This window comes from Nylanderia fulva, unplaced genomic scaffold (assembly GCF_048542155.1).
Source record: "Nylanderia fulva isolate GAGA-0341 unplaced genomic scaffold, ASM4854215v1 Scaffold31, whole genome shotgun sequence".
NCBI classification, from domain to species: domain Eukaryota; kingdom Metazoa; phylum Arthropoda; class Insecta; order Hymenoptera; family Formicidae; genus Nylanderia; species Nylanderia fulva.
The window spans coordinates 69,803-189,508 of record NW_028190379.1 but is presented as its reverse complement, the minus strand read 5'-3'; the positions used below and the strand labels follow the sequence as shown (position 1 = coordinate 189,508).

At 32.2% G+C, this 119,706-nt stretch overlaps 1 protein-coding gene across 6 annotated transcripts; it reads right to left on the bottom strand.

Moving 5' to 3' along the window:
• Positions 1-4,748: 4,748 nt before the first annotated feature.
• LOC114938986 (uncharacterized) lies at positions 4,749-113,896 on the bottom strand. 6 transcript variants are annotated; one of them, XM_029313209.2, is made up of 10 exons: positions 113,772-113,896; positions 37,053-37,152; positions 14,707-14,874; positions 14,231-14,386; positions 13,773-14,006; positions 12,815-13,044; positions 12,528-12,680; positions 11,610-12,128; positions 11,108-11,482; positions 4,749-10,476 (listed from the first exon to the last, which is right to left on the bottom strand). In XM_029313209.2, exons 1-10 carry the CDS (start codon positions 113,868-113,870, stop codon positions 9,106-9,108), a joined length of 3,405 nt encoding a protein of 1,134 aa, XP_029169042.2. In that variant the 5' UTR covers positions 113,871-113,896; the 3' UTR covers positions 4,749-9,105. The 6 variants fall into 6 exon arrangements, with proteins under 6 accessions (XP_029169042.2, XP_085340839.1, XP_029169035.2 ...); XM_085484713.1 differs by lacking the exon at positions 113,772-113,896 and adding an exon at positions 94,455-94,736; XM_029313202.2 differs by lacking the exon at positions 113,772-113,896 and adding an exon at positions 79,957-80,953.
• Between the last annotated feature and the right edge of the window lie 5,810 nt (positions 113,897-119,706).

The window sequence follows — 119,706 nt, the reverse complement described above, 5'->3', positions numbered from 1 at the left end:
AGTCGACTTTTTGGTTTAATGAAGGTCTTACTGAATTGCTTGCAACAATTGCTGTCGATAAGGTAATTCTATTTTTAACGCTATCTCGCTTCCACTTTCTCGAAAAAAATAACAAACTTAAGCATTTATATTGCAAGATGATCGTATATCAACTTCTCTTAACTATTCTTTAGTAAATATATTTTTAGATTTTATGAAATTTAAGATAAAATTAATTAATTAAAAATTGTACACACAATATTTATCTTAATTGGTTCTATAAAAAGAACTCTGCTATATAATATCATGACATAATTATTTTAAAAATACATAATATTTAATTGCTAATTATATATATACAAAATTTAGATTTATTATATTTATTCATATGTGTTTTTTTTTAAATGAGAAAATTTTCCAATTAACATAAAAGTAACGTTAATATAATATTAGTTAATATAATATTTGTTTCTATTGCAAGTATTTTCCAAACAATTATATCGATATATTTATCCAATATATCGAATAATGAATTTATTTGTTGTTCAAAATCAACATAATTCTTTTTCTTTGGTGATTTCTTTGGTGGATGGTGATTATCATATGTGGAATTCTCTTTTACGAGATGATAGTTTATTTAACATTCGCAAATCCATCAGGGGTAAGACGTAATATAATAAAATAGTCCGCGTAAATTTTTAATTATTGAAATTATAAAAATGTGTAAAAGTTGTAAGATAATTACTTTTATTTTCATATTAATAATATATTAATTTTATAAAAGTGCACAAACAATATAGATGTGTGTATGTAATTTGCAACTAACAGCTCTACATAATTTTCTTCCAAAATAATATGGTTTTATGCTAAAATATTGATTATTTTCATTATTTTATATACAAAATTATTAAGATATGACGAGGAAAAATGAATATTTTTTGAGATATATTTACGTTTATGTAAAATAATGTGTTAGAGGTATAAAATATTCTACAAAATATTTTCTTTATGATTATTTTATTCTTACAACTTATTGTTTCAATAATGAATATTGCGAGAAATCGATATATAAAAAAATTAAGGTAAATCCATTCAAAAAAATTAAGTGAATTTTATATGACCATAAAACTTGACCTTTTAAAAAAAGTCAGTAGTGTTTACTTGTTTCTTATTAGAAATCATACAATTTTTATATAAAACGTTTCTCTCCAAAATAAATTGTTCAAGAAATCATTGTAAGGACATTTAATAATAAAATAGTTTGTATATATGTATGTACATATTTCATATATACGTAAATGTATTGAAATATGATTACGGCAAACTGAATAATTTTGCAGGATATTTTACATTTTGTCAAAAAATCTTTAACTTCTAACCTTTATAACTCGAAAATTATTTAATTAAATTGATCCTTTAATGTCTTGCTATCTTCGTCAGAATTAAAGAAAAATTTTATTTCACTGTTACGCGATTACTACCTTGTATACATATAAAATTTAATTTCTTTTTATAATCATTATGTTTATATGTAACATTTAAAATAATTAAATATTTATAATATATTTAATTTATAATTTTGATGTAAATTGTAGCACCCTTTTTACTGTGCATGGTACAACACGCCTTCACCGAAGAATTATTTTGGAAAAGCGTCCTCCCATATGCATTTGGCAAGTAAGTAATATAATATAGAATATAAATTTAAAAAAAATAAAATTGTGTAAACCCTAAATAATTTATAATAATACCAGTTTTGTAAAATGTCTTTTATTTTTCAGCTTCTGACATTATTTCAATTTTTTTAGTTCCACAAGTTTTTAGTTTTTCATTATTTTTCTAGCTCCTGTATTAGATTTATATTTGATTTCATTACTTTTACTACGAAACTGCTTTTGCAGAAAGAAACTGTTGTTTTATCGTTGTGTTTGTCAATTTTTCATTTACATATCTATTGTTGTTCCTTTTATTTTTGTTTCCTGATTTATTATTTTTTAAAATAATATTTATAAATTATTATTATTTTTTGTATTATTTCCTTCATGTTTTATATCATCTATAATTCTTATAATTTCTTTTCTTATAATTGCATTTTGTGCTACATTTGTTTTATAATTTTCTTATTTAATAGGTTTTTAAATATATAAAACTTATATTTTTTTCCTTTACTTCTCTATCTTTATTTTCGACTTTTGTAAATCAATGTTTTTTATTTTAATTGTTTAAATTTTTGTTTTGTCACTTCCAATTTGCTTTATTTTTTTTTAATTATTTTATAACTTTTTTAATACTTTGCTTAAAGATAATATATTCTATATTATGCTAGTAATGCCTAAAAAATTGAATAAAATTTTAAATTTTATTCAAAATTGTTATATTCCTTATTATCATAATATAAATATAATATATATAATATATATATATATATATATATAATTATACAAACAATTTTAACATATTTCTAATGTTCTTTTATATATTTTACATTTTGTGTAAATTTAGCCAAAGTTTGCTGCATTTTTTGGAAGAAATTGATACTGCTGTAGGAAAAACACATTTTGCAATTCGAATAATAAATAATAGGCAATTGGAAACGCATTGTCCTATCATAAAAATAATACGAAATCATACAGATTATCATAGTTTGTATTTTGTGAGCGAAGTGAATGTATTGATACAGAATACCGACACATTAAAAATCGACTGTCTTCCTGTAACTTTTACTACGGAAGCGTCTCCCAATTTTAACAATTTTACTCATCATATGTTATGCTCATCATATTACTCATCATATGTAATTCATGAGATAATTTCTGGGTAATTTTAAATTCGAAATGTTCAAGATAAAGACAGAGATAGAAAAAAGGTGTATAATTAAGATAAAATAATCTTAATATACCACTCATATCTATAACATACAATTAAAATTATAATAGTTGCGCATTTTTTAGTTAACAAAATACTTATTTTTAATAAATATAAAATAATAATAAAAGCAAACACAGATAGATACTTTAAGTCTCCATTGAATCATTTTTTGTCAGCAAATGACTTGCTGATAATATGCCTTGCATATAATTAATCGAAATTATTTAACGACATAGAAATATAGGTTAAAGAGAAATGTTAGAGATCATTGAAAAAAATATATGTATATCGCGATTCATGTACAGGCTTCCTGTTTCTATAAATTATTTTTTTATAATTCAATCAATTAAAAATCTTGCGTGTAACAAATTAAATTAAATGATTATGAGATGCTTGGATTTCTATTTTATTTAGGTGTACTCTGCATTTTTTCTTCTTTAAAAAAGAAATATATAATATTAATATTAATATTAATAGTAATAGTAATATTAATATTAATTTATATATAATATAAATTTTATAAATAATATATAATATAAATAGTAATATTAATTTCTTTCAAGTGTGAAAAAATTCGGAGCTGTAATTAGAAAGAAGAGGATTAACGTGATTAAGTTGGAAAATGAGACTAAAACACATTTTTAATTTCAAGCATCGAGCGATATCACTTTTTTTAACAATTTCCGCTACAATATATCTATGTGTGTGTAGCGATGAATGCCTCATTTATACAGATGATATATTCCGCCTGCTAATCGATTTTTCTCCAAATCTCGAGGCCGGATGATTCAACGCGATCGCTCTCTTATCGTGAATTTATCGAGCGACTTAATTGCGAGCCGATCGCCAACAAAGAACACGACAGATGAGTTATGTGTCATGACTGCGGACTATCGTTAATATATTATAATAAAAACAAGAGTATGTACGTGTACTTATATATATATATATATATATATATATATATATATATATATATATATCAAAGCTAGTTTTAGGCCCCAGCGAATCTGGGAAAGCAAGTAAAACTCGATATTGGGGAAAAGTTTATGTGCATCTTCCCCTTATATGCTTTGAGAATATTAAAAACGAGAACTTTTTATTAAGGCACTTTTATGACCGGAAACGCACACCTTTTTGCCACTTATGTGTCGCTGGAGCAGGAGGAGAAAAAAGGGATGAGAGTATCGCGCGAAAATATTTTTTATCTTCTATTCGTGTGAGAAATATACAAAATCTCTCTCGAAAGTCCTTTTAAATTAGAAAGACATTTTTATTTTTCAATGTTTATTTTACACATATAATTAACAAAATTGGGATTTGAAGTTTGATTTGATCAAAATAGCAAATTATGAAGTACCTATAAATTTTTTATTGGAGAAAATTTTATAATTTTTTAAATAATTCTTTCTGTGTTTCTAATTGTCATTTATATTAAAAATAGGGTTTTTTGTATTATCAACTGTCAGTATTATCAATGGTTAGTAAAATGTGAGAAGAGAGAGATTTTGAACTTTACAATATAAAACTCTTAGCTAATTATTAGCCAGTTTTAAAATAATTTTTTATTTATTTCATAAAATAAAAATAATGGCATTAAGTAATTTTTCTAAAAACTTATATAACATGATTGTAATGTAATAATGTCAGCTAATTTTTATATTTTTTTAAATAATTTTTATTATATATTACATATAATTACATTGTATATTTAAAAATCTTATAAAATTATTACGACAATATTGTTCGCGAAAAATTTATATTATAAAATATAAGAGATACGATACTTACTATTGTTTATAAGAAAGAAAGAAATATATTATTATGTAAATCATCGTTCATCTATAAGAAATATCGAGGAATATGAGGCGGAATTAATGGAATAAAAGACAAGTCGTCGATCATTGAAATATACCAAAAATTTATTTACATAAAAACATGAATATAATACCTATAATTATATATTTCAACTGCTGCGCATTTCTTTGTTCGTCCGGTAGAGTCCATATCTAAACAACTGGCGTCGAGAGTCACAGAAATAATGATATTGTCGCAATTTCTTCCTTTTTTTTTTTTTTAAACACACCTGCACAAAGAATGTATCCAACTTGCAATCATCTAAGGGTCTAAATAAGTAATTAAGCTATATCGAAATCGATTTTTTTTTGCACAAACGCAACAACGTCCTCGCGATAACTGATCGAGGAGCGATCTCTCTATAAATTGATTAAATTAATTTTATGCAGCCCATACGCAAGGCTCGAAAGCTCGAAAAAATCTTACACTCGTCCCCTCGTTTCTCTTCTCATTAAATAACGCAAATGTGTCTACATCGTTGACAACAATTTTTTTTGCTCTCGTGGTGCCTCAATATTGTTACAAATATTATTTACAGATTTATACGTACAATTTAGAATATATAAATCAGAAAAAGATACGCTACGACATACAATATATAAATCAGGATCGATTTTTTATTCGTCCTTATTTTCGAAAAAATAACGCAATTATTTAAACATTTGTCTCGTATACATTAAACTTGCTCGTAGAAGCTGATTTCATGGAACAAAACGAAGATTATTCTTAACTTTACAAATGTCGACGTAATCGATTATAAAAAAAAAAATACAATTAATCGAAGTATTAATTATTCCTGATAATAATTGGTACAATATCGATATTTCGAAGTTCCTAATCAACTTATTCTTTTCTTATTTAATTGCACTGATCTCGAGAGCTTATATTAATCAAATGAAAAATTATTTACTCGAACGAGAGAACGATTAATTAAACACTTTCGTTCCAAAAATTAAGTGACAGGCAGCATCGAATATTACAGCTACCTGCATTAAAATGCATCGGTCGTATTTATTCTCAGCTCGGCGAAAATTTCTTAAAAAAAAATGTACGAGTACAAAAGAGAAGCACGCCAGTTTATATTATATTCCCGAATATCAGTTCGCTTGGATGATAAATCGGCGCAGCGTGTTACATTTGATTATATCAAAATAAAAATTACAATAAAAGACAGAAAAATTTGTTTCATCACCTCGAAACAGATTTAAAAAAAAGTTAATAAAATTACATTAGAATAATTGAAAAAAAAGTTTAACGTAAAGTGTACCGAATACATTGAAATCTCTTTTGACGAGAGAAAAAAAAATGTCCAAGCATAGAGGAACCGACACTCCGCTTTACTCGTTGAAAAAGAAACATTTTTTTCGAAATTTTCGCATATATAGTATATGAAAAGTCATCCTCAGTCTGGCACACACATTCAGGCTTAGTCTCCGTAAAATATCTCGGTATATTAGTCTCAAAAATGCATTTATATATTTATTATTGGTTCAGTTTGATTAAACCGCGCGCTCGTAATATGTGCGGGAAATACAATGAAAATCGATCACACCACATGTCGACGGTTTTTCCGCTTTTCCAAGTTAGTCTTTCGGCTTATTATTATTATTATGTAATAACTCGCGATTTGTGTGTTCTTTTTTTTTCTTAGTTTCGTAGCTCGCTCGAGAGAGCCTTTTGACGGGGCGAAAAATCGGGTGCGAATATATGTATATATATATCTCCTTCGAGGAGGAAGTGGAGGAAAAGTTTTTCGCGCACAGGCACGGCGTGAAAAAGATGCTTTAAAAATTCGGTTCGCGTATAAATACGTGTATAAATGTTTTATAAAATCGGGAAGAGAGGGTCCTCACGCGCGGACACATTTTATCTTTTTAGAAAATTGGGAAAAATTCGATAAATGGTATCCAAAAACTGGTGATTTGCTAAGATGAGAGTTCGAGATGTGGCGAAATATTTTTGCGTATTAAAATGATGACGTTTGTTCTTACGAAATACTTTCTACGCATACAAACAGGCTCCCTCGAGTGATTTCTTTTTACACATATATCAAAAATTCGACGATACAGATGCTCTTCTCCGTAAAATCGAAAAGTCATGTGAAACCTTCTTCGAAAACGTGATACAAATCGAGATATAAAAACTACGTCAGCTACGCAACCTCGGAAAGGCTCAGCTAGTCGTTGCTGAAGATGATCATCATCATCATCATCATCATCATCATCATCATCATCATCATCATCATCATCATCATCATCATTATCATCATTATCATTATCATTATCATTATCATCATCATCATCATCATCATCATCATCATTATCATCGTCATCGTCATCGTCGTCATCATCATCATCATCATCATCATCATCATCATCATCATCATCATCATCATCATCATCATCATATCATCATCATCATCATTATCGTCATCATCATTATCATCATCGTCATCGTCATCGGTGATTACATCTTCTTTGCCATTGACGATCTTGACAAACACGTTCAAGGCGCACATATTTCGCTTCCTTGCAACATCCTTATTCGATTCTAGAAATCGGACACTCGAAATGAGAAATAATCCTGCCAAGATGAACCAAAGCCCAGAATATAAGGATGATTGATAAAGCGCGACGTTCATCCTGGCAGCTCTACTTCAAGTATTTAAAGTACTTGTTCTATCTATCTAGACTCTAGAATCCCTCTGGACACTATCGATGATTATCGGAAAGTTTCGTTATCTCTCTCGTTTTTTGTTTTCAATCTTCAGCTGACTCTCGGATCAATGTCTCTCGGTTTTTTACTCCCTCGTCGAACGAAAAAGCACCGCATCAAAACGAGATCTACTTGACGACGAGCGAGAAAGAGTTTATCGTTACGTCATTCCCACGTTCGGCTACGGATCGCATCATCCAAATCATCATATCGTATGATACAACTACACGTTACAGCACATCAAGTCGATATACCGATGTAAAATGTGGTCTCGCGTTATTTACTCAGTTTTATATGTATATACATATATATCTATATGCACAAGGGATGTGATCGCAATTGGACGCATGCTTGCACGAAAGGAGTCCGGCGAAGTTGATCTCTCTTTTCTTTTATGTTTATTCTCTCTTTTTATGTCGCTGCGAAAGAAACAACAAGCGAGGAAATCCGGCTTCCAAACTGAGATCGATTCCGCTTCGCGCGGCGACTTTCCCTCTGCAGTTTATATTAGAATATAATTATATATTCTCCTGTCGTTATCGTAATCTTTGGGAATACAATCCGAATCTTCAAGTAAGCTCTTTAGCTCAAAAAGAAAAAAAAACAGAAAACGAACAAAGAACTTGTCGAATAAAATATATATAATTTTATTCCATTTTTTTTCAAGCATATATGCATCGTAAAATATTTTTTGCAATATCCTTGAAGAGCAAATATGAAACTTGGATAAATTATTTATTAAATTAGATAAATCGGACAATTATTGTATATTCAGAGATGATCACTAATTTGAATAAATATTAAACTCGAGAACATTCGAACGGATCATCCGCATATATTATATAGATTACTTCTTTCATAGAATATTTAGATTACTTCTTTTACTTTATATTTAATTTATCACACATCCAAGTATACTTGAGAGAATCGCAGACGCAGAGGCAGTTAGCGGTTATAAAATATGCGTATAACAAAAGAGAACTCGCGCGTTGTGCGTTCTAGTTCGCGTTGCTGGTTCCCTTTTTCCTCCATTTTCCTTGGATCACACGCGAGGATGTACGCGCTTACGGTTTATATCACATCCTTTGTATGTATGTGCGGCAGTATTCCTTGTGTACTAATCGACTTCACTATCGCTGGCTCGTTCAGTTCAATTCGTTGCTTGGCTCGACAGAGCATTCACGTAGCTTCCGGTTTAGCTCCGCTGGCTAGATCAGAGAGCCTTCCGGTAAGGACGGTTCATCGAAAATTCATCCCCTCGTTAATCCTCCGTCGGGACTTCCATCAGTAATCTCATTATTTGTAATCCGAACATCTTCCTCTGATCGAGCGACGCTTGCATAAATTTTCCCTCGATCCAGTCCTTCCCATGGAACTGTTTACGAGCGAAGAGAGAGAGAGAGACGTCCAGAATTCACTTGACAAATATTAACTTCTCTCAATATTCCTCCCAAAGTGGACATCAGCATAAAGTCCGGCAACAAAGTAACGCAGCGAAACTATACAACCTTTCCCTGGCGGTTTCCCCGTCGACGATTCTCCGGAAACAGCAAGGCGCAGCGAACGAACTCGACCTAGAGTCGCCGGCGTGTCCCGGAAGAACGGATGAGAAACTCATTCCTTCCACCAGCCGCAGAGACAGCAGTACCATCGCCTCTCGGGATGGGGCTGGATTATCTGCTATTGTCAGTGCATCGCCCTGGTGGTGAGATGCGTGGTCTCGGCCCGTTTCGGCGGCGGCGGCGGCGGCCTCCTTTTCCCTGCGATCGCGTTCACAATGTTCATGCTGCGATTCTCGTCGGCGAACCTAACCGACGGCTGCCGGGCCGGACTGGAGGCATACTCGACCGGGGCGTGTGGATCCGTCGCGTAAACGTTCTCGTAGAGATTGTCCGCGCCGTAGTGCTCCTGCACCCAGTTGGACACGTTGGTCTCCCTGTAATCCGCGACGGCGGGCGGCGGATCCCGGAAGCCGAGCACCTCGTGCGGCGTCGTCGTCGAGTCCAGCTTGCACTTCTGCGCGACCTGCCACTTCTTCCTCATCACTCGCTGAAGATCCTTCAGAAAGTCGCCCGGCGGCGCCTGGTCGGACGCCGCAAGCTTCTTCGGCGACGTCAGCCTGGTGCTGTCGGACCTCCTGGGTGGTGTCGGCTTTCGCTGTGGCAGAGCTGGACTACCGGAGTCCTGCTGGGGCGGTAGATTAAACGAGATCTTCTTGCCGGTGCCGGTCTTCGACTTGGGCGACGTCGGTGGCTCCTGTATGGTCACCCGGCGCTGAGGTTGAGGACTGGAGGCGGCCTTCAGCTCCGCCAGGTACGGCGGCGTCGCGTAATGCCCGCTTCCTTGCTTCATAGCGCTGCGCCGAACCGTGTCCATGTTGGGATTCGGCCTGATCGGTTGGATCGTGTTGTGGTTGGGCTGATGACTCGCGTACATAGGCTCGACCTTCGAGTTCTGCCTACCGAGGCTTTGGGAATTGACTTGCTGCTGCGGCTGAGTGCCGTAAGCCGGTGGAGGGACAAACGGAGGCGGCGACGCAAAGTTCGGCGAACTCGGGTTGTAAGTCGGCGTGCTCGCCGTCGATCCTGGGTAGGAACTATGCGGAGGGGAGGATACGGAGTTGGCGGTACTATTCGCCGTGCTCGAGTTCTGACTGTTGTTCTGGACCGAGTTGCTGTTCAGCGCGACACTATTGGCGTTCACGTACATCTGATTCGACTGCGGCCTGGGATTGTGCGTAGGGGTGCCTTCGGGAGTTATAGAGTTCGTAGGGGTGGACTGCTTGCTGGGTCTGGCGCGACGTATCGTTCCGGTTTCGCCCACCAGCGGACTGGGCGGCGGCGGCAGCGAGACCAGGCTCAGAGAGGAGCCCGTGAGTTCCGGCGTGTTGCAAACCGGAAGCTCGCCGGGCGCCGGTGGCGGCGGCAGAGAGTCCAAGGAGAGATTCGATCGGAACATCTCGGGTGGCGGCGGCGGAAGCGGCTCGTTGTCGGACTCGACTTCCTCGACGACTCTCGACGGCGATGGTGGCGGCGGCAGTGACGTGATCGAATCCATCTGCGTAATGGAAAACTCGTTATTCCTCTTATCGAGATATAGTCCGAGAGATCACCAAAAAGTCATATACAGGATGTTCCATTTTAATGTCCCATTCCAAATAAATTTTTTTATTTTTGATTGTAGAAAAAAAATGTTTTAGACAAAAGTTGTATGGTTTCAAGAAGGACATAAGGTGGTGCCATTAGTTTGACCTTGATTAGTTGCTTGATAGTTATCTTTAATTTCTTAAATGGAACAACTTACTTTTCATTACATATTCTTGTAGCTGACATCGAGAGCTTTCGAAAACACTATAATGAAACTATTTTTCTCAAGTACTTTTTGAGTTATAAGACAAGATCTCCTCATTTCAAGGTGACCTTTACGTAACCTTCAAGCAACTATTCAAGGTCAAACTAATGGCACCTCCTCGAAACCATACAACTTTTGTCTGAAACATTTTTTTCTACAATCAAAAATAAAAAACTTATTTGGGGTGGGACATTAAAATGGGACACCCTGTATACTCTTCGTTAATATGAAAATTACCCCTGACAGCACACATATCCTGAAGACGTTCGAATGTCCTCTGGATATCTCCTGAATATCTTTCAGAAATGTGTTATTATAGGGACATTAGTATACTCACCATACACGCTTGCATGGGACTCGTCGGTGTCTTGGATTCCTGACTCTCCGACCTGCTGTAGCCCATAGGGCTCGTTCTCTCTCTTACAGGTGTGCCAGGCGGTACTGGACTAACGGGCGTCGCGTTTCCAGATCTATGATGTCTCTTCAGAGTTCCGGATCCGTCGGAATCGGTCCCGCTTCGTCGGCGACTGTGTCTTCTCGTTAGTGTCCCGGATCCCGAGCTCGTCGGACTCGGACAAGAGTCTGGCTCGTCCCGCACAGTCTCGCCGACCTCCTTCAACTGTCTTGTGATCGACGTAAGGGGCAGTTTCGGATTCATAGACGGTTTTCGTTTTATCGTGCCGGTTGGAAACTCGCCGCACTCGAAGGCCACCTATCGGTGCAATTAATAAAAACAACAATAGTTAGAAACAGATAATTATGCAGGTGACTATTTTACAAAAAGCAGCAATGAATAGTTACTTTCGTAGACTTCTCTCATTATTATATCAATCAAATACCTCACAGCTACTCGGCGCCCCGTCAGACAAGCATCCGCTGGAGCTGGAACTGCTCGCTCTGCTGAGCCTGCCGTCAAAGCTTTGCCGTTGTTCCGGATTGTTGTAGCTCTGCCTCTGGCTAGCGTCGTATTGCCTCGTCGAGGAGACGATTGTCGTTTCGTTGCTGTGCTGCCTCACGTTCTCCGCAAACTGCCTCGCGTTGTCGTTCGTCGTGTTGTACTGAGTTTGATTTGGCGGCGTGGCGATGGAGCTGACCGAGCACGATCTGGCGTGAGCCAGCAGATCCAGATCCTCCTGAGCCAACTCGTCCACCAACGCCCGATAGTTCTCCATCAGCTGCCTGCCGTACTTGGCAACGCGAATACCGACCATCCATCGCTCCAGGGAGGTGTTGTCCTCCGCGCAGAGAAACTTGATGTACTTGGTAGACTTGGGCTGCTGCAGTCGCGGGTGCTTGATGGCAAAGCAGAAATCCGTGGGCGCCTTGTATTTCTTTCGCCAACCGACGCCGTAATAAACCTGGTTTAACACAGCATAGTTGTACAATAATATTCTCTATATAAAGAACTAGTAAAGAATTCGTATTTGTAAGTTTTCCAATTTTATTATTTTTAAATAGTCTCTATTTCTAATATCTAATATTTATTCCTAAAATAAGCAAGTAAAAATTATTACCTATCAGACAAGACAGCAAAAATACGAATAGAAAAACTCTTATGTTTAACTTATGTCGATTTAAAAAAAAAGTGACAAAAAGTGACTGGATGGTAGCGCTGATTATTCTCTATATAAGAATGAAGAGTTTTATATAAAAGGAGAAGATATCTGACCAGGTGTCCTAAAATATAATAGTAGAAGAAATACAAACAATTTACAATCGTTGAAGCATTTTTTTACACATGTTGAATTATAACGAACCTGATTAACGTCGAATGTCGCGAGACAAACGAGATCCCGAGCGGTGCGCGCCTTCTCCTTCGGCCAGTAATAAAGACCGGAGGCTCGCAGAATAAAGTGATACCTTTTCCAGCCCTTTTTGCTATCCGACTTCAAGTACAGTGGACCCTCGACCTGGAAGCGAGTCGAGCAATCGATGAAAAAGAGAAGCCAACGCGAATTAGTTATCGGAGTATATACATATATGTACTTTGCTAGGTCTTGGGTTGCCAAGACGCGAGGAGATCGTAAAACACATCGTCTCTTACCTCGGGCACGCCGACGTTGCTGCTCGAGAAGAACTCCTCCAATAGAATGTTTCTCGAGTGATCGTCGTATTCGCCCCCGCCTCGATCCGAGGGACCGAGAAGAAATCGCTCGGGCGTGAGAAATAGCTGGGTCTTATCCGGTCTCTCGACGAAGAGCAGCTTGTTCTTAGAATCTCTGGTCCACAGCAGAAGATTCTCCACCAGTAACTCGTGGTCCTCGTAAACCCTCTCTGAAAGATTCGTCAGCTCATTCGTTACTCGTTCTAAATAATTCGCCTGAGATTTCTGAGTAAATAGCTGAAGAAGTAGTAAAAAAAGCAGATATTTAATATATTAAATATTATTAAATATAATAGAATTGTGTATTATTATTATATTTTACATATACATATATATTACTACTATACTACTACTATATTATTATTATACTACTATACTACTATATCATTATTATACCACTATACTATTATTATACTACTATACTACTACTATACTATTATTATACTACTATACTACTATATTATAGTATATACTATACTATACTATATATACTTATATAATATAGTAATAGATACTATACTATACTAATTGTAGTATAATATATTAATATATATATCAATACATATATATATATATATATATATATATATATCACTTATATAATATATAATATAGTATAATATATTATACTATGTATTATAAGAAAATAAATAATATAAATATATATTTTTAAATATTATTCATAATAAAAAATTATATATAACAAAATAATAAAATACATAATTACATAAAGTAAAAAAATGTTATATATTAAATATCAAGAAAAGGAGAAAACATAGACTGAGTGTTAACAAATAATTGAAAACCGAGGTCAGCGTTAAAGCCTAATGTAGTGAATAAATATTGTCCGTGGACTATTGCGTCACCAGCTGGCAAGTGACGAAGACGACAGACTCACCCATGAAGAGATCCGGCAGATGCTCGACCACGGCCCATTTCGGATCCATCGGCACGTGGTTCTTGTCCGCGAGCAGCCTGCACACGTGTGCGACGCTCATCCCTTCGTCGACCAGGAGGCTCTTACCGCTTCCGTCCAGCGTGAACGCTTTGATGAAGAGCTTCTGCACGCTCGCCTCGCGCATCTTTTCCAGCGCCAGACGGATCTTCTCCGCCTTCGCTCTGCTCGCTGCATCTGCAACGATAAGAATATCGCGTACAATCGCATCTGCGCAAATATAAGTATCGTACATTTCACTCTCCGAGAGTGTATCATTTAATCGTACATAGGAAAAATATTATGGAGATATATAAGAAAATATGCGTATAACTGTTTAAAAAAATAAAAAATTAAATTAAAAAATAAAAAATAGAACAAAAATATAATGAAATTAAATCGTTCTAAAAGTGGAGACTCACCAACAAGTTGATGCGGCTGCTGTTGAGGGGCTGTGTGTATGGCAGTCTGAGGTGGTATGTGTCCGGAACCGCTACTGCTTGCCGAACTTTCGCTGGATAACATAGACACCGTGTCTGAGAACGCGCTGTCATTGTCGGGACTATCAGTGCGAATACCTATATAATAAAAGCATGATAAGGGAATCAAAATAGTGCATTAAAAATAGATTGAAAATGTTTTATCTCAAAAAACCATCATGTATAAATATTAAGCATTCCATAATAATATATATTCATATGTACATTTTATATAATTCATTTTATATATACATATATTAAGTAAATATTTTATAATACATTTATAAATATATTTTTAAAAGTAAAATATACATTATCACTCTTTCTGTATAAATTATCTCTGTTTTGTAATAAATTATTGTTTTAATTATACAAAAGTGAGAAAATATTGTAAAATTGTGAAAAACATTGTCATGTACCTCCTTCATTTTTGATGTCAGTGCTATCACCCGGATTGATTCTCGCGCTGCTGGGTCGTCCTGGCCTTTGTGCATCTGGCGCAGGAGTGGAGGCAATATCACCGTCACAGCGTCGTTCCAGGGCACACAATTCACCGAGGATCGCGTCCAGATCGACATCCTGGGAATCTGCAAAAATACGGTTCATCGAATTATTTTTAATTTGCATACTTCATATTTTAAGCTGTCATCGTTCCATCAAAAAACGTGATATGCATATTAATTTTTATATAATATTCTTATAATATAATATAATAAATCGTATAATATAATATTCTTATAATATTTTTAATAATTCAATAATATAACATTCTCAATTTATATCATATTTTAATTTTAATATACACTCCTCAAAATAATTAAGGGATCAAAAAATTGTCCACAAAATAAGCAAATTTAAAATAGCTGTAACTTTGTTTTGAAAAATGATAATTTAAATTTTAAAAAAGGATTTTAAAGCTTGAAATCTCTACTTTCGAAAGGTCGTAGCTTTTTTAATTTTCTTTAATTCTGATATTTTTTACATACAGAGAATGAACATAACGAAATGGAAAAAATGTTTTCTCACTTTGTAGACATGTCGCATACACAAGAAGATTTGAAAAACAGTTTTTGACATTTTCACGTTAAAGCCTGAAGTTTTCCCTGTAAAATCGTTTTTTAAAATTTAAATTTCGATCTTTCCCTATCAAGTTATCGCAAATTGGATAGAAAATGTCATTTTCACTTTAATCGTTCATAACTCTGTTAAAAATCATCGTACTGCAATTTTAAAAATAGATTCTGAAAGTTGAATCTTTGCTGTATAGTATAATATAAAAATTGAATTTTTTTTAACGCTTGAACTTTTTACAAATAGATGAAAATAACGAAGAAATTCGCGAGTTTTCTCCTTTTTGTTTAAACTTTGCAAAAAAGTTACGTAAAGTAACTAAAATAATTTTATCGACTAAAATTTTTGTGCCTCCTAGTACCTATCCCAAACTTGGTACAAAATCACAGATTTGCTGTGATAATTTCTTTATAGTGAAATAATTAATAAAAAGTTAATTAATTTCTAATTAATTTCGAACATTGTATAACGTGCGTCAAAATTTTATAAAATATTTTTATTTTGTTATACATATATTTTTATATATTATATATATTTATAAATTTTATATATATTTTTATATCAATGCAAAAGGCTTCTGGATGGATGCCGCTATATTTTTATATGTTTATATATTTTTATACTTTATATATATATATATATATATATATATATATATATATATTTCAGAATATACATTTTGTATCAATAAGTTACATTAAAAGAGAGATAAGTGCGATATTTATAGCTCGATTATAATCGCGTTGACATTGTGTACACCTTATCGATCGTATGTTTTAAGTCGTATCATTTTAAGTCTGAGAGAGTCTTGCCATGAGATTTCCCGGAAAACGGTGAACGTGCAAATTCGCGAATGCATCCCCGACATCTGCCCTTGTTGCACGCTAATCGTGCAACGGTAATTATCACGAATCCCTATCAACACGTGATAACACATGCACATGCAGAATTCCTGACGATAATTAACGGAATTAACAGCTGGCAACTCGATCGGGTCAGAAACAAGACGTCTTTCGCGCTTGTATCCACTTGGGAAAACAACGAATATGATGATCGAAAATTTATATTTCCCTGTACATAATATATATTATATGAATCCTCCGTTATGTTATGTCGTATTTCGTAAAAATCAGTAAACAAGATCTACCCAAAGTCTCTCTTCTTCTCCCGATGTTATCAAAGACAGAGATTGCAGACTCGATTACGCGATTAAATTAAACGTAGCAATTGTGCAAATACAAGAGCATATAAAGTTGTGAAACGTCTGAGGAGAGAGATAAATATAAAACACGACATAAGCTTATTTTTTCTGATCGTGATAAAAAAAATCAAGAGCACGTACTTATTTCTCGCTGGATATTTCGTAATCAAGGCGGACGTAAAATAGCAATTATACGTAACATGGATTTGCACAACTCATGATAGGCGTGACACTCCGTCTCAAGCTGACAAAGAAGCGAGAGCACGCACAAAAAAAAAAAAATTATTATTGCTGGAGGTATATTTCTCTATTATAATTAAAAAAACTCATAGCTAAAAATTTAGGTAGCCCTCTATTATATCTGAAATTTAATTATTATATCTAAATAATAGTATTTTTAAGCTATAATTTAATAGGGAATTCCCGTTACATTATAATTAAAAATATTAGTTACCCTAGAAATAAAATTTAAACAGTAACTAAAAATTTTAGAAATAATATAAACTTAACTTATAAAATTTAACTATGGTAGTTAATATTTTTTTTCCGAGCCGCGTGTGGGTTTACATGCATTGTCGGTGACGTTTCTTCCTCGTTTCACTAATATGTGTCATGAGTAAGTGTCGGATCTCCACGAAAAAAAGTGCGACACGCCATGCGACTAATTAATAATGTGTGCGAATTAGTGTCAAGACCGCTTTTGATGAATAACACGAAAGCACGATTATATAAAGCATATGATAATTTTTGTTTAATTTTATATTTTATTAAATGACGAGAAAATTATAAATAGCAACAAAAATTGCTAGATGTATAAAGGAAAATATCCTTAAGATAAAAATCTTATTGATTAGGTCTACAAATAAAAATTAAGGAATATTAAAAAAAAAATGATTTTTTCAGAGATATGAACGAAATATCGTTTTATTTCATCAATGAGTCGTACAAAAATTAAAACAAAGAAATAACGAAAAATTAATAATAAATTAATAATAAATGAAAATTAGAAAAAATAATTTTTTAAAATATTTAAATTCACGTCGATTAAAAAAATAAAAAAAATTAATGAATATTAAAAGAAAATGATTTTTCAGAGATATAAAAAAAAATATCGTTTTACTTCATTAATGAGTCGTACAAAAATTAAAACAATGAAATAACAAAAAATCAATGATAAATTAATAATAAATGTAAATTAAAAGAAGATAATTTTTTAAAATATTAAAATTCACGTTTCTTATGCATCTTTTTCTTCTTCTACTCTTTTAAACCAATATGTTCGACATGAAGATATCGAAACAAATGATAATAGAGATCGATACTCTTCGTTCCTCGAGCGGATATTTCGTCGCATCCGAACGCAGGTGGTTACATAGATTGCATTGTGCGGTTCAGTGCGCAATTTTCCACGACTTTCGAGAACACGACTCCTCTTGCGACCGGCTTGGCAAGTGACGCGCACCCCGTGGAATGCGAACGATATCGCCGCAACGAATCGTCACGAGCGATGCAACGCGACGTTACCGCGAAACCGCCGACGTCGACGTTGCAAATGCGAAAGAGTAGCCGAAGAATCTTGCAAACGTTTATCGCGCGGATTCGCGATCCTCGTCCGCCTCGAATTTCTCGCGTATAGTCTCGGTGTCCACCTTTCTCGGTAATGCAAATCATCCAAAAAGGATAATTAAAAATCATATAAAAAATATCAAAAAAATATATTAAAAAATCATTTATAAAAATTAATTAAAAATATTTTAAATGTTTTTTTTTTTAATATTTTAGAATAAATTTGAACCCATTATTAAATAATAACATAAATAAAAATAAGAAAGAGAAGACATGAGAAAGAAATAAAAAAATATTAAAATTTAAAAATTAAAATTCATAAAAAAAAAAATAAAATGTTTCGAATAATAAATTAGAGGCTATTATTAAATAAAATAATGTCCACCTTACTCGGTGATGAAAATCATCCAAAAAGCCCGCAGATTAATTACAGGATGTTCAAAAGTCATATAAAAATATCAAAAGAATAAATTAAAAAAGCATTTATAAAAACAAATTAAAAATACTTAATTTAAATGTTTTTTTAAAAATATTTTAGAATAAATTTAAACCCATAAATAAATGAGAACCCATTATTAAATAATAACATAAATAAAAATAAACAAAAATAAGAAAGAAATAAAAAAATATTAAAATTCGAAAATTAAAATTCATTAAAAATAAAATAAAAAAAATTATTATTAGAGAGAAGGAAAGAAAATAATCTTTGGGAATATCCTGGCGAAAAAATCGAGAGGCGCGGTGAATGAAAATGAAAACCGGTGCGTGCGCATTGCACTTTCCACGCAAGATGCAGCAAATCGATGCATATTGCTGCAGATCGGGGGATACCGTTATGGCAACGCCACGCGAGCGTATCGTGACTTGGTCGTGACTCGTAAACACCTCGACCGGGATCAACCTCTCTCTGCACTACAACCGCGGCCATTCACGTTCGAAAGAGATGGAAACGCGTAAGTTACGGCTTTTCGAGATGCAAGCATTTTTTTTCATATACCTCTTCATCGATCGCTTTCGACGACGAAGACTGGCGATGAAAAAGAGAAACATTTAGGCAAACAAGTAGAAATTATTTAACACGTGTTTGTGATGTGGATGAAAAATAAATTTGTGAAAATATTATTGAACAATTAATATTGTTTTTAATAAATAGGATTGAATTTAAATAAAGAAACATTTCAAGTTTATTTTTTGTAAACAAGCTTCAAGAATATAAAAGTTTGTGATTTTGAATTAAATTTATCTTGGAAATTAAGATTTATTGCAGAATAAAAATCCATAAGAAATATCCTCATTTTTTTTTCAACAATAAGAAAACAATAATTATATAATTTTTTCCTCAATTATAGACTTAATAAGAATGTTTATCTCATTCCTCGTGCTGCTTCTTATTAAATCAAAATATCACGTGCAAATACACTGCAATTAAAAATTAAGTCACCAGAATTAATAAACAGAAATTAATTAACAAATTAATGAACCTAAATAAAAAAAATCAATAGCTGACGTTTTTCAATTAAACTTTCGTATTCTCTTGAAAGGAACAGAATTGAATTCTCTTTTCGTTGTATTATTCATAAAACATTCCGTCATTTTTCATGACGATAAGACTTTAGAGCTCTCTTGTCGTTTATCTTGTTTATACAATGGCAAAAAGATTTGTACAGTTCGTCTTGACAAGAAGAAATACACGTTCAAACGTATCGATCTCCTTTTACTATATGACAAGGGGATGGAGAAGAACGAGGAAATAGAGAAGATTGGGGAAAGACGCACAATGCAGCGACTTTTATGACGGCTCTTATGATTGCGCCATTATCGAAAGGGGTCGTCGAGACAAGATAAATGCTGGATAAATAAAGAAATGTGATTACGTAACTTCGATGTATATCTATTAGATTTACGTTACATTTGCGATGCATTTCGTTGACAATAAAAGGAAGAAATAAAAGACTTTGTTTGTGAGAGAGAAATTTACTCCGAAATTCTCTCATACGCAAGTCTTTCTCTGATAAAGCTCATAAATCAACGAATAATTATTGCAATAAAATAAAATAATATCTCTGAATTATATACAAATAATAAATTAATATAAAATTTATAATTAATAAATAAAATAATATAAATAATATAATTTAATATCAAATCTAAATATAAATTAATACAAAATAATATAAAATAAATAAATTAATAAATTCGGATTAATCTCCGAAAATTTTCATATACAAACTACTTTGAAATTATAATTGATCAAAGAAAAAGAAATTTACTCCGAAATTCTCTCATACACAAGTCTTTCTCTGATAAAGCTCATAAATCAACGAAATAATTATTGCAATAAAATAAAATATCTCTGAATATAAATAAATTAATATAAAATCTTTAATTAATAAATAATATAAAATAAATAAATAATATAATTAAATGTAAAATCTATACAAAATATGAAATAAATAAATTAATAATTAATCTCCAAAAACTTTCATATACAAACTACTTTGAAATTATAATTGATCGAAGAGAAAGAAATTTAGAAAACAAGTTCCCCGATTCGAAAGAAACGCAAGTTTCTTAAAATGCGATCGTGAAAAAAATGGCATTGTGTATGAGAATTATATACAAAAATTGAATCTTAGCTTAGAAGAAAAAATGCGGATAGTTTCGTGTAAAATATTCATTTCACATATACGACTTGAGCACCTCGAGTGCGTTTTAAGTGCGAGTGCAAGCAGCTGCGAAAGCATAAATAAAACGGGAAATAATACACCGCGGATATCGCGTTATCAAATCTGAAATTCTGCGATCGCGAAAGTTTCGCTCGAATTTTTGTCGCTCCTCGCAATAATAATTTATTGAAAAAAATTTCAGCTTTCTACTCTCTGGCTTTCGAAGCTAAGTTATCGCACAGACGGATGCGCAAGTGTGACTCGACTCCCCGTTAATTTAATGAATCCTTGTCGTCGTCGCGAGACGTTAAATTATATCCCGAATTCGGTCGAGTGCATTTTTCTTCGCGCTGCATCGAATAAAAATGTTCTTATCTGGACATTTGCGGTTCGTCGTGATAAAGCTTTTACGACACAAATATTCAGAAATTACTCCGGGTAATGAAAGTGATAATACACGTCCTGCCGCAGTTGTTCAAATTTCGTTATTATAATTAAGAGGTCTTTTGAAATTTCGTTATTATAATTAAGAGATCGAATCGGTCGTCAACGCGATAAAAGATACGTTAATTATATTTTTACTATATCTTTGTCAAGCTTGTAAATTTGTCGAGTGCGTGTTTGTGCGGTTGCTTTTCTGCAGAAACGTGCAATCATCGATTAAATCTGTATCTACGCGATTGAAAATTTATTTTCATCGATAACAGATAGAAATATATAATTTTGCAGTACAAATTATATATGAAATATTTTATGCACAGCTATGGAATAATATAACTTAATCATTATTATACATTCGTTTTATACATGAAACATTTAAATAATTACAGTTCTTTTGTAAAATATAAAATATTACTAAATAATATATTTATAATATAATTAAATAAAAATATTGCAATTAAAATTAAAATTAAATTATAATTATAATATAATTAAATACAAATATTGCAATTAAAAATAAATTAAAATTAAAATAAAATAAATTAAAATTATATATGATGAAATCAAATGATTAATTATACATTATAATTTTTACTATATTCTTTCTCTGTACGAGGATGCATAAATGTACATTTGACCGCGAGATACCCCAATATGCTCTCATTGCTACCAAAATGCCCGAGCATCTTCCACTGCGTCGAACTAGATGTTGATCCTCCTCCTCCCGAATCGTTTTCTGTGCGATCGTTAATTAACATCGCATCTTGATTAGCTTCTTATTGGAGCACGAAAGCTCCGTCGTCTCCCAAACACCCATCGCCACAATATAGTCAATTTTCATTTTACCAAGCATCATGGAAAATGACAGCTCTATTTATAAATATATGTATATAATTATAAATATATATATATTTTTTTATAATATATACAGAGTGTGTCTAAATAAGTGCGAAAGATTTTTCTTTGTCAAAAATTATAAGGGGTTTTCTTATATAAATTAACAAATTTAAAAAATGAAACTTGATGGATAATTTCCGTTTAATTTTTCTGAAATTTGAGAAAAAAAAAACAATTTTTACCACCCTCTTTAGAAAAGTGTAACTCCTCAGAGAGGGATATAAGAATATATAAGAAATCCCTCTTAATTTTCATCCCCTAAAATTTGTCGCGCACTGAAAAAAATTTAGTTAATTCTTACAAGTATTTATTTTAATACTATCAAATAAATCATTTATTTGAAATTAATAATATTTATTTGACATGAAAAATATTTATTTGTATCAAATAAATGATTCATTTGACAGTATTGAACTAAATATGCATTATATATTAACTAAGTCATTCTTTTCAGTGCACTTATTCAGATACACTTTGTATAACATATTTTTTATTTATATATATACATATAATTTTCGTAATACACATATATATATATATATATTAATAAAAATTATTTTCACGTCACTCGCGTCTGCATTTATTCGCCGAGCGTGGAAAGACAAATGTCCCGAACTGGTGGACTCCCTCGAGATGCATCGGAGGGTGCATCATCTCTGTCGCGCGGAAATAAACTCTACGTCGCCGAGAGAAGAGATATACAAGTCGTAGTCTCGCGCGCACGATGCGCACGTCGCGTGCGATCGCGCCGGACTAAAAGCCTTTTGCCTTAAGGTGAACACACTCGCCTCTCGCCTCGAGATTTTTCCGCGCCTCGCGCCTGCGTGTGGGTGTCCCTCCTCGTCGGAGTGTGAGCGCGCTCGTACTACACACGTTTAGAAAAGGGTCGAGAGTGCATCGGTTGTGACTTACGCAAACGTCTATTGACCGCTATAAATAAAAGGCGGCTCCCCCTTTCGTATAGGTACGCTTACAAACGGTAGCGCCGTGTGTTTTTGCGTAAAGACGCCTCATCGATTTGCCTTACGCTCGGTTAAAGTGCTGTGCCTTTTAACCCTTTCCCGAGAAATGGGGAGTTTCATTGCTCTCCGATATAGCTCAGTTATTCATTTATATATCAATGTCAATCCACATCTTCGCGCACTAACTAAAGAATAATTCATTAATTATTAAATATTAAAAAATTAATTATAACATTAATTATATTATTAAAATTATATTTATAAATATAATATATTATTGATATATTATAATAATAGATAAAATTATTTTTTTAATTTCTAAATAAAATATTTGTTATAAATATTATGATTAATATAAAATTTTATATTCTCTTCTTATTTTTCATATTATTGATATATGTATTATATTACTTTATGAATTTATAACATAATAAATTCATCGCTTTTTTCTTTAATTCTGAGAACAGGGCACCCTATTTCATTAAATCGAATAATTTTTTTCATTAATGTAATATTTTATTCTCTTAAAAAAATATGATCAAAGATCCTATCCATTTTTGTCAACTTAATCCGCGAGTTCTTCTTCAACGGAAAACTAAAATTTCGCTTTAATTAGCCGCTCATAATTTAAGTATCATATTTATATCGCGAATGTGTATTAAATTACACAAGCTTTATATTAAATATCATAAATAAAGAGCAGCATGTCTCTGAATTTAATACAACATGATTTTATATAATATTATTATACAATGTATATTATATATAATATTGATTTTATGTAACATTATGAAATGCATTTATCTTTTTTAAATATTCTCAAAGTATATCGCTACATAGAGTTGTAATAATGCTCGAATTTTATTTGCAAAAAAACCTCGTCGATTCAAGAAACAACTCGAGCATACAACGCAGTGATATCACAATGCACGAGCCGGAGAATTCATTATTGATTGAAGTGTGGGCGCCAGAGCGATGATTTGATAAATGGCAAAAGACGACGACAAAATGAGCGCATCAAGGCGACCACTCTCTGAATCGTGTGTCACCGAGATAAAAAGGGGAAAGGGAAGATTGGTCATCTGTCAGAAGCAACGAATAAAAAAAATAGCAATTAATCGACGCCGATATGTTTATCGACCTTATGAATACTTCGTGAATTGCGATCGAAATATAATTTCTCGAAAGAAAATCGAGGAAAATTATTTAAAATAGTTGCTGTTATATTTTGCAAAATAATATAATTATATAATATATAATATATATCACAATATATAATGTATAAAATATATCATAACATAATATATATTATATAAAATAATATAATATATAATATGTGTTATAATATATAGTATATAAAATATCATAACATAATATATATTATATAAAATAATATATAATATAATATATAATATACATCATAATATATATCATAATATATAATATATATTATATAATATGTAATATATAAAAAATATAACATAATATATATTATATAAAATAATATATAATATAATATATTGTATAATATACATCATAATATATAATATATATCATAATATGTAATATATAAAAAATATAACATAATATATATTTTATAAAATAATATATAATATAATATATGGTATATCATAAATTCGAATGAGTGAATTTCGCGAAGCGTACAGGAATTTAATTTAGTGTTTCAATCTGAACATGATACGCTATTGAAATCAGCTGTTCCTCATCAACTGGAATTTCCAGCTCTCGAGCGCTCGTTAAAAACTCTTAATTTGTGTACGCAAAACAAGAGCGATCCGGAACGATGATTAATCGGACAAATCGCGGCGAGTTTCGCGGATATAAAGCTTCTTACTTTCCCCGACGCATTATACATCCAGGTTCGTTCACCCCTAAATGCCGATTATGCGAATACGCAAACGCGCTCGATAGCAATAACCTAGATTAATCGAGCCGCATAAATCAACGGGAGCCGGCGTCGAATATTTTCGCGCTATTTTCGCGCAAACGCGCTCCGATAAGCTCGTGCTTATGTATTGTATAAATGACAGCTTAGCTGTATAAATCACACTTAATCACCTGACCCGCGCGCGTGTGACGTAACGCGATGAGTTAGTCTCATCCGCGGCGTAATAATTGTAATAAAGCTGATCGGAATAATCCGGGAATAAAATTACGCGTCTCTCTCTCTCTTTCGAGTTAATTCTTTGGATTATAAAGATTTCTCGAAAATGTGTACATTAAATGTCAAAAATACAGAAGTCTATTTAAAAGCCACTTATCGACCATATTAATTTATAACATGGATAATTTATGATAATGATTTATTTTTCTTTTCAATATTTTTTAATTAAACGAGATTAAACCCTCCGGTTCTTTCGTGCAAACATCTCGTGGGAAATATAATTTTCATCTATCGAGAGTGCCAGCACGACCGTTAATTAAACGAGTTACGTATACAGTTTTTCATCCGAACGTGATGATTAGCAAACATACATATTCGTCCTCTTGAAAATATTATCTCCAGAATTCGATAAATATTCTATCGTATAAACTTTCATATTTTCACGAGCACTCTTCTGCTCGTATCGTTCCCGAAAACCAATTCAAATTTATGAGATGTATATTATATATTATATATTTACGATATATTATATATTTATGATGTATTATATATTATGATATATATAATATATTGTATTATATATCTATCATAGATTCATATTTTATATTATTTTCGAAATATAACAGGAAATTAATTGTATTAATATTATACACATATATATTTTTTCACAATTAAAAGGCAAATCAATTTTTAATAATTTCTTGACGCATTGTATGCAATAAATTTTTTGCTTCTAATCGATCGCAATATCATTACGCAATTTTCGCTTTCATCGCTTGCTTTCATCTCTCAGAGATAATTCAGAGAAAATCATAATATATCGAGTGCGTTTCTATAAAATAAATGTCTTAAAATTTATTATTCCAAAGTTTCTCCAAACATTTTATTAGCTCGTAAAAAACCTAGCTATAGCAATTAGTTTCGAAAGATACCACAAACTCGAGAAAAAAATTGCGAAAAGATATATTACTTTTAAACATTCTTACAACGCGTCCGAAAGTTTATCGAAGACACAAATTTATCGAGACTTTCGATCGCTTTCCTCCCGGTAATCAAACGAGCGTAATTACTAAATTAATTATCTGAAATGCCCGTCAGCTGAGTTTAATCGAATCGCCCCGATGGATTTCGATCGAGTTTTTTTTTCTCTTTTCACCGAACGCGAGAAAAAAGTAACGATCGATCGATTAACACGCGCTCTCGCACTTTTCGCAAATGTAAGTGCGAGTGTGTTAATGAAAAAGCGCCGGTGAAATAATCTCTCTCTATCTTTTATTGACGACGGATCCATCCACGATTGCTACGCAATTGCTTCTAACCCGATTCCGACGGCTGGAAAAACCGGTCGCGAGATAAAATGGCGGATAAAAGCGATTAGCCGCGGTTGCGCGTGTGCCGCACCGGTTCGTTTTCCGCTCAGGCGGTTTTTCCACGCGGCGTGAAATCGGAAAAGTGCCGAGAGTGCACGCACTCGCGCGGCTAATACATATTTACGCACTCGGTAAACCGTATACGCGCTTTCTACGCGTAGAAAGACAGAGAGAGGCTCTGGCCGCTGTCCAGATGGATTATTCTTCCGACAGAAATCGCGACAGAGGCCTCGAACGAGCAAGAAGAGACCTTCACTCTTCAGGGACTTTGAAATTTATATAATAATTATACAACACTTGCACTCTCCAAACTAACTTCTTCCGTAATCACAGATACTTAGATATTCTCTTCACAAATATTTTACACAGATTTGTAATGTTTTATTTTATAGTATATATTTTATATATAATTTTATATGTAATTTTATAATATAATTATACAATTTTATATTTTATATATGTATATAATTTTATAATATATAATATATAATATATAATATACAATATATATATCATTTTATAATATATTTTAAAATATATTTTATATCTAATTTGATAATATATTTCATAATATATTTTATTTTAATGTTATAATATTATACCAAATAAAATAATATAAATTTTATATATTATTTCATATCGTGAAATTAATATATCTTAATGAATTGTTCGCGAGCCCTTACAATAAGAGAGTTCAGGCTTTTTTGCATCCGTTTTTTTTTATTTTTAAAATTTATAAAACGCCGCGGCGATCGTTCCGATTTTCCTTAATTGACAGTTGATACATCGCGTGTCGCAATTACGGCGGCAATTTGTCCGGAGCTGCCGGCGGGCAGATTGATTTCCGCTGATTTCGATGACGGTTAAATCAGAATTTTGCCGACAGGCTTTGTAAAATGGTGACTATAACATAAATTGTTTTCATGGGAGAGAGGCCTTAATTCTGCCCATTCGCGTTCATTTCTAGTGTAATTTATTCGAATCTTATATCTAGCAAAAGCGGAAAGAAATCATAGGAACGCTTATACATTCTCATTTTCGATTATGTTTAAGTGCAGATTTATTGGACACATCTTTCTTAAATTTAATTTGCAATTTATTTTGAATTATATTTTATACATAATTTAATTTCTTTTCATTTTAAGCTGTTTGTGTCCCTAGAATTAACGAGGCGTGTATTAGAAAGCGGCGCGGCTTTATACATTTTAAGAGACACATTGTTGCGAGAGGAAATTTATACGAGGCGGGACTACATAAAAGAGTGGAAGTGGCTTTGAAAATAATAATGCGGGTAAAGGAAGGGAGAGAAAGAGAAAAAAAAGAAAGAGAGGGAAGGGACAAGGTCTAGAGCTGATACTACGTGTTTAAACGAACTTTGTTTAATTAACTAATGAGCCTCGCCCTCCGCCACGTGACTTGGCTCTTATTTGACAGATGCACCCTTCGTTGCGTGTCGAGTTTTGTCGAGGCACACGTGGATCTGCCTGTTCTGTTAAATATATAGAGAGAATTGTGATAATTGAACCATATTTAACTTTCGAGAATTCTTTGAAAGTACTTTCTACAAACAATATTAATAAAAAATATTGTTTTATCATTTACATTTTATTTATATTTTCTATATTTTATTTATTTTTATATTTTTTATTTTATTTATTTATTTATATTTATATTTTATTAACATACAAATTTTATTATATATATATATACACAGGGTGTAACTAAACAAAGGTTTATGAAGCACATCATCGGATGCAGGACGACAAATTGAATCGAAAAGTCCTGAGCCATTTTTTAATCTGAGCTTTATTTTTGACGCTATAAATTGTTAAAGTGTGCCAATTAGCGCGTGGCTACAACGGAAAATAGCGTAGGCCCCGCCTTAATAGGCCTTAGTACGCCTACTAAGGCGGGGCCTACGCTGTTTTCCGTTGTAGCCACGCGCTAATTGGCACACTTTAACAATTTATAGCGTCAAAAATAAAGCTCAGATTAAAAAATGGCTCAGGACTTTTCGATTTAGTTTATCGTCCTGCATCCGATGATGTGCTTTGTACACCTTTGTTTAGCTACACCCTGTATATATTAAAAATACTAATAAATACTAAATAATTGAAAAAGAATAATAAACATTAATGCATGGAAAGGTGAAAGAAGACCGTGAGAGTCGATAATTGTTACTGAATTGCGATGACGCGAGGCAGCTCCTTCAGGTAAAACAAATTGTGACGAGAGCGCGTCGAATCACGTCAACGGAAGAAAGAGCGTAATTGGGTTAAACGCCAAATAATAATCTTAAAACCCCTGCTGCGCGCAGCTGAAGTTGAAGGCACAGTTGCATATAACCGCTTGCGCTCATTAGCTGCGCTGCACCGCTATGCAACTGCGAACCGTAATGCCGGTCGTTTCGTCTGTCGCAATAGTGGTCTGATCTACAGCGTTAAGAATTTTTCCGTATTTTGCCGCCTTGTTATTCTCCCGCGAGGAATAAAAAATATACCAAAGATTATTAAACAGAAACTCGAAATTGATAATCATTTTAGTTCTTTGTTTTCTTACGAACGGCGATATTATTTCTAATAAAAATTATTCTACGTTGTTTAAGCTTCTTTCATAGAATACATATATAAAAAAATTTTTTTAAATATTTCTTCTGCTATTAAAAATAATTTTACATTTAATATTTTAGATTTTTTATATATATTATAGAGAGAGTAAAAAAGATATATAAAATATTATAAATAGTTTTACGTATTTATATGAAGTATTTTCTATATTGTATTAAGTTACTTTAAAGTTTCTTGAGATAAATTTCTGTCGTGATAAGTTACAATGTCGCTGTGCTGTCTCCTTAATAAGTCTCTCAATTTTCGGACGACTGGGCGTTCTAGGAGAAACAATTTCTCAGCGAGAGAATATATATTAGAGCGCTGAAAGAGAAGGAAACGTGAGAGGAAGAGGGTTGTTCTCCCTTTCGAGAAGACGAAGGAGAAATTACCGAAAGCGAGAGTAGATTTAACGAACATTCATTGGAGAAGTCGACGTGACAATTCCGAGTTAAGGCGAACCTCGAATGGGAATATTAGTGTCAAATACGGGGGAATATCGCGGAAATTTCGTCATCCTGAGGAACGTACCAGATCCTGAGGAAATGGATAATATCGTCGCATTTTCTCCCTATCTCACGTGCTTCAATGAAATTTCGACAAGGACAGATAAGCGTTAGATTAGATGACTCGACAAGAAATTTTTTGTGCATCACTTTAATTTACATTAAATTAGTATTAATATATATTAAGTATTAAATTTATATAAAATATTACTTTTTTTCTTTTTATAAAAATTATTTCATTTTATTTTAATTCTTCCTCGTCAAAAACAATTTATTAAATTTTTTTTACTTTGATGTTTCGATATTTTCGCTCGAGACCGAACGAAGAGAACACGTCACTCTAAACTCTAAACAGTATCTTTGAGCAAAAATAGGCAAGAGAAGTAGCACGGTTCAGTCATCCGAGCGTCACACAAAGGAAACGAGAAGGAAAGAACAAAACATGAGGAGCGAAGACGAGAGAAGTCTCGGTGAATATTCAGTGAGCTGTGCGAGGAAGCAAATGGATGCGGGGGTGGCTTAAAGAGAGAAGACATTAAACGATGACATTAGTAGAAATGTCAGGCAACGGGACAATGACATTCTTTCGCTCCTGCGTAATTTCGATAATATCTCCGTCCTCGTCTCTCGTAAATTTATTTATTATATGTCATCTTTTTTTTTCTTCGGTATGAACTTTAAGATACTTTATTTCGCACTCAAAATAATTTATTTATTTAAAGTTGAGATTATAATACTAAAAAATTAATATATCGAAAACTGATTTAATTGGTCAATGAATCAATCGATTATTTATAATTTGGTTTATTTAAGTTAATTTGCAATATTACTAATTTTTATTATATATTTATACTCGCTTATCTCGTATTTTTTTTCTTGGATACGAATTTAAAAATATTTTATTTAAGGTGGTTCTTGAGAAGTTTGTGATTTCCGTCCTGTTTTATCGACAAAATGTGAAGTTAGATAAATTATAAATCTATTTATTGGCTATACGGATTGTTTTTATCCAAAATTAGAACCTTTCGCCTTTGTTAATATTAACAAAGGACGAAGCGTTCTAATTTTGGGTAAAAAATCATCCGTACCGCCAATAAATAAATTTATAGCTGAATCTAACCTCACATTTTGTCGATAAAACAGGAATGAAACCTAGGTTAGCTTAGAGAATCCCCTTAACACTCAAAATAATTTATTTATTTAGAGCTAAGATTATAATACCACACACACAAATTAATATATAGAAACTGATTAATTAATTAATAAATCAATCGATTGATTTATATAATTTGGTTAATTTAAATTAATTTGCAATATTTCGATTTTTTTCGATGCTGCTAAAGAAATAAAGAACTTCTTTTCTACAAAGAAGCTTCAACTGTCTCTGTAATCAAATATCGCGCTCATTCAACGAGAATTATCATCGCGTTCTCTTACGCTCGAGCGAATGGAAACGGCGAATGGTTTGATGGTTCGAGAAGATGATTTATGAACAAGCAAGGAGAATTGATGCAATTGTCGACATTGATTCCGTTAACGAACGCGTTCGTTTCCATCTTACAAAGATCTTACATCTTGCAAATCGCTAGGAGCCATTAAAATCGTATCCGGTCGCGCCAGATGAACATTTCTCTTTCAATAACGATTACGAGTGACGTATAAAATTACACAGCAGAATCGAGCACATAAAATAGCTCAAGTTGCTTATTAAAGTTCTACAAAACACTCCTCAAGTGTCTGATATGATATGAATTTCGATGCGTCGAGAAAAAAAAATTACGAAAAATTATATTTTCAAAAGGAAAGGAATTTATATTTTTATTTTATAATATTTATTATCTATATAATTATTAAAATTTTAATAAAATTAAAAATAACAATAAATTGTTTATTAAATAAATTCGATTAAAATTTCTTGCTGTAATAAAGAGAGACTAGTAGATAAATTATTTTTTCAATATCCAATAAAAAATAATCACAATAAATTTTTATAATATATAATAATGGAATAAATAAAATAAATATATGCTAGATAAATAAAATAAAGTAAAAATATATATTTTTCAATAATGACTAAGAAACACTAATAAATACACTTAAGCAACTTCGTTTGTTTTCGAAATCGCGCGAGAGGCTACTATTTCATTATCATTACATAATCCAGAATAGCCATTTCGCATTCCCGCTTCGTTCTCTGAAGATTTAGTTCTCTTTTTTTTTCTCTTCCATCGACGATGCACTTCGCCGACTTTGCGGCTATTGATACTTTGCGGCGCTGTGTTGTAGCCTCATAAATAATTAAATATTCCGCTCGGTACGGCGCATAAATTACACTTAGCGCGCGTTTAACGAATAATTAAACCCTTCTCAGCGGGAATAAATTATCATCGCAAGAGCGCACAAAATTATTATCAATTTTTCCGATTAACCGATGTAATATATAAATTGAATAAATTAAAAAAAAACGACAAATAGAAAGAGAGAGCAAATAATCATTATATTTTGAAACATCGATAAATAGTACAAATTGAATTTTCAGAGGCAAAGCGTTAAAAGCGTGCGAGTTAACGACTAGCAGTTAACATATTATAGCAGTAGCAGCGAAGTGCGCAATAGTTTCATATACACACGTATATATGTACGTCGATCGTTCGAGAGAGGAAACGCTGAAACGACCGCGTTTTCCTATAAAGAGAGCAATAAAAACCACGCGAGCCGGGTTTAAAACCAGGTAGCGGAAAGGAACCGTGAATGGCCGCGGTGCATTAAACATTCTACGTTTTTTTTTCGTCGTCGTTCATTCAATCGACGTAATTTGCCTCCGACCGCCTCATCGGTTTTCCTATATATTTGCCTCGCAACTCGAAAACGAATCGACTATGGTGTGCTTCAATAAATATTTTCTTTTTAATTTACACCAAAAATTAGTGACAGTTCCCATATAGCTAAATTTTTAGATAATCGTTTTATGAGATATAATTTAGTAGGAAATTTCCTGTTAAATTATAATTAAAAATATTAGTTTCGATAGAGAGCTAAAAATTAGACATGGTAATTAAATGTCAGATGTAATAGAGAGACACCTAAAGAGCTTCAGTATAGTTAATGTTTTTTTCCCTATGTAATAATTATCATTACGTCGCGATCGCGTTTTCCCGATAATTATTATCATGTCATGCAATAACGTTTTCGTGCCGATTATATCTTCGCGATATATAATATTTAACGTTAAAAGCACATTGCAATTATATGTATGAAGCTATATTAATATATTAATTAATGAATATTCTAGTAGCGAACCCGTCATGACCAATGGTTTAATTTTCACCTCGTTTCCCAATCAATTGCAAGTAACAAATTGACGTTCGCTTGTCAATGTTTGTCTATTCAAATTTTGTAAAAAAAATTCCTCGTGCTTCCAGATATTTTTATTTGAAATTTCATAAAAAAATAAACAAAAGTATGTAGATGCAGATTTTTAAAATAAACTGTTTTATTGTATGCTCGTTTTATTGTTTTATTCATACGATTACAAAAAAAGTTACCAAAAATTGCAGTTTTTGTAACATTTAATATTGCTTTATTAATTGTAAAATTAATTTGAGTAATAACAAAGTGTAATCATTATATCTAAACGTTAAGGGGATCCTAAGCTAATCTAAGGTTTCTTTCTGTTTTTGACAAAATGTAAGGTGAGATAAACTATAAATCTATCTCTAAAAAACAATCCATATAGCCAATAAATAGATTTATAGTTTATCTAATTTCACATTTTGTCGATAAAACAGAACGGAAATCACAAACTTCTCAAGGAGGTTTAGAATCACCTTAAATAAAATATTTTGAAATTCGTATCCAAGAAAAAAAAAACAAAAATAAATACATAAATTATTATTAAAAAAATGTTTTAACAATTCTTGATTTTCTAAATTTTTCTAGAAAGTAGGTATCCTAAAAAAACCCCTTAAAATATAATGAGAAACACTATTCAATGCGCAGCGAACTGCTATAAAAAAATTCCGACAGAAGGGTTAAAGAGAGACAGAAACGCACTAATACTCGTCCGCATTTTAAGCTTTCGAAACCATCGCAATCGCATTACGATCGATCAAGAGCGGACCCCATCGGCACAATTTCGCGCTCTTTACGATCGTCTGGGATGCGGTTTAAACGCGCGCAAGTGCATGTCACGTGCCCTCTCGAATGCCAGTGTTACGCGGACGCTTTACGGGCGTTTTATAGCGTGACTTCGGCGTGATTTAAAAGAACGGTATATACAACGGTGGGAAGATATTGCCGTCTACGCCCGGAGTGTTATTCGTCTCCGGAATGCACGGGCTGCAATATCAGGTTTAACGACGGTGCGCGTTGAAGTCCCTGATCTGGGGAAAGCGAGGGAAAACTGCATAAGGAACGGTTGAAATTTGTTGCATCTCCCTATCTGTCATGGTTTATTGTAGATTTTACGATAAAAGTCTTTTTTATCTTTATTCAGTACACTGCGTGAAAGCAGTGTTTGCCTCTATAAAATTTACTTTATAAAATAATTTAAGATGTACAATATATTTGAGCACCTTTTTTATTCATATATCCGTGAATTTAACATTTACTCGTTTTTAAGGAGAAATTAAAAATCCGCGAAATGTGTTGCGTAATATACACATACGTGGATTAATTAAATACATATTTAAAAACGTAACAGTATCTAAAAAAAAAAACTTTCTAAACAGATTTTAATTTTTTATAGATACTTTGACACCATAACATTACGATAAATTATATTAGATTGTCCTAATAAATATAATATCCGCATCTTTCATTTTCAGAATATATTAATTATAATTTTATATTACATATATTTATTATTGCAAATGTATCAAATAAATATGTCAACATAAAATTATATACTGAAAAAATAAATAATAAATTGTTTAAAAATTATTACCAATATTCAAATTATTAAATAGTTTATATATTGATATTTAAATATTTTTTATATACTTTATTTATTTTTTATATTAAATTCACAAAATAAAAATTATTATGCATATTATTATTATTATTATCAAAAATATTCGCACACAAATAATTATAAGATTTCTGTTCTTGAGGCAAAGTATTCCGTCGATTGCGAATATTTTTCGGAATCGCCTTATCTCCGAGGAACGTCAGAAGAGCAGACAGGCCGCAAAAATAAGGAAGACGGATATGTATGTAATTTTCGTGACGCCCGCCTGGCGTGCTATTTTAATGCGTGAGATGATGATCGATTAAGTATTCCGCGCACGGCAAACAGAACGCTGTAATTGAACGCACGTCTCGCGATTTTTCACGCGTCGCGACACCCGAGCATCGCGCCATGAAAATACCGTAACGAGAACTCTGACTCGCCTCTCAAAGCCGAAGAGGAATTCGCTTCAAACGTATTTTACGACCATTTCCGAGACCGTAATATGACGGATTTGAAAAGCAAGCATCTATGTACAGGCTGTAATGAAACAAAGGTGTACAAAGCACATCATCAGGTGCAGGATGACAAACTAAATCAAAAAGTCCTGAGCCATTTTTTAATCTGAGCTTTACTTTTGACGCTATAAATTGTTAAAGTTTGCCAATCAGCGCGTGGCTACAACGGAAAACAGCGCAGTAGCGCCTACTAGTAGCGTACTAAGGCATATTAAGGCGCCTACGTTGTAGCCACACGCTAATTGGTCAATTTTAACACTTTATAGCGTCAAAAATAAAGCTCAGATTAAAAAATGGCTCAGGACTTTTCGATTCAATTTGTCGTTCTATACTTGATGGTGTGCTTCATATACCTTTGTTTAGTTACACACTGTATATATCTTTATTTTTGCGCGAAAAATACTAATAAATTATTTGGACTTGTCATTAAAAATTTTAGGAATAATTTTTTGATTTTTAATATTGTGCTAGTTTTATCACAATACTGGAGATAAAGATATTATTTTTTCGGCTGGATATTCTCGTTAAATGATAATATAAAAAAATTTATAAGTTTATTATAATATAAATAAATTCTTGACTTTTATATAAATTGGGACAAACAAGGTAAGTGTGCTACGAATTTGAAAATGTAAATAATAATTGACCAAAGGTCAATTTGTCCCTTTAGGGGCTCATGGTTGTGAATCATTAACGCTAGAGGCAAAAATAATATAACTTTACCTCTGAGATAAATCTATCACTTTACATATACATATATATAACTTTCAATTTTTTTGCATCGCGCGAGAACGATATATCATCGTATCGACTGCCCTCGAGTTATGTGCAGCAACGATAGAGAGAAGAAAGAGAGAAATAGAGATCGTACGTACCTTCTTCCGAGAATCTTCTTTTATAATCGCGTCATATTCGCACGTGGGCGAGGGTGAGAAATATGAGAACCGAAAATCGTGACGTGTATAATAAGCGGGAGTGATAATTGCAAAATTTTTCTCCGCAAAGTATTATAAAATAAAAAGATATTTAAAGTATAAATCATAAATATCTTTAAATTCTTAATATTGTGAACAAAATACAAAATAAAATACGATTTAAAAATATATCCTATTATAGACAAGTAAAATAATATAAAAATATATATACATATATAATTTATATATAATTCTGTATAATTTAATATACTCTATATAATTAATTTTATATATTGTATGTATATGTATATATGTATTTATAACTATAAATGTATATAAAATTATAAATAGAAATATTATAATATATAGAATAAATTATTAAAGTTAAATAATTATTAAAACATAAATAAAATTTTACATATAGAAATGTGGATCTTAAAATCTCGAGTAAACCAAAGCTACATTAGTAAAGACGGACAGGCAATTTAAGAATGTGGACGCTTATAAATCCGGGAAAAAATAGCCGGAATAAATTCTTATGTCAGAGCAATTTGTATTGCCGCTGTCTCGTTAGGAAGCTCAGGAAGCTCCTGATAAAATAAAATTTCCACACACTGCGGGATAGCTGTCGCGTTCTTTTCGCGATGAGGGAAAAAGCGTATACGAAACAACTCCGAGGCGCGGATATCCTGGACTTCTGACGCTGATCGATCGAGAGCAGGGAACGTGTCAGCGAGCCACCACCAAGCATCTCCATCATCTACTTGTACGGGGAAAAATGAAGTGTGGAGGAAAAAAAGGCGGGAAAAAATCGTCAGGCCGCGAATGACTCGAGTGGGTCGAAGAACGTCACGTCGTTCATTCAAAATTAACAGCGACTTTTCGGGCTCTCCTGTCTCTCACGATTCGCGAAGATCGAAAGCGTCTTTCCCAGAAACGCCTCGATGATGAAACCGCGAATAAGCGAAGCTTACCTTCGAGATTCGCCATGGAGAACCTGTAGCTGTCGATCCTCGGCGTGTTGATGTCCGAGTTAAAGGGCCTGAGGGTTGCCGAGCTTACATTGTCGAGACCCTGTAACACGAAAGATAGCAAACATGTTAAACTTGAGCCTGGCTGCAACCGAGACAGAGTTCGATCTGCCGTTGTATGTTAAGCGACGGTGAGGGCAACGACCCCTCGCGATTATCTGTCCAAAAACTTTCTCAAACGAGATATGTAATAGTTTTGTCTACATTCGAACGATCTAATAATGTATGCTATGATAATACTGATAAGAATACTGATAATAAAGTTATGACAAATACAATAAAATATAATAAATATAAAAAATATATTTATAACATTTATTGTATTTATATTTATATTAGATTTATATTTATTAATATTTATTATATATTTATATATGTATATAACAAATATGATAAATAATATACACTCCGCAAAAACTAATTAAAAGATAAAAAAATTATTAAAAAAATAGGTAAATTTTAAATAGCTGTAACTTTGTTTTAAAAAATGATAATTTAACTTTTAAAAAAAGATTTTAAAGCTTGAAATCTCTACTTTCGAAAGATCATAGCTATTTTCATTTTCTTCAGTTCTGATATTTTTAACATAGAGAAAACGACAAACATAACGAAATAGAAAATTTTTTCTCACATTGTAGACATGTAAACATACGGATCACTATAAAAAGATTATCACAGCAAGTCTGTGATATTTTTTATCAAGTTTGAGGTACTAGGGAGTACAAAAATTTCAGTCAATAAAATATTTTACTTCACTTTATGTAACTTTTTTTAAAAGTTTAAACAAAAAGAAGCAAACTCGCAAATTTTTTCGTTATTTTCATCTGTTTATTAAAAGTTCACGAGTTAAAAAAACTTCAGCCTTTATATCATATTATAGTGCAAAGATTCAGCTTTAAGAATCTATTCTTAAAATTGCTGTACGATGATTTTTGACGGAGTTATGAACGATTAAAGTGAAAATGACATTTTTTCTTCAATTTGCGATAACTTGATAACAAAATATCAAAATTTAAATTTTAAAAAATGCTTTTGCAGGGAAAACTTCAGGCTTTAATGTACAAATGTCAAAAAAATTGTTTCAAACCTTCTTGTGTATGCGACATGTCTACAAAGTGAGAAAAAATTTTCCGTTTTGTTATGTTCGTCGTTTTCTGCGTGTAAAAAATATCAGAATTGAAAAAAATGAAAATAGCTATGATCTTTCGAAAGTAGAGATTTTAAGCTTTAAAACCCTTTTTTAAAATTTAAATTATCATTTTTCAAAACAAAGTTACAGCTATTTAAAATTTACCTATTTTTTTTGGACAATTTTTTTGATCCCTTAATTATTTTGAGAAGTGTATATATTAATATTTATTATATACATAATAAATACAATAAAATATATTATATTAAATGTTAAAGAATAAAGAAAAGACAAATATATTATACATATATAATAAATTTATAAAATATTTATTCAACACTAAAAATATATTATTGATTTTTAAAATTATATAATGTAAGGCTAAAATAAAAATATACATTCAGCATATAAACCTCGATGCTACTTTCTTTCGATTAACGATAGCAGATTCTGATCTCTTCCTGTTTTGTGTAGGATATCAATGAAGCAGAGACGCGAGTATATTCCTGAATAGTCGAATCGGTCGAAAAATGTGATATCGTGTAGGGAGAAAAAATGTGATATCTTCAAGGCAAATCCGTGTGAGAAGCAAGCCAGCAGACATTTCTTGGGCCTCAACGCCTCGAGAGTTCAAGTCGATCCGTAATCCGTGCGGGATCCCTTTACGTTTTCAATTCGCCCTGCGGATGTGATTTGTACAAAGCCGGATTCGTTCACCCAATTTCCGCTAGATAATTCCTGATAACGGCATGTGTTCCATAAAAGAGGAAAAATGGATTTTATGTAACAGCTTTGAGGGAATCATCGGATTTTACGTATAAATGTCTTTTCTAAAATTTCATCTATTTTTCTCGATCGATTTTCTCGATCATACATAACGTGAAGAATCAATTTTTCTCTTATTTTTTTACCTTCACTTTTTTTAGTTTTAATAAAATTAAAAAAGTTCTCTCGACAGTTTAATCATTTTATGAAACGACAGAAAAGTGCTTAAATATTATGACATGTTAGAAAGTAATTTTTTAATACCCCGATCGTGAATGTTATCCGGCTTACTTTTCAAACAATCTGGATTAAAAATATAGCTGTATGTATTTGAAATAGTAACGTTGAGTCGCAATTCATTTCTCATCCATCTCGTATAGACGAGATCTGCCGATACAAAAATTATTTATGTATGTTCCGGTTTTCACTACGGCTTATCAGAAGATTAATCGAATGGGAAAAGAGGAGACGCGAGCTCATCTACTTCGAAATTAGTCCTCACCGATCGTGATAATTAATCTTCGGAAAGCGGCGATCCTTATTTGCGATATACAAGTTATTAGTACACTCGCGCATTTTTTTAGAAACTATAATTAGTCAAGATTACATTACATATCTTAAATATTTCTCATATAGTGATGACAATTTTATAAGATTTTACCAAAAAATAATTTACATTAAAAAATCAAATTTAGAATACTTCGTATTTTAATAATAATAATAATAATAATAAAATAATAATAATAAAGATTTTATTGATAAAACTATTAAGAAAAAAAATCAGTCGACATTCTGGGTCAGCATCCTCCTTTTTCTTATTTTTGTTAGAGGTGAGGATTTTATTTTTAACAGTTATTTCCGCGCGAGATAAAAATAAAATAGCCTTTGTGTTAACAGCAAGTCGGCGACACGTAGTTGATTAGCCTGGTCTTTTAACCGCGGGATGTGAAATTGTGCCAGCGAAGCCGAGGTTTGCCGCTTCTGAGGATAACGTGCCTTCTATAATCGCGCCTTTTTGCGGACTAACCTGGCCAGCATGCATCGATAACCCTAATGAAGTGAACGACCTGGACGCAAATGATTATATATACTGGGTCACTTAAGTTTAACGCGGCTAACTTGATATCATGTAAATAGACCATCTTATTGTTAGTGTCAAACGAAAACCTACTATATAGATTGTCTTGCAGAAGACATTTATAAACGGCGAGACAAATAAGTTTATTAATAAAATGTATAATTTTTAATTTAAACCATATATTGTTTTGAAATGAAAGCAAAGATATTGTAAGATATAATTTTCTAAAATTAAGGTGATCTGTTTCATCTCGAATAAGAGACATAACTTTGTGAAATTATAAAAAGAATCCTATTAATATCTCTCTAAGATACTCTTTGGAAAAATTTAAAAAATTTTTCTTATTAAAAAAACGAAACATACAAAAATCCTTTTTATTTTGTGACATCTAGTTTTAAAGATAATAATGTTTAAATTTTTAAATAGACATTTTGCAAGAAAAATAATGGGTTTCGAAATTTATTTCGTAGATGAAAAAGCAAGGATTAAATATTATATATATTATATAATGTATAATATATGCAAATGGTTCCTTTAACGTTGCAAAGTTGTCAGTCGCTGAAATTCTTATCAAAGGTATCTAAAGTTTCATGTACAATATTTTAGTCGCCAAAGATATTTTAAGTACGGAATATCTGTTTTCAAACCGCGCACAGACAGATTTTAATGATATTAACAATATCAGATTATCATATTAATACGTGATCTCAATTGCGAAAATTGTTGTGTTTGACGTAATTCGTAAAATTGCGAGAAGCACTGATTTTCGGAAAATTTTCAACGAACGAGAAAAGTACACGTAATTAATAATCGCGGTAATTTATCATCAAATTAATAATTTATTTCATATATATGCATATACAATTTATTATCAATATACAGAGTGTAACTGACACAAATATATGTAGACGACTTTTTCTAAGTGAAAATGTCGAGGAAAATCATTTCTTGCGCGTGTTCTCAATTTTTGCCATCATGCATCTTTGTACCTACAAGCTTAAAATTAAAATTCTATGAAAGTAAACTCTACCTAAAATTAATTGAGAATGTAGTTTGTTAATATTTTAACTCTACAAAGTTTAGTTTGCGAAAATCCTTTCTGTATTTCATCATTTATAACTTGAAAATTATTTATTGCTGCCTCGACAATTTTACTTAGAAAAAATTGTCTCCAAATTGAATTTTATGGTGCCTTATATGTTTTTTGGTTGCATTCTGTATGTATAATTATATAATATATTATACACTATATATTATATATATTTATTATATATATTACATACTATATATTGTATATAATATATTATATATAAATATAATATATTTATATGTATTATATATTTATATATATTATATATATTTATATATATTATATACAATGAATTATCAGTTTTAAAAAGACATTTTTTAGACAAATGTTAAAAGAATAAAATCCTCTTATAATTTTGTTTAATTATAAAGAAAATTTTACATAAAAACATTTGTCTAAAAAATAGTTTTTCCAACAAAAAAAATATTTAGCAGTTATTTCGAACGACACTTATCTAGAGACACCCTCATCTCGACAATGAATATATTACCGAATAAATAGCGATTGATAAATAAAAATGGACAAAGCTTGAAATTTTTTTGGTGAAAATTTTCGGCGCATTTTCCCGGGGATTTCGCGAATATTTCCCTGTCTCCATGGGGGAAGGTCCCTTCAATTTCAGATTCTATTTATACTCGCGACTCGTTTTATTTCGTTCGATTCTTCCCCGTTTCGCACTCGTACATTTCGTATCGGCGACGTGTACGTACAATATTCGTGTGGGTGTGGTGAATGACCCGCAAACCATCATTCGGCCACAACCGGCGTAACAATTAGATCCGCACGGATAAGGCACTTCCTATAACGCGAAACCCGTGGACGGGTCACATCCATATCTGTTTCGCGTTCCTGTAATATTTACGTGTATTACGGGGCCGCGGATATTTCTCTCCTGTATATTTAAAACCTGGGGAATTATATACGGAGAGAAGCTCCGCCGTAAAAAAGAGCTTCTCTCCCGACAGTTTCTGGCCGGTAACATGGACTTTTATGGACTTCATTTCAACTTGTCGCTGTTTTTTTTTTTAAACTTTATCCTTCCTCTATATAAAACACAGTCGCACTCTTCCCAACTTCCAAAGTAGCAATATCTTCACAAGTTTTTCCTGGGAAAAAGTATTTCACAAGGAAGAGCTACTTTTATTTAATTCGATTCTATATACAGTGTTTGTGAGAAAACAAAACATACTTTTCCCTTTTAGCCTGACGCGACACTTTATGCACATTATGTAAATGCATATTACAGTAAGAAGAGTGAGATAAACGGGAAGTTTTTTTTTTTTTATAAAAGGTATATAATAAAGTGATATTAAAAAAAAAAAAAAAAAAATTCTAAATGAGAAAATATTTCACAAAATATCACTGACAAAAATATTTGTGTAAAATTACATGATTATCCTCGAAAAAAACCCCGGCATAATCATGTAATTTTATACAAATTTTTAGTAATATTGCTACTCGTACGGAAGATTACAAATTATATGTAATTTCATATAAAATATATTTTCATATTTTTAAGATTACAAATGTTCCACTGAACGTGGAATTACACATAGGAAATGCTACATTGAAAAAAATTTGTTAACTTGATTAAACCTTTCAACTAAATTACTATTTTGTTAACATATCACTATTATGTCAACATATATTAGTATTTTTAAATAAAATATACGTTTTGTTAAATTTAATGTTATATTTAATTTAAATATTTTTTATAGGTTTAATTAACAAAATAATATTTAGTTGAAAGGTTTAATCAAGTTAACAATTTTTTTTAAAATGCTTATAAAGTTTTAATAAAAAAGTAAAAATACTAAATTTAAAATTACAAGTGATTTTTGCATAAAAATAGTAATTTTACCTTTATTTTTACCTTCGCTTTAAAAATTACAGTATAATAATTAAGTAATTTTTCCAGTTTCGAACAAGTACAATTCCCATGTAAGAAAATGTGAAAAGTCTTTGGAATATCTGTCAGACATTTTCTAGGATTATCCAGGATATCTATGTACGATGTTCTTTCATTTATCGCGGTATTATCCAGGGAGAAATAAGACTTCCTGCAGCGCCGGCCTGCTACTCTCTTCGGAATTTTTATCGCGCGATTCGCATAATGTAATGCAAATTTCGCGTGCATGAATACTTACATCCACCTTGTGGCTCTTCCATCGGAATAGCCTGTCCATCTGAACAGGCGGTTAGAAGCGCGATCACGTTATTCCTCCTCCTCTTTGGAGGATTACTCGGCCGCGATCTCGCACGTCTTCGTTGACAGCTCCGGGACGAAACTGCGAGAACCTCGCACGTGGACGGTTTTATTGACACTGGACATTCTCTGACGATCGTTCTCGTCTGTTCCGGATGGACGCGAATTTCATTTAAGCGTGTCTCGAAGGCTGTTTGTTATAATCATTCGATTAAAAAAAATCAAGAATTTTTTTAAATTGATTAAATAAGCTAAAAGATTAAAATGTCCTTTGCTCTAGTGCTGCGACGACGTAAGTAAATCTGTCCTTCTTTTTTAAGTCTATATTTATATTAGGTAATTTAAAAAGTTCGAGCGGTTTTCAGCATAAATCACTGCAAAACATTATTTTGTAGTGGTTTGCAAAACGCAAATTTTTCATGCTTCATAAACCAGAAATATGCACCAATCAATTGGCGCATTTTGACTTGGTGTTTTTTTTTAATAAATTTGAAGTTTTTTAAAATGTCTGTTGAATTCGCGTATATAACACGAGTGTGTTTGCTTTATAAATTTAAACTCGGTTTAAAAGCTGCAGAAGACTATCGTAGAATATGTATAGAATTTAGAGTAGATGCAGTAAAAATACTACTAGACAATCACATTTAAAATAGATAGATTTTTGGAATAAAATAGAAAGTGGAGCGGAGGTTAATTCTACATTGAAAACAATTTATTGAATTCGAATAAATATCTATTTCAATACTATCTGATAAATCATTTATTTGAAATTAAAAATATTGATATTTAATGTGAAAAATATTTATTTGTTTCAAATAAATTATTTATTAAGCAATATTGAAATAAATTTATTAATATAATAATTTTTTCCAGTGTAAACACGTTTTATTAAAAGGGAATTTATAAATCTGTATCTCGTGAAAAAGGGTTATTAAAATTCTGAAGACGATTATTCTAATAAATAAAACATTTAATGAAAATTTCTGCACTTGTTAAAACATTTTTTTAATATAAAATAACTGCACAAATTTGTTTTTAATTACCTAATATATACCGGTTTTTTTTATCAAAGTACATTTTATCAAATATTAAATTTTGATTATATAATATTTTTCCCATTAAATTTTTTGAATTGAAGGTTCTCGAAATGATTTGTTGCACGATGTCTGATCGGAGAAATGCAAAGTTTGATTGTTGCTTTCTCTATGGGGTTGATCAGTGACTTATATAGGTCGCGCGTATGTATTTCCTATCATTAAATTTTTTCAAAGCAATATTGAAATAAATTTATTAATATAATAATCGTTTTCCAATGTAGACGCACGTTTTAATAAAGGGGAATTTATACATCTGTATCTCGTTGGAAAAGGTTTATTAAAAATTCTGAGGATATTTATTTTACTAAATAAAACATTTAATAAAAATTTCTGCACTTGTTAAAAAAATTGTTTTTAATATAAAAAAACCGCACAAATTTATTTTGATTATATAACATTTTCCCCTACGTAATTAAATTTGGTTTAATTGAGAGCCCTCGAAATGGTTTATTGCACGATGTCTGATCGGGGAAATGCAAAGTTTGATTGTTGCTTTCTCTATGGGGTTGATCAGTGACTACAAGGTCGCGCGACGCTATAGGGGTTCTGGACGAGAAATGGACGGCTGGAGAGACGGCGCGGACGGACGACGACGCGGTATCGCGGCTGTCGTCGTGATGCGAGCACTGGATGCGGATCCGCGAGGGATTCAACGTGGAAGCCGACCGGTCGGTCGGTCCATCGCCCTCCCGATTCCCTTCGCCCGAAGAGGACCCTCTCGCCGTCACTCCGTTTCTCTCCCAACGATTCCTGGCGCGCGATGCGCCTGCGCGCCTATTGATTCCTCTCGGTTCCCGCAGGAACACCGGCACTCTCTGCGCATCGTGTCCTGGTCGGGACACTTGCCCTTGGTCGGCGATTTTTCGTCCCTCGATCGTTTTTAGCCACCCCTTTTGCGCAAAACTTCCAACAGCTCCTTTATAATATAATTTAAAATTATCTCTGTGCTTTATGGGTCGGACTTTCGCTCAAAATATAGAGCAATATCTATAAACTTTTTTTTTGTTATTGATACAAGAATTATTTTGTTGTTTCAAAAAATATTGATATATTAAGAAAATAAAGTATTAAATGATATAAAAATATTAAATATATATACAGTATTAATTTTAATATAATGTATTCCTATATAAAAAATTTGCATTTAAATATTAATCACAATTTAAAAATTTAAATGTGAATCTTTTTAATATACAATATTAAGTATATAATATATTGAATAAAATATATAATTATATAAGATATATAATATATTATATAAAATATATAATATATTAAATAAACGATCAATTAAAATTAATATCAATCAAAATTAATATTTGTCGCTAGTGGTGAAAATAAGCTTAAACGACTTGACTACGACGTAACTAGCAATTTTATTTGATTATTTCACGACGTTTCGACCATTTGGTTGTGGTCCTTTTCAAGTGAAATTTCATCAATTAAACCGAGATTAACATAACATCACACCGGTGTTATTTGAAATCGAAAGTTAAACGTTAAAAGAGGAACACGTCCCATCGTTATGATGTTAAAAGTTAAAAATTAAAAGAGGAACACGTCCCATCGTTATGATGTTTCGTCAACGACTGCTCGTTGACGAAACATCATAACGATGGGACGTGTTCCTCTTTTAATTTTTAACTTTTAACATCATAACGATGGGACGTGTTCCTCTTTTAACGTTTAACTTTCGATTTCAAATAACACCGGTGTGATGTTATGTTAATCTCGGTTTAATTGATGAAATTTCACTTGAAAAGGACCACAACCAAATGGTCGAAACGTCGTGAAATAATCAAATAAAATTGCTAGTTACGTCGTAGTCAAGTCGTTTAAGCTTATATTAAATAAAATATATATAATTATATAAAATATATAATATATTAAATAAAATATATAATTATATAAAATATATAATATTATAAATCTGAATTATTGGTATAAATGATTTTCCTGCTAGTCTTTGTTTAAAAAGTTATTCCTTTATTTTCACGTGTATTAATAATGAATCGTTATTTTGTTTATCCTGGCGCGTCGGCGAACAAACCGATCGTCCTGCTCGCACAACCTCGATACGCGTACATCCCCCAGAACAATCGCGCAACAAGAAGATGAGACCCCGAGTTAACCGCCGACAACCCCGGGGGTCGAGAAGGGTAGCATGTCGAGCGAGGCAATTCAATGCACGGTCATTCAGGTGCAGCGCTGCCAACCGACGTACGATAATTTTATCATGTATGCGATTGGTGCGACGTATACATTATGCGCGCATTGTCCTTCTATAAATTCCAATTAATTTCCCTCTCGTAAAAAAAATTAAATTCATACCTCATCAATAGGTTCTCAATTCAATTTTAGAAAATTTACACAATTAATTACATAAAATGTATTATGCAAAATATATAATAAATAAAATATATAATATATTATATAAAATATTTGATATATTAAATAAAATATATAATTATATAAAATATACAATATAATATACAATATTAAATATATAATATATTAAATAAAATATATAATTATATAAGATATATAATATATTATATAAAATATATAATATATTAAATAAAATATATAATTATATAAAATATATAATATATTAAATAAAATATATAATTATATAAGATATATAATATAGTATATAAAATATAATATATTAAATGAAATATATAATTATATAAAACATATAATATACAATATTAAATAAAATATCCAATTATATAAAATATATTATAAATCTGAATTATTGGTATAAATGATTTTCCTGTTAGTTTAGATATCAGTCGACGTTAAAACTTTTTGTGTATTAAAAAGCAGGGTTCATAATAGACGCTATAATTTGTCAGAATAAAATCCACGAAAATTTCGCTTCACAAATTGACAGCACTGTTCGTTATATAGGATGCCGCATTGTGCGTGCAACGCGTATTCGATCAACGCGTTTACGGGGGATGAAATCCTCTTGCGTTGATTGCCAATCCTTTATTTCTTCCACCCCCTCGTTCGCCCCGAATCTTTAACAGAGCGAACCTTGTTATTTCGACAAAATAATTAACACAAAATAAATCCGAGTTAATCGAATACATCCGCCAAAATTGTTGATTGATATGTAAAGTCGTGTTTGATTAAATTAGTCGCTAAAGTTTGCGCAAAACTCGCGCAAAGTTTGCGATTTCGCTCGCAGCTGCGTGTATTCTGGTCTACAAATCCCAGAAACCTGGTAGAAACGAAAGGACGCGAAGGGAAAGGGTAATTATAGACTCGTTGCCAAGGCCACGACGTTATTCCCTACGGGGGGGACTCTCTTCTCTCTTTCTCTTCTCCCGTTTTGCATGCGACGAGAAAAACGAGTCCGATTCGAAACCGAGACGCGTATCCTCCGCGCGCGACTTCAATGCTAAATGTAGCTCCGATTTTTCCCGCACACGTTAACATTGAAATGTCTCAAGGAGAGACTTCGAAGAAGCCTTTTCCTTGGGATATTTGTTTTATCGGTAAAAATAAAAGTTGCGCGCACGATTGGAACCTCGGGAGAAATTTTATATTCGCCACTCGAAATTTTTAAACATTTACTTATTGTGTTGAAATATCATTTTTATTATAATTATAATTATTATTATATTTAATATAATTATAATATTACATATATTTATTATTAAAACTTTATTAATTTATAACGAGTAATATGTATTACAAGTTTTATATAATATTATTTTATTTTTAGGGAGATCTAAAATATATATATTTTGAAAATATGTTAATATATTTATTAATATATTTTTAATATATTTTAATATATTTTTCATAAAAATATATTAACTATATTATAATTATATTTTAATATATTTTTCATAAAAATATATTAGACAAATAGTTAATCTTTATTTTATAAAATATCTTAATATATTTTTCATAAAAATATATTAATATACTTATTAATATATTTTATAAAATAAATATTAAATATTTGTCTGATATATATTTATATATTAGGAAATGGCTGTCCAATAAGTTTTTAATGTATGTATATAAGGACTTTATTGTATTAGGGTCTCTACACGTGTGGTCAATTTGAGCGTCCTCATGATGCAGAAGATTAAACATCGTCCCTTGACAAAGAGATATTCGCGATGTCGAAGAAATGTCGTAGACCGACTACGAGACACGTTTGGAGGATAAACACGCGTCGCGACGACACCGGTCTTTTGCATATCCGATACGAGAATACAAGATTCGCGTGTCTACAGGAGACTTCAAAGTCAGCTGTCATTTTCATTTAAGGATTCTTCAATAAATTCGAAATTTAAGTCTCGATAATTAATTAAGTTACTTAACCATCTGAGACTTGGTAACTTATTGTTCTATAAAATTAATATTTGAAGAAATTTGATTAATTAAAGTGCAAAAAATTACGCAATTAAAATAAAATAACGTTCTTTTAAGAAAGAAAGGGAAGGAAGTAATTTAAATCTCATCTCAATATCTCATTAATCTTAATCCTCGCAATAATTTCTTTTGAGAATTAAAAGTCTCTACGTGGAATTTAGAAGGGAATAAAACTCTTTTAGTATCTAACATACCGTAATTATAGCATCATAAGAGAGAGAATTACATATTATTATATATAATTATTTTTACAACATCAATCTCGATTTTCTTACATACGTCGCGATAGAACGATAGATTCTGACATTAAAATCGTTCTGGATTACAAAAAAAAATTATATATATATATTTTCTCTTTTTTTTTAATTTGTTACAACATTTATATAAATACGATATTCAACAATATTTTTTTTAATTTAACTATAATTTAATTTATTAAATACGATTAATACATTGTACTATATTCGATATATTATATTATGCATTCGCTTAAATTGATTATATTTTAAATTTCAGATCTGTCAAATTTAAGACCAAACACGACGAAGATGCGTCTTATATACATTCACACACACATACATGCAGGATGTTAAAAAATAAGACCGACAAACTTTGAAGAGAGAAAGAAAACTTCAAAATAAACATTTTTTGTTAATATTAATTTTCTCTTATTCGTTTCGTGTTTTTGTTCAAGATTAAAGTACGATTTAATTTTTTCCACTTACATGTTCGTTTATATTGTTTAAGTCGCCTATTTCATACCATGTGGTATAAAATTAAAAATGTCAATAGTATTTTACAAAAAAAAAAAAGTATTGATTTTGAAGTCTATTTCCCTTGAGAATGTCGGTCTAATTTTTTAACACCCTGTATATGTGCATCAATATATTCGCCCCTCGTCGAACCTTCGCACAATGTACGATGCACTGGAGACGTGCACGTGCAGGCGCGATGTCATCGCGCCTCTTCAAAGATGTTACTCCCGGTGGTGCTTCTCAGTCTACGCTAAGACCCTTTCGGAACGAGCGTGAAATCTCAACAGTCGCCTCGTACAACCCGTGTAATTCTATCTGTATATGTATTCACAATCGTCTCCAAAAGAAGCAACGAGTACGTGAAATGAGACTTGGAAGAATCCTCAAAGCGCGACGGAGAAAAGGAAGAATCAGTCGTTCTCCACGAAAGAACCTTTTTTTAAATATTATTTTTATTTAATTATTTATAGTTTATGCAGAATAAAAATCCTTTATTAGAATTAAAGGGACCCTAAGCTAATCTAAGTTTCATTCCTGTTTTATCGACAAAGTGTGAGGTTAGATTCAGCTATAAATTTATTTATTGGCTATACAAATTGTTTTTTACCCGAAATTAGAACGCTTCGCCCTTTGTTAATATTAACAAAGGGCGAAGCGTTCTAATATCGGGTAAAAAAACAATCCGTATAGCTAATAAATAGATTTATAGTTTATCTAACCTCACATTTTGTCGATAAAACAGGACGGAAATCACAGACTTCTCAAAGACGTTTAGGATCACCTAGTATTTATAATAACAAATCTGAGCTGCTATATATATATGTAAATAAAAAAAGACAAGAAAGCTAAATAATTACAGTTTTTTATCAGTCTTTTGCATTAGAACAACCTAAAGAAAACTGTAATTATTTAATTTCTTTTTTTTACATATATAGTAGCCCAGATTTGTTATGATGAATACTTTAATTCTAGTAAAGGATTTTTCATTATATCGATAAAAATTGCGGCAAAATTGTATTGCATTGTTCATCGATGCCTTAATCCTACAGAATATAGAAGGGATCTTTCCCCTCTTATATACACGTTGCTGTTTTCCCAATTAAATCTTCCCTTTTCTACACAATTCTGATTAAGTTAAGTTGTTGTTCTTGGTAGCAATATATCTAAATTACGACATATATTTGTATTCCCTTGGGAAATACCATATATTCTCATCAAACAGCTGATTCGGAATCGGACGAGATCCTAATTCTACACGAGTCTCCGCCAACTCTCTAACGTCAACAAATTCGCAGGAGCTCGTGGTCCGGAAACGGAGCTCCTTTCAACTTCGCCGCTTATCACCGTGCGATCATCCTTGCGAGGGAACGAGGAACATCCTGCCGTGCGGCAAATTAGTTTCGATCTAATCCCGAAAATCGAGCCGCCCCGACACGCTGGACAGAGATCTAACTCCCTCGGTTACGTGGGTACCAGCATAGATCCTGACGAGTCCCAATCAAAATAATTCGTTAATATCCGCATTCGTATACTATATGTATAGTCGGCTGATTCGTTCGTGGCGCCGACAACGAGGAGCCGCATTTTATTTTATTATATAAGTAATAGTAATGGTTATACAAAAATAATTATTCTAATTTAAGATTTTAAATTAATTAATTTAAATTTTAACTCTAATTTTTTTCTAAGTCTCAAATATTTTATTTAAAAAAATTCCCCTAACATTTGTAGTTTAATATTTATTTTTATTCTTATATTTTTACCAGTTCGCTACATTTTACAATTTTTATATATGATTTTTCTGCTTTATTTCAATTAATTTTTATTCTTGTTACGTAAACATCCCCCACATAAGAACGTCTACAGTCGTACACGCGATTCCGTAACTACAAATACATAGTGAATGGAACACTTTGTTTCTCTCGCTACGCAAAGAAATGGCGGATCTCCCAAAGTTACGATCAATCCGACGATATAACACGGAGCAATTCGAGCACGACAGGCTGATTCGTGCCTTATCTCTCCGTTTCGGTCGCAGCTTCGGTCATCCCGTCGAGTTTGCCGGCCATTCATTCTGATAAATCGGTGTTTGAGGAGCACCGCGTAGTACCTACGGTTTCTGATAACGTTTTATCGCAATCGTATACCGATAGCGAAATAGCAATCTGCACACTTGCGAAGAACATCTGCAAGATTCACACTAGTATCGTGAGAATAGAAGCCTGCACAGATTCAAGAGCTCCCCATTTTATGCCGATCAAGAGTATCTCTTCCGTGCCCTTATCATGTATACACAATAAGATATACTGTGTACTATTTTTCAGAATTTCAATAAAAATGTTATCGTTCGAATACTGCCGAGGAAGCAATAAATATCATACTTTCTTTTCGTAAAACTAATTGGAGCAACGCTACAATTAATTACCTGATCGTTTATCAGGTATAGAAAAAAATTGTGTCTTCTTCTTCTATAACTGCGGAATTTCTCTAGAGATTATATAATTCTAATAATATTATATAATAATTCTCCATATTATATAATATTTCCTAATCTGATTTTTATCGACCATTCATTTCTCCTGTGAGACGCAATTAGAGATATAAGATGCATCGTGATAATTCTCGGGAACAGCACATGTCGCTGATTGCTGATCTCGTTCTACTGTACACGTAATGATCATACACGCTTGATACCAAAATTTAATTTCAACAAGTAAAGCGTAGCTTATTTTCGGCAATCTTGGCCGATAAACTTTTACAATTAATCTTAATAAGGCTAATGAACACGCAAATCCGCTCTATTTGGGGAGAGATAAAAAAAACAGGGTGTCAATGAGTTATTAAAAGAGGGAAGTCGCGTTTTGCTCTGAAATATATATTTATAGCAGAATAAATTATTATACATGTATAATTAAATTATTTTATATATGTAGTATATAATTTAATTATATACAATATATATATATATATATAATATTTAATTGTAATATATAATTATATATAATAATTTAATTATACACACACATAAAATTTTATTTGTACTCAACATTTAAATTATTAGATGTTAAAAAGTTTTGACTTTTTTTAATTTGACACATCAGCTGATAACCGTAAGAGATCTCCCTGAAAAATATATCTCAAAAATATTTGTTCTACAACACGATTTTTTAATCACATTTGCAAAATGTGTTTTTCCAAAATTCCTAACTTAATATAATTTTTAACTATAATTATATATATTATATTTTTTTAATTAAATTTCGATATGATTTTTTAAATGCAGAATCGATCTTTTCTTTATTTCATGAACCTTAAAATTGAATTTTCTCCAAGTTATCTCGTTCTTGTACGACTTTTGCGATATCTTGCCTGATTTTTATCGCGACCATTAATTTCCCTCGTGAGACGCAATTAGAGACATAAAATGCATCGAGATAAAACATTCTTTTCCGAAGAAACGAGAGATAAATCGCGACGAACGGCGTGTATATTACTTGGTTACACTTCGCCGATAAAAAATCATCTCGTTACGGAACGGCGTGATAAAGGGCCCGGTTGTCCCTTGAACCGGCAAACACCACCCTTTCTTCGTCCCTGCGCATACGCGCTGCGATTAACAAGCCGAGCGTTAAGATTGGCTTCGTTCGAAAGCTTTTGCTGCCCGTCGAAAGAAAAAGTGCATGCGGTTATCTAACGAGTTGCATCCGTGCACGTGCGCGCGCGCGCGCTTGCACTTTTTCCTCCGATGAAAAAGAGGAAAATTGTCGGCCGAAGCGCCGTTACATATATGTATGCCTGGCGGCTTCGATGTAACAATGGGCGAACAGGATGTCGGATTATCTATACGATTTTATCACGCGCGTATTAGCCTGACGTAATAAAACTGTTCGCGAGTCATCGCTGGTTCGCGAGCGAAATAATCGATATTAATATTTATGCAAAGGAATAATAATAATACAATGTCAGAGGAAAAGAAACATGATATTAGCAGAAACATATATTATAATAAAATAATGTATTAATAAATAGAAAATAAAATAAAAATAGAAAGATAAATTATTTTGTACGTAATGTAAATATATATAAACAATTATGAATTTTAACAAATTGAATAAACATATGTGAAATTAACAGAAACTCGATTCTCTTCACAAAATTATATATTAAGAATTAAATAAAAAATTATAATATATATGTATAATAAAATAATTATAATGTTAAAAATAGTATATTGGATTAAGAACTGCCGAAATAATAATCGTCATTTTGAGAAAAAGTATATTAAAGTTAAAGATTTTTTAAAGATATTCTAGCGAAAAAAAAATAATGAAAATTGTGAAACTTCTTAAATTTTAACAAATACAACGCGCAATATTTATGTGAAATAATGCAGTTTTTAAATCTCATGCTTATAAATCTATAATCATATTTAAACATTATAATCATATTTAAATATTATAATCAGTAATATACAACAACAATATATTTGTGTTTCATAATATTCATAGATCGCTTATTAGAATTTAATATTGAAAAGTCAATATTAATATTAATGTCGCTGTTTATTATAATTCAATATTAATATTGTGTACAAATAATTTATGTATATATGCAATATTAATATGGAATCAGTATATATAAAATTAATGCATGTGTATTTTGACATATAGCATATTTCTCCTTATGTTATATCTTTGAATAAAAAATGCTCGTAATTAAATATTATTGATTCAATTATAATAAAAATTACGTTTTAACAACTTTTATAGTAAATATCAAACATTTCTTGAAAAGTACGTGTTTGTTTCATAAAAAGATTTTTTTATCGTTGTATTTTTATCCTTCGTGAAAACAAAGTAAAATTGAATAACCACAATAAAATGTAGCATATTTCAATTAAGGCAAAACATTCAAAGAGTTTTACATTTCATAGAAAGATATTTTATTATTTTTGCTGTCTCGAGCATAAAAACAGAATAATATATTTGCTATAAAAAGAAACATTTTAATTAATGCAAAGTATTTTTTAAAAGCATATGTTTTATATAAAAATTATTATTTTTTATTATCGTTAAATTTTGTATTTTAAATAATATTATTTAATTAATTAATATTTACTTTAATTAATATTATACAAAAACCAGCATAATATCAGAAGTATAATAATGACTTCACAATTGAAAATGGCGTTTCAAATTGTTATTATTCAATTAGCATTTAAAGGGGTGCGGATTTATAACAATTGCTTCTAATCACGGTGACCTATAGTAATTAAACCAACGTATTTCCTTGAAGGGAAAACAAGTCGAGAATTTCATCGATTCGTGATAAGTGATACCTTTGGTTATAAAATCCATAGCTTCAGGGTTCAGCAACTGAACCCGCACGCAATTTGTGAATGCGTATATAAAGAAGGGTCCTTGCTTCCTTTATTAAGAGGCCACCGGCACAAGTTCTATTACCACGATAATTAAAGTCGTTAATTATTTTATAAACCACGCCAAACTGATTAATGCTTTCCTTCCCTCCCTCTTTTTTGGTTATTCCTTAGCATGCGTTTTAAATTAAGAGGGCTTAAAAATTCGCCGTAAGAAATCCATATTTTAACAACCGAGTATTTTCTATAATTCCAACATGGAAGATTCTGTGTAATCTTGATTACTGTCGTATTTTTTTCAACAAGTTTCACGAGCGAGTTAAGGAGATGCTGACCATGTCTGTTTTACCGACGTTGAGTTCAAGAGCTTTTCTTTTTATTGGCTACACAGATTAAAAAATCCACAATTAAAGCACTAATAATAATGAACGGAGAGCGCTGTAATTTCGTATAAAAAATTAACAAAAGATAAAAAATTAGTTTTTTGTCGGCCTCTTGCATCAGCTCATAACAATACTTACTTAATACAAAAGTTCTGCAATTTATTTGTGCACAAAATATGGCGCTCTCAATAGAGATGACATGAAAGAATAATACGGAAGAATAATAATTTATTGTGAAGAATTTTTCAATCTGTATATTCAATAAAAAGTGAACCTAACCTAACTTAAAGTCGATAAAACAGAACTACGGCAGCATTCCCTTAAAAATTTTAGATCCGATTTCATCGCTTCCATGAAAGGTCAACATAAAAGGCGCGCGAAATCCAAGAGAACGGCGCAAATAGGTTTCCCGCGACCGCCTTCGACAATTGGACGATATTGGATCGGCGCGAGCTGCGGCGAGAATTGACTCGTTTCGCGGAAGTGGGCATTTTGCTCGTTCATACTGCAGATGTTCCAATTCTCTCGCGCGTAATTGAGCGTCGAGCGCGAACCGCCTTCCACGATGATCCCCCGATGGACCCGTTTTCGTGCCATTTTCAAAATGTCATACGCTCGTTCGAGAGCAGAAGATGGAAAAGGGAATTTCCGCCTCTTTATTCTAACAGAGAATCAAGTTTTTATATTACGTCGCTGGGTTTTCTCGTTGAAAAAAGTTAAGGAATTTATTGAAATAATTTCTAATATTTTTTCTATTATTTTTTTTATTTTGTAAACATTAAAATTAGCTCATAAAATCAATGATTAAATCAAAAATTAAATGGCAATTCGAGTTTGTCGCAGATTTGTAAATTTTGTGAAAATTATTGCTTAGATTGTCGCTAGATTTTCGATTAACATCGAGAAATATTTTCTATCATATTAAAAATGTTGATAATATAATTTTATTCGAATAACTTTTTTTTATTATTTTTCAAATTTTTCGAAAATTCCTGCTCAGGTTGTAATTAATATTACGTCGCTAAATTTTGGATATCGAGAAATGTTTTCTTTCTCGTTGGAAATGTTGATAATTTTTTTTATTAGTTTGCAAATTTAGTGAAAATTATGGATTATAATTAATGTAAAAAAGACGTCAGGATCTCGCGTGTCAAAGACTTCCGGAAAAAATCAATCAACTCCTCCTGTGTGTCTTCGCAATCTAGCTCCCCCTCGCTGCAGCTGCAGTTGCAACGTATGTCAAGGCGTATCCACGCATTCCAATCGTTAGTCCGACATCGGTTTAAATATAACCCTTCTTTCTCTATAACGTCATCTTAGAAAGGATCAGACTTGTCACGACATGGCATGATGAGATTACACATTAACAGTTTATGAGTCCAACAATCAAGAAACCGAGAATGGTAGCAGAGAAATCGTATCCTTAGCAATTTAAATGCGATAATAATTGCATAAAATATTCTGATATATTTCAGAAGGAAATATATATAAATATATAACACTAAATAATTAATTATAATATTTTTTGTGATATTTATTTATGATTAAAAATGATATATATTAATTATATATAATTATCAATCATAAATAAATGTTATAATTATTACTTACTGAGAATTAAAGAATATGATTAATTTTTAACGCGTGACTAAATATCAGCTTGTTAATTTTTACTGTCTGCAACGAGTTCTCTTGATTGATTTCTTGCCTCAAAATTTAAATTATTTTTGTATGCATGCATCGACACGAAAAACAGCAGCTGCTGCACTGTCGCATGTTACATATAGAAATAGAAGCAGTTATATATACACTCTATTCCGAAAGTATGAGGACAACATATTGAACATATCCCTTAAAAACCGGGAGCCGGAACGAAAAACGGAAGCAAAAATATTGACAGGCCGATCTCGAATTAGGATCACCGACACCGGATACGCGCGTGTATGTGTCACGTGTCGTTTATCATGCGAAAAAAAAATTCTCCACCTACAAGCGGTTAGATCAACGTCACGAAAATACAGACAAGATGGATCACGAAAAAAAAAATGAAAAAGTAGTTTTATTTTTTTTTTTTACTCCACTAGGGATTTTTAACATTTTTCAACATTGTGTCGAGATTATTTTCCCATTTCGCGTTTTATATATTTTCCCTTATTATTGTAAACGAGAATCGTTCGGCGCGACAAACATCTGTTCTTCTTTTTTCTTGAGAAAAAATAATGTGTTTCGAAGCGACATTTTGTAAGAAACGATCTTTGTTGTTAAATTTATACGCGATGCAATGGTTTCGTCGAGACACGCGCATGCAAAACGCGGTAAAAGTTACCCAGTCTTACGTTATCGATCGAGGAGGACCGCAAGGAAAAAAAGGGAGATCAAAGTCGCCGACTATAAATAGATCAGAGAGCGAAAAGAGACTAAGGGAGAGCGACGGCTTCTATTCCGAGTCGATCGTAGGTTGGTCACCCTTATGCCACCCACCGGCCCTGACCGTCAAAGAAAACATTGCATTTGCATTTTCGTGGGAGGAGGAGATTGCGGATGCATGTTTTTTTACGAGAAAGTATATAAAAGTAAAGTAATAAATATATAAAATATAATTAATAAAAAAGATGACTGTAAGTAATGACTATATAAAATAATTATAAATAATGACTATATAAAATGACTATAAGTAATAACTATAAGTAATGACTATATAAAATGACTATAAGTAATGACTATATAAAATGACTATATAAAATAACTATATAAAATAACTATATAAAATGACTATAAGTAATGACTATATAAAATGACTATAAGTAATGACTATGTAAAATGACTATAAGTAATGACTATGTAAAATGACTATAAGTAATGACTATATGAAAAAGATGACTATATAAAATATAAAAGTAAAATATAGACACTGAAAAGAAATTTGTTAACTTAATCAAACCTTTCAACAAAATTATTAATTAAACCATTTTATTTATTATACATATATATTAGTATTTAAGTTAAGTATATATGTATACGTTTTGTTAGATTTAATTATGTTATATTTAACTTAAACATTTTATATGTTCAATTAATTTTTAGTCAAGTCAACAAATTTTTTTCCAGTGTACTTATTCATAATCCCGATAATGGGGTCTTTTCTTATCAAAATATAGGCAAATATTCATTCAATATAATACACAATATATTTATATTTTTATATTACAAGATATTAAAGATGTTAAGCTTTGCTAAAGAGTATTCTATAAATATGTATATATGTATATTTAATCATAATAAAAATGTTCCGATTTTCTTTGTCTCTAATGAGCTTTGTAAGATATACATACAAGATGCATTTTAAGAACAATCGACATTTCATGATGAGAGGCCATTGCACGATTAAAATAAAAATTCACATCCTATTATATTCTAATATATACGATGAGATTCTATAAGTATCTCTCTCTCTCTTTTTCTTTAGCCTATTCTATTCTAATATTCCGCTGCGCTAAAATAAAAAGCAACGGGAGCTATGCACACGAAAGGGAGAAAAGGGAAGAAACGCACGGGGAGATCAATCTTGGCACGAGTCCCCGAGTTAAACGTCGGATTCCGCGCACGAATCATCCCAAGCCGAGAATATGTCTGTCTGAGCCTTCGCGAAGATGCACCGCAAAACGCGTCTCTCGAGAGCAGCGACTATATGCATTCATAATCGCCGCCGAAGCTACATGATTAAAGATATATTATATGTGCACTAAGAAAATATAATATATATTATATTTTTTTAATATAATATATAAAATATAATATATAAAATATATTTTAAATATATTAAATAAATATATTAAATATATTAAATATAATACATAAAATACAATATATAAAATATATTTTAAATATATAAAATATAATATATATTATATTTTTGTAATATATATTATATTTTTATGCATATGCATCATGTGCATAAATAAAAAAAATGTTTTTTTTTATTCTGTGTAGATTTAGTTTTCGGTTAAGAATTTTATGCGCTGAAAAAGAGCGACTTTGATGGCTGGAAATTACACTCTTCCCCTCTTTAATCTTTTTCAAAATATTCCACCGCTGGTTATCCTAAAGAGCAAAACGCTCCTAAAAGAAAGTTTGCTTTCCTTTAACTTTACAGCTATACCCTGCATCTCGTTGCTCGACTATTTAGACCTCCTACAAGTTTTAACGAGATACACTCTTCATTAATTATCTAGAAACTCTGCAGCATCATGTAGATGTAGCGGATGGTCGAACAACGTCTTATATTAAGGAATATATTAATATTTCTATAAAACAATGAATATGTATGATTTCTAGAAATATTAATTTTAAAAAAATTAATAATATTTTCTAACCACAGAGAACGTCAACAGAAAATTTATCATGTATTATATCGCAATATCTAATAAATATGTAAAAATAAAAAAATATATGTATAAAATTAATAAAATATACGTATAGAGAGTGAGAAAAGAGAAGGATCTTTTTTAAAAATTTATATAATTGTTTCGCCCGTAACTTAAAATCACCGAATTCTGGGGCAGATTAATGTTTCTGAAATAAACGATTCCGACGTCGATTGTCCGAAGACCAGTTTCCCGATCCCTGAATCCGAATCTACGGCGGTGCGACTCCCCGCGATGAAATCCCCCCCGGAATTTTCGCCCTTGAAGAGAAGAGAATCGTAGGATTCCTCGAAAAAGAGTCGGCTCACCTTTCTATGGTCACGACGCGGCGCTTGAAAGTCACGGCGGGAAATAAAAACTATAAAGGCGAAGCAGGTGAGTCATTGAAAGCAGTCAAAAAAAAAATCCACAAAGCGACGTTTAACGAGAGGCTGTGGGTGGTCATTTATTTTCACGGCAGATTCGAGGTCCTTCCTTGTGAGGTGACACGTTTTTTCGACCGACAAGAAGGAACCGCAAAGACGATCGTCCTGGATCACCGACATTTTTCTTTCGTCCTTTTATACATGATAAATGAAATAAAGATTTTATGTAATATGAATTTTGTAGATTAATTTTTTATAACTAAATGTACATACACACATCCTTTTTTTTGACAGTTCGTAACCACGTGCTACATATAGCCTTTTTTGACAGTTCGAAACCACGTGTTTATAAAAACTATATATATTTTTTTATCCAAAATTGTCATCTATATTTTTACATATAAATAAAAATTTTACATATAGCGAAATTTTTGTATTTTTATCTAATCATATATAAATCAACGTAAAATTATGTTTTTTTATCTAATAAATGTTGTACACATTTTTTTGACAGTTCGTAACCACGTGTTTATAGAATCTGTATCTTTTAACCAAACTATTTTTACAGCATAAAGCAAATTTGTATTTTCATTTAATCGTACAAATCGTCGTAAAATCATATTATATACTCTTCGTTCGGCTATAAATCGCCTCGACAATTTGTTCTCGGAATACCGCCGCTTTTATTACTCTCACAATCAGTATTTCACACAATGCAATGGTGTAAAATCGAGCATTATGTAATATCGATGCATCGACTACAGGTGCCTCGTGTCTCCCATGCCTCTTGAGCTCATGGGCGGTAGACGTTTTTATTGCCATCGTGAAGGGCGAGCCAAACCCTCCTCCCTTCACGAAGGGTTCTACGAGCGCCGAAGGGTCTTCGGAAAAATACGACGTACAAACGCGGTAAAAGAGACCAGAAGGGACTCTCTCGAGCACTCGATTTTGTGATCGTTCCCGAGATTCACACCGTGAAAAAAGTGCATCGTAAAAGATTACTTTAGGGAGAAGAAAGAACACTTTTGAACAAGTTGGCGGTAAGTCTTTCTTGGCTGGTGGTCTCTCACACTTTTAATGCGGTAACAAAATTTTCTCAGCCTTTCTCTAACAATCTTAATTTATTAAAAATATTTCTCACATTATAAGAAAAATAATTATATTAATAAAACTGCATTGTGAAGAAAAAATTGAATTAATTATTATCTCAAAAATTCGAGGACAAAAGTCCCTCAAGTGTCGAAACAAAGTCATTTTATAAAATACTATATATATATATATATATATTTTTCTCCGCAGAATGTGCAAAGTCGCGTTATAAGGCAACAATATTAAAGCCGGCTACGGAAGTAATGCACGATAACATTTTTCTATATACTACGACACGTAGCACCAGTGATCATCTTTCCTGAATAAAGTGCATTGAATATTCAAAGGAGCTTTTGCACTCGCTACCGCAACGTGACCGAACTGTCGATAAGGTCTATTATTACTATGCGGTACCAAAACGCCATCAACGCTTTCGCGTTGTCTCCTCATCTCTTCCTCCCTTTTCTCGCGGGAATAAAAATTCGAAGTGGAATTAAAATGACCAGTGAAATGACAGCGCGCTAAATAAAATTGAAAAGCAGTTTAATCCTATATACCAAATTTATATGTAAAATTTATATTTATATGTAAAAATATAGACAAGTTTGGATAAAAAAAATATAAAGTTTCTATAAACACGTGGTTTCGAACTGTCAAAAAGGCTATATGTAGCACGTGGTTACAAACTGTCAAAAAGGCTATATGTAGCACGTGGTTACGAACTGTCAAAAAAAAAGGATGTCACCAACAAATGTATCGATTTTTATATCGCCGAATCATTAATAACAAAAATCTTGAAAATTAATATCGTGTTATATCTCATTTTATATCTTTACTCGCTCTTGAAATTTATTCTGTTTTATAATATAAATCTCAATATAACTGACGAACGTATTAATTCGCGTTCGGTGCGTAAATAAGAAATGATCGACGATTTCCTCGGAAGCGATTATATATTCTGAGAGGAAAGAACTGGCAGGGAGAGACACTACTGGGCATAATCCAGACGAGCCATGCTATTCATTCTTATTCCGATTGCACGTCGTATCCCAAAGGCGACAAAAGCGCACCTCCAAGAAGCAACAACGACGGGATGTCTGGACAAGCGGAAGTCGCGACGCGGGTTCTCTGCCATAAAGCGAGATGGGTTCACACAATCGGTACTCTCATCTCTCCGTTAGAATTCCAAACTAAACTTAAGTTTGAAATAAAAAAATAACGACAAAAAATATTGAGAAAAAATATCTTTAAAGTTGACAATTTAATTATTAATTCGACTAATTCTTTGCATTAAGTATTAAAAATAGGCATTATTTTATTATTATTGATTTAAAAAATTAAAACTTATTTTCAGGCATTTAATAATAAAATTACAAAAATTAATGTAAAAAATAATTTGATTAAATTAATTTTTAAATTCGAAAATTTTATGTATGACTCTTTAGACAAGGCGATAGAATTCTCTTTTAATTTAATGTAATTTCTTCATGTGTATAAAATATGTAATGTTTCTAAAATAAAAATCGATTATATGATTTACTTTTAATTAAGTCATTTTAATCTTAAATATTTTTTATATTAATTTTTATAATTAAATGATTGAAAGTAAGTATTAATTTTGTGTGTCAATAATAATAAATTAAAATAATGTTAAATAATAATTTTGATTCATCAACAAGACTAAATTTTTCATTAATTGTAAGTTAAATTTAAAAAATTATTTTCCTTATTCTTTCCTACCAATTTTATATAATTCCTTCACAAAATTTTGTATAATATAAAGATTATATCCATTCACTAATTTAATATTTTCTTTCAACTCGACTCTCTCCCTTTTCCACTATGAAATAAGATCAAAGCATACATTTTTCAGAGACATATTAATATTATCGCATGCTCAGTGTTTTCGTGGCTTAGGGTCGTAAAAAACTCGATATACCATCTCACAGTGTTGCTTGCGCTCTCACTCATCTCCCCTTCTTGAAAAAAAATTAGAGGGACAAGAAACTCCAGCATTCATTGTCTCGTTTTCGAGGACTAGTAGACGAAGAGCTGTCGGTCCTGCACGCCTACGACCTCCGATATTTTTATTTTATGCATTTAGGCGTGGTTGGATTCTCTCCGTCCAACCTCCTCGCGCGCGCGAGGTTTCTCTTATGAATCCTCACGTAATGGGCGAGATGCCGTTTTGTTGTAACTTACTACGTGCGGCCCGTCCCTTCGTGTTTACGTTGGGCCACGTCTCGCCCACGCGTTGCCCTGTTCGCATTTTTCACCCGATACATTCTGCCCCTTGTTGTTGTCACAACGAGGGTTGCTCCTTCGCTCGAATTTCGACGTCCAGCTTTCAGAGCTGACAGCTCGGACAATCCTGATGTGCCATATCATCTTGTTTATTTTTTTTTAAAAGCATATTGTATTTTCTTAAACGAGAGAATTCTATCGCCTCACCTAAAAAGTCGGAAAATTTGATTCGATATTGTTAGAGATTATAAGAGTTTATAAAATTTAACAAAAAGCCTACCAATGTATATTAAATACAAATATTTTACATGTGTATATACATATTTTTACTGAAAAAATAGAGATCGATGTTGACTGAAAAAAATGTTTTATTCATATTTTATTTTTATTCCCGAATTATTTTTGATTATATTTCTAAAAATATAGAAACTCTCAAAATTTTCTCTTTTTATATTTCAATAAAACCAATTATAAATCATTTATAATATTTTGTCTTTATAAATGATATATCCAAACAAATGAATACAATTTCGATAACTCTTTTAAGGGGATGCTGACCATGACTGTTTTATCGACTTTGAGTTCAAGAGTTTTTCTTTTTATTGGCTGTACAGATTGAAAAATCCTCCACAATTAAAGCACGGATAATAATAAACGGGGAGCGCTGCAATTTCGTATAAAAAACCAATAAAAGTTAAAAAATTACAGTTTTCTACCGGCCTCTTGCATCAGCTCATAACAATACTTATTTAATACTCAAGTTCTGCAGTTTATTTATGCACAAAATATGGCGCTTCCAATAGAGATGACATGAAAGAATAATACTTTCATTATGAAGGATTTTTCAATCTGTATATTCAATAAAAAGTAAACCTAACCTAACTTAAAGTCGGTAAAACAGAACTACGGCAGCATCCCCTTAATAAGTAAAAATAATTGACTATCTCTTTCTAAATATTTTGTATTTCTTCAATTTTAACTTTCTTACATAAAACAATTTTAAGTAATAAAGTTGGTAAAACAGAACAACGGCATTATATTGATCGCCCTTTTCCTCTTTTCGCTCATATTTATCCTAAATTTCCAATTAATCTCGGGGATTCACCGGGGACACGCGTCGACAATAAACTCGCATTATCTACTCTCGACAGACACACGAATTATTCCGCCCAGTGCGGTCACTTTGTCGCAGTCGCGCGCATCTCGCAGAAGGGAAGATTGTGAGCTGATCGCGCATGCGCAGAGAAGCCCTCCCCAAAATTATATGCATGGACACGCGCCAATATTTCCGGGATGCTTTGATTTTTGTTCCCTTAAATTTTCGGAAATATATTTCCCTTTGTTTCATATTAGGGAAAAAATTTCACTTTCAAAATCAAAAAAAAAAAAAAAATAAAGAAAACTCTTGACATATATTACGTATACATCTTTTTTAAGATTCTAATTAAAATATATTTTTATATTCAATTATCGTTCAGAGTCCGCGAATTAATTAAAGTAACATAAAGTTGGGAAGCGTAATAATATAAAAATTGCGTATCTCGAATTATCTTCAGTAATAATTAATAAATTCGTTCTTAAATTGTAAATGCTGCTGTAAAGGGACACTCATCGTCGTTTTTTATCCAACAAAATGACTCGAGCCTTCGTTAGGCACCTCCCCGGACTCGCCTAATCCGAATATAAGATATTGTATTTTACGGCGTGTATAATCCAGCGGACAATGCGCGCCTCTCGGGACGACTCCGAAAGGAGAGGAAGATTCTCTTCTCTCTGAGAGATGTGGAAATACGAAATAAAACGCAGAGCGCTTTGCCGGCTCCGATGCGGTTCCGTTAATGGCGCATCATCGGTTTTCCTTACTTCTTCGCGCTCGAATGCGTCGCAGGGAGATGCAAATCGACAGTCGTGTCGAAAAAAATCGCGAAGGGTGCGCCGGAATAACGTAATCGCGCGCGCTCAATTACAGTAAAGCAAACCACTCGCGCGCGACCGCACGCGAATTTTTTTTATTCTTCGACACTCGCTGAATCATATATTGCTCGATTGAACGATATATTGCATAACTGTGCAAATATTCTCTGCAATTCTCGTCGCTTATGCATTCTATTTTTTTTTTTTTTTTTTTAATAATACATCAAAATGTATCACATAGATTATTTGATAATTTGTAGACTCGAAATGGTAATTAAATAAAAAATTAAAAATATATTAATTCTCATCCTTGTTTCTAGCAAATTATTATACATTCGAAAACATTTTCCAACAGCTGATTGTCAAACTTTTAGAATAGCTTGATACTTATTATGGTAATTGAATAAAATGACGATATTAATTCTTTCGCCTTTAAATTCATCTATTACATTAATATTCTTTTAAAAATATTTTCCACAGTGAACAAAATTATTGAATTTGAATGAATATTTATTTCAATATTGTCTAATAAATAATTTATTTGAAACTGATATAATATTATTTAATATAAAAAATATAATATTGATTTAATATAAAAAATATTTATTTGTTTCAAATAAATAATTTATTAGACGGTAATAAATATTTATTAATTTAATAATTTTTTTCAGTGCAACAATTGATTATCAAAATGTCAAACCTTTGATAAACGATTGCTAAGTCAGTTTCATAGAAAATTTTATCTCGAAAATGAAAGTGGAAAAAAATAAGAAATTATCATCTGATATGATAGAAAATATATAAAAGCTACAATAAAATTAAATATTTAAAAAAATTATTTAACACAAATATGTATATTTTAAAAATATATTTTTGTAAAAATATATATTTTTGTGAAAATCTATTTTTGTTAAAATATATTTCTGTAAAAATATTTTATTTATTCCACGAATATATTGAAAAGTGATTTTTAATCAAATTTGTGTCACAAGAAAAAATCGATTCTAGATCATTTAAATAATTCTGGGAACATAGATATCTTGCGTATGTGAAAGAGAAAAAAGAGAAGGGTCAAAGTTGAGCATGGAGACCGCTAAAAGGGTCAATGGGCAAACGACAGCACATGATCGTTGTCGACACTATTCGGGGACAGCTGCGAGAACTTTCGGGCAGAACTTAACACTCGGCCTCGAGCGAAGACAACTGATCGCGAATTAAATGCAAGGCACGAAGGCAATTTGCTGCGGCAGCTGCTCGACATCTGCCTAGCTGAATTCTGCTCGCAACCTTCGCGATCTAAGCGCAAATAGTTCTAATTTGAACGAGACGCGATTTATTTTAATAAGCTATAAATAGACGTGTGGAAATTATAAAGAAATTAACAATTAACTCTTGCTGTGCAAGAATTCGATTGTATTATAAATGATAACAAAGCTTTAACGTCAACGTAATAATATCAAGATATTTTGACATTTGACGTTCTGACAATCAGCTGTTGGAAAATAGAAAAGTAATAATTGCTAGATAATATATATTTTTTTGACGTTTGACGTTTTGACAATCAGCTGTTGGAAAATGTTTTCGAAAGAGTAATAATTTCCTAGATAACTAAAAAGAAGGAATTAAGGTTGTATTTTACCATTAAAGAAAATTATTAAAATCTCTTTTCTCACATCATTTTTTAATAGAATAAAAAATATATTAAAAATACTAATTTATTATTATAAAAATACTTATAATTGTTTTTTTAATTTAGTTTAATTAATTAATTTTTTTAATTTGTATTCTCTCTTTATATTCTTGTGCTATTATGTCAGAAATAAATAAATAATTCTCCAATATGATTAATTTTCTGATAATTATAATGTTCAGCACATAAATTGTTAATGAAAAAATTTTTACAAATATATCTTTACTGAAATTTTAATAATTATCTGTTCTAAATTTCTAATCAGGCTTTAATTAAAATCGATTATCTCTCGATTACGGCGCATTCGCTTCATAAAGCGAATAAATGTAATCGTTTATTAAAGATAGGCAAAGTATAGAAGAGAAAGATCCAACGAACGATATAATCTATAGATCTCGAAACGTTCTCCTCCAGCTTATGGAACTTGTGAATCTAGTAATCTATCCGATCTACCCGAACAAACCCATCACGGTCCAACAATTTATGGACCAGCAAAGTCATCAGATCAAATAATCTATAAATTTATGTATCTGTAGATGACTATCTGTAGATCAGTACATTTTGGAATTTATCGATACATACACATAGAACCCCCGGAATCGATCGGTTTAATAATCTACGAGTATGTTATCTTATAAATTATATACGCGCGTAACATTCTATTATATGCAAATATGCACAAGGAACAATTTGGAAAAATTATGTACGCTTTCAAGAGACTTAATATTATCCTCTATCTTGTCTGAAATTCTCATCGCTAAATTTGCGACACAAAGAGAATTTTCTCTTAGAATTTATTCTAAAAATCATGGTAATCGTGAAACAGTATGAATTTCATAAGATTTTCTCTGATTAATATTTACCACAATAAAATATTTTTTAGTAATTTTTTAATAAAATTCATCATATTATTTATATTTTATTATGGTAGATAATAATAATTTATATTATGGTAAGTATTAATCAGAGAAACTCTTATAAAATTCTTTCAATACCGTATTGTCCCATGATTTTCAGAATAAATTCTAAGAGAAAATTTTCTCTGTGTCAGATCTAATTATAAAATATGCATATATATTCTAAGATGTTTGGGAGTCTCTCTAGTTTCTTCTTTCGAAAAAATAAAAGGAGTCAAAATTAATATCAACGTAATAATATCAGATATTTTGAAGTTTTGACAATCAGCTATTGGAAAATGAAAAAATAATTGCTAGATAATATATATATATATATATATATATATATATATATATATATATATTGTTGACATTTGATTGAGTCAGTCGAATCAAGTGAATGTTACAATTAATAATGATCGTAAAAAGTTGACAGGGCGTGATAATATAATCGAGAAAGTGTGAAGATATCAATCGACGTTACGCAAGATATAATCAACGCCTATAATGGCATATGTCGATAAGGGAACGGGAGAGGGGCAGAGGGGGAGCGATTTTTAATTAGTTGTAGCGCGAGGGTACGTTTTCGCGCGTATATATCAACGATCGTAACACGTTGCGGACAATCTTGGGCTCGATCTCGATAATTACGCCGTAAAAGCGGCAACGAGGGGGCCTCTCGTGAGATCGCCTCATCGCCGAAAATAAAAATGCCTGTCGGCGATATTTAGGGCGAGGACGATAAACATAAACGCGTCCTTTGCGGCGATAACAGATTGAGCAGCCCCCCAACAAAGCCGAAATAGATTTCACGACGCAATAATATCAATATGTTCTGAAGGTTTGACGTTTTTGACAATCAGCTGTTGAAAAATATTTTCGGAAGAGTAATAATTTGCTAGATAATTAAAAAAAGAATTAATAATATTTTATTGTTATTAAATTAACATCAACGTAATAATATCAAGTTATTTTGACGTTTGACGTTTTGACAATCAGCTGACAATAAAAGAGTAATAATTGCTAGATAAATAAAGACGCAAGAATTAATAAATGTCTTTCTGTTTAACTATTGTCTAGTTTACAAACTGACAAACAAATTGCAGTGATACATTTTGATTCATTCGTTTCCTCGAATACTCGATCTTTGGATCATCGAAATGTCTCTGATAGCGATCGTTTATCGATTGATCGATCGAAATCGATTAGTCAGACTCGGTTTACAGACAGCAGGAAGTGGAGAGCGTGGGAAACAAAAGTGTAGTATAAAACTATACTGAAAACGCAAGTTAGCGTGCGAGAGCTTCGTGACTCGACGAGAAAAGCTCGGCGCAGCTTCACGTGACCAAGCATAGTTGACTGACCATGACCTCGCAAACCCTCCTATCTACCGCTTGCACTTCGTCCGCTCTTTGTCTCTTCGTTCACTATCTGTTCCCTACACGCTTCCATCTTTATCGCGACAAGTAAAATTACTGATGGAATTTCTACATTCTGCTCGACTTTTCGTAGAAAAAAATGTGAAGTTCCCAACGAATTCTAGATAATTTCACATTCCTTAAAATTAAAATTATTTTACCATTTTTTAAAAAATTTTTTTGAAAAAATTATGTGGACGGCTAGACACCCTGTAATAATAATTTACGATATATTTTTTAAAACGATACCTAGAAGATGCTGGATGTATTTCAAAGAGTTGACTAATCATTATTTTTCAGCATCTTGACAATTTTGTCAAGATAAATAATTGCAATTAATCTCTATTAAGAGAATATTAATTATTTTCACATTTTGACACATAATAAATGCCTAACGCAGTAATAAAATTTTTTGTATTACACGTGCAGGCAAAGTGGCACTTTGTATGCGTGTTTTCTGTGCGGAAAGCGGCCGATTTCCCACGCCGCCATCTAGCGGCGACGCGGTGAGTGAATAAGCCGCATTCAAAGCCATTGCCTATGGCTGAGTCGCGTTCAAAGTCATTGTCCACGGCTAAAGCCGTAGGCAATGTATTGAACACGGCTATTCCCGCACCGTGCCGCCGCAAGATGGCGGCGTGCGATCGGCCACCTCGCGCACAGAAAACGCGCACAAAGCCATTTTGCCTGCACTTGTAATACAAAATATTGTGTGTATCAAGTGCGGATTGACAATTGTTCACTCGTGTGGGGTGGTCGCACTCGCCTTCGGCTCGTGCGTCCATCCCTCGCACTCGTGACCAATTGTCAATTTTCCGCACTTGATACACAATATACTATTTCTGTTCATTTAAAATTTTCATATAAATATTAAGAAGGTATAAGAAGATATGAAGGATTTCAAGGACGGTTAGACACCCTGATAAATATACTTTCCAGAAACACAGATGGAGGATCCATCCGATGTATCTCGAGCAACTTCAATGTGCGCCGAAACACGTAAACAATCGAAGTGCTTTCGCTCGGCCGGCATTCATGGGAAAATGAAGGTGGGGGCAGCTGAATCGCTCGCTCCGGCATGGCACCCCGCGGAAAACGCGTCATGCGGAATGACGAGCGATCCGCGAGTCCCGGTCGAGAGGAGCCTCGCTCGTTTCGGTCGATTAATCCGGCTCGAGCGCGCGCGGCATCGCTATTTCTCTCCCGTGCGAAAAAGTGTTCCTTTGTGTCGAGTACAAGCACGGCGATGAGCGCTGAATGACGAGGAAGTACGAGAGGAGTTCTCGTAATCCTGCCATTGTCTCTTCGGGAAGGGAGGGTGTCGCTCGAACAATCCTTTTGTAGGAAGGAAGAGAAATCATTCCGATCTGACAATTAATTTAATTACGATAAAATATTTGATCGAGGAGAGAGAAATAATTGCATCGTAAAATGCGGAATTAAAATTTAGAGAGCGGAATCGAAAATATATCAATTAATATTAAGTATCATCCAGCTCTTCATGAATTAGAAAACACTGTTGGTCTGAATAATGAATTTAGATTCTTCATGTTTCTCGGAATAGAATTTCCGAGAAGATTAAAAAAAAATTTATCCTCTAAGGTCAAATATGTACATTATATTTATTTAAAAAATTATATAATTAATTTAATAATTACTAAGATTTAATATTAAATCAATATTTAATATATATGTAATTAAATATCGATTATATATCATGAATATTTAATTATATATATAGAATGTAATAATAATAATAATTATCTATATAGATATAAAATGCACAATATATGTATATATAATAAATATTTAATTTATTTTCTGCATAAGTAAAAATTAATTACGTTTCACGCGTTAATGATATATATACTCGTATATATAAATCGAATAAATCATAAACCGTCTTTGAAAGTAAGATAGAACGTGCGAGATATTTTCTCAAAGAGGTTCGTGCTTCTTCGCTGACGATCAAAAATGCATAACGGTGATATGCGACGAAATATGCATTTTCATAACCGGCTCTCACGTTACGCTCTCATTTCGCGTCGAGGGGGCTTATAATGAGAAAGATGATACCCTCTCCAAGTAAACGGGAAGAGGGTTATCTTGTAACGTACAATGGAGAAAGAGCGAAATGGTACCCGTTAAATGCGGAATAGTAATACCGGAAAGCGAATGAGAGAAGATTAAGAGAGGTAAGAAAGAGAGAGAACGGCGTTTAACATAAATTCTATTGAACTGTTTACGAGATGCGTTGCTTGTCTTATCGGTGAATACACTTTCGACGTATATCACGAGTGGCGATATACATATATGTATATGCGGAATATTTCGATTTTTCTTTAAGACGAACAGTTTCATTTCTTCAGTTACTCCTCTGAAGACGGAGAACCTGATTATCTTCTATTTTTAATTACAATTATATTTTACGCGAATTGTATAAAAAGTGTATTTTAAAAATCTTCGTTAAAGAGATCCTAAGTTAACTTAAGTCTCCTTCCTGTTTTATCGACCAAATGTGAGGTTAGATAAACTATAAATCTATTTATTGGCTATGCGGATTGTTTTTTACCCGAAATTAGAACGCTTCGTTAATATTAACAAAGGGCGAAGCGTTCTAATTTTGAATAAAAAATAATCCGTATAGCCAATAAATAGAATTATAGTTTATCTAACCTCACATTTTGTCGATAAAACAGAACGGAAATCACAGAGTTCTCAAGAACGTTTAGAATCACCTTAAAAGCCCAAATATTTTAGACAATATTATAGGAATGAAAAAACAAAAATTATCAAGGAGAATAAAAATTATTGAACATAAAGCATTTTTATTTGTTGAAAGAAAAATATCAATTATTTTCTTTATTTTTCGTGAAAATTTTGTTTTCTATGTAATTATAAATATTACAGTAATTAAATATATTTTATGCAATATTATATTACATTTTTAATTCATTCTGTGAGAATTTTAAATGGAACATTAATTAATTACGGTTAAAATAATCGAAGGTGTGATAATCCTAGCGTTAATAATTAATTCCTAAATATTAATTAAAGGGATATATAAATGTAATGTATACTAAATATAATAAATAAAAAATTACAAATATTAATTTAAAAAAAATAATTAATAATAATTAAAGTGGATTCTCACGCAGATCGAATATTCATCAGGAGACGATATCTGCAAGAGATATAATAATGTGGTTTTTCGGCAACGCGACGTTCGTGGAAGCTTCGTGGAGGTCTTTTTGTGGCGGTATAAGTCACCCGTTTTGGGTCTCGTCGGACTTGGATTCCCAAAAGCGGTCCCCCGGTTCGGTGATAAATGACATTCCGGAGCGAGAAAACCTAATCAGACCAGGTAAAGGTCCGCTCGCGCCGCACACGAATTTCCGAGCGCGACAAGAGTACTCTCCACCGAATTTACGATTCGTACAATTCGTTCACCTAATGGACGCCGTATCATCCTCGTACATGCCGTACACAATAGGTCGAGTCTCGTGCGACGTCGTTTTTCGTTGCGTCAACTTTATTGCAGCGTTCATCTTTGATCAGCTGTTTCCTCTACATCGCACAGTCTAATGATATACGACGTGGCCTGGCAATTAAGATCTTTCTTTCCCCGGCCAAAAGTAACAGCTGGTCCGAACTCACACTTCGTGCCGACGATATGTAAACAATATGTGTTTTAGGTCTATTCATGGTGAAATAAGGCGGGAGAAATGTCAAGTGCTACGTCAAAAGAGTAGAATCGAGTTAAGAAATCCTTGAGGGAAAAATGGCGAAGATATTACGAGATATGTCGAAAGATGTTTAAACGCAGACTTCTCTCTTACAACTTTATTCGGTCGATTCTGTCATCGCCTGACAAGAGTTACGAAATCCCCTACTAACCAGTCAGCGTTTCTTTTCAGGCACGAAGCCGCGGTTGCATAAAAATTATCCCTAATTCGAAGTCAGCGTTTTCAACGCGACGAGCAGATGTTTCGCCCGAGAACGATTCGCCGTATGCGAATATCAATTCTCCCGACTTGTTCGCGTATATATGTATATATTTCGTGAGGTTCATTCAACGCGATTCCGTGTGTATACACGGATCCGTGAACCCGACCGAGCCGAAAACCTTGTCGATCCAGCGTGGGCGTACGGTTTTATTATTGCTTGGCGCCAGACTGGAGGAACTCTCTTCATGTTTTAAGTAGACATCGAATGAAGCGAAGAAGATCTGAGTATTTTGTACATGCATAATCACGAGGAAGAAAAATTTGGGAGATCCCGAAAAATCGATATAAAAAATTTTACCAACAACAAAGACAAGAAATTTTGCAGCTTCCGTTTTTTAAATAAAAAAAAATGTATTGTTTAAAAAAATGCTATATTAAACCCGAGAAAAATTATATAAAATTCGATAATCATAAATATATGTATTTAAATCGCAAACAAAATTTTTCATAGGTTCTCGTGTAATTACAGATCTATTAAACTCTCGAAAAAATATATATAACAATTAAATATAATTTAATAAAATATTATATAATAAAATACTACAATATGCGATAATTACGAATCGGTATGTATACGTACATATAAAAAATATATAATTAATATAAAATAATAATAAATATAAATATATAATAAAATAAATAAAAAATATATAAATATATCGCAAAAATGAAGGGAAAAATTCGATGAAGTTCGTTTGCGTGTGAATAAACGAATGGAAAAGTGCACTTATTACGAGCCTGTGGCGAGCTCGTGCCAATTCTCTATAATAGAAATGAAAATAATAAATAATATAAAAAAAAGGAGAGGATTCCTCTCGATTATATACGGAGTGGCGATAATTCTCGCCTGGTATCGATCGACCAGACAATGACGGTAAATAACCTCCGCCTCCGCGATGGACGGACAGCGAGTTCTGAGAATCTTCGCGGTCTTCCCCTCCCTCTCCAACCCCCTGTTCCTCCCTTTGTGACAGCAATAATGATCACCTGAAGTGCATTCTCTCGTCCACGCGTGCGGCCATACGTAGGGCATAAATCCGTGTTTCTCCACCTTCGAAGGGACCGCGCCCCGTATAATCTCATCCCGACATCGAAAACCGTCCCTCGACTCGCACGAGGCACGATACGATTGAATAGAGGATCTTCTTCCCTAACGAAATCCAGAATCATACCCCGCAGACGCGATAAAAGGCCGAGCGCTTCACGAGGATTAGATCGGGAAATAAAAAAAAAATTTTTTTGTTTTTAAACATTTTTGAAGTTTTGTTCAAATGTTTATATCTCACTCCTTTTGGAATATATATTAGTATATAAAAAGAAAGAAAGATAATGAGTTTAATTCGTTCGCCAACCACGCTCATGCTAGTTCCACCATATGTAAATTAGATCTTTTTCTTGTCTGCACCATGTGTAGATTAGATGCTATTCTTTTTACTTTGACGATGATACTAAATACGGTGCAGATATACGAGTCTCTTATTTCCAAATGGTATGAAGTATGTTAGTGATATAAAAATAAGTAGATGAAATATATATTTATTTTATTTAGTTTAAGATTATTTTCGATCTTTAGTAGTTACGTAATTTTTCATTATTATATAATTATGAAAAATTATTTTCTCTACAAAATTTCTCTTCTCTTAAAAATGGAATTACATCGCTTCGGAGCAGAAAAATTTATATTACTAATTTATCATATTTTTAAACATATTCCATTCACACATATATAGTAGTGTGTTGTTATAATATTATAAAATATGAAAAATTTTCTCTTAACACTAAAAAACATGGTAATCGTGGGACAATATGGAAGAATTTTATGAGTTTCTCTGATTAATATTAACCACTATAAAAATATTAATATTTATTACAATAAGATGTAAAACATCTTCGATTAATTTTACTATGTACATATTATTATTTTTTATTGTGATAAATATTAATCACAGAGAAACTCTTACAAAATTCTTCCAGTACCATATTGTCCCACAATTTTCAGGGTAAATTCTAAGAGAAAATTATCCCGTGTATATAATAATAATAGTATATTGTGTATCAAGTGCGGAAAGTTGACAATTGGTCACGAGTGCGGGAGATGGACGCACGAGCCAAAGGCGAGAGCAATGTATTGCCCACGACTTTAGCCGTGGGCAATGACTTTGAACGCGGCTCAGCCGTAGGCAATGGCTTTGAATGCGGCTTATTCACTCACCGCGTCGCCGCTAGATGGCGGCGTGGGAAATCGGCCGCTTTCCGCACAGGAAACACGCACACAAAGTGCCACTTTGCCTGCACGTGTAATACAAAAAAATATAATATATATATATATATATATATATATATATATAATGTACAAAAAAAACGAAAATAAAACAAAATAAAACCATGAAAGACCACTATACGAAAATACGATTAACAAAGAATACGCATTGTAACAATAACCCTTGGATGTCAATTCCTATTATTTCCAGCTTGCGAGCACATAGAGTGATTGCAAAATACAATCTCCCCTCTATCGCTAGCGCGTGCACAAGCAAGCGCACACACATTTACACTTTCTTTCTCTCCTAAAACTCGAATTAACTTTGGCCACTGATCGTCCATGACGACCCGTCGCCCCCGAAAGGAACGAGACCCCCGACTTTGGTAACGAGCAAACGAGACGCTCGTCACGAACAATGACGCCCGGACACCTGAGAGCGTGCGTGCAGTATAAATAGCGTGTGTCCCGATAGTGCATCTTTCCTCCAGCCGTCGTCACGGATTAGGATAATGCTCGTTCTCTCGTCGACTCCGCGATGAGGGGAGCAGATTCGGCAGCGACACGCGGAAGAGCCGAAAAACACGGGGCTGGCGGCACCGCGAGGGTGAGTCATACTTCATCGCCCGACGTGGTCGGTGGGGTGGAAATACGGGCAACTGGAATATAGTCGGCCTATCAGTTCCCCCTTTCACTCCCCATGACTGGTCCTCCCTCCCTTTTTCTGTCTGCGGACGGTGGCTCCGAGCGATAGACACCCTCGCTTCCGTTTGCTCTTCTGGATTCTCTCTTTATTGTGCTATCTTTCTCCTTCTCTCTCTCTTTATCAATAATTGAAATTATATTTCAATCTCCGGGCAACCCCGTTGTTTCGGCACGCGCACAGGGAATGTATCGGTCTGTATGAAATGTATGAACTACTCGTGCCATGTTTGATGTCAACTTTCGGAAGTAAGTTGAATTTCGTCGACGCGACGCCGAGGTATAAACTTAGATTACGGTGCGAGGGAGGGCTTGAATGTAAATTTTATCAAGTGTATTTAGGGAAAAACTTTAGGATTCGTTTTTTCCCTTCCACAAAAGTCAAAAGGTATATATTTAAGGGGATGTTGCCGTAGTTCTTTTACCGACTTTAAGTTAGGTTAAATTCATTTTTTATCGAACATACAGATTGAAAAATCCTTCACAACAAAAGTATTATTTTTTCATGTCATCTCTATTGGAAGTGCCGTATTTTGTGCACAAATAAACTGCAGAACTGTTGTATTAAATAAGTATTGTTATGAGCTGATAAAAAACTGTATTTTTTTAATCTTTTATACGAAATTATAGCACTCCCCGTTCATTATTATTAGTACTTTAATTATGGAGAAGGATTTGTCAATCTATATAGCCAATAAAAAGAAAAGCCTTTGAACTCAAAGTCGGTAAAACAGTCATGGTCAGCATCACCTTAAATCACTCATTCTTGATAGTCATGTTTATTAAAGATATTTTTACTATTATTAATTGCGTCCCTACACGCAACTCTAATAAAAATTCAATTTAATAAATAATGACGTGCGTTGTGTATATTTTTCTCGTGATACACGCGGTTGATAAAAAAAACATTTGACGTAAAAATAAATGGACCTTCGAGAAAGGTAATTCATCGCACGCAAAGTTGAAATATATCGGATATTCTATTCCCGCGCTTTTTTTATGGCGAATACTCCACTAGTTTATCTATTTCGGTGTGTTTTCGATGCGAGTCACGGCGAGTCATCGCACACTTCCGGCCGATACGATCGTTCAAGGAAGATAGCAGGAAGTGGGATTCACAAGGTGAAAATCCACCTCGTCGAATATTCGCTCGAGTGACGTATACATATTTAATCGATGCGTTTTCGGTGTTTTTGACTAACAAATTTCGAGTCACTTTCCTCTCTCTCTCTCCTCCTCCTCATCGTCCTCCTCCTCCTTCGAGAAGACGCAGCTGGCGCTGAATCATCGTGGAACCCTCCGGCGTTGCCAGGGTTTCCAAAGTGGCTTCGAGTAACTTATCGCTGGCTCTTACCGAAGATATTCGACTAGAAATGCCGCGAGAAAGACGAAAAATTCGGATTTCGCGCGTGACTTCACGATATATAATCGCAATTCTTTTTTTTTCGCCCGAGTCAGCAATATTTGACGCCAAAACTTGACATAATTGCGTCATTATATCCCTTTTCGCGCCTTTTTTCAGAAAAAGTTTGAAGTTAGAAAACTGACCGCGAGACTTAAGAAAATTAAATATATAGTAACTTTTAGTACAAATTTAACAAATATTATATTATATATATTTAATTATTAATAAAAAATACTATATATATTTAATAATTAAATACATTAAATATTATATATTTTTTCATTAAATTCTTTTAAATTCACATTTAAAAAGTATATAATAAATAAATAAATATATCTAATATTAATAATATATTAAATATAATTAATATTTATTCAATACAAATATAAACAAAATCAGTTAAAAAATTTAATATCAACTAATACCTTTATTCTCGTACCTTTATTCTTAAATCAAAGCTAATTGCACCTCTCGCGCCGGTTCGAGAGTTCAAGGACTAAATAATTCGCGAACCGTGGATCAGTGACACCGCCTTAAATGACATGACTTCGATGACTACAGAGACTGATGATGGCATATTCAATATGTGACCCCGGCGGCGATCTCTCGTATAATTTTCAGACTTATCGTCGCGCGGCTCTTCGTGGCCCCGTTTAAATGTTTGCGCAAATGCGCACGCACGCATATGCAATTTTGCGACGAGCGAAGTGCAACTCCGCGCCCGACGGTTAGTAATTCAAGCGGCCACTTCGGAGGAACACAATGGTCGTAACAGTAGTAGATTCGCCCGTAATTTTACACTCGAGCCTATTTTCCCGCCGTCCTAGTTTAAGCCTGATTCACGCCGCGATCCCTGCTAACAGAGCGAAAACGTTCGTGGACGTAAAGCGCGAAGAAAAATAATTTCGCCAACAATAAGTCGAAATCGCAAATATAAATTTTCAGCTTCTTGATTTTGCTATTTTAGCAACAGGAACCTAGTTATTGTAATAAATACATATGCATATGAAATATTTATATATTGCACAATATTAGTACTATATTATAAATATATTATTATATTAATTATTATATAAATAAAATTATTATATAATATTATATAATAAATTGCGTCACTAAAAAATCATCGCGTGATGTGAGCTTTAACTCGCATCTTTCACGACGGGTGGTTGGGAAAAAAGAATGGCGGTGACATATAATCGAACACCCTAATGGTCAGCACTCCCCTTTAATTCTATCTGACTTATATAGAAAATTCGAGACTCTGTCACACATGTCACGGCAATGGATCGAGATGACTCTGGCGATGACAGATTTCGAAAAAAAACTCCAGAAGGACATGAAAGTGTTTGAAATTGAGAGAGCTCATATAATTAAGAAGAACTCGCGAATTATCGATAATCGCCGATATAATCATCGCCAATAATTATGACGACCAGGGAAACGAGCAGTTGATAAGCCTCTCATTAATATTTATAGACGAAGATGCCAAGATATAATGATCGTAACTTTGCCGTGTAACTGTTATTAAAGGAATGCATTTCTTGAATAAAAAAAGTCTTTAAACTGGAATATGCAAATTTTTATTTCCTTGACCGAGCGAAGAAATGTCATGATACTAGATAGAGTGATCTTTAATCAAGTTCCAGATTGCGCAATTTTCTTGTAAACATTAATTTTATCTTCATTTTTGTTTTAGTTCAATTTTCTTGTAAAACACTAATTTTATCTTGATTTTTGTTTCAGCCATTTAATATATTTATATATAATAATATATATAGTATGTTACTTATATTAATTATATACCGTATTTTATAGCCATTTATCGAAAGATATATTTATATATATATAAAATATGTAATATATATATATATATTTTTATTGTATAAATTGTTTCAATAAAAATATTTATAAAATAACGATATGTAATTAATATACAATGTACTATCAGGTTTCTTGTTTACATCAATATAAATGATCCAGCAAATAGTCAACATCGATTGCATTGCAAATAAATTAATTGCGAATGTCATTTTATATAAATATCTTAAAAAAAAAAAAAAAAAAAAATTATCTCAAAAATAAAAGCGCGATGTTTGCTGAATTAAATCGCGCCGAGAAAAAATCTCACGTGTGAGAAAAAAATCTCACGTACCATTCCCTCGTCTACCGTCTCATCCTCGAAGTAACACTCGTCGTCATCCTCCGGTGTCAAAACGTTAGGGATCTTCTGCGACTCTTCCTTGATGTCCTGCCTCCTTATCCAATCCATGACAGTACGATATCTCCGTTTCCTTTTTTCTCTCAGTCAATGTTTAATCTTCCGACAGCTTTTGATCGCTTCCTCGTAATCACGTGTCCCGAGTCATCGCCCTCACATATCTGTCATCACTCTCGATTGGGGAAGAAAGGAATCCAGTTTCCTTCCAGATTTTATCGCAGGCCACGCTCCAATTGCGCGGAAGTTACGGGAGCGCGTTTGACATTTGCGCAAAATGTCAGTTTCTCTTTTTTCTCTCTTTCTCTCTCTCTCCTTTTCCGAACCGGCTAACGGAGACACGCGCTTTTCGAGACAGCGGAGACGCGATCGATAGTTGCACCTCTCTGCTCGGGACTCGCACACGTGCACTCTCTTCGGGAGAAAAAAAATCACCCAAAACAGCGTCTTCCTCCTCTTCCTCGAAGCTGCTCCAACGCAATGTCAAGTGTCAATTCGAGAAACGACGAGACCGAGCTTCTCCCTCACTCCATCCGCGTGTCTACGTCACTTTTGAAAGCCCTGTCTATCGCGGACGAAGGGTTGCGGAAGCGAGCCGGAGGGTTGACGCATAAATATCGATCCGGACCCGAATTACGAATTCACGAAAACGTCGCCGATCTTAATTACGACACGTTCGAGTGGATCCCAGCTGCACCCGCGAATGATGACGATGATTTGGGAAGAATATTCGTCGTCCACGCGCGAGCAGAAACGGCGTCAAAATTGCTTGACAGCGATATTGTTGCGCGTCGCACAGTACAAATATGTTTTACACACATCTATGTACAAAACACACGCACACACACCTAGTAGTACACATATTCTTGCATGCGCGGAGAGCCACGCACTCTGCCGCACTGGTGCAGCTGCAACTCTGTGTGTGCAGGCTGGGAATGCTGGAGGTGGTATGGATGGAGGCGGCTCTCGGCCTGCCTGGTCCCTCTGTTCTCCATCCCCGTCTCTCTTTCTGGCTCTGTCTCTGTCCTTCCCCACGTTTCGTTCACCCTTCTCTTCGAATAGTCCGCTTTGCTCTCTATCCCACTACCTCGCTCTCTTTCCTTTCCTCTAACTAGTCGGTTTGTGCTCCCTGCCCTGCTGGGCTGCTCCGTCTCTCTCCTTTCTACTAACCTCACTCTGTCTTATTCGAAATTCCGTCTCTCTCGCCAAGGGGAGCCTGATGACTCTCTGTCCTCGTCGAGGTTTTTCATCCCGAGACGCCACGATTGTGTATTTTTAATTTTGGAAGATTAAGTTTCTCTTCCGCCTACTGGTATCTGATTAGCTTCTTCCTCTCTGGCCTCTGGTCCACCCTCGACGATCTTCCGGGCCTTCCTTTAAAAGTCATCTTCCTCCTCGTATCTGCTGTTTCGTCGCCTTTATCCAATTCGTTGCTAGAATTGTTAATTCCTCTTTCTTTATTCAGCCTTCTGACGACTTTCTCTTTCCTTCTCCACTCGCGTTATCTCCCTCCACTTAGTATTCCAACGTTCCTCCTTCTCCCGCTCATTTTCTTAGAGCTATACTCTCCTCTCGCTCTCTATGCGCCGTTATTTCTTCCTCTCCCCCTTTTGTCCGAAGCCGGTCAGAAAGCAAGACGATAGAGCCGACCGGAGAAGAGAAGAGAGCATTCCCCAACAAGGGGGTGATGGTCGAAGGTTCGCCGCGATTCTCCGTCTTCCTTCTCTCTCTAGCCACTTCTCCCTCTTTTGGTGTCTCATCCACCCCCACCATGACCTGGCCCTCCCCCTTTTCTGTGAGTTCCACGACTCCTTCCTTTCCGAGCGACGCTGCCGCGAGTTCAGGGACGATCTCCCTTCAGCGGAAACCCAGGCACTGTCCTAAGGGATTCCCCGAACGGTGATCTTTTTTTATTTTACATTTTCAACTAGACCCGAGGAGTTTGCTTCGATTCTTGATTTTTCGCGAATAGAAAATTTATTCTGACAGTAGTAATTTACGATAGGTTTTTAAACGATGGATTAGAAGATGGATGCGTTTCAAAGGGTTGACACCTCGCGATAGAAAAATTTGATTATTTGTGATTGAGGGATTTAAGAGGATGCCGGAGTAGTTTCATGTTATCGATCGAAAAGTTATTTTACATTTTCAACTAGACCCGAGTTTGCTTCGACTCTTGATTTTTCGCAAATAGAAAATTTATTCTGACAGTAGTAATTTACGATAGGTTTTTAAACGATGTTTAGAAGATGGATGCGTTTCAAAGGGTTGACACCTCGCGATAGAAAAATTTGATTATTTGTGATTGAAGGACTTAAGAGCATGCCGGAGTAGTTTCATGTTATCGATCGAGAAGTGAGGTTAGATTCGACTATAAATCTATTTCTTGGCTATACGGATCGTTTAATACCTGAAATTATAAGCTTACACGGTTTGTTAATATTAATACTTTAATTATGGAAAAGGATTTATCAGTCTGTATAGACAATCAAAATATAAATTTTAAAAAATGAAAATATTTTAATGAATAATCATTTTTTAATTGATAAAACAGAATTAATTCTCTTAATCATTATTTTTTGGCATCTTGACAATGTTGTCAAGGTAAATAATTGTAATTAATTTCTATCAAGGAAATATTATATATTTTGACATTTTGACGTATAATAAATGCCTAAGCCTGCGTAGTAATAAATTTTTTTTATTTAGAATTTTCATATAGATATCAGAGAATCCTTTCTCACGACTTAATTAATTTTGCTATGCACCGGTAACTATCGTCACGGAAGGCCGAGAAATTCGATCTCTCGCCACTAGACTATCGACTAGACGCACGTGCCGCGTATCGTAAAATCGATATTCGACACCTCGTAAGAAAACATTGCGTAAGCGTTTCGGTTACGCATCGTCGCGTCGAAATGAAATACGGTTCATCCCTGAATCGGAAGGGAAGAAGATCTGAACCTGTCGTTTTTAAGAAGCTCCTACATTAATAAAAATCGACAACAAGGATCCTTCCTTTTATTTTGCGCGACATGTAAATTTTGGAAAAAACTAGCAAACATTTTTTTCTTATACAAAATTATATTAACTTCTGATGGAGTTTCGAGTTCTCGTTTTACATAGATCCATCCCTGAAGAGAACCGCGTTTCAGTAGACGAGGACGCCAGATGCTAAACCTAGAGCACAAAACGTGTAGAAGAAAAAGATAGGCGGGAAGAAGAAGAGAGAACGAGCTGGGGTGTCCCTGAGAAGGATAAACGTGTCGCCTGCGAACGAAGAGAGACGGCCTGCAGTAACGTACCGAGTAATTTGTGGAATGCACTTTCAGGCACGCGATCGGATGCTTCATCAGCATCCATCAACCGTTATGTTTTTCCTCCACTTCTATTTCCTTCGAGAAGAAAACCAATATTTCCTTCGCTCCTCTCTGTTCAGGTAGACATGTAATTGTTGAAAAATTTTCACGAATACGTTTGATTGTTCAAGAATATAGTCGATTAAAAGAAAATAAATAAGACAAGCTCGTTAACAACTTAATAGAGGCGATCCCTTCATATAATCGCATAATCACGCGACGACGTAACCGCTTCGAAACCCAAAATTTCCTCCCCTTCGATCATCACTTCCCAAGTCTAATGCGCCGACTTCGTTACGTCACTGAATCCAAGACGAGCGGAGAATGAAGGGTAGAAAGGGACCGACTGAAGAGAAAAAAAGAAAATAAAAGAGAGAAAAAGGGGAAGAGAGGAGGTAAAATGAGAGATGAAAAGCGAGAGAGAGAGAAACGTGATGCTGGAACGTGTGTTAGTCACGGGTTGCCCATAGCAACCCACGCGGCTAATGCACGCATTATAGGCGCCTCGTGCAGACCACGATACACAGGGTGTCTCAAAAGTCACACCGATGTTAATGACATTTCGTAGACAATGATTAAAAAAAAAAAGGAATCGCACACTGAAACAAATTGATTAAATATTTATTTCAATACTCTGCCTAATCATTTATTTAAAACTAATAATATTTATTTGATGTGAAAACTATTCGCTTTATATAAATTATGTATTAGGCAGTATTAAAATAAATATTTATTAATTTAATAATTTTTTCAGTGCATATGTTATAAAAAATTGTAAAACATTGAAAGAACAAATTTTTGACAGTATGCAATAAAGTCATATTTTAATAGATTCTTGCTATCACGCGATTTGCGGTTTAGTGTCATTTTTTTTTTTTCACAGCAAAAGAAGACTTCGAGAAATGTCAAATCCTTCTCGCCGAAAGAAGAGCTCGCTTCGAGTTCGCTGTTATTTCTGTCCCACTCGGTATACACGAGTATCGCACGTATGTACACCACGTACGCACCTATTGCGCGTGCGCACGCGCGTGCTACGCACACACGTGTCGCCGAAGTTAATTGATTTTGCCTCCGTCGACCAGCACACGCTGTTACCATTCGATACGCAACCGCGTTATCGGCTACTAAACGCGGATGCCCGCGAAAACATGGACGCTAAGGAACTATCTGAGGTTGCAAGGAGGAAAGAAGGTCTGGACGATCTTGTTTTTCAGAGATCTAAGAAGGCAAGCGTCTTTCAGACGTAATAAATATTCTACATATTAATTGATTCTTCTTTGATTGTTCTTTAAAAAAATATAAGTAGCATTGTTTTTAATTGATTAATTAAAAAAATGCTGACCATATCTGTTTTACCGACTTTGAATTCAAGGGCTTTTCTTTGTATTAGCTATACAAATTGAAAAATCCTTCTCCACAATTAAAGTACTGTTAATAATGAATTGGGTGCGCTGTAATTTCGTATAAAAAACCAATAAAAGTTAAAAAATTACAGTTTTTCACCAGCCTCTTGCACCAGCTCATAACAATACTTATTTAATACTAAAGTTCTGCAGTTTATTTATGCACAAAATATGGCGCTTCCAATAGAGATGACATGAAAGAATAGTACAGAAGAATAATACTTTCATTGTGGAGGATTTTTCAATCTGTATATTCAATAAAAAGTAAACCTAACCTAACTTACAATCGGTAAACTATAACAACGGCAGCATCTCCTTAATTAATCGAATATTTAATTTTAAAAAATTTAAAGAATTTTAATAATTATTTTTTAAATATTTTATATCTTTCTTATATAAATATATCTCTAAATATTTTGTATTTCTTCAATTTTAACTTTCTTACATAAAACAATTCTAGGATAACGTGCGAATATTTCACACGGAATTCTAGTATAATACACGTAAACACTGAAATGTAGTACGATTGCAATCTCATTCAATATTAATATGTAAGAGAGTCTTATCATGTAGTTTATCATTTTTATATTCTATACAAGCAGTAAGTACATGATAATAATTGACGTTAGATAAGAGATAAATGATACGCGAAATACTTTCATCAGATATCTCATGTAAAAAACGACTGACTTTCAGCTAATTTTTCTCTTCGAGGGACTGACTGACATTATATGCACAAACAAATATAGCACGATGTCAAGGGTCACATCAGCGTATTAATGCATGCATTGCGTTCAAGCTGGACTCCAATAACGCTTTAAAATATTTTTTATTCTCTTGCAAGCGAATTATAATCTGTTGCATAATATAATCGCAAGGATCCATAAAATGACGTGCGCTAAATTTTCACGAGCTGCATCTGGATTTTCCGTGCGTATGATTACGAGATGATTGCGGAGAGATATATCTTCATTTATTCGAGAAAAGAGAAGAGAGAGAAAGAGAGATGTTATTGCTTTCGTCCAATCGATCGTATTTCATATCGCCGATAAAAACGCATCGCGCGACAGTTTACGCGCAATATAAAAGTGTGTATATGCCCCGAAAAAATTGAAACGACAAAATTTCGTTGGAAAAAAAAACTCCACTTCAATCGAGCAAAGATTAAGCAATATATATATTTTGTTATTCCACAAAGAATTGAATCGAGATTTGATTGATTTTTAATTTTGTAGTTTTTATTATATTTTTTCCGATCTCTTGTTAAAATCGTACATTATTTTATTTTTTAATTTAAGTACTAGAAAGGTAATTTTACATATTTTATTTAGTATTTGTTATTATTATTATTATTTATTTTATTATTTTCATTATTTTGTCTGCATTTTCAACATAACTGATATAAAGCATTTCTCTTGTATAAGTGCACATAAACATAACATAAAAATATGTACATTTTTATTATTTATTGTGCAAATGTTACACTTATTATTTACACAATTTCACACATTTTTAATGTAATTTTAAATATATTTTTTTTTTTTTTTTTTTACAGTCGCATCTAGGTAACGAATTTCAGGAGATATTCCATAGAATAAGAAAATCCAAAGACGGCAGCCGGAAGTCGAGAGACAATCCCGTTGTAACGAATCCGACGAGGTTTCGAAGCCACGCATGAATTAAGCACATACAATGGCCATCATTCAACTACAATACGGCGTCATAACGTCGTATTATACAAAAAAAATATAAAATAAAATAAAAAAAATTTATATCGCATCTGAAACCGTAAACAACCTAACGAGTCATTAATTCGCAGCGAGGCATCGCATTATCGTTTCGAAGGTCCGCGGACGGAAAAGAAGAAGGACATTGTTCTCATTCGCATCCGAGGTCCTTTTCTCTTCCTCGGGTGATCACGAGCCGCTCGTGAACTCCCACGTAGAAGAGGGAATTTGAGGTCTTCGGGCCCATTCCCATCCCACATTTGAGGCTGCACTTACACGGAGTTAAAACGTTATAATGGTATGTAGATGTAAGATACTGTTGCGGCTTTTTGAAAAAATGTGTAAGGTTAAGCCGACGACACCTTCGAGATACGCTGACATGTCCCGGACAAGTCATTTATTTATTGGAAATCGGCATTTCTTATGAGTGAAAAGGTTGAGTGAAGATGCTGAATATATATTAAAATATTTACATAAGTATATATATATTTTATAAATTAAACTTCGGCTCGTATACAATTAAAATATGTGATATAATAAAAGGCCAACTTAACGAGCTTATATGCTATTAATTGAACAATTTATTTATTAATTTACTTCATACTATACAAAAGTTCAGATAAACGTTTCGACTGTACGACAGTCTTTCTCAATATCCTAATAATATGTTAAAAAATTAATTTAGTCATTTCGACATCATAAATAAATACAACAATTATAAGATTATATGACGAACGCAGTACAAATTCATGTTTGTTGGCATGAGTTAGAGCGTCAGATGCTGTTATATTATGTAACCACTGTGAACAAATTAATATATCCGCTCAAATATTACATTTAGATTTTTAATAAATAGTATTAACTTACTTTTTTGTCAACGAACATAACACTTTTTTAAAAAATTATTTCTTTTTTCTTTAACATAGTCACAATGTGTACTTTTTTAAAAAACAAATCGATATCTGTATCTTACAATGTCGGCGCGCTGTATATATACCCAATTTTTAAGATGACGTAGACAATTTTTTTAGAATATCATAATAAGAACCGTCAAGACGCTCGGTGTCCTTTTTTAGGTTGATACTGTTGTTTTCTTCTTTAATATATATCATTTCTGATATCAACCTTTTATAATATTTATTAATATTTATATATAAGTTTATCTGAACTTTTGTATAGTATGAAGTAAATTAATAAATAAATTGTTCAATTAATAGCATATAAGCTCGTTAAGTTGGCCTTTTATTATATCACATATTTTACATAAGTATATTTATTTGTAATATTATTTCTTTAGCTTCCACGATATAATTAAAAAATAAAATCTTTAAAAAATATTTAAAAAAAAATTCGATAATAAATATTTATTATATTATACATTAAAAGGTGCGAAAGAGAAAAAATAAGGATATTGTGAATATTTAAAAATATAAATATATCTGTTTAGAATATTTTTAGCTTCGGAGAGAGAATATACTGCAAAATTAAAATACAGAATAAATCAATTAAACAATCTTTAAAAAAGTTTTACAAAAAAATATTAAAAAATAGAACATAATAAATTACAGGAATGGTAGAAAATTGTTATAGAGAAAAACACTCGTTTAAGATTATATCAGAGACACTCATAGTGGTTTATACATGCTCGTATATTATTCGACTTTACCCCGCAAATCCATAAATCAGACAGTTCCGTAAGAAACTTGCGCAACGCGCTTTCGTTGCATCATCGGCGCTTATTCCGCCGTGTCGCCTGTCCAATAAATCCCATTTTAGATGCATTATTTCATCAGAATACAGCCAATACCTTCGATATATGCAGTGACAAAGTCGCGCCGATCGCAATTTTTTTACGTATACACTTTGTGACAGAGTTCCGCTCGTCAAAGAACTGTATAATGCGAAATTTTACTCCATTAGAATTAAAAAATTAAATTTAAGGCCATTTCCAGGACATTTCAAAAAAATTTGTACATTTTTCCAATAGTATGATAAAGATGTATAAGGAACCGAAAATTTTATTTTTTTTTTTTTTTTTCAAGTCGATGCAATTTTTTTTATATTATATTATATTTGAACTTTTAAAATCTACAGAGAAAATGTTTTCTTAGAATTTACCCTGAAAATCATGGTAATTGTGGGACGGAATTTTATAAGAGTTTCTCTGATTAATATTTACCGCAATAAAAAATATTAATATCTACCGAAATAAAATATTAATTTTTTTATTGTGATGAATATTTAATCATAGAAACTCTTATAAAATTCCGTCCCACAATTACCATAATTTTCAGGGTAAATTCTAAGAAAAAAATTTTCTCCGTACAAAATATATTATTTATGAATTAGTATTAAATATTTTTTACTCGAATAGTCTCGGCTGACTATAATACGGCGTAGTTTTTAGCTGCAAATACTTAGAAGCAAAAAAAAAATCAAAAAGATCTACGAGAAATTCAAATACATTTCCATAGGATTTTTAAAAGAGAAACAAAATTCCAGAACATTTCAAAGACTTCAAGGATTTCAAGGTCGGCTAGACACCCTGATATTGCAGTGTAAATTTTTTACATTTTTTTAATCCTCTCTCCGGATGGAAAAAAAAATTATATTTTCGATTTAAACGTTAGATTAATTCAAGGTATCGCGCTTATCTCGACGCGTTGGTCGATCTCTCATTTCTCTGTCGGTCGACGATTTGTTTTAATCAGGTCATCATATCTCTCCCTCGTCGTTGTTCGCATCGGTTTACGCCGCCTTCAATTTGCGGCGTCGTTTCTTGGCGCGGAACGTCTTCTAATAATCGCTAATTAGAGTTAATATCACGCAGCCGCCTTGTCGTTTCGCGTCGTCGCCTGTCTAGTTTCTGAGAATCAGCGGCAATTTAATAACGAGAGTAATAAAAGCGCTGACTAGAATTAAGGGCTAAAAATCGAACAATAATGAGATATTATGTCTTCGTAAATATTCGAGCTATCTAAATGTAATTTGTATACGATAATTCAATCTGAAAGAGAGAATGAGAGCCCTTTTATTTAAAATATTAATTATATTTTATTTTAAATATTAATTAATGCGAAATAATAAATTGCATTTATTTTCATTTCGAGGATATCGTGTCTTCTGGTCAAACAAATATACGTTACTCAATCTATAAATTACATAGCGCGAGAATAATGAGAATTACCTTAGTTTCGCTTCGCGGCTGTTCATATTATCCTGCTAATTATTCGATTAATTAAATAGAAAGCGAAATTCATCCGGGAAAATTATCAGATTAATTACGTTATGAGTGTGAATAAAAGCTAATTCGCAATTTTACAGCATTCAGATATATGTATACATATATAGATATTTTGCGGCTATTCTCTCGCGAATTAATAATACATATTATAACAATATTGTTTATCGAAACCGTACATTCGCCGCTTGCACCAGATGCAATTAAAGTGCACTAGATGCAGAACCAATTGCGCAATTCGGAGAAAATGTGCCGCGTATGACTCCGATGTAACTTTAATATTATTCGAAGGAAGGCGAAAAGAAACGCGTCTATTAACGCAACGCAAACGAATATAATCACTCTTATGTTTTCCACAAGATTCAAGATTTAGAAATCACGTTTTTTTTCTCGGAAAAAAATCTCTTCAATTTTTAAATTTATTAAAAAAATTTGTTAGCTTGACTATACTTTCAATTAAATCAATATTTTGTTAATATTTCAGTATTCAAATCAAATATACGTTTTGTTAGATTTAATGTTATATTTAATTTCAATATTTTTATAATATATTTTATTAGTATCGTTATCAAATTTTTTTCAGTGCATAAAATGTATCAATCTCTTTGATCAAGTATCGAAGAATTTTTATTAATTGTTTCCTTAATTTCAAACTTTGTTATTCTATATTCAAGATCAATTTTGTACTTATACAATATAAATGCTTCATGTGAGAATTGCGTTAAAAATGTAACGCAGAATAAAAATAAAAACTAATAATAATAAAATAAATTACAATAATAAAAATAAATAAATAGAAATAAATAACAAATAACTATATAATAAAATATGTAAAATTGTCTCAATAAACAAAGGGGAAAAAGAAACAGCTGATCAGAAATTAAATCATTTGACACAAATCAGCTGATTTGTGTCAAATGATTCAATTAACGATATAAAAGCAAGTTTTGCGGTTTATCCTTAATCTTGCCGAAATGAAGCAATACAATTTCACATATTAAGCAAAATAAATTCAATATTCTATTGGATTCTCAGAAACCTAAGGGTTGAGGAAGCCTAAATTGCCGCGATGCGATACGCAGGAATGCGAGATATTTCGCGATGTGGAGGGACGAAGGAGATACGGATTAAGGATTACGTGCGAGAGGATGAAGAGGAAAACGAGAAGAGTGCAGAAATAAAAAAAAAAGGTAGACAAGAGGGACTAGAGGTACACAAATTGCAGCGAAAAAGCGCGCGCGTTCTTCTCGTTCCTCTCCTCGTTCTCCGTTTTTTCCCCTGGGAATCTTGGAGGCGAAATTATTGTCTCTTTAAAAATCTCACGGTTCGTTCAACAGTTCGTGAACGGCCTAGTTTCGCGATTAAGACGCTGCTTTAAAATTATTTTCCCCTTTAAAAAATGAGATTATATACCCGACAAAAATTATTTAATGAAAGCTAAAAAAATTTTACCATTATTTAAGATTCAAGCACATGAGATTAATTTAATTATTAATTTATAATAAAAAAACAATAAGTAATTAAAAATGTTGATTTTTATGTTTTTTTACTTTATTGCTTATTACTGTTTATTACTTGATGCAATTTTTGTTAACAATTAACATTTTTTTCATTTAGGGAAAATTTTTATGTTATTGAAAGTGGAGCATTGAAAAACTATTTAATAAAAATTCGTATTATTTTATCTGGAGACTCCATGACCGCAGACAAAGTTTTCTCGCCTTTGACAGGAACCGCGCAATGAATATTTTTGCGTTAACACTCGAGAGCTTAAAAAAAAAAAGACCGCGCATACTCGTTCTTTACATTTATGTGCATATTCATGAACCCGTTTTCTCGTCAGTTATTAAAATTCTCTTCACTAAGGAAAAAAATACTCGTTTACGGATAACAGCCAATCAACGACCGATAATGACGCAACTCCGATAATGGAGGCCACTGACACCGAAAATTATTCACCAACTAAAAAAAAATTAATCGTAAATAACAATGAAATTAATTTCGATCAAATTCTATGCAATATACAGGGTGTATCTAAATATTAAAAAATTAAAAAATTAAAAGAAATTTAAAAAATGAAACTTGGTGTATATTTTTCCCTAATACCTATATATTAATATTAAAAGAAATATCCTGTATAATAATGCATCTAAATCTCATCCCTTTGTCCGAAAATGCATTTTCAGAGTATCATTTTTTAAAACAGAATTTGAATAGATGGACTTGAAGAAAAGGAAGGTTCTCCAGACGACTAAAGAATCGTTAAATCGGTATTATATGTATTCAATCTTACAGTCCAAAATTTTTTCACAGTGAGGGATGGCGTCTAAAATTGCGACACGGTCATTGAAAAACGACTCGAAAAATGGACCTTTTCCGGCGAGCAAAATTCCGAAAAAGTGCGATCGTCGCGGGCGACCTTTGGAGAATCCTCCGGAAGGAAAAAAGAAGCTTGGGTCCAACAACAAAAAAGGTTTCTAATGGACGTTGGGCATCTCGCGGAACGCCTTATAAGGCCAAACCCCGAGAGCCCTGGCATTTCTCTGCACACAAGCGAGTACCCTCAGAAGAATCCGACTCGACTCCGCGAGGAGGCGCCTGTCGGATTTAGACCGAAAAAAGGAGCATAACGATGAAAATTCGGAGGAAGAAGAGCAAAGAAAGGAGAAACGAGATCGAACCTTGTCGCGAGGAACTTCGAATCGGAGAGGCTTATTGGAGATGAAGGAGTAATGGTTCAAATTAATTCAATTAAATGGCCTTGTAGTAGAAATCGGTTAATTAGTTTATCACTAATTACAGTGAATATAATAAAAAAAATTAAAAGAGTAATAAAAATTTAGATTATGGTAAAATCATGAAAAAAATTATCATATCATAAACGAGAGAATTAAAATTTTGAAGAGATTAAGGGGATGCTGACGTAGGTCTGTTTTACCGACTTTAAGTTAGGTTAGGTTCACTTTTTATTAAATATACAGATTGAAAAATCCTTCACAATTAAAGTATTATTCTTCTGTATTAATCTTTCATGTCATCTCTATTGAGAGCACCATATTTTGTGCACAAATAAACTGCAAAGCTCTAGTATTAAATAAGTATTGTTACAAGCTGACGTAAGAGACCGATAAAAAACTATAATTTTTAACTTTTATTGTTTTTTAATACAAAATTACAGCGCTTCCCGTTCATTATTGTCAGTATTTTAATTGTGGAGGAGTTTTCAATCCGTATAGCCAATAAAAAGAAAAGCCCTTGAACTCAAAGTCGGTAAAACAGACATGGTCAGCATTACCTTAAATTCAAGTATTGATTTTCAATAAAAGAAAAAGAAAATCTTTATTTTCGGGGTTTAAATTCAATGCACTGATTTCTGCCATATCAAATAGTTTAAAAATAGTTCAAAAATAAATTTAAATTAAATTTATTAATTTAATTTAGTAAAAAATGATTAATAGAAGAATAATTATCAATACCTAAAATATATTCGAACTGAAAATATAATGATAAATTTTCCCAAAAAATGTTTAAACGAATAAAAACTGACGCGCAAAGTAAATAATCGAGTACGTATCAGAGTTGTTAGACTCTCCTATACATTGTATAAGGAAACAAGCACTGAATTCTCTCTTGTTAGACATTCTCTTGTGGGATTACCATAGAGAAAAGGACTCGGAATTGCTAATTAATTGACTAAGTGTACCTACGACAGTTGTGTTTCCGAATTAAAGTCGTATAAATTATGCGGGGACAAATGCACGCGTACAAATGCACTGCGAGTTGCATACATATGCAAGCAGCATGACGCATTCGTATTCATGTATGTAGATGCGAGACGGCGCGAATCTCTTTGAAGATCGATGTAATTTCTTTTTATGGTTTAACGAGCCGAACATGTCAGATTTGCATTGCATAAACAGTATAATATCTAATATAGCAAACATATTAATGAGATTACATATAGCATCTAATATAGCAAACATATTAATAAGATATACATATATATAAAATAATAGATCCTTTAAATAATTTTGTATTGAGTACACTGAAAAAAACATTAATTATTCAAATAAATATTTATTTCGATACTTTTTTATACGTCATTTATTTGAAACAAATAATATTGATTCGCCGTGAAAAAATATTTATTTGATATAAAAAATCCTTTTTCAAAACAGATAAATATTTATTTGTTTCAAAAAAATAATTGTGTAAGTGAACTATTTGAATAAATATTTATTTGAATTCAATAGTTTTTTTTCAGTGTATTAATATATTAAATGCGATGAAAAATGTTCGCTCGAGGTTTGCATAAAATATATCTGTTAGTCTCTCTTTTTGAGAATTCATGTGACACAGAAATTTTATCAAAAATATATTCTGTCCCATACATATGTATAAAATTAGAGCCTTTAAATAATTTTGAAAATATTAGAAATGTGTTCGCTTTTAATCAAATAATTACATAAAAATAATTAGTTTACGGCAAAAAAATAAATGAATAAAACTTTGTCTCTCTTATGAATGATCTAACTTAATTTAATAATTCAAATAATAGCCAATACAAAATATTTTTTATTAAAATTTTTTTTTGTACGCATAAGATGTATCTGTCATTTTTATATCCAAAGTGTCAAATAAATTTGCGGCGTCTTCGATGAGTTTCCATTGCAATATATCGCAGTTTATTCGTTCCTATCCTTACCGTATTCAAGAGATTCTTGATCAACAACGGTCGAGCGGCGACTCTCGTGGATTTGGTCCTTCGAACAGGTACCAAACTGACCTCCCTCGACACTATTCTCGGCATGGTGTTGGATCTGACCAAACGATACTCGTCCCCCGGGTGTCTTCTCCTCTTCTTAAATGTGCCGCACAACATATTCGTGATTCAGTCTCGATTAATCAAAACTCCCCGAAATCTCGTCAAATTCCGGCCGGTGTCATCTACACGAGATATCGAATGTCAAAGACTAAGTTTTACCTCTAGATCGGTCCCACTCGCGAAAATTAAATACGAAACAATATCTCTTCTAAATAAACTTGGACCCCGATTTTTCGATCCAAAAAAAACAAAATTCCACTAGTCAATCCTTTCTCCGGGAGAGAAAAAATCGAGTCCCTCTTTCAAGAGCACTTGCAAATTTTCTTCGATTTATTTTCCCTCGACGCGCCGAGATTCCTGCATCCACTAGACCCTTTCCGTTAACCCTCGGGTTAATCAGTCCCGGTTCTTCGCTGCTCAACTTTCAGAGCTTCGGTCCTCCACGTCTCGTATCTATATCTCTCTTTCTTGCCCGGTCGCCAATCCTAATTAGATGCACCGCGGACGATCTCGGGCCCCTTCTTACTTCGCGCTCGGCCTCGATCGCACTGCGCTGGAGGACTCGCCGTAGGATACCTCTTTCTCCCACTACACCCTCGCGATTCCCTTCACTTCCGCGCGATAAGCTCTCCCTCGGTAAAATTTTTTTTTTTTTTTTTTTTTTATCGCGAGAGACCGGCGATTTATCGCTAAGCACGTGAGATAATTGGAGAACCGACCGCAAGAGCGATTATTGCGGTGTCCCGTGACTCGTTCCGGGCCTCGCTTAACCGCGCGTTCTCCAGAGATTCCCGGGCTACTCCCGATGCACACAATTAACGGAATCTCAGCCGGCTCGAATCGCAATGAGAGCCGAGAGTCGACTGAAGGCATAAGGCCTCTTCGGCCTCTCGTGTCGGAGAACTCGTCGAGAAGAAACCCCACCACGTTGATTTCAGCAACACCCGGCCCGACCGGGCGACCTGGTCGCGTGGCGCTTGGCACAGATACGCAGTGTTTCTCAAAATCGAATTCTCGAATCCTCCCTGGATCCTCGATCTTTCGTTTACGTTTATCGCAAGATTCTGCTTTTAAATAGGCGCTTTGTTCCGGAGCAAAATATTTTTATTTGTTTTTTATATAAATTTTACATATATATTTTATATATATAATTATAAAATTATAATTATATATATATATATATATGTATATATATGGCAGATGACAGATACATTTTATGCGTACAATAAAAATTTTCAACTATTACTAAAATAAAGTTAAATTACTCATAGAAGTAAAGTAAAATTAATTAATTTTTTATTTGTTTAAAAAATTTATTTTAGAAAAATTAATTGTAATTTAATAATTATTTAATTATTAGATTTATATTATACATAATAATTTTCGTATAAATAATTATTTATAAAACTTTTTATTAAATAATTGTTAAACTAAAATTCAAAGAACCTTAATTACAGTGAAGAACTTAATTACAAGCAGCAACATTGTGCTTAAAATGTATACGGTCCTTTTTCAAAATAACTGAAAAGTAATTTTGCTCTTGCACAATTCTCTTGTAACAATAATGAATTAAAATTACGCTGTAAAAAAATTATATAAATATTCTAGAAATGTATGTGTATATAACAGCATATCAAGAGATGTTTGTATTTTCTCGAAAAAAAAGAACTGAGTACTCTCCGTTATTGTATTTGCATTTTCTTGTTCATATTTACGAAGCAAAAAATTGTATATGAAATTCGTGTAATTTCGCTGAGCACGAAAGTTAATAATTTTATTTCCCACAATGTATTCCTATAATGTATAAAGTTCTCAGGAGTCTGTAAATAAACGAGGGCTCTTATGCGTGAGAATAAAAGTTTGAATATCTCGGAACGACTTACTTCAGCGTTCATCAAACTTCCAAATCGGAAGTTCTGTCTGAAACCGTATCATGAGTTTTTTCAGTCTGACAAAACTAGACGGAGCAGCTGAAGAAATTCAAGACGCATCTGTTTCTTTTAGAAACGGAAGCGTGATTTTATATGATTCGAAATGAAAATAATAAATATCACGTCCTCTCTTTGACGTATTAAAAAAATATATAATAAATTTATATCAAAATATAATAATACACTATGTATAAAGTGATTAATATTATACGCAAAATGCGATTGCATTGGTATAAATTTGCATCGAAATTACCGAAATTAAAAAATTACATATATTACATATTATCGATTTCGTAATCGCTATGTCACGGAAAAATCTGTCGGCTGATTGAATCGACCGCGAATTTTAAGAGAAGCCAAATACACCTGTCTACTTATATAAATTCGCAGAACTTCGCTCGTAATTCTACGTTCGGGGAAGATTCTTTTCGCATATATAAATGTTGCGGTTTGTTCGTTTCCCTTCAGCGTCAAAGGCACGCCATTCTTTCGGTTTCTGTGTTTGATCGCATAAGTATTCGAATGCATTCTGCGGATACCGCGGGATGATCGACGTCTCGTGGAAGTCTCACCTTGTGGCATTTGGCCGCAAGAATTCAGACAGTAAAAGAAAAAATTAGCAAAAGCATGACGAGAAAAGTGCTTTTTCGAATTGTTATTATAATATTTAAACATAGTTTCGGAATTTTTCGGGAATTTTAAAAATATATATTGTGAAAAATATGAAGCTTTACTAGAGAAATTTCAATATATCTTCCTTCATCTTCTCAGTTATTATAATATTTTATATACATTTTTCATTTTTTATATTTTTATATATTTTATATATTTTTTATATATTTTTTATATATTTTAATATACATAATATAATATATATATATATATATATGTATATGTATATATATATATATATTTATACAACTCTCTGAACAATGTATATTTTTGGATCATAAAAAAAAATTGCAATCTTAAAATAAAATAAAAATAAAAATTCGGTTATTAATTATACTTATATTTAAATTTGAAAAATATTTTCCCATCTTCGTAATAACTCGCAAGATTTAAATTTTGAATAACATTTATTACACGTGTGTCTGCTCTATTTAATAATGCGTTTGATAGAAGAAGATAAAGTTGAATTTATTTAACCGCGCGAAAAATGCGAAAATTATTCGTCGAAATGATCGAGTTGAGTGTCGCAATTATGACTAACAGAAAATTCAGGTGAGGGCAGCGCATTTACATTAGAATCGATACAAGACCCATGTGCGATTATATGCACCGTACCGCCAATCTCCGTGTATATAATGAAGGGTGTGTTTCGCGGCACCCTTCGCTTACAGAAAACGGACGGTATGTAATTTCGACGTGAGTCATGCGAGACCCTCGAGATGAGCTAAGTAAATGACGTCGTGCGTAAGTTGGCCCAAGCTCTCTTTCAATTGATACTTATCGGGCGAACTTTTCAGCATACCTGTCGCACAGATGTTAACGTGTTTCAGGAAGAAAAAGTCAGGAAGAAAAAGATACCTCGAAGTATATCATACGCAAAATGCGCAAATTGCGCGTGTAAATTACGAGGTTTGCCCGGCGAACGATCGAAGATTTAATTTCAACGATAATTTGCGCGTAACTGTAAAATGAAATATAATGTATTTTCAAGCAGATCGGAGAAACGATACGGAATCGAGCGAGATTTATGTCTAATATGAATTAGCATAATTATATCTTTCGCATGTCGAACAAACAAGTATATTTTTTCAATTTTATTTTATTTTAATTTAATTTTTGTCATTTTTTTGCATTCCTTTTCCTCAACACTGAGAGTTTATATGAATTTTTTTATTCACTGAAAAGAGAATTGTTATTTTTTTCAGTAAAAAATTACCATTAATGACATATGTAAGACGGAAAAGCAAAGTCTTTTTTCACTGAATATCACTGAAATCAATGAAATTTCAGTGAAGTCGCTGCTTTAAACAGTGACACTTTCATTGACTCAATTTAACAGAGTAGCCTGTTTTCTAAATGGATTAAGAAAAGACAATAGTAAAATCAAAATACAAAAGGTTTTCAAGAAAAAGATTAAAGATTAGAGAACATGATTAAACAAAAAGTTTCAAAAGCTTTAATGTCATATTGCAAGCTCATTAAAAATTCTATTTTATATATATTCCTATAATATATATATATATATATATATATATATATATATTATATATATATATATATGTATATATATATATTGAATATACTATTTATATTATACAGATTTATTTTACATATAATAATAAATTATAAAACTAAATTACTACACTGAAAAAAAATTATTAAATTAATAAATAGTTTTGAAAATGATTTCTTATATCAAATAAATATTTTTTTACATCAAATCAATATTATAAATAAATTATATATCAAATTATATTAATTATAAATTATATCAAATCAATATTTTAAATTAGTAAATAAATAAATATTATTAGTTGTAAATAAATGATTTATAAAGCGGTATTGAAACAAATATTTATTCGAATTCAATAATTTTTTTTTTAATGTATTTAACATTCAATTATAAAGCAAATGCTCCTTTTACATTTTAAGAGGAACCGACGTCTATAAATCGCGAGAAATTTTAATTTCCGAAAATTTGAGAATCCCTGAACACAGGTTTTTACCTGAAGGATACGCATGCGCCACGACCGACAGATGTTTCCTCCTGGCCAACTGTTGCGCTTTGCCGCGAGAGAGAAAAAGAAAGAAAAGAAAAGAGAAAAAGAGAGGCAAGACTGCGCATCTGATTTGGCGAAGTAAGAAAAGAGGAAAAGACGGGGAGCGAAACAGAAGAAAAGGTGGAAAACCTCATTGGCCCCACGTCCTGGGTTAACTCGCCCTTTTTCCTCACGAATAAGGGTGTTTCGCCCTCATTCAATCCGCACGAATATAGGCCCTTATGTCGTCCCAGGTTCGATGGAGCATTCGATTCAAATGCGTGTGTGCTCGCATTTGATCTTAAAATTGAGACTTAATTCTCGAACGGGACTCAAAATGATTGAAACCGGTCGATTATTTATGAGACGACAAAGGACAAGAAATAACGCTCGCAAAGCAATCTCACAAGATCTCTCGTTGCTAATTAATAAATTCGCGCAAAGATCGATCGACATTGTCGAAAAATTCAATTTTATCTTCAAGATTTTTTTATATAATATATTTTTTATAGAATATATAATAAATTTTAAATTTATTTCATTTTTAATCTATTTTTTTGTCAATTTCTCAATATATTGTGGCATTACTGTAATTTTTTTTCGGTGCGAATTACAGTGTTAAATTACGGGACGCAAGAAATAAGTATGTCAACCTGTCATTTTTGCGATAAAAAAATTTGCAGAAAAATCGACACGATTTTCGAAGTCCGGAGCACCTGCGCGACGCCCGATCAATTTTTCCATATATACAAACGTCATACAATTGCGAGATTTATCACGCGCAATATACTCTCCTCGGTTTGGGTCCTTCTTATTACGGCTTATTAAGCGGCAGTAAACCGCGCGCTGCGGATTTGCGATATCTTCGAAACCGGTCACGATGCACGCGTATATCAGCAGGGATCACCTGCCGGTCATTTCGTTCTCCCCTCTTCGTTTCCTCCATCCCTCATCTGCGGCTCGGACCTCGTTGTCCTCTCGTTATGCTCTTTTTCGCGCATCGACTGCTTAACAACGTCACGCAGGCTTCTCGAATGTGGAATGGAGTTAAATATTTATTTTCTAGCGAGCTCTAATATGTACATATCATTTTTATTTGTCAGATTTTTTATTCCTTAAGGGGTTGCTGCCGTTGTTCTGTTTTACCGACTTTAAGTTAAGTTAGGTTCACTTTTTGTTGAATATACAGATTGCAAAATCTTCCACAATGAAAGTACAATGATAATAATGAATGGGGAGTGCTGTCCTGCAACTAATTTTATGCCTCGGCATCGATTCCGCACGCAAATACACATACATAATTAATTCAAGTACGAATCTTTTGATACAGGCTTTTAATCTCATTTTTATTATTCTTTCATGTCATCTCTATTAGAAGCGCCATATTTTGTGCACAAATAAACTACAGAACTTTTATATTAAATAATTATTGTTACGAGCTGATGCAATAGACCGATAAAAAAACTGTAATTTTCTAACTTTTATTGTTTTTTATACGAAATTACAGCGCTCCTCGTTCATTATTATCGGTACAAATTAAAGTATTAATATTAACAAAGAGCGAAGCGTTCTAATTTTAGATAAAAAACAATCCGTATAGCCAATAAATAGATTTATAAGTTTATCTAACCTCACATTTTGTCGATAAAACAGGAAGGAAACTTAGGTTAACTTAGGATCTCCCCTTAATAACGGCATAAATTATTTAAAAAAATATTTTTCATATAACAAAGGAGTAAACCAAAAAATGATATTTTATCTTTGTTCTTGACGCGGGGTCTTAAAAGAAATGTAATTCATAAAAATTAAAAATGTGTTTTAAGAATGTTAACGCATACCACAATTTTTATATCTCTTTCTGAGATAAAAATATTCCAATATTTCCGTCCTATGTTATATTTTTACTTTCACCCTTTTCAAAAATTCGCGACAAACTAATAAAATGTATTTAAATTTGTGACCAAGTTATCTCGAAAAAATTTATTACACCAATATTTTAATAATTCACGTTTGAATAATACGTATAATTATTTTTGCAAAAAAACGCAATATTACCGCTCAAACAGATACGAGCCTTGTGCCTGCGGAGCCTGTCCTCTCTCGAATTTCTTTTTTTTCTTCCCCTTCGCGGTCTTTCCTTCGCTCCTCCGAGCTACACGAGCCGTTCAAATCTCGGTCCTCGTCGAGGGGGAGGCGATTGCTTAACGACGCTAACCACCTGCCCAGAAAAGAGGAACACGTGCTGCTACTACAGGGCAGCTGCAGCTCGCAGGACGGATATATGTACGTGCCAGGACGAAGCTTAAGCGAGGTGCTGAGAGAGCGACACTGAAAGACGGCTGATGTTGTCTCCCTATATCATTACCTTGAATCGTGCTCGATAATAATTTTGCGAATTTTTCAGAAAATTGTCCCGAATTTTATAACATGAGAAATATATTATATAATTAATAATGCGAGGAATATTTTCCATCCTATTTCGCGTCGACCCTTTCTCTCTCTTATTACTTCAAATAATATTTAACTAAAACAATGTAATTTATTGTGCGGTAAAATGTTATTGCGAGCAATAATAGTTGAAAATGTTTTGAAATATTAATTGTAATATTTTCATCTCTTAATCTTAACAATCAGTTTGGATAATAAATATTCTTTGATTGGCCTTTCACTAATTTTTTTTAACAATAAGTAAAAAGCGGATTTCTTAATAAAGGAGTACATGTTACAGAACCATCCGATAAAGAACTGAAATATTTATTCATATGGAAAGTGTATTGCGTTAAAGATAGTATCTCGCGTCGCTCGAGATTTATCTGACAAGATTAAAGACTAGCGCAACAGATGGCAAGCAGAAGTAAATAAACCGCAGGATTTTCGTATTTTCAGCACTCTTACCTTCACCCTAAATGTGTGAGAAGAAGAAAGAAAATAAATTTTGGCGTTCTAACTCGATATTTTATGTGTATTATTGACAAAGTGTAATGTATTCAAAATTATGTTATTATATTAAAATGAAGATATATAAATATGTGCACATAGATATACATAATTAGCAGCAGACATCTATTATTTTTTTCATAATATTAGCACAATTTAAAAAATCCATTATTTGTTTTTTTTTTATTAATTAAATTCTTTTTAAATATTTTGGATATATATACATATATAAATATATTAATTGTTTTATAAAAATAAGGTAATTCTTTGTATTTGAGAATTTGTTTCTTTTCGACGTAATCTGTGACAATTTCAAAATTTATTTACCCTTTTCTCCCTATCTTGCAATACTTATAAAATATTAAACTTAAAAAATATTTTTAATTGGCGATTTACATATCGCTGAAACAAAAAAAAACACGCAATGTGCGAGTACGCGCAATCTTTTCGTGCCATTTTCTGGATGTACACTTTTCTTACTGCATTGACGAGCCACGTTGATAATGGTTTATCTGACCCTAAGAGAGAAACCAACGAAAACAGAGGCTCTGAGAGGAGACGCGGAAATGAGGATCTTTTTAAGTACAAGGGTAGGCGAGCCAGAAGAAGGTCGATCAAGTTGCACAGCTGCCCTTAGGCACGTGCAACGATCTGCTACCTGAGCGATTCTCTTACATTTTCAGCTCTCTTCGAACTACCTGAAGAGCGCGAACCAATGAAGTAGATTGCTCGTGCAAAAAAAGCGCAAGTGGTGTACATACTGTATTGAATCGACTGAATGGGATTATTTATCGTTGTTCATAATTTTTTTCCCCCAGAAGAGAGAACACGTTTTACACACAAAACTTTGCGTTATAATAAACAAATAAAAATTAATTATTTATCTCCCTATTTATGGTCAAACAATTTATCATTAATTAACAAAAAATCCGCTTTTCAAAATAATTAAAGGATCCAAAAATAGGCAAATTTTAAATAACTGTAACTTTGTTTTAAAAAATGATAATTTAAATTTCAAAAAAGGGTTTTAAAGCTTGGAATCTCTACTTTTGAAAGATCATAGCTATTTTTAGTTTCTTCAATTCTGATATTTTTTACATACAGAAAACGACGAATATAACAAAATGAAAATTTTTGTCTCACTTTGTAGACATGTCGCATACACAAGAAAGATTGAAAAAATGCTTTTGACATTTTCACGTTAAAGGCTGAAGTTTTCCCTGCAAAATCGTTTTTTAAAATTTAAATTTCAACGTTTCCTTCTCAAGTTATTGCAAATTGAAGAAAAAATGTCATTTTCACTTTAATCGTTCATAACTCCGTTAAAAATCATTGTACAGTAATTTTAAGAATGGATTCTTAAAGCTGAATCTTTGCTCTATAGCATGATATAGAGAGTAAATGTTTTTTCATTCGTGAAGTTTTTCCAAATAGATGAAAATAACGAGGAAATTCGCGAGTTTTCTCCTTTTTGTTTAAACTTTGAAAAAAAGTTACGTAAAGTGACTAAAAAAATGTTATCGACTAAAATTTTTGTGCTTTCTAATACCCCAAACTTGGCAAAAAATCACAGACTTGCTGTGATCATTTCTTTATAGTGATCAGTATGTTTTAAAATAATCAATGTGTATAATATATTAAATAATCTAGATTTGCTTTGATAAAAAATTAAAAAAGGTAAAATCGATCATTTTAAACATGCTGATCACTATAAAAAAAATTATCACAGCAAGTTTGCGATTTTTTGCCAAGTTTGGGGTACCAGGAGGCACAAAAATTTCAGTCGATAAAATTTTTTTAGTCACTTTACGTAACTTCTTTTCAAAGTTTAAACAAAAAGGAGAAAACTCGCAAATTTCTTCGTTATTTTCACCTATTTATAAAAAGTTCTCGAGTTAACAAAAATTCAGCCTCTATATCATACTATAGAGCAAAGATTCAGCTTTAAGAATCTATTCTTAAAATTGCTGTACAATAATTTTTAACGGAGTTATGAACGATTAAAGTGAAAATGACATTTTCTCTTCAATTTGCGATAACTTGATAAAGAAAGATCGAAATTTCAATTTTAAAAAATGATTTTGCAGGAAAAACTTCAGGCTTTAACGTGAAAATGTTCAAAAATGTTTTCAAATCTTCTTGTGCATGTGACATGTCTACAAAGTGAGAAAAAATTTTCCATTTCGTTATGTTCGTCGTTTTCTGTATGTAAAAAATATCGGAATGGAAGAAAATAAAAAACGCTATGATTTTTCGAAAATATAGATTTCAAGCTTTAAAACCCTTTTTTGAAATTTAAATTATCATTTTTTAAAACAAAGTTACAGTTATTTAAAATTTGCCTATTTTTTGGACAATTTTTTTGATCCCTTAATTATTTTGAGGAGTGTGTTCTATCAAACATAAAGTGGGAATATAAATTTATATAAAATACATACATCGTATATAAGAGCACGACTAATTTCTTTTGAAATCATCTGTATAGACAGAGAGATTTAATAAAAGAGATTCTTCATGATGATATTTTTTTCATTGAGAAGAAAAATCGTTTATAATCTTATCAATTTCAATAATTGGCAAACTTCTTAGAGAACACTCGAGCGTGATATTATGGAATCTCGTAAAAAGAATAAAGAACATTTTTCCGTAATCTTCTTTCGTCACTAATTAGATAACATTAATGGATGTGACTTCCGCCGCGGAAAGTCACTCTTAACTCGATCTTGATAAGACAGCATATTCTACGTCGCACGATAAAACTTGAACAGCACCGGGATCAAGAAGTCACCTAATTTTCTTCCACGCGATATAATTAGACTACTTCTCGAAAGTCGTAATTGCGGTCAAAGGTCATCGTTGATGGATCTGTATGGTTTGAAATTACGGATAATAATAATATATATATATATATATCCGCGATTGATAATCCAATTATGCCTTTATCATCTCTTAAATGGATGCTCTTTCGTGCGCGTTTAATCTTTCACCCCATAATATTATTGACATCTTGATTATTATCGTTTAATAATTGATTGTAAGAAAAAGAGACGAAAAATTACAAGTGCTAAATAATAGTTATTTTAAAAAATCATCTATTATAATAATAGTAGAAATAATATTATTGTGAGATATATTGTGCTATACTAAAAAAAAAATTTATTGAATTCGAATAAATATTTATTAATTTAATATTTTTTTTCAGTGTACAAATAAAATTTGATAAAAAGTGTTCTTCTAGCAATAAATAGTATCTGTATTTTTAATTTAATTTTAAAAAACTTAATTTTAATTTCTTTTCCTTATAATTTCTTTTGGTCGACAAAATCAGATATCTAACGAGCACCGGATAAAGCAATATTATGGAACAAAGACTCTTATTGACCTCGGTCGCGATTAAGGATGCCACAAAGTCCCGGTGCAAGTGCGGATACTACGAAGCCCGCATGTTAATAGCCACCGGAAGCTCTTAACCATTTGTCTATTTTGCTGCAGACATGGCTCCGCTGTTTGCTCTCAATTTGTTCTCATTATACGAACGATCAAATGATATAATGAATAATTTGCCCTTTTGAAAGCATTACCAGTTTCCATAATGACATGTATAATGGTTTATTATATTGCATATTACGAACTCGATAATTATAAATGAAAAAAGTTTCGGTGAAATTATAAAAGATCTAACGATCAAATAAAATAAGTGAAAAATAATTGTGCTGTAAACTTATTGTGAATTCTTACATCAAGCAAATTTTTTATTTCTTCTGGACAAATATATGTCATGTACATGTATATTTGAATTACTAATAAAAATGTATTTTATTCCAATTTTATAGTTGCCTCAAACTACTCCAATTCTTCTTGCTTTTATAAATATGTATATTATATATGAAAAATTTATATATGTAAATATATTTAAAAATTTATTTTAAAATTGTCAAAGATCTCTCACAAATTATTATATGTCTATAGCAATTAAAAATATTACTATTGCCAACAATCCATCCATGTGCATAAAAGAAAACTTAAATGCACGAAGACAATGAGCATATGATCAATAATAAAAAATTCAAAAATCAAATTTCGATTTCCTCCTATTTAAACGTTTCCGAATTAATATCAGCCTCTCATCCAAGATTTATAAAGTTTGCTTTCTGAGATACCAGCTCCACATGTGTTTGAACTATGGAACCATCAGAAGCGAGATATATACATGTTAAAGTTGCAACCTGCATTACCGTGTTGAAGCAAGAAACTTCCTACTACCGGTAATATAGGCAGTTAAGAAGTACAATTTGAAAGATGATCTTTCCTCAGAAAAACTAGATGACGTATATATAGAAATATACAAAAATATTCAATAAAATATAAATAATTTTTAAAGATTATTTTCAAAATTTCTATCACAATCAATTCCACGTTATACGATTAAAACAAAAATTTAAGTAAAAAACTTTTACGAAGAGAAATAAATATGTGTATTTAAAAAATATAATTATTTTTATCCTAGCAATAAATAATTCGCACAACAAATAATTGGATCTTTCGTATAAATATTTTTGAGTCGTGACCAAAATAGTGTCGACTTAAAATACATAAGAGGATATAAATTCGATCATCTATCTCTGAATATTAGGCGCCACAAAATTGTTTAAATTCTTCTTTAATTTAATTTTAATATTTAATAAATTTTCAAAATAAGTAAAGAGAAACAAAAAAATAATCGCGCCTAATACATAATATTCACGCGAAAAATCCACTCGCGATCCGTCTCGGGACGAATCTGCGACAAGTGTAAGATGGAAGAACAATTATGGCGCGCGTCTTCTGAGAAAAGCCATTAAGCAATTCAACGGGGCATAGCAATTTCGTGTATGTGACACGAAACGCTCTGGTCCTGGGGACGGAATGTGACTCCGCGCAAATTGGATAGCACCTCGACGCGATGCGCGAATCATTCTCGGCGCGAATTCCGCGTCTCGTAGGTGATCAGGACCGTGACGCCACTAATTATTGCAAATAATCCGTGGACGATGACCGCAGGAGAGATAACGAAAAATATTACTTCCGCCATTTCGTATATTTCGCAAGATTTATCCTTCCGTCCGACGTACAATCTGATTTCTAATTTAAGCCCGCGTAATCTAGTGCTGCACATTTTCATTTCAATTCTCGTCAATCTTTCATTTTGTTCAGTCATTTTGTACGATAACAAGACAAAATATATGTATGTTTTTTCCTAAAATAATAAATTGAAAAGACACTGATATATAAATCAAAAATTATTTTTTAAATTTTTCAATTATTTTGAAAATTAATTAAATATTAAGTAGCGAAATAATTAAGGAAGAATTAAAAAACAATTTTGCTGCGCCCGACTTTTATCAGCCCTTTTCATATCTGATTATGTTTTATTCACTGATCTCTTTAATTAACGTGTTCAGTCATTTGCTTTTTATCTCTCTTTTTCACATTGAAAAAAAAACCGGAGTAGGTACACAACTACAATGAAAAAATATTATTAACTTGACTAAACCTTTCAACTAAATTATTATTTTGTTAACTGAACATATATTAGTATTTAAGAGGATCCTAAACGTCATTGAGAAGTTTGTTTTTTCCTGTTTTATCGACAAAATGTGAGGTTAGATAAGCTATAAATCTATTTATTGGCTACACGGATTATTTTTTACCTGAAATTAAAGCGCTTCGCCCTTTGTTAATATTAATACTTTAATTTGTACAGAAAACAGATTTATCAATCTGTATCAGGTAAAAAACAATCCGTATAACCAATAAATAGATTTATAGTTTATCTAACCTCACATTTTATCGATAAAGCAGGAAAGAAACAACATTCTTCTCAAGAACGTTTAGGATCCCGTTAAGTCAAATATACGTTTTGTTAGATTTAATACGTTACATTTAATTTAAATATGTTTATATACTATTTCAATTAACAAAATAATAAAATTTAGTTGAAAGGCTCAGTCAAGTTAACAAATTGTTTTCAGTGCACGTTTCACGTGCAAACTGGAAACTTTTGCAGATTAATTTCATCATTTTGATGAAGTAATGCCCCGAGAAGTGCAAGATAAAATTAATGGCGACTCGTGTCTGGCTAATAATATTTCGCAAGATGTTTCAGCGTTCTGTTTCGACGTTCTCTCGAATGTTCTGTAGCCACGTAGGGGTCAGCGACCACGGTGCAACGTTATCCGTTCCGCGTTGCCAGGCTATCGATCTGCACAGAGGCGCCTTGACCGACCTCCGATGCATCACCACCAAGTGCAAGTGCAAAAGCTCTCTTTTTCCCTCCCTTTTTCCTCTCTTTCTCTTTCCTCGCCTCTCGGAAGAGCGCTCTCGGAATAAAAGCGAGAGGAAGCTCTTGTGTACTCGTGAAACTCGTAAAACACGCGGGTTTCATACGTGTGATTCGTCAGAATTTCATATCTCAGCCACCGATAAAAAAGCATTACTCATCATCTCCGGAATGAGTGTTCGCGACGATCACGTGATCACGATGACAGCTGAGTATCGACTGAAAAACTTGTGGAAATACCGGGCAAATGAAGTCTGCAAACCCTCTAATTATTATTTTCTCGTAAAAGATATGCAATTCTAAATAATATATATTTAACCCTCCTTCAATGAATGAACATCCAAGGCAACTTTAAATGTTAGGAATATTTTTAAAAAAATTTGTTCCGTTCCAAAAAAATATAAAGGACCTTTGTACTGTAAAACCTCCTAAAATCTATTGAGAAAAAATGTTCAATGTCAAACAGCTACTGTAAAAAAATTATCGTAATATGCAGTTGGTATCTGTGGAGGTACTCATACGCTGATAAAAGGGTGGAAAAATTATCAGGGTGTCTAGTAAAACTTGAAAATGAAATTTAAGGACATTTCCAGGACATTTCAAAGAAATTTGCATAATTTTCCAATAATATGATAAAAATGTATGAGAAACCGAAAATGTTATTTATTAATTTATTTATCAAGTTGATATAAATTGCACGTTAATAAAAATTAATATATGTATTATAAATATTCGATATAATATATTTTATATTATATTTTTATATTATATTATATTTGAACTTTTAAAATCTACAGAGAAAATGTTTTCTTAAAATTTACTCTGAAAATCATGATAATCAATAATAGAACAATATGATATTGGAAGAATTTTATAAAAGTTTCTCCGATTAATATTTACCGCAATAAAAAATATTAATATCTATCGCAATAAAATATTAATACTTTTTTATTGTGATAAATATTTAATCAGAGAAACTCGAAAAATTGTATCCCACAATTACCATGATTTTCAGGATAGATTCTAAGAACAAAATTCTCTTCGTGTATAAACAACTTATGCTTAACACATTTTTGAATTCCGTAAATACAAACTATATTGTATTATTTATGAAATAAGATTAAATAGTTTTTATTCAAATAGTCTCTTTTAGCTGAATATTTAGAAGCAACGAAAAAAAAAATCAAAAAGATCTACGAAAAATTCGAATACATTTCTAGGATTTTTAAAGGAGAAACAAAATTTCAGAACATTTCAAGGACTTCAAGGATTTCAAAGACGGCTGGACACCATGCAGTAGTAATTTACGATATTTTTTTAAAACGATACCTAGAAGATGCTGGATGTATTTCGAAGGGTTGACAACTAATAATGCGATATAAAAATTTGATTATTTGTGATTGAAGGATTTAATCATTATTTTTCGACATCTTGACAATTTTGTCAAGGTAAATAATTGCAATTAATCTCTATCAAGGAAATATTAATTATTTTGACATTTTGACACATAATAAATGCCTAACGTAGTAATTTGTTTCTGTTTATTTAGAATTTTCATATAGATATTAGAGAATCCTTCCTACTTGCAGGATTTCAAGGACGGCTAGACTCTCTTATTTAGCGAAAATGAATTCAACGGATATACTTTTTCAATCGATTCGCGAGAGCGAGTGCATCCAGCCGAGAACAGACAGCGCGATTTCAACTTCGTCCTTCTGCAAAGTAAACATCGCGTGATGGCAGGGCAACGACATCAATCGCCCGGTTATCGATTCGCCGAACCTCCGTCGTGAAACGCGACCGAAGAGTTGCAATCGGATGTTGCTCGCGCACTTCTGGCTACTCATCCATCTTTCACCGACTAGACTCGAGTATCCCATTCGGCGAAGAAGGTTCAAGGTTACTCGTCGCGAGTTTCACTTTCAGCGAGTACTTTTACTTCTCTCCCGACGAGGAGTCGCGCTCGCAATCAAATCAAGTTCACGGCTTGACAGCTCGAAACTCATTAGAAGCTGAAGACTTCAAATATAATCTTGTATATCGGGAACTAATGGAGTCGTATTAAATTAAGCTACTTAATTAGACACCTGATCTAAAATTAATAATAAGAGTTCAAGCTGTGTTCCTTCAAAAATTCATCGTCGAGGATATCCAGAATCAATTTTAAAAAATATTTATAATAAAAACAGATATATCGAAAAATACAATAGATAAAAGAACATCTATATTCAATGAAATATAGATTAATAAATATATTTTATTGAATATAAATCTTTTATCCATTTTTCTATATTTATTAATAAAAATATGAGTTTCGGAAAAATATATTTGTCTGCACCCAAAAGAAATAATACTCAGAATATTTCTTTGTATAAAAAATCCACTATATAAAATATATTAAATATATTATATAAAATATATAAAAATATATGTATAAATACAATAGATAAAAGAATAAATTAAAAAATATTTATATTTTTATATTTTACATATTTGTATATAAAATATATGAAATATATTATATAAAATATATTATAGAGAAAATATATAGAAACATACGATAGATAAAAGAATATTCGTTTTCGATAAAATATAGATTAATAAATATATATTTTATTCAATATAAATATTTTTCCTATTTTTCTATAATATTTATTAATAAAAATATAAGTTTATATATATATATATATATATATATATATATATATATTCGTCTGTATATAAGCAAAATAAAAAATGTTCAAAAAGAATTTCTTCGTAAAAAAAATACACCAACGTATACAAGTCGACGATGCTAAAATTCTTAAAGCGACGATAAATGACGAAAGATCTGTTGCAAGTTTCTGAAAATCTCATTGTAACAAATAAAAAAAAAGAAACAATACTTTCCAGTCTGCGCGCGTTAATGTAAAATTCGATCGTTCCGACGAAGCCGGAAGGCCGGAAACTTCTTTGAAGTAAGAGACTTGGAACTTTTATCACTCGAATCTAACGACAAAGGAGTTGTCAAACTTTTCCTAACGACATTCCGCGGATTGTACGATATAATCGTGTCTGCAGTACGCTGCAAGTTGATAACACAACCAACGCTCGTAACAGAAAGAGAGATAGAGAGAGAGAGAGAGAGAGAGAGAGAGAGAGAGAGAGAGAGAGAGAGAGAGAGAGAGAGAGAGAGAGAGAGAGAGAGAGAGAAGCTGTCCAGGAGGCGATTATCCGCGATTTAATGAAATTAGAAGCGACCGCACGAGGCAGGAAGTGCTAAAAGCACTCGGCACGAACGATCGTTGATCTACTTTGGCCAAAGACTTTGTCCATTGTGCAGAGTTCGCGCGTCGCACGATCACTTGGAGGACAAGTCAATTTTGCAATTTCTGCAAATCGCTAAGAGTCGCGGACAGATAAATAAATAATCAATTTATCTTATACCGAATCAATTCAGTGAATTTGTTTGTGGGAAAAGTGTCGTAATTAATTATTTCTGTCATTATAAAATATTAAATTATCGTCGCAAATATTTATTTAATTGTAGTACAAGTTATCGATTTCTCAAACATTGTTGATATCGAGAATATCGAGAAATATTGATTAATTATAATCTTACGCTGAATAGATTTTTTAGCAATTATAATTATATAATTATCCAATTTTATATATAAAATATCCATAATATTGTTAATAAAATTTGAAAAATATCAATATTACATAAGCCAATTGGACAAATTATATAAGTTACTAATATAAAAATATTATTGCTACATAATACATATCACAATTGGATAATGATACAAATATAATTATCAAAAAACATATTCAACTAAGATTGCTCAATATTTCTCGAATCGTTCTAGAATATAATTGAATTTATAGAAAAAATTAATGTGAGTCTCGCACGTGTAATCTTATGTAAAGTAATTATCCACTTATATTCAGAGAATGGCGATTACTTCAGATCCCAGATACATTGAAATACAAACGGCGTACGAAGACACGCGCGCGCTTTTCAAGGAAGCCAGCTCGCATCAGTGGCTTCTCACATGCGAGCTACTAGACGAATCATTTAGACCGCGCGCCAATTGACACCAATTGAGAAGCGCTATACTCTAGAGAGGCAGTTTGTCGGCGACTGCCTCTTCATTGGATCGCCTCGTCTTTCAAACTAATCAGATCGAAATTTCACGTAGAGTAGTAGTAGTAGTAGAGACGTTAATCAAAGAGACGTTGTACAGTACAAATTTGTACTAGTCTATGTATCACATCTTATTTAATGTGTAAATGCGTATTCGGATCACTTATCATTTATATCAGCCCCAGCATCATAAGAAATAAATATTAGCTAAATTTTACATTTTAATATATAGGGATACCTATACCTCAATTTTCACGCTGATAAAATTAATATTATTTTTCTGTATATTTCGTTTATTAATATATAAATGGAAGGTGCCCAGTAAAATTTGAAAATGAAATTTAAGGACATTTCCAGGACATTTCAAGGAAATTTGTACGATTTTCCAATAGTATGATAAAAAGATGTACAAGGAATCGAAAAAAGTTTTTTTTATCAAGTCGATATAAACTGCATGTTAATAAAAATTAATATATGCATTACAAATATTCGATATATTTTTTTATATTATATTATATTTGAACTTTTAAAATCTACGGACAAAACTATTTCTTAGAGTTTATTGGAAGAATTTTATAAGAATAAAATATTTTATTAAGAATAAATATTTTTTCTTGAATAGTCTCAGCTGAATATTTAAAAGCAACGAAAACAAAATCAAAAAGATCTACGAAAAATTCAAATATATTTCCAGGATTTTTAAAGGAGAAACAAAATTCTAGAACATTTCAAGGATTTTAAGGACGATCGACTAGACACCCTGAAATGGCAATTAGTCTAAAAATTCATTACAGTTACGTGTATATAGTCCGAGTAATTCATAGCTACTAACTATAAAGAGCTATTTATAATTCCTATATAGAATGTTTATTGCGATGTTCTCAATTATTTCCGGAACTATTTAATTGTGCGCGTTATTTGAAACTAATTAATATTGTTTGAAATTGATATTAACGTAACGCAAAGGGGTTCGCGCTTTATAACATCTAACTTCTACTTTTATATAATTGATCGAGAAACATATAGTTTCTCCAATTTTCCTCTTCAAATAGTTAAAAACATCTAATACACAATATTTATTTGTTTCACAAACGGCCCAGCTGTCCGCACATTGTTGTTGACCGTAAAATAGTCAACGAGGAAAAAACATGCGAGGAAAAATATAAAACTCACCACAGTCAAGCTGTCCAACTCGCCCAGCCACTCGTTCAAAAGCTGCTCAGGATCTGTTTCGTTATCGCTATCCTCAGCTTCTTCCTCGTATCGCTCCATAATAAATGGACCGCTTGTCGAATCGTCTTTTCTGCACAGAAAATTTTAGATTTCGTTCAATTCTTTCTCGCAAAACATTTTAGGCATACAAAAACATTCGGAGTATTATTCGAAAATTAATAATAGGGCGAAAAGATTCTGACATATAAAATAAATACAGAATTTAGAGAGGTAGGAAATAAAAGAGCTAAATGTAAAAATTAAGCAACAAATTTATTTTAAAACTTATTTGTTAATTTAATTTCAACATTCAAGTAAGTCCGTTCTCTTTGAATCTTCCACAGCTGATCGGTGAAGATGATCCAAAGGAAGCAAAACCTTCAAATTAAATAAAGAAAGTTCTGGCTCTAATTCGGCGACCACACTAAAAAAATTAATTTAACTTGACTAAATATTATTCTTCTCAACTAAATATTATTTTGTTAATTAAACATATAAAAATATTTAAATTAAACATAACATATTAAATCTAACAAAACGTATTATGTTCAATTAACAAAATAGTAATTTAGATCAAAGGTTTAGTCAAGTTGACACATTTTTTTCAAACACGATATACACCTTCTTCTCGGCCACAGATCCGAGAAAACATTTTTTTCAGTGCATTTCTTATTTGAATACTATATTCAAAAATTTTCTTCAATTCAAAACATTCAATTATACGCGAAACACACGAGTTTGAAATTAAACACGACATCAAAATCTATTTTTGCAACTAAAATTGTTTAATATAAAACAATTAGAAAAAATTCAAAAAAAGTAATAGGAGCGAATGAATTGCGATGCTTTTATTGAAATTGAATTTATTTCATGAAATCGAAAGAGAGAGAATTCCAATCGCAAATTTAAAGAATTTATTTTTCTTATTGTTAACAATATGACGTCCAATAAAAATATGGGGAGTACCTCATCCAATTATCGAATTGCACACTGTGAAAACCACGCGTAAAAAAAAAAAATAAAAATGAAAATTGAGAAATCGTCGAAATACAGAGTGTGCGCGATATCCATTCGTGTAATTTTGCATCGGCGCCTTCGAGTTTGCACAGTATATGTCATCGACAAATATGTACCGTCTACGTAAGGCAGCTTTCTTGCGCTCGAGGGTAACTTGCGGTTACCAGCTGCGTGGAGAAACGTCGACAAAACGTTTAGAGTATTAGTGGATATGATGTACCTGTACGTGCATGTACGTATATGTCGGGCCTTGGCCCGAAATTTCCATTAGCGGAACCGCGGAGCTGTGATCATAGGAACGCGAGCGGTCTAATGTCGCTTTGTCATAATTCCTTTTCATTAACTCGTATAATTGGACGCGGAAAATGGTTCGTGCCGTAAACTGAAATACGGGAATCCGCCTCGTTGTGATTAATTCTGTCGTTTATACGGTTTGCCTTACTTAAACTTCGGCAAAACGTACAATCTTGTCAGATACAGAATTCTAGTATAGTATATACGATCAAATATACAGAGATTGTTGATTAAATGTATATTAAAATTTTTTTTAATTAAATGTACAATTAAAAAAAAATAATTTAAAAAAATTAAATGTGTAATTTTGTAAAAAAATTAACTGTGCAATTGTTTAAATAAAATAACTTTGTACAAAAATTAAGTGTGCAATTTTTTAAATAAAATAATTTTGTACAAAAATTAAATGTGCAATTTTGTAAAAAAAATTAAATGTGCAATTTTTTAGATAAAATAATTAAAAAAAATTAAGTGTGCAATTTTGTAAATAAAATAATTTTGTAAAAAAATTAAATGTGCAATTTTGTAAAAAAAATTAAATGTGCAATTTTTTAGATAAAATAATTTAAAAAAATTAAGTGTGCAATTTTTTAAATAAAATAATTTTGTAAAAAAATTAAATGTGCAATTTTTTAAATAAAATAATTTTGTAAAAATTCTAAATGTACAATTTTTTATATAAAATAATTTTATAAAAAATTAAAAATAATTTTTAAAAATATATTTGTGTAAAGACAAATGGAAATATAATTTATTTCGAGATTAAATAGCATATAAATGATATATATTTATTAATTATTAGCCGCTGCAGGGAAATCAAATGCGTTTCGTTCCAATTATTAATCGTATTATTTTCCGCGAAGGTCGACGCGGACTTTTATATTGTATATGCGGGAAAAAACGGGTTAAGGTAAAAGTACATAATCTCTAAAAACTCACCTTTAAAAAAAGGTAAAAAAAGGCGACCAGTTAAGGGCACGCCATTAACAAAAATTATCCATTGCAAACCCATGTAGAATCCTATCCTATTGCAAACCCATGTAGAATCCTATGAAAAATTAATCATTGCAAACCCATGTAGAATCCTAGGCAAAATTAACCATTGCAAACCCATGTAGAATCGTACCCATTGCAAACCTATGTAGAATCCTATGAAAAATTAACCATTGCAAACTTATGTAGAATCCTATGAAAAATTAACTATTGCAAACCCATGTAGAATTGTATTAAAAATTATCCATTGCAAACTTATGTAGAATCCTACATTGCAAACCCATGTACAATAGAATTGTATGAAAAATTATCGATTATAAACCCATGTACAATCGTAACAAAAGTAATGAAATAAAAAAAAAATTGCGCCAAGTGAAAGTAGAAACTTGTACCAGTGGAAAATTAAAGTTGCAGACATATATAGAGTCGTATAATGAATCAGTAAAAATTTAAATTTGCAAATGTAGAATCGTACCATAAAAAAACTTATCTTTTAAAAAAAAAGATAAACAAGATGCCAAGTCCATGCGCCATGTGAAAAAGAAATAAAAAAATTTTAGTTAAAAAAACTGGGCGCGCTGCTAAGTTTCAAAATTACAATGCACCTTAAAGTAACATTAATTAATTTAAACACAAAACATATTTTAACTGTAATGAGTTTAAAAGTAACAATTTAATTTTAATATTGTTAGAATATTATTTAGCAGCGCTCCCAGTTTTTTTAACTAAAATTTTTTTATTTCTTTTTCACATGGCGCATGGACTTGGCATCTTGTTTATCTTTTTTTTTAAAAGATAAGTTTTTTTATGGTACGATTCTACATTTGCAAATTTAAATTTTTACTGATTCATTATACGACTCTATATATGTCTGCAACTTTAATTTTCCACTGGTACAAGTTTCTACTTTCACTTGGCGCAATTTTTTTTTTATTTCATTACTTTTGTTACGATTGTACATGGGTTTATAATCGATAATTTTTCATACAATTCTATTGTACATGGGTTTGCAATGTAGGATTCTACATAAGTTTGCAATGGATAATTTTTAATACAATTCTACATGGGTTTGCAATAGTTAATTTTTCATAGGATTCTACATGAGTTTGCAATGGTTAATTTTTCATAGGATTCTACATAGGTTTGCAATGGGTACGATTCTACATGGGTTTGCAATGGTTAATTTTGCCTAGGATTCTACATGGGTTTGCAATGATTAATTTTTCATAGGATTCTACATGGGTTTGCAATAGGATAGGATTCTACATGGGTTTGCAATGGATAATTTTTGTTAATGGCGTGCCCTTAACTGGTCGCCTTTTTTTACCTTTTTTTAAAGGTGAGTTTTTAGAGATTATATCATTCATTTTTGTATATTTTTATGACCGGAATAGAACAATTATTAAACATGTTTATCTAAACTTCTTTGCTTAAAATGATGTGTACAATCATATCCTAGAATCCTGATCATTCCTCCTAAAGCACCCTATTTATATAAATTTACCCATATGTGTGTGTGTGTGTGTGTGTGTACTAATGTCGAGCATTTTTTATACATTTTCTATTAAATTTAGATAAAAGTTGCAGGATTTCGAAAAAGAAAAAGTTGACACAGACTTTTTCCTAAACGGCGATTTTCAAGGTTATTTAAAGGTCACTTATATTTTCAAAATAGAATTACCTTAATTTTTCTCATATAAATCGATTTCTCGCAATATTTACTATAAAAAGTTGTAAAGGTATAATTTTTACATAATCTTACATAAACTTCGAAATATTACAAATATTTTATTTTATGAAATATTTCAGTTTATGTAAAATTATGTTAACTATCTTTTAAATTATTAACTTTTAGCCATCTTACCCTTACAACCTTTTATAGTGAATATTGCAACAAATTGGTTTATATATATAATATATATATAACATCAGTTATTATTAATTGATGTTTACATTTATTTTTAGACTTACTAGAGCTCAAATGCTCCACATTTTTTGCAAAAACTGTTTATTCTACAGATTTCAAATATGCTTTTAAATGATGATTGAATATTTCCTTTTTTTAATTATTTTTATTATTATTTTTCAATCTCAATCAACTTTTATAACTTTATGCCAGCACGATACAAATACATGTGTCTTTATTTTTTTTATTATTTTCATTATTATTTTTCAATCTCAATCAACTTCTATAACCTTATGCCAGCAGGATACAAATACATGTATGTCTTTATTATTGTATCAACTCTTGTCTTTTCCATGTAACCATGTCTTCATAGTTTGAATTATCCCTTCATCTTCTCAATCTTTCGCAGAGATTTAATTAATTAAATACACTTCACACGAAATAAAGTTTGCTGGAAGATATACAGTAAACGATAACTGTAAAAACATGATTACGTGGAAAGAACAAGAGTTGGTACAGTAAAGGCAAGTAAGTAAGTACATGTAATGTATCGTATTGGCATAACGCTATATCCGCGGAGCAGATAATGTGGCTGTAGAGGTAGTCTGCAGTGCAGCTAATGTGGACGTAGATGTTGATTGAGATAATTGTCTAATATAAAATAGAATTTAAAAATTTAGTTTAAAAAGTTGTTGCATATATAAATAAAGTTTATTTTTTCTAAATTTGGAATATGTTTAATTAATTAATTTTTTAAGTCTATGTTTAATAAATTTTTTAAGTCTGTATTCAATAATTTTATTCATTTGATAAATACATGTGTCTTTATTTTGATATGTTTAATATAATTAGAAATTCATTATTAATTAGATATGTAAACTATAAATTCATATATAATATTTGAAAATATATGTGAATATTTAAATTTTTATCTTCTCCTTCCTCTCCTTCTATCTCTTTAATATCAATATGTGTATGTGTGTACACGCGCGCACATTTGTACGTATTTATTTAATTATTGGATAGTTGAGAGTACTTAATTGATAAAAAATTATGACAATAATAATCCTTGTTTTTTTTTTCTTATTATTTACTCAGATTTTTTTGTCTATCTTATAAGATAAACACTTTAGAGATTGAATATTTCAAGTAAACTAATTGTAAGTAAATTTCACATTAATGCATATAGATGTTTAATCATGAATGTACTAAATAAGTACACAAGACGAACAGTGAGTGAGTGAGTGAGAATGAGAGAGTGTGTGTGTGTGCGTGTGTGTGTGAGAAAGAGAGAGAGAGAGAGAGTTAGCCAACATAACCCCGCACGCTGCCGATCATGAATGTACTAAATAAGTACACAAGACGAACAGTGAGTGAGTGAGTGAGAATGAGAGAGTGTGTGTGTGTGTGCGTGTGTGTGTGAGAAAGAGAGAGAGAGAGAGAGAGAGAGAGAGAGAGAGTTAGCCAACATAACCCCGCACGCTGCCGATATGGCGGAGCGCCACTATCGCCATCTGTTGTAAAACGTGCGAGATGGACAAAATTACCACTACATGCATCTTGCATGTGTTGTGTACGTGTGATATATGTGTGCGCATGTGTTGTATACGTGTGAATACGTGTAGCACGATACTACTATGTATGCGTGGTCGATGATGATAATGATGATGATAATGATGATGATAA

What these genes read in the sequence shown, in the direction of transcription:
- LOC114938986 (XM_085484713.1), bottom strand. Translation starts at nt 94,631, where the DNA reads ATGTTGTGCGGCACATTTAAGAAGAGGAGAAGACACCCGGGGGACGAG. An exon ending in TGACATCAAAAATGAAGGAG is followed by an intron (nt 14,387 to 14,706) that starts GTACATGACAAT and finishes TTTATTATATAG; the next exon opens with GTATTCGCACTGATAGTCCC. An exon ending in GCAACGTCGGCGTGCCCGAG is followed by an intron (nt 12,681 to 12,814) that starts GTAAGAGACGAT and finishes ACTCGCTTCCAG; the next exon opens with GTCGAGGGTCCACTGTACTT.